This window comes from Rhinoraja longicauda, chromosome 33 (assembly GCF_053455715.1).
Source record: "Rhinoraja longicauda isolate Sanriku21f chromosome 33, sRhiLon1.1, whole genome shotgun sequence".
Taxonomy (NCBI): domain Eukaryota; kingdom Metazoa; phylum Chordata; class Chondrichthyes; order Rajiformes; family Arhynchobatidae; genus Rhinoraja; species Rhinoraja longicauda.
This window is the reverse complement of record NC_135985.1, coordinates 19,712,693-19,856,871: the sequence shown is the minus strand read 5'-3', so window position 1 is coordinate 19,856,871 and position 144,179 is coordinate 19,712,693. Positions and strand designations below refer to the sequence as shown.

The following is a 144,179-nucleotide window of genomic DNA, read 5'->3' as shown; positions in this document are numbered from 1 at the left end:
AAGTCATGTATCATGGCACTGTCATGTGTAAGTCATGTATCATGGCACTGTCATGTGTAAGTCATGTATCATGGCACTATTTGCACAAAGGAAAAGTCCAAAATCTGGAGTCTATACTCTGGTCCCTCTCAGAAGTCCACACTCCAGATTCAGGGACAGTTTCTTCCCAGCTGTCAGAAGGCAACTGAATCATTCCCACCAACATTCGGCCCATCGTCTACTCCGCCATTCAATCATGGCTGATCTATCTCTCTCCTAACCCCATTCTCCTGCCTTCTCCCCATAACCTCTGATGCCTGTACTAATCAAGAATCTATCTATCTCTGCCTTAAAAATATGTACTTCCTAAAAATTCTCACCTGCCCCACCAACCACTTCCTGCCCTACCTGTGCAAGCTTGGTGGGGCTGGTGCTGGTCTCATCAGCCAACTCAGCAATAGAGTGGAAGCAAATGATCCAGTGGAGAGAGGGGAAGGAACGATAGGCCAGAGTGGATGAGACGGAGGGATGTTACCAGTTGAACCTCTGCACATTGTGGGAAGCTGAGAAGACTATTCAGAGATCCGTCATGAAATCTGAACCCTTTCCTAGTTTGCCCTCAGTGACGAGGGTGCACTCACAGGTAACTCCGTGAGTGCATCGTGCTTAGATTCTGTCCACTTCCCCCCCAGGTGGAGCTATTGTGTCAGAAAATGGAATAGTTTACAAAAAATAAACCCTTGGAGAAACTCCATGGGTCAGGTGAGTCAGGTGGCATCTGTGGAGGCAAACAATGGCGGACGCCTCTCGGGTTGAGACTCTCCATCAGGACCTTTGCTTTGCCTCCACAGGGGCTGCCCAGCCCATGGAGTTCCAATGGTTTGTAGAAGCAAAGAACTGCAGATGCTGGTTGACAAAAGAAATCAAAAAATGCTGGAGTAACTCAGCAGGTCAGGCACCATCTCTGGAGAACATTGATAGGTGACATTGTGGGTCAGGACCAAAGTCCAAAAAGGGAAGTCGGAAGAAGGGTTCCAACCTGAAACGTCACCAATCCATGTTCTCCAGAGGCACGGTGGTGCAGCGGTAGAGTTGCTGCCTTACAGCGAATGCAGCGCCGGAGACCCAGCTTCGATCCCGACCACGGGTGCTGTCTGTACGGAGTTTGTACGTTCTCCCCATGACCAACGTGGGTTTTCTCCGAGATCTTCGGTTTCCTCCCACACTCCAAAAGGTGTACAGGTTTGTAGGTTAATTGGCTTGGTAAATGTAAAAATTGTCCCTAGTGGGTGTAGGATAGTGTTAGCGTGCGGGGATCGCTGGTTGGTGCGGACCCGGTGGGCCGAAGGGCCTGCTTCTGCGCTGTATCTCTGAACTAAAGATGCTTCCTGACCCGCTGAGTTATTCCAGCATTGATGTATTCCAGAAGTTTTTTTTCCCCAGATTCTAGCAACTGCAACCTGACCCTGATCTCCACCACATTGGTGACCCTCGGGGGGTTATACTCGCCACTGGACGTCGGTCAAGCACTGGCTCAGGCTGAACTTTGACCTCCTCTCCCACCATCATCGACACTTCTTACCCAGGCTTCCACATTCTGGTTGGATGCGATAGTCAACAGCAGCCAGTGAGGGCCAGAGAGAAAAGGAGGGTGGGAGCATACATGATTGGAGGAGCTTGCAGCCCAGCGGTATGAACATCGACTTCTCCAACTTTAGATAGTTCCTCTGTCCCTCTCTTCCCCTCCCCCCTCCCAGTTCTCCCTCCATCTTCCTGTCTCCACCTAAATCTTCTAACCCACCTCTCTAACTCCAGGTCCCTCAGGTCGGCCGACTTGGGGCTACTCACTATCCCGCGGTCTAGGCTTAAGCTCAGGGGTGACCGCGCTTTTGCGGTTGCATCTCCTAGACTGTGGAACAGCATCCCTCTCCCCATCAGAACTGCCCCCTCCATCGACTCCTTTAAGTCCAGGCTCAAAACCTATTTCTACTCCCTAGCGTTTGAGGCTCATTGAGGAAGCGCTGTGAACTGTTTTGTATGTGCTGTTATGTTTGCGTGCTACTGTATGTTTCATTTTTTCCTTAGTACCTAATCAGATGTACAGCACTTTGGTCAACGTGGGTTGTTTTTAAATGTGCTATACAAATAAAATTGACTTGACTTGACTTGACTCTATCCTTCCTTTGTCCCGCCCCCCTGACATCAGTCTGAAGAAGGGTCTCGACCCAAAACGTCACCCATTCCTTCTCTCCTGAGATGCTGCCTGACCTGCTGAGTTACTCCAGCATTTTGTGAATAAACAGCAGAACATATGATAAGCAGCCATACAAAATACAAATATGGGCACTATCTCACACTCAGGAAATTAATACATTTAAATGCTTCGTATAATTTATGGAAATAATTGCAACAGTGATATGATCTGCTGACGGCTGATTATATGCCAGGCTTGCAAACTAGGACTTATGACAATTTTCAATGGTTCCCTGCTGTAACTCTATCATTATTGCAGTCACTTCTCAAGCTGCTGTTTCGTTGGCAACACTGGCATGCAATGTTGAACATTTAATGCAGAATGGAGTGAAATCATATTTTACATACAACCTCAGGAAGAATAGAATCATTTTTATACGGTTATTGAACATGGAACAGGGCACAGAAACAGACCCTTCACAACAGGTCCACAGACTATCCCATCATCCTAGCCCAAAGATCATCCCTGGAACACCCGGATGAGAGAGACACCTATGTCACACCCCTATTCATAGACTACAACTCTGCCTTTCGCACCATTATACCATCCAAGCTCATCACCAAACTCACGGTACCTGGTGTCAGTATTCATCTCTGAAACTGCATCCTCAACTTCATGACCAGCCTTCGGAGGCTGTGGTGGCGCTGCGAGAGCGGCTGCGCTTCGCCTTCGGAGGCTTCTTCGGCCGCGGGCCGCGTGGACGTCGGAAGCCCGGAGGCCCTGCCCTGGGTGGGGCCGACATCGGGAGCTCCGGCAGCAGCAGAGTCATCGCCCACCCCGAGTCACGGGGCTTGGGTCGGCCCACCGCCGACCTTTCACCGTCCAGCGCGGCCTGAAATGGGCCGCGGGATTTTCTCTGCCCGGCGGGGGCTTCAATGTCGGGAGCCATGACCGCCACGACGTGCAGCGGCATTGCCCTCACCGGATCGCGGGGCTTGGGTCGGCCCGCTGTGGACCTTTCACCGTCTGGCATGGCCTGGAACGTGGCAACTTCAACAGCCTGACCGCGGGAGAAGACGGCAGGGGAAGAGAAAAGACATTCTGGCCTTCCATCACAGTGAGGAGGGGACTGGAGGAGACTCACTGTGATGGATGTTTCTTTTTGTTTGGTGTTGGTTTATGATTGTGTGTGTTATTGCTTATTTGTATTGCTCTTATTGTTGGACTGTGGGTAATCTTTCATTTCACTGCGCATTTATGTGTATGTGACAAATAAAATTGACTATTGAATATAACGGACCCCAATCAGTGAGGATAGTGGACAAATCATCCTCAACGATAATCCTCAATACCGGGGCTCGTCCAGGGTGCGTTCTCAGTCCCCTTCTTTACTCCTTGTGCAGCCACGACTGTGCAGTCATGTACACATCTAATTCAATTTTCAAATTCGCAGACGACACCACCATTGCGGGTCGGATATCAAAGAATGATGAGACAGAGTGCAGGAAGGAGATCGAGAACCACGTGCCCTGGTGTCGAGACACCCACCTGTCTCTCAATGTCAGCAAGACAAAGGAGATAGTGATCGACTTCAGGAAGTGAAGCGGTTTACATACCTTAGTTTGCATTGATGGCACCAAAGTAGAGATGGTTGAAAACTTAAAATTCCTAGGAGTCAATATCACCAACAACTTCTCCTGGTCCACCCATACTGAAGCAACGACCAAGAAAGCACAACAACGCCTCTATGTCCTGAGAAGACTTAGGAAGTTCGGCATGTCCCCTACAACTCTCACCAATGTTTACAGATGCGCCGTAGAAAGCATTTTATCAGGATGCATCACAGCTTGGTTTGGGAACAGCTCCATCCAAAACTGCAAGAAATTGCAGCGAATTGTGGCCGCAGCCCAGACCATCGCACAAACCAACCTCCCTTCCACTGACTCCATCTACACCTCACGCTGCCTCGACAAGGCCAGTTATAATCAAGGACGAGTTACATCCTGGCCACTCCCTCTTCTCCCCTCATGCAATAGATATAGAAGTGTGAAAACACACTCAAGATTCAGGGACTGTTTCTTCCCAACTGTTATCAGCCAACTGAATCATCCTACCACAACCAGAGAGCAGTGCTGAACTACTATCTTTCTCCTCAGACTATCCTTGATTGGACTTTGCTGGCTTTACCTTGTACTAAACGTTATTGCCTTATCATGTATCTATACACTGTAAATGGCTCGATTGTAATCATGTTTGCCTTTCAACAGTTCAACAGTTCAACAGAGCTTTATTTGTCATTCGGTACCAAGGTACCGAACGAAACTACATAGCAGTCACACAAAAAAGAACACAAGACACATGACCCCAACACAAACGTCCATCACAGTGATTCCAAACACCCCCTCACTGTGATGGAGGCAACAAAACTTCCACTCTCTTCCCCACGCCCACGGACAGACAGCTCGTCCCCGACCGACCCGCACAGTCCCCGCAAGGGGGTGGAAGTCCCCGCGGCCGAGTCGCACCGGGCGCTGAAACGTCTCGCGGCCGAGCCGGGCGATGGAAGGCCCCGCGACCGAGCCTTGCGCAGCTAAGTCCCGCGGCCGAGCCGCACCGGGCGATGTTAAGTCCAGCGGCTGACTGGATAGCACGCAACAAAAGCTTTTGACTGCACCTTGGTGCACGTGACATTAAACTAAACTGAAATTCAGCTCACAATGTCTGTGCTGAACATGATGCCAAGATAAACGAATCTCATCTGTCTGCATGTGATCCATATCCATCCATTCCCTGCATATCCATCTGGCCATCTAAAAGTCTCTTAAACACCACGATCGTATCTCCCCCCACCACTACTCCTGGCAGTATATTTCCCGGCACCAACCAATCTCAGCATACAAAACCTGCCCCACATATCTCCTTTGGACTTTGCCCCTCCCACCTGATAAGCCTTCCAGTCTTTTGCCATTTTCACCATGGGATAAAACGTTATCTATCCCTCTCAATTTTACATAGTTCCATCAGGTCTCTCCTTAACTTCTCCTCAACCAACCACAAAATGGCGGCGCTGTCCTAGCAGCTGCGGCTACACCTGTGGTCCATTTGTCTTGTGTTTTTGTTGTTTTTTTTTGTCTTAATTGTAGTTGTGATGTGGTGTTTTTGTGTTGTGTACTATGTGTGTATGTGGGGGGGAGGGGGGGAACTGTAACATTGTAAATATGTAAATATGTGTCCCTTCCGAACGGAGACCCGACCTTTGTGTTCTGGGCCGTGTCTCCGTTCCATCTGCGGCCTACCATCGGCCCAACTCCTGGAGCTGGCGGCCTCCAGGGCTCTGGTTCGCAGAGCCCGCGGATCGGACTTACCACCACCGGAGCCGGCCGTCTTCGGAGGCTGCGGGAGCAGCTGCGACTCGCCTTAGGCTCGGGCCGCGTGGATGCCGACATCGGGAGCTCCAGCAGCGGCAGCGTGTTCGCCCGCCCCGGATCACGGGGCTTGGGTCGCGGACATTTCACCGTCCGGCGCGGCCTAAGATATGCCGCGGGATATTTCTCTGCTGGGCGGGGGCTTCAATGTCGGGAGCCACGACCGCTCCGACGTGCAACAACAGCGGCAGCAGCGTGTTCGCCCGCCCCGGATCGGACTTATCATCGGCGGAGCCGGCCGTTTTCGGAGGCTGCGGGAGCGGCTGCGACGCGACGCGCCTTAGGCTCGGCCCGCTGTGGACCGTCCGGCGCGGTCTGCAACCACAACAGCCTGACTGCGGGCGAGGACAGCAGGAGAAGGGAAAGACATTGTGGCCTTCCATCACAGTGAGGGGAGGACTGGAGGAGACTCACTGTGATGGATGTTTCTTTGATGGATGTTTCTTTTTTTGTGTGTTTTTGGGGTTGGGTAATTTTAATGCCTATTTAATGCTTTTATTGTTGGACTGTGTTTTGGGGGTTTTGGGGTTGTGTAATTTGAATGCCTATTTAATGCTTTTAGTGTTGGACTGTGGGTGACCGAATTTCATCCAATATTGGATGACAAATAAAGCTATCTTGATCTTGATCTTGATCTGTCCACCTTTTCCTGTTGCTATAGTTATATTCTTATATGATTAAATACTTAAGTGGTTATTGATTTATTATTTTTTTGTTCATTATGTATTATTTATGTGCACTGTGTTGACTGGCCTGTTAGGCTGCTGCGTGTGAGTATTTAATTCCTCTGTTGTCAGTACGTGATAATTAAACACTCTTGATTTAGACAATTGGCAAAGAACGGAGTGGGATTTGCATTATCAAGTATTACACCAAGTACCAGGCTGTTAAGGTTCACATTGTTCTGTCACCAATGCTTCTCTTCTTCCACTGTGTTATCTTGTGGATTAGACAGTGCACAAGATTGATATACTAAGTAAATATGTACAGGACCGGAGTTGAGATAAAGAGTATTCTCTTTTGAAACATAGCAGGGTTATAATCTGCAGGAAAGTGGATATAGATTAGATAAATTCCTGACCGTGTTGGAACATAGTTTTATGGGCTATATCACTGATAAGACAGTACACAATCTCAATAATGAACAGCTAACGTCAAATTGAAGACATTGCGTGATCTATACTATTTGTTATGCTTTAGACATACAGTGTGGAAACGGGCCCTTCGGCCCACCAAGTCCACGCCATCAGCGATCACCCCATACACTAACACTAGTCTTACACACTAGGGATGATATTATTTATGTCTGAAGAAGGATCTCGACCCGAAACGTCGCCCATTCCTTCTCTCCAGATATGCTGCCTGTCCCGCTGAGTTACTCCAGCTTTTTGTGTCCATCTTTGGGATAATATACGATTTTTTTTCATCAAAGCCAATTAACCTACACACCTTTACGTCTTTGGAGGAGAAAACCAGAGCATCCGGAGAAAACCCACGTGGTCACAGGGAGAACGTACAAACTTTGTACGGACAGCACTCGTGGTGGGGATCTAACCGGGGGTCTCTGGTGCTGTAAGGCAGCAACTCCTCTGATGCACCACTGTGCCACCCTTGTCGTTGAAGTTTGGTTGAATGGATGAACTTGTCTAATATGGCTCTTATCTAGTTGTGATTATTGAAAGCATATGAAACAAGGCCAAAAGCAGCATTACAGTGGAGACTGCAGGTTCCTTCCAGGTCTTTGTTGCCCTGGAAAAGTAATGTTTGGTTACTCAGGAGTGAAGGCGAGACAAGTCCCTGTCATCTAGTAATTAAATGGGAAAGTGATTCCACTACTCCATGAGAAAATAAATAGAAGGAATGACGATAGGCGGTGGGACAGCAAGCCACATGAACAGGAGGATTTATTCAGAGACTCGAGACTGCAATCTCAAGCAAAACACAAAGTGCTAGAGGAACTCAACAATTCAGGCAGCATCTGTGGAGGGAATGGGCAGGCGTTGTTTCAGATCGAGACCCTTCGTCAGACTGTTATTTACCATGTCCATGTGTATCCCAAGCAGAAGATTGGAGTAGAGATAAACTGCTAATTACGAAGATCTTCCTAACAGACCTTCAGAGACAGGTATCACAAAATGCTGGAGTAACTCAGCAGGTCAGGCAGCATCTAGGAGAGAGGGAATGGGAATGGGAAAGTCTGAAGAAGGGTCTCGATCCGAAACGTTACCTATTCCCTCTCTCCTAGATGAATCAGTCTGAAGAAGGGTCTCGACCTGAAACGTCACCCATTCCCTCTCTCCTAGATGCTGCCTGACCTGCTGTTACTCCAGCATTTTGTGATACCTTCAATTTGTACCAGCATCTGCAGTTATTTTCCTATACTGTGACCTTCAGAGACATATTAAGGATGTAATTTGGAAAATTTTCTTCGGGGCTTTTTATACTTGGTGACTAAAATGTGGAGTTGTTCAATTACAAAATAATACCCATTCACAGCATGCTTTAATGAGACGTATTAACTCAAGATGAAAGATGGGAGATCAGAGACCGGCTTCAGACTTGAGCGGCATAAACACAGCAGATGGAACATGATGTGGAAAAGGATAATGTCTTCCACTTTGGTGCACAAAACAGGAGAGCTGAGCATTCCTTTAAGTGGTTCACAAATTCACAAGTTAAAGAATGAGAATCAGGCCATTCAGCCCATCGAGTCCACTCTGCCATTCAATCATGGCTGATCTCTGCCTCCTTATCCCATTTTCCTGCCTTCTCCCCACAACCCTTGACACCCGTTCTAATCAAGAACTTGTCTGTCTCTGCCTTAAAAATATCCACTGACGTGGCCTCCACAGCCCTCTGTGGCAATGAGTTCCACAGATTAACTACCCTCTGACTAAAGAAGTTCCTCCTCACCTCCTTTCTAAAAGAGCGCCCTTTAATTCTGAGGCTAGGACTTCTGGTCCTAGACTCTCCCACCAGTGGAAATATCCTTTCCACATCCACTCTCTCTATGCCTTTCGTTATTCTGTAAGTTTCAATGATGTCCCCCCTCAACCTTCTAAACTCCAGCAAGTACAGGCCCAGTGCTGTCAAGCGCTGAGAGATGGTTAGAGTGATGAGAGATTGGGACATGTTTCTGTTCAGAGAGACCTAGTGTAGTTGTAAACAGGTGAGTACATCTCATGAGGCTGCTCATACATTCAACTGAGAGATGGTACATCTGAAATAACCAACCACATTCCCCTTCCTATTCCCATACTCACCTTCCTGTCCCGGGCCTCCTCCATCGCCATAGTGAGGCCGCACACAAACTGGAGGAACAGCACCTCATTCTGCTGGGGAAGCCTACAACCTAATGTTATTCATATCAAATTCCCTGATTTTAGGTAACTACAACCACGACCCCCCTTCTCCCTCTCCTTTCTCCTCCATATCGCCGTTTCCCCCACCCCCCCTCCCCATGTCCCACCTGCACTTGCATCTATTTCTCCCCTCCCTCTTCCCCTCCATGTACATTCCTCTGGCTTCACAATTCACAACTCTTCCATCCTTTTGTCTCACACCTTTTCTTTTCATCTCGGGCCTTCGTCCAATCATCTGCCTATCAAAACCCTCCTTCGCCTGTGTTCACCTATTTCTTGCCATGCCTTGTCCTGCCTCTCCTCTCTTCCAGCTTTCTTTCCCTCCCCCCCCCCCCCCCCCCTACAATCAGGCAGAAGGGTCCCGACCCGACACATCACCTATCCATGTTCTCCAGGGACAAGGCAGCACTTTGTGTCTTTTTTTGTAAACCTGCATCGGCAGTTTCTTGTTTCAACGAGAGCCACGTTTTCATTTGGGCCTCAGCACCTCACCCACAGAAGTGCCAGCGGGGAGTAAACAGAGCCCATTCCATCCGATCAAGTCTCGAGTTGGAAGCTCTGAGTCCCAAGCCCTCATCCCGCTGAAGGTCCCCTCCCTCAACCCGATGCCAGAGGGCCTGGATTGTAGTGCAGAGGTGGAGTTAATGCCTTAAAGCGCCAGAGACCCAGGTTCGATCCTGACTACGGGTGCGAAGGTATCACAAAAGCTGGAGTAACTCAGCGGGTCGGGCAGCATCTCAGGAGAGAAGGAATGGGTGACGTTTCGGGTCGAGACCCTTCTTCTGTACAGAGTTTGTACGTTTCCCATGATCTGCGTGGATGTCCAAAGACGTACACTTTTGTAGGTTAATTGGCTTTGGTAAAATTGTAAATTGTCCCTAATGTGCTAGTGTATAGGGTAATCATTGGTTGGCGCGGTATCACTGATCGGCGCAGTGGGCCGAAAGAGCCGAAGGGCCAGTTTCTGCGCTGTATCTCTAAAGTAAACTAAAGAAAAGCACTAATAGTTTCTACAATAACTGGAGGAACATCTGTAGAACTCATTGCCCCAGGGGGCTGTGGAGGCCAAGTTAGTGAACATTTTTAAGGCAGAGATAGACAAATTCTTGATTAGAACGGGTGTCAAGGGTTATGGGGAGAAGGCAGAAAAATGGGATTAGGAGGCAGAGATTAGCCCTGATTGAATGGTGGAGTGGACTCGATGGGCCGAATGGCCTAATTCTACTCCTATAATGTGAACCTGTGAGAAGATCATGTACAAGATCATCAGGTAGAAGGACAAAGTCTATGTCCTCCGCAGATGCTGACTGACCCGTCAAGTTACTCCAACACTTTGTGCTTCGCTCAGGATTCCAGCATCTGCAGTTCTTTGCATTTCCAATCCACTCAGCGGGTCAGGCAGCATCTGTGGAGACAAAGGGGCAGGCAATGTTTAGGGGCCGTGATCCTTCAAACTGGACTGAGCTGATTGTTGCCACAGATATCAGTTTCTGCAGTCTCTTGTGACTCATCCCCATGAAGGTTGCACACCAGAAATAATTTACTCTTCGAGTCATCTGAGGTCGACGAGGCGCAGTGTAAAAGGAACACTCTCCCTTGGATTGCACTTTTTAAATTATCTTTCTACAAAGTCAATTTCTCAAACTCGTTACAGCACAAATTCCCCAGCCTGACATTCAGAATTAAACTACATACCAATGCTCTTTTGTCACGGCAGCTTAAAAGCAACATCGCTCAAACTGAACCCTGGAGAAAGAGATGTGCATTAATATTTTAGAGTGCTTCATAACAGCCGTCTCCACATCAGAATCCTAAAGTAATCCCAAAGCATCACATTCACAAATCAAACAAAATAGTTTTGCCCTTGAATTGTACGGGGGCTTTTACAGTGAGTCAAAGTGCAACTAGGCAAGCTAATCTTCAATGTCAATCTCATCCGCTTCATACAGTGAGAAATTTGAAAGATGCGAGTTGGTTAGAACTGGGTGGCACAGTGGTAGAGCTGTGGCCTTACAGCAACAGAGACCTGGGTTCAATCCTGACCTCGGGTGCTATCTGTGTGGAGTTTGCGCGTTCTCCCTGCGACTGCGTGGGTTTCCTCCAGGTGTTCAGGTTTCCTCCCACATCCCAAAGACATGCAGGTTTGTAGGATGATTTAGAGATACAGCGCGGAAACAGGCCCTTCGGCCCACCGAGTCCGCACCGCCTAGCGATCCCCGCACATTAACACTATCCTACACACACTAGGGACAATTTTTTTACATTTACCCAGTCAATTAACCTACATACCTGTACGTCTTTGGAGCGTGGGAGGAAACTGAAGGTCTCGGAGAAAACCCACGCAGGTCACGGAGAGAACGTACAAACTCCGTACAGATGGCGCCCGTAGTCAGGATCAAACCCGAGTCTCCGCCGCTGCATTCGCTGTAAGGCAGCAACTCTACCGCTGCGCCACCGTGCCGCCCATTGGGCTCTGTAAATTGTCCAAAATGTGCAGGGAGTGGATGGGAAAGTGTGAACGGATGATCGATGGTCGTCTTGGACCCTGTGGGACAAAGAGCTGGTTTCCGTGCTGTATCTCTTGATCAGAGACTGGTGACCAAATGCATGGCCTGAAAGATAGCTTAGAAAGTGAAAGGTTAGTACATTTAGGGAGAGAATTCCAGAACTTGGTGGTGGTTCAAAGCCAAAGGGTGATGGAGATTGGGAAGCCAAGAGAAGCTGACATTGAAAGAACCCAAATACTCGCCAATAAACAAGGAAATTGCAAGTGATAAAAATATAACAACAGAAAATGCTGCCAGCACTCAGCAGGTCAAGCAGTCTGTGGAGAGAGAAATACTTAACGGAACAAATCTGATTCTGATGAAGGGTCGCAGAGTTCAAACATCAACCCTATTGCTTTCCGCAGATGCTGCTGAACACCAAGATCTAGAGTGGTTTTGGAGATGGGAGAGGTGAGGAGGACAATGATCATTCATAATAAGGGCAAGAGTGTTTGGAATTGTGGAGTTGTGGGACTGGGAGATCAGCAAGGGTGGATCAGCAAGTGGAGGACAGATGACGGAGGAGAGGAGTGGGCTGGAAAGAGCAGAGATAGATAAATTCTTGATCAGTACAGGTGTCAGGGGTTATGGAGAGACAGCAGAACGGGGTGAAGAGGGAAAGACAGATCAGCCATGATTGAATGGCGCAGTAGACTTGATGGGCCGAATGGCCTAATTCAGCTCCTGTCACTTACGAACACGTATGAACTTATGAGAGGGACCGGAGTATAGACTCCAGACTGTGGACTTTTTCTTTGTCCAAATCGTGCCATAATATGGTGACTTGTGCATGTGTAAGCTATGCGAAAAAGTGAGTAACAGCTGAAAGTCAAGACTGGAGAAATAGCTGAGTGAATGTATTAACATGCCAGGCAATGTGCCGCTGCAGTTCTGCTGGATTTTCTGGTTTTCTGATCATTCTGGTTTAATCTGGGAAAGCTGATATCATCATCAGAACACGAGGCGTTACTGAGCCCAGGAATGCTAGAGGGGAAAATTAACATCCGCACAGATAGACTAATTAACTGAAGGTGCTTCTGCAGCAATTGTGCTGCGATTTCAGCTCCCCAAGCCTCAACAGAGTCTCTACGTTAGTTCTGGTGATGCCACCAGCATTCAGATGGAACTCTGCAAACACCAACAGCGGGAACCAGAAGAATATTGCATGGTTTCAGTGAAGATGTTTTTGCAAACAAGCGTAAAAAGGATGCTCGTAAATAGAGTCATAAAGTGATACAGCACGGAAATAATCCTTTCGGCCCAACTTGCCTATGCTGGCCAAGACCGTTGTGCCCCATCTACACTTGTCTCACTTGGCCCATCTATATAATAAAACTCTAGTTTGTTTGTTCCAGAGCTACAGCCAAAACGGTACACGATAGCGTGACAATTTTAGGCCCACCATCGTCCCTTTGGTGCTAATGGAACAAGTTTCATTGAAATCGAGGGAGGGTGGGAGGGTGGGAGGGGGAGGGGATGGAGGAGGGGAGGGAGGAGGGGAGGGAGGAGGGGAGGGAGGAGGGGAGGGAGGATGAGGAGGAGGGGGGGAGGAGAGGGTGCTGCATCAATGCAGGAGAGGTTTAGGCCCAACGGGTCCACTTGGTCTAGTATCCCTCTAAACACCTATTGATGTGCCTGTCTAAATGTCTTTTAAATGTTGTTCTTGTACCTGCTTCAACTACTTTGCCAGCAGCTCATTCCGTGAACTCACCACCCTCTGTATGAAGAAGTTGCCCCTCAGAATTCTATTAAATCTTACCCCTATCACCTAGCGGGTTTTTGATTGTCCTACTCTGGGTAAAAAGGCTCTGTGCGTTCCCCCTATCCATCTCCTCATGATCTTAAACGCCTCTATAAGATCCCCCTGAGCCTCCTGCCCTCTAATGAAATAAAGTCCTAGCCCACCCAACCTCTCCCGAAAGCCCAGGCCCTCAAGTTCTGGCAACATCCTTGTAAATCTTCTCCACACACTTTCCACCTTAACAACATCCTTCCTGTAGCAGAGTGACCAAAACTGAACACACTACTCCAAATGCTAGCTCTTTCTGAATGTCCCCATTCTTTCCCCTTTTATCCTGAGACGGTTGCTGAAATGCATTTTCATGGGTGCTCAGGGCAGTGCCCGAGACCCAACCATCTTCAGCTGCTTCCTCAACGACTTTCTTTCCATCAGAAGGTCAGAAGTGAAGCTGGCACAATGTTCAGTTCACGTATCCTTAGCAAACGTAGCAGGTCATGCAGCAAGACCAAGGTAACATGCAGGCATGGGTCTGATTGTCACAGGTAACAGTCGCACCTGGCAATCTCTTACCTCCTGTCTTAGACGTGCAATGACATGAGCTACACAGTGGTACAGCGGTAGAGTTTGCCTTGCAGTGCCAGAGACCCGGGTTCGATCCCGACTACGGGTGCTGTCTGTACGGAGTTTGTGCATTCTCCACGTGGGTTTTCTCCAAGATCATTGGTTTCCTCCCACACAGCAAAGACTTGCAGGTTAGTAGGTTAATTGGCTTGGTATAAATGTAAGTTGTCCCTAGTGTGTGTAGGACATTGTTAATGTGCGGGGATCGCTGGGCGGATGGGCCGAAGGGCCTCTTTCCGCGCTGCATCTCTAATCTAAACTACCGAAGATTGACCCAAAAAGCTGGAGTAACTCAGCGGGACAGGCAGCATCTCTGGAGAGAAGGAATGGGTGACGTTTCGGGTCGAGACCCTTCTTCAGACTGGTTAGGAGTAAGGGGGACGAGAGATATAGACAGTGATGTGGAGAGATAACAAACAATAAATGAAAGATATGCAAAAAAGTAACGAAGATAAAGGAAACAGGCCATTGTAAGCTGTTTGTAGGGTGAAAATGAGAAGCTAGTGCGACTTGGGTGGGGGAGGGATAGAGAGAGAGAGGGAATACTGGGGCTACCTGAAGTGAGAGAAATCAATATTCAGACCACTGGGCTGTAAGCTGCCCAAGCAAAATATGAGATGCTGTTCCTCCAATTTGCCTCACTCTGACAATGGAGGAGACCGAGGACAGAAAGCTCAGTGTGGGAATGGGAAGGAGAATTAAAGTGTCCAGGATGAAAATTGGTGGTGAAGTTGAAGAAGTCCATGAGTTCTGCATGGGTGCAGGAGGTAGCACCAATGCAGTCATCAATGTAACGGGGATAGATTTTGTGGATAGGGCCGGTGTACGCTTGGAACAGGGATTGTTCAACGTACCCTACAAAGAGGCAGGCATAGTCGGGGCCCATGCGGGTCCCCATAGCTACGCCTTGGGCTTGGAGGAAGGGGAGGAGTCAAAGGAGAAGTTGTTGAGGGTGAGGACCAGCTCCGCTAGGCGGACTAAACTACCATCATACCCCTTAACATCAACGACCTGTGGGTACCACTGGGCCATGCACATCGTATTCTGCCCACAGAGACTGGGCATCCGGGGCTGGTGACTCAAGATCCAACATCCCAGGCTCAAGTCAAAAGTGAAATGTAATTCTCTCCATTTGCCTCAGTGATTGCAGTTCCATCACCATTCAGAACCCTAAACACCACCCAAACTAGAAGCCGACTGTGACGGAAGCTCAAAACCCACCCCCGACACCAAGAGACAAGAGTGGGAGACCTTCTTTGGTCTATCCTTTTTCTCCAGAGATGCTGCCTGACCCTCCGAGTTGCTCCAGCACTTTGTGCCTATCAAAAGGACAAGAGCAACAGGTGTATTAGAACACCACCACCTACAGGCCTCTCTCCACATTGCACCACATCCAGACTTGAAAATACGTTTGCCATTTAACCACAAGGGAATTGTCCAATTTAGAAAAAAAAAGCTAGCTAAAAATTTCTTGCTCAAAACAGTCGATCAAATGAAGCCACATGAAATCCAACTGCGGGTCCTTTGCATTTACGTTATAACACCAATTCACGAGATGCTGTTTTAACATTTGTCACAGTATTGGAGGGTGAAGAATTGCTTTCAATACAAAAAGCAAGCAAATGCTACAGGCATCAGGAATGTCGCTATGATTTGGATTATTTTAAACATCTTAATTTCAAGGAGATAGACACAAAATGCTGGAGTAACCAGGTGAGGCTGCATGTCCGTAAAAAAGGAATAGGTGACGTTTCGGGTCGAAACAATTCTTCAGACTGCAGGTTTTGACCCAAAATGTCACCTATCCATTTTCTTCAGAGATGCTACCTGACCTGCTGAGTTATTCCAGTATTTTGTATCCACAAAATCTATCTCCGTCTATCTCCGTTACATTGATGACTGCATTGGTGCTACCAGTATTTTGTGCCTATCTTCAGTGTAAACCAGCATCTGGAGCACATGGTGTTGGGGGTAGGGTATTGACATGGATAGAGAACTGGTTGGCAGACAGTAAGCAAAGAGTAGGAAAAACCGGGTCCTTTTCAGAATGGCAGGCTCGGTGCTGAGACCCCAGTTATTTACAATATATATTAATGATTTAGTCGAGGGAATTAAATGCGGATGACACAAAGCTGGGTGGCAGTGTGAGCTGCGAGGAGGATGCTATGAGGCTGCAGGGTGACTTGGACAGGTTGGGTGAGTGGGCAGAAGCATGGCAAATGCAGTATAATGTGGATACGTGTGAGGTTATCCACTTTGGTGGCTAGAACAAGAAGGCAGATTATTATCTGAATGATGTCAGATTAGGAAAAAAGGAGGTGCAACGAGACCTGGGTGTGCTTGTACATCAGTCACTGAAAGTAAACATGCAGGTACAGCAGGCAGTGAAGAAAGCTAATGGCATGTAGGCCTTCATTGCGAGAGGATTCGAGTTTAGGAGCAAGGAGGTCCTACTGCAGTTGTACAAGGCCCTGGTGAGACCGCACCTGGAGTATTGTGTGCAATTTCGGTCTCCTAATTTGAGGAAGGACATTATTGCTTTAGAGGGAGTGCAACGTAGGTTCACCAGGTTAATTCCAGGGATGGCGGGACTGACATATGATGAAAGAATGGGTCGACTGGGCTTGTATTCACTGGAATTTAGAAGGATGAGAGAGGATCTTATCGAAACATATAAAATTCTTAAAGGATTGGACATGCTAGATGCAGGAAAAATGTTCCCGATGTTGGGGGAGTCCAGAAACAGGGGTCACAGTTTAAGAATAAGGGGTAGGCCGTTTAGCACTGAGATGAGAAAAAACTCACCCAGAGAGTTGTGAATCTGTGCAATTCTCTGCCACAGAAGGCAGTGGAGGCCTATTCACTGGATGTTTTGAAGAGGGTGTTAGATTTAGCTCTTTGGGCTAAAGGAATCAAAGGATATGGGGAAAAAGCAGGAATGGGGTACTGGTTTTAGATGATCAGCCATGATCATACTGAATGGTGGTGCTGGCTCTAAGGGCCGAATGGCCTACTCCTGCACTTATTTTTCTATGTTCCTGTGAGGATCCAGAGCAGAGCCATGACATGTGGGCAGGATTGCATTTCTGCCTCATCCCGATCACAATCAATAAATTAACCAAAAGACCATAGAAGCTAAAATAAACATTGCATTTCTTCATACAATAGAAAATGCGCAGGCATTTCAAGGCAAGTGCATTGCAGATTAATCACAACCGCAATACATTCTCCAGTGGAAAATCATTCAAGTTAAACAAGTTAAAAATAATTGTACAGAACTTAATGTCTTGGAACCCAAGCTGTCTTTTGGTTTAGAAACAAAGAACTGCAGTTGCAGGTTTCCTAAAAAATGATACAAAGTGCTGGAGTAACACAGAGGGTCAAGCCGCATCTCTGTAGAATACGGATAGGTGACATTTCAGGTCGGGACCCTTCTTCAGACTGATTGTGGGGGTGGGGGAAGAAGAGGAGAGGCAGGACAAAACCAGGCAAGTAATGGGTGAGGACAGGCGAGGTGGAGTTGATGGGCAGATAGTTGGACGTCCGCCAGAGATGAAAGGCAAGATGTGGGACAAAAGATTTGAAGAGGAATTGTGAAGCTGGAGGAAGAAATGTAGGTGAAAGGAGAGGGGGATGCAGATATATAGATGCAAATCCAGGTGCGGCACTGGGGAGAGGGGGGTGGGGCAACAGAAAAGGAGGGGGGGGGGGGTGGCTGATAGTTACCTAAAATTAGAGAATTCAATGTTCCTACCATTAGGTTATAAGCTACCCAAGCGGCATCTGGAATGCTGTTCCTCAAGTTTGTGTGTGACTGGCTTCTGATTTTCGCTCTAATAATAATAATAATAATAATAATGCATTACATTTATATAGCGCTTTTCATACACTCAAAGACGCTTTACAGGGATTTAAAGAACATAGGGAAGTGAATAAATAGATAAATAAGTAAACGAACAGAGAAAGGAGACAGAAGGTGAGGTGACCTTCAGTGGTTGAAGGCAGTACTGAACAGGTGAGACTTCAGTGATGTTTTGAATGTGGTGAGTGAGGAGGAGTCTCTGACGGTTTGGGGTAGTGAGTTCCATAGGGTGGGAGCAGCGATGGAGAAAGCCCTGTCCCCCCAGGATCTGAGTTTGGTCCGGATGGGGGGGGATAGGAGATTGGCAGCAGCAGAGCGGAGGGTGCAGGTGGGAGTGTGCCTGTGGAGGAGGTCAGTCAGGTAGGATGGGGCCAGGTTATGGAGGGCTTTGTAGGTCATGAGGAGGATTTTGTACTGGATTCTCTGGGGGATGGGGAGCCAGTGGAGTTTGTAAAGGACGGGGGTGATATGGTCACGGATCGGGGTGTGGGTGAGTAGACGGGCAGCGGAGTTTTGAATGTATTGAAGTTTACTGATGCTCTACTTCTGTCCGTCTCTCTCTATCTCTCTCATTTGCAACTCAAGGATCTTACAATGCATTGTTGCTTTTTAGCTAGAGCTGTGAACCTCTTCACTAAATAAATCTTGATACCAAACACTATTGGTTTACAGAACAAAATTGTCATTAGAACTCCAATAGTGTGTACTTATACCTTCCAAAATTTACTCGCGTTAATTCGACTACCAGTGATACCAATCAAAAAACCATTTAACCAATTTAGCAACGCCAAGACAAATTTATACTGCAGCATACAATCCCAATTAAATCTCAAAGCAAATTCGCAGCCCTGTTCTATTCATATTCATTGACAGAAAACACTGTTTCATATTTAAGAGGGCAATTTAAACTTGCTGTAATGAATATTTAAAATTTTACACACATACAGAAATCTGAAATGTCATGTGTACTCAGACATTAGCTCAAAGAAAACAAATGCAGTAACAATGCTACAGATGTAGGCAGTAATAATGTAAAAGCGGGAAGCACAGCTCAATGATTCGAGAGTTATATAGATGGAATTTTCAGGACATCTTTTATGAAATATTTAACTTTGTCAAAGTTTTTTTTATTTTTTTAAAATATTTTTTATTTTTGAAAAGCATATGTACAAATAGAAATAAAAAAACACATTTGTTACAAAGTTCTTACATAGCTTCAATTTTTAAATTTTTGAAGAGAGAAAGTAAAAAAAAACCAAAAAAAACTATAAACTTGGGGAGAGAGAATAAGAGGGTTAAAAAAAAAAAAAGGATCTAACAATAAAAATTAAAGGGAGTAGATCTGGGAGACAATAACCACAGTTGTACATCCAACCCCTAACTCAAGTTTCAACTTTTAATTTAAATTTTTTATTTTAGTCCTGTGCCAAACCCATTTACTTTTCTAAAAATTCAATAAATGGAGACCATATTTTTAAAAATAACTCAGGTTTGTCGATTAAGGCAAACCTTATTTTTTCCAAATGCAGGGTCTCTGTCATTTCCGTAGTCCACATTTTAATTGTGGGGGTTATTGGTTTTTTCCAAAATTTAAGTATTAATTTTTTCGCAGTTATTAGACTGTAATCAAGAAAATGTACCTGACTTACTGTAAAATTTGTAGTATGTTCTGATAATCCTAATATAATTAATTTTGGATCCATATCTAATTTTTTATTAATAACTTTAGAAACTATTTTAAAAATCTCCAACCAGAAGTTTTGCATTTTTATACAAGTTACGAAAATATGAGTTAAATTAGCTTCTTGAAATTGACATTTATCACAAATAGGAGAGATACTAGGAAAAATCCTATTTAATTTCGTCTTCGAATAATGTAATCTATGTATTATTTTAAATTGTATTAAGGAATGTCTAGTATTCAATGAACATTGATGTATATGTTGTAAACTTTCATCCCATATATCTTGCATTATAAATTGATTCAATTCGTCCTCCCATGCTCGTCTATAAAATTCTGATGACGGAATGTCAATGTCAAGGAGAGTATTGTAAATAAAGGATATTAATTTATTTGAATTATAATGTCGATTCAGGCATACATCAAGTGTTTCTGGACCTCTAAACTTATATTCTTGCATGTGTGATTTTACATAATCTCTAAGTTGTAAATATCTAAAATAATTATTAACATGTAATCCGTACTTCTGCTGTAAATCCTGAAAAGAAAGAAAAGTTCCCTTATGATAAAGATCTCCCACCCTTTTAATTCCATAACTTTTCCATTGAGCAAAGCCTCTATCTAAGACAGACGGTTTAAAAGAAGGATTATTCGCAATAGGAAGGAAAACAGATAATTTACTCAATTTTAAAGTAAGCTTTAATTGTTTCCAGGTACGGATAACACTGTGTATAATGGGATTACCTCCATATGTTTTTTTATTTAAATTTATTGGAGCTAAGAGGATCGCACCAATATCGAATGATAAACAATCCTCTTTCTCCATCTTTAACCATCTTTAACCAATCCGGTTGTTGATCAGAATCATCCAACCAGCAGGTTATATTTTTAATATTAACCGCCCAATAATAAAATAAAAAGTTAGGTAAAGCAATTCCTCCATTAATTTTCAGGACATCTTTTATGAAATATTTAACTTTGTCAAAGTTTTTGTTCAAAAAATCAAATGTCCATGCTGTCGGCATCATATTAACCTTGCATTGCGATTTTAACTTCTCTTTGCAGTACAATAGACAATAGGTGCAGGAGGAGGCCATTCGGCCCTTCGAGCCAGCACCACCATTCAACGTGATCATGGCTGATCATTCTCAATCAGTACCCCGTTCCTGCCTTCTCCCCATACCCCCTGACTCCGCTATCCTTAAGAGCTCTATCTAGCTCTCTCTTGAAAGCACTCAAGAGAACTAGCCTCCACTGCCTTCTGAGGCACCTTTACCACTGGAACTATCCATACCCACTTGTCTATTGTTCCTATCTGCAGACTTGATCAAAGCATTTGTAAGTTCCTTGTCATTTCTTGCTTTATTCACAGATCTATTGTAGAAAAGATGTCACTTAAAAAAAAAATCCTACAAAACTAACTCTTTCTCTCTGTTCCCTCTAATAAACCATTGGCAGCAGAAAGCTTCTGAATTAAAATATTCATTTTTTTTAGGAAGCTTGAACAAATGGCAAATATTCTTGTTTCAGGAAAAAAAACCTCAGTTATAAGCAAAGGAAACTGGGGATTGAGTGTGTTGAGGTCCACTCCATACAAATCAAGAGATATAATTGAATCATTATGCAGTTTACTGGGTAGGTCTGTTTCTGGAATTCAGCTTCATTGCTTCCATTATATGGTGATAAATGAAAACCACTCAGGGACTGTACGAGCATAATCTTTCACATCAAAGAACTAAGGCCAGTTCCCCAAAGCCACCTGCGTTAGCTTTTTATTTTGGAGTGCAATAGAACATGGCAACCTGACAGAGTTATGAGTGTTGATTCTACACAGTGGCACAACTGGTAGAGCTGCTGCCACACAGCGCCAGAGATCCCGGTTCAATCCTGACCTCAGGTGCTGACTGTGTGGAGTTTGCATGCTCTCCCTATGAACAAGTGGATTTCCTCCGGGTGCTCCGGTTTCCTTCCACTCCTCAAAGATGTACAGTTTGTGCAGTCTAATTGGCTTCTGTAGATTGCCTTGTGTGTGTAGGCAGTGGATGTGAAAGTGGGATAATATAAACCAGTGTGAACGGGTGATCAATGATCGGCTTGGACTTAGTGGGCCAAGAGGCCTGTTTCTATGCTGTATCTTTCAATAAAAAACCATTGATGATGGGGAAGAATGCACTTGGCTAAGCAGAACTAAAAATGGTTCCAGTACTCGCACAGCACCCGTCAATGCGGAAAATCGTACTACTAAGTAGACACAAAATGCTGGAGTAACTCAGTGGGACAGGCAGCATCTCTGGAGAGAAGGAATGGGTGACGTTTCGGGTCGAGACCCTTCTTCAGACTGATGTCAGGGGAGTGGGCGGGACAGAGATAGAATGTAGTCGGAGCCAGTAAGACTGGTGGGAGAACTGGGAAGAGGCAGCATCTTGTATCGTTCATGTTCTTAGTTGTTAACGATGTGGAATCTTACCTTGGTTATAAAGGCCTGTTGTCCTGGCAGCGGCACTGGGTTGTAGTTGCAGGGGTTGGCCTTGCCGGATAATGGTGCAGCTGTCCTCTGTCTGCAGGGAGTTTGCATATTTCTCCCTGTGCAAGCATGGGTTTCCTCCTGGAGGTCATGCGTCCTCTCACGAACCAGAGGTGTACATGTTGCTAAGTGAATTGGGAGGAATCAGGGAGAGCCGATGGGATTGTGAAGAGAATAGGGCGCCATGGTAGCACAATGGTAGAGTTGCTGCCTTACAGCGCCAGAAACCCGGGTTTGATCCTATCGGTGCTGTCTGTACGGAGTTTGTACGTTCTCCCCGCAACCGCGTGGGTTTTCCTTGGGTGCTGAGGGTTCCTACTACACTCCAAAGACGTACAGGTTTGTTGGTAAACTGGCTTTGAATGAAAATTGTCAATTGTCCCTAGTGTGTGGTACAGGGCTAGTGTACAGGGATCGCTGCTCGGCTGAGGCTCAGTGGCCGAAGGGTCTGTTTCCACGCTAAACTAAGCAAAACTAATAGCTTCTAAGGAATATTAGAAACTGAATGTGATAGTCTGTGCACTGGGCTCAACAGGGTGAGTGGTTGCCTCTGATGTCAGTGGAAACATGGACCTCGTGTTGTGGGCTGAACTTTGTGTTTACATGATGAAGAACCAAATCATGAGGTGAATTGTGGGCAGCAACCTACATCAGATACAGACTTCCTGTGTACCATGTTGCTGTGCTATCCTTTTGGGGAAGGGAAATCAATAAAAATGAAACTGTATGCAAAAAGGAATTTCACTGTACTTAAGTATACGTGACAGTTAAGCACCATTGAACCATTGAGATCCATGGTTTCCTCAAAGTGCTCAAACAGGAAGGGAACGTGTGCTTCATTTGGTCCCTTTAAACATGAGACATAGGAGCAGAATAAGGCAAGTCGGCCTATTGAGTCTGCTCCATCATTCTTTCATGGCTGATCTATTTTTCCCTCCCAACCCCATTCTCCTGCCTTCTCCCCAGAAACCATCAGGATTGAACCTGGATTTCTGACACTGTGGGGCAGCTGCCCAACTAGCTGTGCCTCTTGCTTGCTCTGAAGGAAGAGAAATCAGGAGACTGCTTCCATCTATCTCATTTCAATTGCATGGTAACTCTTGAAAGAGCAAGTGACCCTGGCTGAATTGCTGCTGTTGTGTAGAAAACCAGAAAATTAACAAGTCTTCAATTGAATTCAATCTTACACTTGACATTCCCAAGGCACCAGCACAGAGGGGAGGGAGGTTAATTGTTGGACGAATGCCAGACTGTCTGGGAATCAAGAAGTAAGAATAGGTTCACCTCTAATAAATATCTAAGGGAGACAAGAGAAGATTGTTTAGTCATTTATGTGAAGATGATCCAGAGAGCAATAAACAGGCAGCAACAGTAAAGAGTATCCATGGAATAAATGGTCAGAAGATGATGGATGTAGCAATCTTGTTCAGTTGCACAGTATGCCTACTTAAAGCCACTTGCTCATGTACCTTCCACACATAAATATCCACACGATTGGATTGTGCAATGCCCTCCCAGCGAATGCATGGCAATCCAGAATTGATTTCCCCCAGAGTAAACCGTGTCCGCAGTCATTTCCAAGTGGTAATGCAGCAATTACAAAGTTAGCCTGGGCACCTCTGATCACAAACCATGCCTGATGTTTGCCTGCCATCAGATGTGCTTCTAATGGCATCAGTCATCCTACAAAACATGTTTCAATCCCTACTGACATGAACTGAAGCTTAAATCGCTCTAAACAACTGTTGTGGAACACACATCCTGCTATGGCCTTCACTTAGTCATGATTTAAAAGGCTGACACTGATCTGACTGCACACTGCCAGAGCATTCTGTGGCCTCTTCGAAGGGCTCAAATAGGAAGGGAATGTGTGCTGCACCATTTGGTCGCTCTCACCACAAGACATAGGTGCAGAATTAGGCCCGAGTCTGCTTCGCAACTCGATCATGGCTGATCTATTTTTCCCTCTCAACCCCATTCTCCTGCCTTCTCCCCGTGACCTTTGACTACCTCACTAATCAAGAACCTATCAATCTCCACCTTAAAATTATCCAATATCTTCCGTCTGAGTCAATGGATTCCCCAGATTTACTACCTCCTGGCTAAAGAAATTCCTCCACATCTCCATTCTAAAAGGAGATGTCCTTTTAATCGGAGGCTGTGCTCTCTAGTCCTAGACTCTCCCACTACTCTCCCTAATTGACCCATCCTTCATGATGAAAGTCCAAGGTCATGTTTTGGGTGCCAGTCACAATTCCATACAGTGGCTACTGTCATCATCTTCCTCCTTCACTTCTGCTCGCAGTGCTCCCTTGCTTCTGATGTGGTGGCGATAGGGATGTGCGGCTCTCTCTCATATGCTGCGTTTCCTCTGGCATGGTGGTGGAGGGGGCAATGGGAGGGTGAGAGGTAGGTCTCTCCTTTTATTCTACAAAGACAAAATAAAAGAGAGTTCCACCGATAATCTACATCCAAACGAAGCTTCTGATGATGGAGCCACACACTGTCAAGATGTTTTCTGTGGACCAATAGACAATAGGTGCAGGAGGAGGCCATTCGAGCCAGCACTGCCATTCAATGTGATTATGGCTGATCATTCTCAATCAGTACCCCGTTCCTGCCTTCTCCCCATACCCCCTGACTCCACTATCTTTACAAAATAAAAATGTTGTTAGTTGATGTTCTCTCCCCAAAGCTCATGCCTTCCCTCTAAATATATACTATGCGGTAGACCCATGCTTCAAGAATTGCTAGCCCGAGGGTGTTTTGCTCAGGGAAATTACGAGGGAAACTAATCAACTTACGATCTAAAATCTCAGACTCAGTGGTTTGCTAAGAATGTGAAAACACCCATCATATCTTTGCCACCATATTCGACATTCATTTGCCAGGAGTGGAAGTTAACAAAGAGCTTGCAGAAATGATCCAAGATCAAGCAAGCAAAATATTGATTGCTCCAGGGAAGCAATTGTCATTGTAGAAACAAGGAATTTCTCCTTGTGCTCCAGTTTCCCCCCACACTCCAAAGATGTACAGGTTTGTAACTTAATTGGCTTCTGTAAATTGTAAATTGTCCCTAGTGTGTAGGATAGTGCTTGTGTACAGGGAGATCGTTGTTTGGTGCGGCCCTGGTGGGGGCCACAGGGCCTGCTCCACACTGTATCTCTAAAATCTAAAGTTAAAGAATGTAAACATCAGTGTGAGACAGAAACAACTTGTGGCATGACACATTAAGGGTTGACTGACTGCAAGGGAAAAATGGGCGACTTTTGATCTATCGTTGCCCAATCCTCTCCACCACAGGGTTTTCTTATCTTTAGGTTTGATGTAGAATATTTAATTAATTTGAAAGCAAATGACTGCAAATGCTACAAGTCTGTAATAAAACCGGAAAATACTGGGAAATATTCAGCAAACCAAATTGTATCCATGGAGAGAGCAGAGTTAATGACTCAGGACACACTAGGAACTGCAGATGCTGGAATCTTGAGTAAAGCACAAAGTGCTGGAGGAACTCAGCATCTGTGGAGTGAATGGACAAGCCATGCTCCAGGTCTGGACCCTTCTTTCACATTGAAGGGTCCCAACCTGAAATGTCATATGATTATTCCCTCCACGGTTGCTGCCTGACCTGCTGAGTTCCCTCAGCATCTTTTATTTAGGCTTCAAGACCTTTCTTCAGATTCATTGCTGATTAAACAACAATTTGTTTCAATACAAGGAACTGCAGATGCTGGTTTACAAGAAAAGACACAAAAGTGCTGGAGTAACTCAGCAGGTCAGGCAGCATCTCTGGAGAACATGGACAGGTGACACTTTGGGTCGGGACCCTTCTTTAGGCAATTCCTTCACCCTTTTTAAGCCAAATGGAGATAACGTCAGAAAGTAAACTGGATGCACGTTGAGCCTTTTTGTTTACCCAGCAAGTTTTAGAGATTGAAATCTAACTTGAAGAATTTCCTCTCTCTCGGCGTTAGTACTGCAGTTCCTCATTTTTAGCTGAAGCTTTACAGGCTATTTCTCGGGAAGTTGGAAAATCAGCCTCTACAAATTAAATATTCTGCATTGAGTTGGACTCCATCTTTGATTTGAGCATTTAAAAACTGAAGCACACGTATCTGAAACTAAGGCACTGAACATTTCTGTATTTCCCATTGAAGACATTAAGCAACTGGCAATTCAAAATGATCACCGAGATAATGCTTTTCTTTCTTTGCCTTAACTAGAACAAATTAGATAAATACGACAGTGGATGATGAAAAAGTTAAATTAAAAATAATACATTTGTTTTTGGTTGCCAAATACATCTGCTACTAGAGATCAAAGAACAGCATTAATTTTCCAGCTGCCTTCATAATGTAGCCAGGGTTGCCTGGTTTATAATAATTCCCCCAGGTCTCATCCACATAACGCAGAGCAATGACGTGTCACTTTCCAGAGCTTAAAGCAATTATAATTTTATTTCGCTTTGCAGCCCATCAACCCTCAGGGTTATTAGACTTTCCTATCACATCTTGCCGATTCCACCCTGCACTCCCTCCTCCCCCAACACACTCCCTTTAATCGCTCCAAGTCCAGGCATTCAATTTGTCCATGCACCAGAGGAGATTGTAACCTTTACAAACTCGGGTTACAACCTGGGGCATAACTGAGGGAGGGGTGCATTGCTAAAGAGGCAATCTTTTAGGTTAGCTCAGAGAAAGAGCATGGAAAAAGATCCCTTGACCCACTGAGTGCACGTCGAACATCGATCACCTGTTCACACTAGTCCCGAAATCCCACTTTCGCATCCACTCCCTGCACATTAGGGTCAATTGTATAGAGGCCAATTAATCAACAGATCCACACGTCCCAGGGATGTGGGAGGAAACCTGGAGCACCTGGAGGAAACCCACTCAGTCACGTGTAAACTCCACACAGACAGCAGCCGAGGTCAGGATTAAACCTAGAATTTGGTGCTGAGGCAGCAGCTCTAACAGTTGCACCACTGTGCCACCTGTTCAGCAATTAAACAAAAATCCCTGCCTGCTTCCTTCGTTTAGTTTAGAGATATGGTACGGAAACAGGCCGACTGGCCCACCGAGTGTGTGCCGACCAGCAATCCCCATACACTAGCACTACCCTACACTCGAGGGACATTTTTACAATATTTACCGAAGCCAAATTAACCTAAAAACCTGTATGTCTTTGGAATGTGGGAGAAAAGCAGAGCATCTGGGGAAAACCTTTGCGGAAAACCACTGTGAGAACATACAAACTCCGTACAGACAGCAACCATAGTCAGGATTGAACTGGCCACTGTGTGGCCCTTAGTGGAGCAGAAGAAATCTTACAGTTCAACTTACGAAATACAAGTTTTCTTGCATCCCAGTCCTTCATAACATTTTTTTTTAAAAAATTGCTCCAATCGAAGATTTTTAAAATTGTTCTCCCATGTGCTTGTATTTTAAAACCCTTGGGAAGTCCTATTAATGTTTTTTTGTAACAGGCTCCCAATCAGATCGGTCATCCTTGAACCCCTTTCTAGTTACCATTGAATGGTGAAGGCCACAAAAAAAAAACCTTCATCCATCTCTAACAGATCTAAAGTTCTGCAACGTTAGATCACAGCTAATTTTCTCATTCAACCCTCAGTTTGTACTGGTTATGATTCAGCTGTTGCTATTAACAGCTACCATTACTTTTTATCTTCCTCTACTTATCACTTTACAGGGAAACAAGACGTCAGGGTCAGGATCAGGATCATGGTTGATCTACCCCGGGCTTGGTGCTAAGTGGTGGGGCCGGATTAAGCTAGTGCAGGGCCCTTAGCATATGTTATAAAGGGGCTTTAAATACGGGACAAGGCAACGTCACCGCCCGTGCCCCAGATGACCTCATCCAGCCAGCGGCCACGTGCTCCCACTTCACCAATGACGGCCGCCCGGACCGGGAGGCGGGTTGCAACATCCGTTCGGCGAACACACTCTGCTCCGCTTTCCGAACACACTCGGCCACGCTCCCCAAACACACTCGGCCGCTCCCTGAACTCAGTTAACTTTAACGAGCTCCGTTAGCCTACACTGTCGGGGCCAACAGTGTCGGGGCCTACAGCGGCCCGCGGGCCTAGTATGGGACTCTCAGTGTGTGATGGAGGGGTTGAGTTTAGAGATACAGCGTGAAAACAGGCCCTTCAGCCCACCGTCCGTACCGACCAGCGATCCCCGCACACTAGGGACAATTTTACACATACACCAAGCCAATTAACCTACAAACCTGTACGTCTTTGGAGTGTGGGTGGAAACCGAAGATCTCGGAAAAAACCCACGCGGTCACGGGGAGAAGGTACAAACTCCGTACAGACAGCACCCGTGGTTGGGATCGAATCCGGGTCTCTGGTGCTGCAAGCTCTGTAAGGCAGCAACTCTACCAATGACGGAGGATTACAAGAAGAGGGCCGGAGGAGTGGAAGCCGAGGGTGCCAGAGAAGTAGAGACAATACAGCTCAGCCCCTCCATGACACACTGGTCAACCTGAGGAGCACCTCCAGCAACAGACTGGTTCCACCAAGATGCAGGACAGAATGCAAGAGGGTTTTAAAATATATATTTTAAGACGAGAAATTTGGGTCTGAATTTAGTATCCTACAGTAGATTGAGAAAATAAATTAAAAAGTGCAAAGACATGTTAGCAATGGACAGATTATATGAATTCACCAAAGGCCAGCAGTCAAGTGTTTAATTGCCATATGCACCAAGAAAATTTCCAAGAAAGATGAACCACCAGTGACGAGAGGCCAAGAGTGGTATCAATTTGAAATAAAAGGAATATAATCCTGTAAAAATTAATGTTAGGCCAGAATATTAGAAAATATTTTAAACCAGCAAAGCCTGATTAAAATATACAAGGGAGAAGGTAGAATGACAATAAATTAGCAAATAATATAAAAACAATAAGAGCATCAACAGACAATAAGAAGCAAGTAGGATAAGTCAATGTGTAGGAAGAAACTGCAGATGCTGCTTTAAACTGAAGATAGACACAAAAAGCTGGAGGAACTCAGCGGGACAGGCATCTCTGGAGAGAAGAAATGGGTGACGTTTTGGGTCAAATCACCCATACAGACCCATTTGGGTCTGAAGAAGGGTCTCGATCTGAAACATCACCCATTCTCCAGAGATGCTGCCTGTCCCGCTGTGTTCCTCCAGCTTTTTGTGTCTATCTTAGCTAAAGTCAATGTTATTTCGGTTGAGAATGTGACAGGGGAATCAATGATGGGAAGTGAAGAAATAACAGAAATTTATCTTGCGTCAGTCTTTATAGCAGACAGAAAAATTAATCCTGACTATAGATAATTAATACACTATAATGATAGAGCAATGTAAAATGATCTCCCACACAGAGAAAAAGTACAAACATCAACAAGTCCCCAGGACTTCATGGCTGACATCCCAAGGCCTTAATAAGGGATTGATTACAGAGATGGTAGATTGTACCAACACATCCATGGCAAATATAATGCCACAATTCAAGAGGAGAGACTGAAAGAAGGAAACTTTGGGCCAGTTAAACCAACATCTGTCATTGGGAAATGCTAGAATCCTTCAAGAAGGGCATGAATAGGGGAGTAACTGACTAACAAAAAGCATTGGGGATAAATGTACCATTTTTAGATTGGTAATCATTTACCGCCGTCCACCAAGATCATTGCTGGAGCCTCAACGACTGATAACTTTCATTGAGCACTTGCAGTAAGAGACCGCAGCCCAATCTGCTAAAGAAACAAAAGATAGATAGATTGGTCATTTATAAGGAGGTCACAAAGTACTGGCAAGGGAATACAGTAGATGAAGTGAATGAAAAAGAGGCTGTGTGTTGGAGAATAAATGAGAGAAAAATGTGAGGTTATTTGCTTCGGAAGCAAGAGTGAGATCGTAATTATTTAAATGAAGTGAAACTAAAACAAGGAAGGGATTTTGTGGTCTTTATGCAGCTTCAGTAAATTAAGGCAGCTAATAAAATGTTGGCAAAGGGTATGGAATATATAAGCAGGGCAGTTTTGATACTACTTTGCAGGGCAATGTTGAGACTGCTCACGGAATACTGCAAAATGGCTTTGATACTGCTTTGGAAGCAGTACAGAGAAGATTCACTTCTGAGATGATGCAGTTGATGTATATATGAATTGTGGTTGAGTGAGCTGGGTTGAAACTCAGATTAGAAAATTGAGAGGGGTTATCTTGAAGCACACCATTCTGAGAATAGGGTGGCTGACGACGGGATGGTTTTTGCTAGTTGCGGATATCCAGATCTAAGAGGTCCACCCATTTTCAACGGAGAAAAGAAGGAATTTCTTCCCTGAAATGCCTGTGAATGTTTGGAATTCTCTACCCAAGGGAAAATTATTTTTGGTCAGTCTTTACAACAGAAGACACCAATAATGGGAGACATTGAATAAACACCAGGGCAGAGGACTGACAGAAATACAAAGGGTTTGGGGTGAAAGCAGGAATATGGCAGAGCCACAATTGGATCAACTATTAACTTACTGAACAGCAGAGCAGGCCAAAGTACTGCTTGGTCTACCCTGGTTTTTATAAAAATTCAAAAGTATATTTGAAAAGTATTTCATAAAGCTAATTTTTGCAGGGGACATTTTAAACAAAAGTGACTGAACTCAAAAGCATTTATAAAACTGCATTGTTCATGAGCGAGATGCATTTATCAATTTGAAGTATTTGCATTCTACCCTACCATGCATGGAGATTAAAATGTGAAATCGGCTGAGATGAGGGATACAGACCTAATGCTGGCAAATAGAATTAGTGTGAATGGACAAAATGGATGCCACGGATGGCTGAAGGCCCCATTTCTGTACTGCACGTCATGAATCTTTGATGCAATGGCAGAGGTGGAAACAAAATGGGAAGTTTAGACATCAGGGCAATTTCAAAGACATTTTTAAACCTCAAAGGAAACAGTAGTATATAATAGTGGATTAACAAACAGAGCTATCAAGTCCCTTTTTGGAAAACATTTTATTGTATAATTCCAGTAAGCAAAGATACTCAGCACAGCAAAGATTGATCCAACCAATTTTTTTTATATAAACGTAGTATATAGTCACTTTATTTGAAAAATTATGATTTTTGCCGTGTACAAAATAGCAATGCTGTACTACTGTGCACACTGTGCTTAACAAATGCAAATTGGTACAGCTCTACACTGTCCTCGCCCTGTCAACAGGCAACAGTGTTTAGTAAACAAGTTATTGCATATCCAACATATGGTTCAAATCCATGTGTAAAAATACAAGTTAAAATCAAAAATACAGTGTGACTGAAAATAGCAGCTTTCAGTGAAAGTCTTGCGCATTGCCTAGACAGGGTACATCAGCACAAAGTTACGATCCCACGCATCTGTTTGCATATACCCACCTGCAGCTTAAATTCTTATGCATTCTATGACCAGAAAAATGTGTAATACTTCAAGTTGAAAAGAAATTGCTCAAGTTTTGAAGGGATTTTTTTTAATGCTTTGGTATTCACAACACAAGATCTGAAGAGAAGCTGAATTTAAATAAACAGAACCCCGGATTGTGAAGAAAATAGACACAGACAATACATTTCTAATATAAAACCATTATCAAAATGCTTCGCCAAAAGGAACCAAGCCATGATAATTGTTGGCGGGTTGGGGGACGAAGATAGAAGGAAAATATAATGTTGCATTTGAAAACCTTTCAGCAACAGAACAGGCTGGATAAAAAATACATGTGAAATATTTTGCATTCATAATTTAATCTCCATTTAATTGCCAAAATGTATACCTTTCATATACACTGTTTTGTCAGATCAAATATGCATCAATTTTTAAGATAAAATACACACCATTGGACTATGGATGATAATTCTAAAATAAATAATCTTCGGTATGTTTTTCCTTCAAAATAAATGGATTGAAGCAGTGAATATTAACATCAGGTCTTGTATTTTACACCACTCCATACTTGGCACTAAAGTCAGAAAAGCAGGCACAGGCAAAAAAAAAAAAAGAAGAACGGGTAAGGGGAGAGATGAGAAAATAGTTTAACTTTCTCAAATCCATTATTAACTAGGCAGAACTTTGAATGTTGATTCACAGATTTGGATTAACTAATCATTACCAGGAAATAGGAATTATCAAATGTTGTAAATTTTATAATGTTGACTCCTTTGAGCTTAAAAATAGATTTAACAAATTTTTAGGAGAGCTCAAAGATGCAAATCACCTCAGTGAGGAATCAAATGATCACGTCATCATTATAGCAAATGTTCGAAACATCAATACAGGTTATCAAAAATCAATTTGGTCCCACATGTGGAAAATATATATTGAAAGTTTATATTTAAAAAGTCACCAAGTAATATATTTAGAACCAATGTGGTAAATATCTTTAGCTGCATTTTCTCCTCACTCCCCAGTAACTATTTTAGATCAATTTGAGAAAGATGATGAACTTTTAAAAAAAGTCCTGACTTTTGAACTAAGGATACACTCTGGCAACCAAAGTAGTTCTGAAAATATTGTACAAATGATTTCAGCATTCAAATCCATTTCTGGGCTGGTGATTTTATTGTTGAATGCACACTTTAAAAATACAGTAACAATATAGCTTAAACCACCCCTTCCGTACCAATTTGCTTCATATTCATTCAATTCAGGATTTGGAATGAAGATCAAAATAGAAGAATTATGCAAATCCAAAATACAACTGTAATAAATTAGAGATACAAAAAAGGTCAGTCAGCACCTACAAAAAGAATCAATTGCCCCTTTAGACCCACAATCATTCATTTAACAAACGAATGCAACAAATTTAGTGCCAATAACCAACCTTCTTCGCCACTTACTCTGGTGCATTTGTTGTTTAAAACGAAGGGAATAATAAAAGAAATGAACTCATTTTTACTCCTTAAATCAACACACCAAAATACAAGATTTCCATAATATTTACAACTGTTATTGAGGCGCAAGAGAGAAGCAGTGCTCGAATTACAGGAACATGTTGCAATCAAACATTTTTTCTTTAAAAAGCCAAACAATAACCAAAGTCAGACAGTCATTGTTACGATGTACCCTCACCCCAGGATGCTATGCACCACACCAAAATCAGACACAAATTGAAACAGGTCTGCTCATGAATGAAAAGGGGTGCGATAAAAATAGTGGCAAGGCTAAAAAGGGTGAAAATGGCACCATTTGGATCAGAGCTATTCAAATGGAAACCAAACCCATCCCTTGCACTGTATTACAGAATCCACTATACGTATATATTACTATATTTGTGCAGTTACATTTTAATCTTTTTTTTCTGTTGTGCTTTGCCATGTGCATCAAAAACTAAATGAGCAATAAGCTTCAAATGACTTTTTTAAAACATACAATGGAAAAATATTCTGTGCTAGTTACAGGTGAACATAATGAATGAATTTCAAAGTTCGTGCTACTTTCTATTTTTTTAAGAACAGCCTCATCCCCAAACAGAAAATATGCCCACAAACCACCTTAGGGGTTAATCACAATTTTCAACATTTCTTTAGGCAGAGAAATCAACAAATTAGTTGGATTCTTGAGATAGGGATTCAGAGTCACTGAATGCAGGTGATCAGATTGCTGCCGTACCAGGAATACCAAATAGATGCTGACGCATTTTTAAAAAAAAGTAAAATTATTTATTCTACTATTGAAAAGGTACGTGATTTAATATGATCAAGTGGTTGCAAATTATTTATTCTACTATTGGTAAGGTACGTGATTTAATATAATCAAGTAGTTGCAAAAACAAAATCAAGGCAGAAGAGAAAACAAAAATAGCAGTAGGCAGAAATGAAAGCAGCGCTGAAAAATCAGCAGATGCCGTTCACATGATTGTTTTGCCCAGATAGGCTGAAGGTGAATCAGCATGTGGAGTTGAAAATTCAGTTCATGATTGTGCCCCCCTAGAGAAAGGCAACGTCAACCAAAACAATGGTTAGTCAGATATTGTTTCGCAACCATTTGATTTTTTTCTTTAAAATAGAGTTACAGAGTGTTTGACTCTTAAAAGTGTGCCATTAAGAGGGTGGCAGGGATACAAAATGTACTGTTTGTACACTTAGAAAAATGTTTAAATTAAGGAATCTCCTCATATATTATAATGATTGATTCACAAGATAATATTTTGGCTTTCAGCTCTAGTTGTGCTTAGCCCTCCCTCCTTTTAAATAGGACTTCCATCTTTTAACAAATTCCTTAAAGATAGGCGCATCGTCAACTGTGCTCAGCAGTTGCAGCTGGTTGATGTGGGTGGTGTGATAGTCCCAACGTGCCAGGTTTGGAGCTGTACCAAGCATGAAATGGCGGAGATCATAGATTGTACCTGAGCCAGTGTCAAACAGTGGAAGCATGGCTTTCAAAGAGTCCATGCCTCGATCATAGAGTTTCTTAGCTTCTTGACCTAGTTTTTCACCTGCTGTTTCTTTCAGATCATATAGACCTAGTAGAGAGTATATGAAGCCATTCAGAACAAAAGAGCTGGGAGCAGTTGGGTATTCTTCATACCAATCGTATTTATTCATTAACACAGCTTTTACCCCATGATCCTCTGACTTGAGCGTAAAGGGCATGACTGCCCGTAAGGCTGAATTGAGGTACACCTGTTCCTTTGTAATCAGGTAGGCTCTTACAAGTGTAGACATGGCTTGACCTTGGGCCATGGCCGAATACCAGCCAGGCTCCAAAGACTTAAATCCCTCGCCCAGTTTGCGAGTCACCATAATTGGCCAGCCACCTTTATCGTCCTGATTTCTTACCAGCCAGTCACTAGCAGCAAAGAAGGCAGGCATGTGTGCCGTAGTCGCTATCGTGATGTTGTCAATAAAACCTTTTCCCTTGGCAACAAGCCTTACGACTTTCTTCGGCATTATTTTGGTTTGTTTTACAGCCTTCGTGTTAGACAAGCCAACACCTTTCTTCAGGTCAGTCACAAGATCTCTAGTGATAGTACTCCAGCTAGTCCGAGGACCTATGCCATAGTAAATGGCTTTGTCCTTGAAGGCTATAAGTTGTGAATTTGTGACATAGTGAATTGTAAACAGCTGGTTCTTTTCAGTTGTCTCCAGTACCACTGAAATACTACCATTTGTTGAGAATTTAATCTCAAATGAAATGATGAAATCTTTTGTATTTCCAAGCATCAGAGAAACTCCCTCTGAAGATTCTGAAAGGAAAAAGTTAAGGTGAAACATTTGTACAATACTTCAGCTTTATAAACCAGCAGGTAAATTTAGATTTGTGATGTGTATTACTACCACCAGTCTACTTAGTCACTCCTGCCTCCACAAAGCTACCACAGTTAAATGCAATAATCATGCAACATTTTACACCATCACTTTAAATAGATAAATTATTGCACATTACAGAAGTTTGAACATGTGGCAGGCTTAATTCTAATCCCCAAATGGTTTTACAAGACTTTCTTGAATTAACTGTACAATTCTGCAAAACCTTCAAGTTTAGAATTATTTCCACTTTATAAATATCTAGGCATTTGCGTTATGAGACTGAAACTACAAACATTGGATCATCAAAATCTTTCAAAGTGACTCCCCACATTAATAACACTGATATTGCTTTTATGATTTAGCCCTGTGGAAATAAAATTTGATGCAACCTTGCAACAGATTCTAACTCCACCTTTAGTGCTGAAATAATTGCTTCTTTTTTTGCACTGAAGTTAAAAAGATTTTATTTTTTGGGGCTCAGAAAGCTTACAGATATTGACCATCAAGAGGAATATCTTGACTTTGTCAATGTACAAAGAATATCGAAAATAATGGATTTACAAATCTAAGTTGGCTTGCCGAAGGCTCTCAGGGTCTAGAAATTGCCAATAACGCGAGAATATAGAATACATTACACCTTATAACAGTGTGTCCTTCATCCCGACATTGTCACCAGTTGAGTTCGTTACAATTCTGCAAAGATCTAGAGCTTTAGCGCTGACAATTACTTCAATGTTTTTCTTAAATAGAGGGCACATTCAATTTAACAAATATTATGCAGCAAGATAAAATACCTGGGGTGGAGAACTGGTTTACATTGCAGGATCTTGTTTTGTCAAAGACTGTAGAAACAGTACAACCTTTGGGCACCATCCAGTCATTTTGCTTTGTGCTTTTGTCCCTTTTCTCCGTGGCTTCATATACTTCGGCATGTGGAGGCTTCTCAGTGAGGTTTTTACTGTAATGACTTAGCCCATATTGTGCTATCTGAATAGGGTAGAAATAACCTTGCGGTCCCCACTGTGTGGACAAAGGAACACCTACAGGAGAGAAAAGAATGATTAGGTTTAGTACTGAGAACATCAAGGATATTAAACAACTTATTAAAACAGTTAAGTCAAAATCGAGTAAATCGATTCTACATTAAGTTTTTCAATACACTTTGTTTACTCAAAAATCAAAAGCAAGCCAACATTAATTTAAGAGCCTAATAAAATGCAAGTTCACCATTACTGGTGTCAATTAGCCATTGAGCAAGTACTTTTAGACACCAATATCACCAGGCCATCCATAACGAGTAAGCACCTTCAACCAACTCAGCCTCTATTTATTTCTTATTCCCAGAGCTGAAAAATATGAGCCCCACAATTCAAATTTTCTACTAGCAGAGCAAAAATAATAGCTTATTACAGAATGCACATGTATCAACCCAAGATGCCAAGTAATTATTACCATTTTTATCCTAAATTTAGTTTTGGCAATTAAATGCAGTTAATGTGCATTCGGTTTTACAGGCAAACTGTGGAATCATATGCATATGGTTTATCAGTGCTCTATTCGTATAATTTTGTATTATAATGATGAGTTTATTCCATATTTGACTAATGTGATTACAAAGAACATTAATACCATTACTTGAATGAAAAGTGTGTCAATGTGATTTCCTTCAAGAATTAAGATTATAAATGGAACTCATAACTTCCTTGGTTTCAGTACATTACAATTAACTTTAAATTGCACTTTCAGATGAAATAGGAGATTCAGAAAAAAATTAGTACAACATAGTAAGACTGGATTTTTGTAAATATTTTCAGATATCCCAACATATTTCAAAGACAAAGACTGCTGCAATGATAATACAAAGTATCCCCCCCCCCCCCACAAGGGTCTCGTCCCAAAACGTCACCATTCCTTCTCTCCAGAGATGCTGCTTGTCCCGCTGAGTTACTCCAGCATTTTGTGTCTACCTTCGATTTAAACCAGCATCTGTGGTTCTTTCCTACACATGGTATCCCGCCCCACCCCAAAATAATGGCTAGGCCAAGTATTTGTTTCAAGGCACACAAAACCATGTGGGCAAGACAAGATGATAGATTGCCCTCAAGACTATGAGTTGAATATACCATGTCAGCAGCAATGATTAAATATCCTTCTAACCCAGTGAGCTTAAATTCCAACACATTATCAATCAATGTCATATTTGGGCTTTAAAAAAAATGTGAATGCTAATGAACTTCTACTTGTGTTTTGTCACGCAAAGACATATTATTGTTTTATTGACACCTTACTGGGTTAATTGGATTAAGTTGGTAATTATTTACACAAAAAACAAGGATCGCAATGCACAGTGACAAATTACAAATGGCGGAACTAATATGGGTTACTAATACATTTTATGGAATATTAAAAGTTGCTTAAGTTATCTAGATACCTTAAAGAAACTTCATGATAGCATTAGAAGTGAATTCAATGGAACAGAATGCTGTATGTTCATAAAGAGGTAGGTGCAATGAGCAAAAGTAATGACTGTGGCAGATCAACTTTACAGCTATATTCTAAACAAAACATTTGGCTGGCGGCTCAAACTATGTGCACCTATCATGAAAGCATCTCTCTAAAGTTGTCCAGTCCTTTCTTGATTCAAAAACACAACAAATTGCTGAGGAATCCTGCATATTCTCCAAACTAATATTTCCAAACAATAATTGTGACGTGCACAGCTTTGCATTCTGTTTTCATTTGGTACAGAGCAATCTATTGTTTTGAGAATACTACAGAAATTGATCTACAATAACAAAAGACAAGATTCTATTAAAGAGGGGAATAACTTTCCCCAATCTTCACATTTCATTTGCTTTATCGTTGAGAAAAGGCAAGATCTTTGCCCATTACTTCTTGACAAATGCAATCATTTTCAATTAGTAAAGGAAATCTATAAAATGTGTTCTATATCAGCCACTGTATCATGGCAATAGACATAATCCAAAGAAGTACAGACCATTTCCATAGTAACTACTTGTACAAAGGTGATGCTGGACACTCATCTGCCAACTTCAGTTTAACAGCAAGAAGGTATTGAAAGAAGCAATTACATTTTTCTAACACTCTGAAACAAAAAAACGTTACTGAAATCATCAAAATTTGGAAAGCTACTTTGAAGTTATTTCATGATGGAAAATAGGTTAATATTAATTTAATAATTTAATTATACAGTGAAGCTATTTTCGATCATGTTCAAGACTTTAAATCAAATTAAATCAAGCTATATGCAAGAAGTCAAATTCTAAGGCAGATATGGACAATCCAGTTAAAATAGGAAAAATAATTGAGTTTTGATTTCTCGGAACCTCTAACAGATGACCTAAAATGCTCATTAAATCTTTCAGAAAGGAATCCAAAGTACAAAAGCCCTACAATTACAAAATAGCAATATTCCAATACCCAGAAAGACTGAATTCCAATACAGAATATCCGAGATATGTTATTTCATTATAATAAATTAATTTGGACAGAATTCTTGCTGGAGTCTCAATGCCCATTTGATTGTTTCTTTACCAGAAAGATTTTTCCTTCAGATGGGAAGTGCGCTCATGGCCCACGAATTAAGTACCACAGAATAACTGCAGCGTATAAGATGCTATTCAGCCCGTTGAGCCAGTGCCAGCTTTCTATATGGGAATCAATTATAGTCCTGTTCCATGAGTCTTTTGCCATAACTCTGCATTCCCCTCCCCTCACCCCCCCCCCCCTTTCAAATATTTAAACAATTTATTTTCCAAAGCCATGATTGAATGCTCTTCCGCTGAATGTTTAGGCAGTGATATTCCATATTTTAACAACTCCTGACATGGAACAATCTAACAATTTTTGCATTTCCTTGGCGAATCTTAAACCTTTACCTTTCTTCTAAAATTATTTAATTACTTAATCTTTTTGGGTATTTTAGTCAAGTGCAGAGATATTATTTTAGATAAGCACACTTAAGGCACTACATAAATCAAAGTTGTTGCTGTTTTTAATTGAAGGTTTAATATTACGAGTCAATAGTGGTTGAATTTTTAGTTCAACAAATCTCATTGGAATTGCATATTTTCTCATCAGCAATGAGAATACATCCAATATGCAATAAAACTTAACTGTCACAAATTTGCCTTCCTTACTAAGGTTATAATTCATTCTTCTGCAATAAAATAACAGTTATGTTAATATGATGAGGAACACTGCATGATTTTTACCATTAAGATTGTTAAGATTGAATGAATAATGAATATAAACACGCTTCAATTCGTTCTAGCTTTAATTCAAGAGCATTTAAGCCAATGCTTAGTTATCCTAAACAGACAGTTGATTTGTTTTGGAGTCAAAATTCTATTTAGACTTGCAAAATCAAGAATGTACCGTGGTGACTTTGGAATAGAATGCTGGGCTCCATCGCTCAGCTTTCTCAGAAGGTTGGATCTCAATAAAACAAACATGAGCCATTTAGTCCTCAAACAGTGAGATAGCAAAGTGAACCTCAGTTTTTCAAATACTGTTGACTTGTGGAGCGAGTTCAACCCACAAGGACCAAAATGGAATTTAAATGTAGTACATGAATAAGAAATTATAACCAAATGGATAACCAAATTAGATATCATACAGAAAAGATGCTGTCCAGAATGCAGAGTTGAAAAGTCTACTTGCAGGCAAGCAGAAAAGTCCCAAAAAATTGCTGTCTTGAAATTTATCAGACTTCATGCGATACACAACTTAAATATTCTGGGTCAGATGCACCAGATATCTAATACTGATAATAAGGTTAATAGTGAAAAACTTATTTTTTCTTTAAAAAGCTGACAATCATTTAAAATACTTCAGAATTTCTTTTTCATTCAATCTCCTTTTAGATAACACGTGGCTGTCAAAAGGGAATTAGCTGCTGGAGTGATGACGAGGAAGAGGGGCAAGAATGGTGAGTGAAAACAATTAGAAGTTTTATTTTTCAATAAAATGTAATTTATAATGGAAAATTACTGGAGTTCAGTTACTTCCTGGGTTGCAATTCTCTTATTGGCATGTGGAAGTGCTTGAACACACCTTGAAGCAATGGGAGTTGGCTTTTGTTTTGAATACAATTAATTTATGGTGCATGGCCAGCACTTTTTGCCCATTCCTAAATGCCCTTCAGATAGTGAGGTGTGAATCGCCTTCTTGAAGTGCTGTTTTTCAGGTGGAGATGCTACTTTTAGGTTTCCAGAATTCAGACCTCGTGACAATAAGTGGAAGATATACTGCAACTGAATAAAATGCAATTTGGGGAAGAACTTACAGGTGGTGGGATCCCATGATCTTGGTGATCTGGTGCTACAAGTCACAGATTTGGGAGTTAGAAGGCTAACTCATAAATTCTAGGAGCAGAAATAGGCCATTCGGCCCCATTCGGCCCAGTCTACTCTGCCATTCATTCATGTTTGATCTATCTTTCCCTCTCAACCCCATTCTCCTCAGACACCTTTACATAAACAGATACATAGACAATAGGTGCAGTAGGCCATTTGGCCCTTCGAGCCAGCACCGCCAATGTGATCATGGCTGATCATCCACAATCAGTACCCCATTCCTGCCTTCTCCCCATATCCCTCGATTCCGCTAGCCCTAAGAGTATCTAACTCTCTTTTGAATGTATCCAGTGAATCTGACGCCACTGCCTTCTGTGGCAGCGAATCCACAAATTCACAACCCTCTGGGTGAAGAAGTTTTTCCTCATCTCAGTTTCAAAATGGCCTACCCCTTATTCTTAAACTGTGGCCCCTGGTTCTGGACTCCAACATAGGGAACATGTTTCCTGCATCTAGCGTGTCCAATTCCTTAATAATTTTACCTGTTAATATAATCCCCTCTCTTCCTTCTAAATTCCAGTGAATACTTGCTTCACTAATCAAGAATCTGTCAATCTCCATCTTAATAAATATCCATTGACTTGGACAATTATGACAAAGCATTTATACTAATTTCACCAGATCAAGAAAGGATCAAATGCAAAATAGATGGCAGGTAAAGACTGTATAATGAAATAAGACATTTTTTGATAAGGTCAGGATCAAAGAACTGGAAAGGAGTTAGAGATGATGAAAACCATTCTCTTTGTGTTTCACTATCAGATCAAAAGCAGAGATATGCAGCAACCATCTGGATTTCAACCTAAACTAGACAAATGTCAAAGAGGCAGGGCAGTCTGAGCGCAAATGGCATCTACAAGGACATTCTGACCAGGAACAAAATGCATAAAGGCTACTTTTTCCTGTGTAATCCTAATTTGCAGTTACAATATTATTTATCCTATCATGAACTTTGGTTGCTGAAAATATCAAAACTAAAGTCTGGAATGCTAAAGGGTAAATGACACTGAATTCACAGTGGGGGAAATGGGCTTCACGATCTCCAATTAATTCCCAAAACACCAATGTGGTATCAAGTAGTAGGAAAAAACCCCAACTTGATTTATTAATTTGCTATAAAAGCAGTGACCTTCATAATGCTTTGGACATTACAAGGAATAACCCATTTATAAAATCAGTTACATTCCAATTCATTATTATCAACTGGTCTATATTAAAAAAGTTTTGTCAATAAAAATGCTATATTCAAAATGTGGTTGGAACACAAAATGTGTTGTGCTCTTTAGAAAATTTCACAAATATCAATGCAAGCAGACAAATATCAATGCAAACAAAGTAGCCATTGTCAAGATTTAACCTAATTTAGAATTCAGGATGAGACCCTCCACAAATTTAGAGAATTCATGGCATTTTAAAACATCCAAAAGTAAAGTACGAAGTGTGTTGGAATCAATTCATCCTGTTGGAGTGTTTTATCCAATTGCTAAACTTTGCCTTTCAGCATAAAATTGTGTTGTAAAATGGTTGAACTTTCAAATTACTGGAATCCATCCCTATTTATCTACTAGACAGCTTAAGCTAAGTACGCAGAGCAGTGAAAAGAATAAATGAAACTCTCTGTTCATGATCAAACCAGTCATTTATCTTCAATGGAAGAAGCACACAGCACTATTTCAATGCACAACTGCACAAACATCATCCAGCTTGGCACTAAGGAGCACTTTCAAAAGTCTCCATACATTGGCGCTTGCTTGGTTAACTGTGCAGCGTTGGAGAAAGAAATATCATCATGTGAGGATAACCCTCTTAACAGTGCATTATATGAAAATAATATTATTACATTTTTATCTGTTGTTTTCCTGGAGAATATTGATGGAGATGGAAGTATTTTTTCCAGAGCACCGATCCAATTTGTATTTAGAGACGATATTTTAATCTGAGGAACATACCTCAGAGAGCACCTGCCAAACATCCTTAAAATATTCAGTGTTAGTCTTTAGAATTCCAATTTAAGATCACAAACATCAGAACTGAAAGACGATTTGTGCCAATTGAGCCAAGCTGACATCTGGTTACATACAGGATGGTTTAAAATCTATAGGTTGTAAATAGATGAGACCACGAGAGAGTAAAAACATAGGTGAATTTAGAAAACAAAAAAGACAACATACATCATTTAGGATTTTAAAAGGTCACGATGCAGTGTAAATGATAATGTCAACTACACTAACCATGTTCAACCATTACCAAAAGATCAGCATTAGATTGCATTGGTCTTATTTCTGCCGATTTGGAACCATGAACTAAAAATTGTTGAGTTGTCATTGGAGAGGACAGTTTGCTTAATATAACAATTTCTCCTGCACTATCCTTCTATTCATTTTAACTCCAGTGAAAGAGGGATTCTGTTGAAACAGTCTTTTTAAAAACAACTTGGTGTGTAATTTATGTAAAATTGTGTTTTTGTGCTTAGTCTGAGACACTGCACCAAGCACAATTTTTCATTGTACCTGTACCTCACCATACTTGTGCTCATGACAATAAACCCACTTGACAGTTGGCATGTCTCTTCATCAAGATTAAATTCCGAATGCAAGATTTATAACAAAGTACATCTTGGATTGACTTACTCGCCAGCTCCCAATAAAATCTCAGTGGATGAATTTGAGAAAGATAACCCAACAATATCATCTAAAAAATGATATCCTCAGATTTTAGATTTACAAACAAGTTCAAAACATGACTATCTCTTGATCAGTAAGCACATACCTTCTGAACATGAGTAGTTTTGCTATTTTACTAAACAGAGATTTTCCCTCCAATTCTATAGAGACTCTCACAATATTTAAGTATCCAGATTATCATTTGAATCACTGGACATCAAAGATTAAAGACCAAGATGGAGGTAGATAGGATAGTCAAATACTGGATGTACATAGTCGTTTATAGGCTGTTGGCTTATTTCAATGCTGCGACTATTAAAAATTAAATATTTAATAAAGATTGGCTTATAAAAGTCCTAAGCATTTTTACATGGAACCCATGATGCCAATTTCTTTAAAAGAGAACGTTCATATTTTCTAATAAAGGCAGATGAGTTTTCTCTGAGGTGCCACAGAGCGAGTAACAAATTTTAAGCAAAGTGATAAGACATTAGGCAAATCTGAAGTTGCAGACTCAATCATATTAGCTCCTTAGAAATGGTTCCTCAGTAGGCTTCGAGAGAACATATAACGTAATATAGTTTAACTGCATTGAATATTTTTTAATCCAGGCCAAAAAAATGACAAATATGAAGTGACAATTTTCTAGCTCTTCGCTACTTAACATTCATGTTTACATTAGGTATTGACTAGGTAAAGAAAATCTCATTTCCATTTTAAAAGCAAGTACTTCACAGCGGTTGTCATCCGCTCGTTATAATTCTGTGAGCATTCACAATTCAATTCATTTACTCCACCTACTGCTCCATAACCTAATCATTGCATTCCACGTCATTGAAATGGGGGAAAAACACAGCCATTAAACAATGCTGAGTAATATTCTACCCAACTTAATCAGTATAATACTCTGAAAAACACAGAGGGCCACACACTGAGTGCTCTTTGTAACAATGGAATCAAAAGATTGCAATAAATAAATTAAACAAAAATCCAATTGTCTTTTCCTTTTAACTCATTCTATAATTATCTACTCAATAAAACCTGCGACGAGTTTCTTGTACCATGCACATAAAATGTTGCAAATTTAACTGCACAAAAATTAACAAATTAAATGAAACACATCGTTGTCTCTTGAATTAGTTCAATATTTGAAAAATTGCAACTGCTCAATTGTGGGACTCATGAGGTAAGTTAATCAACTCTAAACTCTTATTGAACTATTTTAGGATCAAAACAGGTTTGTGATGTGCCAGAATTCAATCCTAGACCCAAAAGCATAGAAACCTGGAACAGATGTGATATCAATGATAAGAACACAAGTCAGAGGTGGGGGTTATTCAGTCCCATGAGTCTGTTCTGCCATTCAACATAATAGATGATTTTCCTGTCCTATCCCCACATTCTCCTAATATGTAAAAATCTAGTCATTTGTTTTAAATGAAGTGACGACTGAGCCTCTATTGCACCAAGGTTGAGAATTCCAAAGATTCACCAGTATTTGCGAGAACATATATCTTATTTCCAGCCTAAATGGCCAACTCTTACTTTGAGATCATGGTATCCAGTTCTAAATTCTTCACCCAGTGGAAACACCCTCCCAGCATCTACAGTTAACCATTAAGAATTTTAAATGTATTAACTAGCTGCGTGTGGACCCGTTGGGCCCAAAACTCTCCTGCTGGCCCGGCAACCCTCTGTGAAAACCTCTCCTGCGGCCAGCAGCAGGAGAACTCACCTCACTTCCCCCCCCCCATTGGCCGCCACTCCCGTCACTCGTGCAGGTCCTGCACCCCTCCGAGCTGCAACCCTCCACCAACTGCGGTGGCCATCTTACGTAAGTATTAAAGTTTAAAAAGTGACTTTTAAATCTCTCCTGTGGGCCCGGCAACCCTCCATGCAAACCTCTCCTGCGGGCACGGCAAACCCCGTTGGGTGCAAGGCAACCCTCCCCCAACTGAAGATCCGTGGACCCGTTGCTGGCCAAGCAATTTATTTGGTGGGGGAATAAGACAAATTCTGGAAATATTTGTTGGTTAATACTTGGAAAGAAAATACGACCAAATTACATGTTTGAGGCCCCTCAATACAGTCAATTATATCTACTTGTTTCCTATCTTTACACAGCTGCCATTACACATTAGCAACCAAAATACATGTGTAACTGGACAGGAATTGGCTAGGGGTATTTTTCAGGAGCTCTTGCTGAGTGTAATTTACTAGAAATTCATTTGGGTATTAGATTAATGCCCCAATATTAGCAGGATGCAGATCAAGAGGCAAGGTGGTCTTATCCTGCTACTCTGGCGAGATGGTACACATGGACCTTATTTATGTTCCATGGGTCCCAACGTCAAGTAGATATGGTCTGCACTGAAAATAAAGGCATTGGCCAGCTGTTTTGATCAACTGCTGCGTACAAAAAGCTAAGAAATAGATCTTGTTGCCTTCCAGTTGGGACAACTTATGTAAACATAACTAACCAGCATTTAAGCAGGATTACAATGAGCCAATATATTAGGTCAACTGCTGTACCAATACTAATTATTTTACAGTTTACATGTTATTTATTGAGATGTCAGAATTTACACAAAGGTAAAGTTGAACATAATGACTGATCTTAGGGTCAGTTGGACATTGTTAATGATAAAAAATTATTCTGAACAGAACTGTGTCAGGATCCATCTTTGCACAGTGGTGTTGATTAATCTCAGCTGGTTGGACATTGTAACTCCTACAGTTGGTTCAGTACTCTTGGGTCAATAGGTATCTAGAAACTTCCCTGAAAGGGCGTACAAAAAGATGAGTAGAAGGCTGGTGCCTGCTAGTCAGTGAAGGTTTCCTAAACTTTGGCCAACACCCAAAGCTCACGTGAAATAATAATCATTTGGATCAGGGGTTGGCAATCACAAACCTGACCAGTGAGAATCTAGAATACATTGTCAAGGGAAGGAAGGAACTCTCACAACAATTAAGATGCAAGTAGATAAGCAATTAACAAGGTATAGAAGACCACAGACCAAACCGAAGTAAATTGAGCAGACAAAATGTGTAGGGAGGAACTGCAGATGCTGGTTTACACTGAAGATAGACACAAAATGCTGGAGCAACTCAGTGGGACAGGCAGCATCTCTGGAGGATGGGTGACGTTTCAGGTCAAGACCCTAGTATAGATAAGTACAATGGTCAGCATAGACATGGTGGCTCAAATGCCTGCCTCCGTGCTGTAAGACTTTATAGCAAAGGACTTAATTTTCCTCTTTTGTTTTCTAAGTTAAAAACAAAGATGGTCAAGGCTGAGAGCTAGGTGATTTGATTCATCAAAATGAATGCAAAAACCCACAAACTTTAGTATGAAAAATGAATTTCCTTCCAGTCAGATGAATCCTTTTATCATAATATTTGATGGAGGATTTCATGCTTGAAGAACTTTACCTAATACAACGGGAAATGTTGGTTAGCTTTCAAATCAAATTCTGATTTTATCAAAATATATCAATCGTCAGAAAATATTGTACTCCATTCTGGGCGATCTGTGGGCATCATTGCAAATGGTGCAGAAATTGGTTCCATTATTTTTTTTCCCTTGAAAATACCCGACTTCACTTGAAAGAGATAAAAAGCACTTTCAAATATCCTGAAGTTTTGAGATAAATTTTTAAAATAAACCATATAACACAAATCATTAAGTGTTCCAAACATGTTCAGTGTCTGTAATCCAATAAAATAAATGCTCATGTCTCATGTGATCATTTCAAGTTTCACAATTAGCCAGATATACAATTTAGTAAAATATAGCCTGATCATACTTCTTTATATTGTGGGTGTCCCACCAATATACAAAATTGAAACTCTGGAGCTAAATTCACAATTAGCACGTAGTAATTTTAAAAGGCCATAAAAGTATGGCGTTTATTATTTCACTTGGGGTTCTGTGCATACTTATACCATTTCAGAATAGAGACAATTGAATGGGCTTCTGCGTTTTATTTAATTGAAATGTTTTGAAATTAAAGCACTTTAATAGATCGCACTTGCCCTCAAATTTATAGTTTGCCCTCAAAAAAAAATGTGCATGAATCTGTTGAACTATTTTGTTGGTAACTTAAAGCACAGAAATAGCGCCTCTCAGTATGGCGAGCAATCACATTAATACATAAACTCCTCTACTTGTAAGCACAGGAAAACTGCTGTCAAAAATGGTTGAGTTACCTTTGGGATGCGGGAAAAATGTTAACAGGTAAATTTCTAAAGCAAAACCTACCTTCAATACCACTGATGCACTTCACACGATCACGGACTTCCACATTGTAGCCTTCAAATGACATGAACACCCCATCTGACCGGTAAGTACCCCGGGGGGTGTATACTTTTGAATAACTGTGAGAAAACTCAAACCGTTCGTAACCATCATACTGGGCAATCTTTCCATAAACCTCAAAATATTTCTCAATCCAGCTGAAGGGCAGATAAAATTCATTGCCTTCCTTCCTGCCTTTTATTGTGTAGTCATCATTTATTAAACAATCCATTTCTTCATATTTAATACTCAGTTTATTGGCATTGTTGTTCAGAATACTGGCAACAGGAGGGGCCCTCTGCTGTTCCTGATGGGATGCATCTGCAGATGGCTGTTTTGCTGCAGGCTTTCCCCCTCTTAAAAGGATAGCCAGATCGTTGTCGTCTTCAGAGTCAAATTCTCTCTTTTCCAATACTCCTTTTCCAACCAGGTTCTCCAGGTGACCGAGATGCTTTGGAAAATGAATTGCTTTGTCACTCGAGCATTTGTTCCACAAAAGTACAGTGACCAGTGTAAATAGAGCACAGATGATAATCAAGGTCTTGTAGTTCACTCGAGCTACCAAGCAACGCATATTCACATCATACCTATATATAGAAAAAAATCAAAATACACCAGATTAAAAATAATGACCATTTATAATTTTATGTTCAACATTTAAAAAAAAGTTTAAACTATTAAACCGGAATTTCAGTTTACAAGTCATGGTCTAATAATCACCGAAATTTAGACTATATTACCTTAAAATACATGTATAAACTTTACCTTTACATTGATGCAATGCACAAAAACAGATGTCAAGGTCTTTGTACTCAACATCAATCTACTGGGCATAAAATAAATCAGCATTATGCCAAAGCCAATGGTAAAAGCCAAAAAAGGTGTGTGACAGGTCTCAAGAATTACTTCTATCTCTTATGCCCTTATGACCCAAGTTGAAATCTTATTGTTTCTTTACTCGATGACTGGGTAAATATTGCAACTTGTGCACAAGGCTATAGTTGTTGCTGTCAGGACCTGGAATATTCGTTCCACTTCAAGTGTTCACAATTAAACATAACATTACCGAAATTACCCGTAAAGTCTCGCTAGTTTGCCCAAAGATGCGCCTCAATAGTTTAACTTCAATCCCACCCCACCCACTTTACAGCATTCTAAAAAGTTGCAAAATTCAATAGAATAAACAAGCGTAATTATGGATCATTTGAACTGTATCATTTTCACTAAGTTTTGATCAGTCACAATTTCCAGATTGCCAGGATTTAAAAACTACATTTACATGATACATAGTGTAGCTAGATAAATGGTTGTGTACATGCAGGTAATTATAAAGATTATTTTTCTAGGATTATATTCTACATCTGCAAGTATTTTCCACAGTACTTGGGTTTGGTCCTGAAGAATTGCAGGGTTATGGAATCTGAGTAGTTCTTTTCACAGATTGAATTGGCTCGTATCATGAAGTTGAGGGTTCTATGATTTTGGATCCATATCTCAGCTACTTTCCATTCAATCTAGAATGTTAGCACGCTTCTTCCTCAGAACACAAACCATGCAAATTAAACAACACATGCGGAATCTTCAAATACGTGAACAATTTGAATTACAAAAGCAAGAATTTGAACCGTTTCTGTTCACCACGATAAAAGCTTATAATTATTTTCGTAAGACACTGAGTTAATCATATACAAATCCCTGCATGAAAACAGATGAAATCTTGATAGAAAACATCAAAAACTACTTCAGAAGAAATGGATTAACAATCTATTCTATTTAATCTATATATACTGAAAATTGATAGGAGCCTTCAGAATTGATCAAACATTTTCTGTTGTGAAGAGTTAGTGAAATAGATCTTCAATATATTAAGGATCAAAATTTTGTTTTACAAGCAGGCAAACAGGGAACTTCTAATTTGGTCAGCAATCTACACCAAATTAAAGTAGGAAAATAACTGCAGATGCTGGTACAAATTGAAGGTATCACAAAATGCTGGAATAACTCAGCAGGTCAGGCAGCATCTCAGGAGAGAAGGAATGGATGATGTTTCGGGTTGAGACCCTTCAGTCTGAAGAAGGGTCTCGACCCGAAACGTCACCCATTCCTTCTCTCCTGAGATGCTGCCTGATCTGCTGAGTTACTCCAGCATTTTGTGATATCTACGCCAAATTAAATCTCAGTACGCAATTCATCAAGGATGTCACTATTGCATTCAAAGTCCCAGGCTAAGTGGTAAGAAATAATTCTGATTGTTTCATAAAGGAAATGTAGCAAGTTTTTCTGACATTGGAAAGGAGAAGAAAACAGGATCAAACAAGCAATAAAGCATTGTGCAAGCAAATACATGGCGCACAAATGGCAACTTGTGCAAGGTGTTTACAGGCAGTCTGAAAGAATTGAATGCTCTGCAAAAATAGAGGACAGAAAAAGTTTCAAATTGTACTTTATATTAATAATACAATTGAAGGTGTAAGCAAGGGCCACTCAAGCATGCCCCACCATTCAACAAGATTATTACTAATTTGCGCAAGACCTAATTTCCTTTCTTGTGCTAGTTTCCTGTAGTCCTCATTTCTCTTTCTAAAATGGGTCTACTTCCATTTAAACCCCCCTAAATAGTCCAGCCTCCAAACCGTCGGGGATGAAGAATTCCAGAGACTGACTACCTTAGAATGGAGGAACCAAGGGCAGCAAGGAGCACCAAAAGCACAGGAAGGGTTCAGACCTTGACTTAAAGGCAGAATAGTTAAAAAAGACATATTGACCTGCTCAGAGTTTCAATCCAAATGTGGAACACAACTCACAGCCTGTGCGAGGTCACGGGACAACAGTTTTTTGTTTCATTTCCTTAATTTATTCCGGTTGGTCAATAGCTCAAATCAGTGTGTAACAATACGAGTACGTGCTAAGATTTCTTAAACCTAAGTTAACATTGCAATTGGAACAATAAACTGCAGACGCTGTAAAAACAGAAAATGCTTGAATGCCAAAATTTGGTACCAAGCTACAAATGGGATCAGGACTAATAAGTAAAGTCTTGGTTAAGGAAGCAAGTTTTAAAGCCCACTGAAGAAGAGGAAAAAAATATATATTTTATAAAAGCACTGTGCTCAAGGAAGAAAGATGCAAACCAGGAGCACATAAAACCAAAGGTCTGGAACACTACAGAACTAGAAGCCATGTAGAAATGGGGTGTATTACATAGCAGCTCAGCGAGGGACTCAAAGACAAGGACAAAGGTTTTAAAATAGTTTTTGTTTGTCTAAGACCCAGCAAGCACATGTATAATGGATGAATGAAACTTGGAAAAAGTCAACATTTGTGCTTTAGTGTTTAGGTAAACAGATGTGGAGTAGAAGATCACTGGCGAGTGAATTGAAATTCTAGAGTCTAGAGATGAAGGCTTCAAGGAAATGAGTTCTGGCAGGAACAAAGTGGGACAGTTTTATGAGGGCTGATATAGCTGAAGACTAAAGTCAACTTCAACTGATCTGTTTTACATTAAGTCTGCAAACCGTCTGGTTTAGTTTCAGACAAATTCCAAGTATGGGAATGATAACTAGGGAGCCAATATCGTGCAAAGAACACTCTGTAGTGAGTCCAAAACGAGCGTTATTGTTCAAAGGTCTTTATTCGTAGGTAACCGTAACAAACTGCTACTGCTTACTTTGGACACACACTACTTAACTAGCCAATACAATCTAATCTCATCTCTCCAGCTGGGCGCCAGACACAACTATACCTCGCGCTCCCGCATCTCGTGACTCGTTAGCCCAACCGAGGGTTCGAGACCCTCCCGCTAATCCGTATGTCCCTACATGAACCCCCCCAGAACCCTCGAAACCGTACCTCACGGGTGCCCGGACCTCCCTCCCGGAACGCGCACGGAGGGGGGAAACCGATACCGCCAATGTGACGGGAGGCGGGGAGGTCGCCGCCGCCGGAGGCGATGGAGGGGCCCCGGAAGCGGAGGGCGTAGGCGATGGAGAGCGCTTGATCGGGAACGGGGGCCCGGGCCCAAACCATAGGCGGCGGGGGGCTGAGGGGTGGCAAACAAGGCGCCGCTGGCGGCACCAGGGGCGCGGCGGCTGGGCCACCGACACAGGGAGGTCCTGGTCCAAATGGGCCGGCTTGAGCCGGGATACGGAAACGAGTTCCTGGCGATTACCCACCTGTAAGGTAAAAGTGACAGCCCCTCTCTTCAGTACCTGAAACGGGCCCTGATAAACCGGCTGAAGAGGGGGGCGGTGGGAATCTTTCCGCAGGAACACGAAATCACAGTCCTGCAAGTCCGACGGGACGTGGACCGCCGCGCTTCCGTGCCAGGAGGTCGGGACTGGAGCCAGAGAACCTACCCGTGCCCGGAGGGAACCCAACACCGACGTAACGGGTGGTGGCAAAGCGGGGGCGGAAGGGAGGATGTCACCTGGTACCCGCAGGGGCGAACCGTAGACGAGCTCGGCCGAGGATGTGCCTAGCTCGGCCTTTGGGGCCGTACGAATGCCGAGGAGGACCCAAGGTAGCTGGTCAGCCCAATCGTGGCCGGTCAGTCGGGCACAGAGGGACGCCTTAAGCTGCCGATGGAAGCGCTCAACCATCCCGTTGGATTGGGGATGGTAGGCGGTGGTCTGTTGTAAGCGAGACCCATACAACTGTGCCAGCGCGGCCCAGAGGGAGGAGGTGAACTGGGCTCCCCGATCTGTGGTGATGATAGCCGGTACGCCGAAACGGGCCACCCAATGCAACGCCAGGGCCCGTGCACAGGAGGCCGCCGAGGTGTCCGACAATAGGAGCGCCTCCGGCCAACGTGTAAACCGATCCACCACCGTCAGGAGATGAGTATAACCCCTGGAATAAGGCAATGGACCCACCAAATCCACGTGGATGTGGAAAAAACGGACTGGGGGAACCTCAAAACTCTGGTATGGGGGCTGGACATGGCGATGAACTTTGGAGGCTTGGCACGGAATACAGGCCCGTGCCCAGGCCGCCACCTGCTTCCGCAGGCCGTGCCAGACAAACCGGGCGGCCACCATGGCCGAAGTCGCCCTGATGGACGGATGTGCCAGGTCGTGAATGGCCTCAAAAACCTTACGCCGCAGGGCGGCAGGCACCACCGGGCGAGGGTGTGAAAGGGAAATGTCACACCACAACTTGGTACCTGTGGGGCCATACACCACCTGCTCCAAACGCAGTCCCGAGGCTGTGGAGGCGTACACCTCGGCCGTTTTTTCCAGACGCTGAGCCTCCGCTAGCTCCTGGAAATCCACCTGTCCGCCTACCACGGCAACGGAGGGAATGGCCGGCCAGGACAGGGCATCAGCAACAGTATTAAGCCTACCCGCAATATGACGGACATCGGCGGTAAACTCCGAAATTAGGGTGAGGTGCCGCTGCTGGCGAGCTGACCACGGATCAGAAACCTTAGCAAAAGCGAATGTCAGAGGTTTGTGATCCGTGTAGGCCACGAAAGAACGGCCTTCCAAAAAATAGCGGAAGTGGCGGACTGCTAAATAGAGGGCCAGGAGCTCCCTGTCAAACGCACTATATTTGAGCTCGGCTCGCGAGAGCTGCCGGCTGAAAAACGCCAGGGGCTGCCATTGACCTTCGACCTGCTGCTCCAAAACCCCACCCACCGCCACGTCTGAGGCGTCCATCGTCAGCGCCATGGGGGCGGAGGAGCGCGGGTGCACCAGCATGGTGGCGTTAGCGAGGGCCTGTTTGACCGCGACAAAAGCCGTCTCTGCAGATGCGGACCATACCAACTCTGCGGGGTTACCCGCGAGGCATAGAAAAAGGGGGCGCATGACCCGAGCTGCTGCAGGCACGAACCGGTGATAAAAGTTCACCATGCCTACGAATTCCTGCAATCCCTTGATGGTAGTAGGACGTGGAAAAGAGCGGATCGCCTCCACCTTAGCTGGCAAAGGGGTGGCTCCGGCCGATGTAACCCGGTGACCCAAAAAATCTACCACCGACAGGCCGAATTGGCATTTGTCCAGGTGCAGAATCAGGCCGTGGTCCTGCAGCCTCTGGAATATAGTGCGGAGGTGGACTAAGTGCTCCTGGACCGAACAGCTGGCAATCAAAATGTCATCAAGATAAATAAACACGAACGGCAAACCTCGACCCACACGGTCCATGAGACGCTGAAATGCCTGAGCTGCGTTTTTAAGGCCGAAAGGCATGCGCAACCACTCAAACAATCTGAACGGAGTAATGGTAGCCGTCTTTGGGATGTTCGGCGGATGGACCGGGATCTGATGATACCCCCGCACCAGATCGATCTTCGAAAAAATTGTAGCCCCCTCCAGGCTAGCTGAGAAGTCCTGTATGTAGCGGTCCGGCCGTGTTGCCGCGCTAAGTCGTCGGAAATCCCCACATGGCCTCCACCCACCAGATGCTTTGGAAACCATGTGCAAGGGTGAGGCCCACGGACTACTTGAAGGCCGCACAATTCCCAGCCTCTCCAAGCTCAAGAACTCCTCTCGAGCCATGGCCAGCTTTTCGGGTGGGAGGCGCCGTGCCCGGGCAAAAACCGGCGGGCCCTCGGTCGGAATGAAATGCACCACCCCATGCTTCTCGGAAGGTGCATCGAACCGCTGAACGGGGAGCTGCGGGAACTCCGCTAGGACCGCATCGAACTGACCGGGGGCCGTGATGTCCTGGATTGCTGAACTGGGTGGGGCGGCGCTTGGAGGGGCCGCAGGCCCCGTACTTCGGGGCCGTATGTCGGCCGAGGGCTGCAGGCCGCTACCGTGGACGTCTGCGACCAACGAAAACGCCCATAGGAAGTCTGCACCCAAAATGGCCTGGCCCACATCCGCCACGATGAAATTCCAACGGTAGGTCCTATACCCAAAGGACAGGGACATAGTCCTCTTACCGTAAGTGCGGATGGCGCTACCGTTCACTGCAATAAGGGGCGGCCCCTTCCCCCCGCTTGAACTTCACAGCCGTAGGAAGGCACAATATTCACAACCGCTCCCGTATCCACCAGAAACACGATCCCGGTCTCATGGTCCGTCACGTAGAGGCGGCAATTACGGCCAATCGAAACTGCCTCTACGTTCGATCGGCCCAGGCATTGCCCGGAAACGTACATGGGGCTCTGCAACTTCGGGCGTCACTGCCCCACCGCCGATGGAAGAAACACCAGCCGCTTTTATTCTGCCGTGCTGGTTGTGCCCGCGACCAATAAACATGTTCTGCAGCCCCCTCTTGCCTGGCAGACTGCGAAATAGCGGCCGAGCCGTCGCTCTCCCGGCCGCTCCCCCGACTGCCGCTGGGCCTTGAGACACGATTAACCGAGTCGTCCCGGGTGTGCCGCTCCCTGACGAGCATGTCGGCTTTCTCGGCGAACGTTTCCGGGTCGTCAAACGAGACGTCGGCCAACACCAGCCTGACGTCCTGGGGTAGCTTCTCTCGAAATGCCGCCTCGAACATCATGCATGGCTGATGGTCGCCCACCAAGGTCAGCATTTCCGTCATCAACTCGGACGGCAGCCGCTGCCCCAGCGCTGGTAGATGGAGCAGCCTCAGAGCCCGCTGGTTCTGGCTCCAGCCGAATTTCTTCAGTAGGAGCCTCTTGAGCCCCACGTACTGCTCCGTTTGGGGTGGGCTGGTCAGATATTGACTGACCCTCGCCACCACCTCCGCCTGCAGACAGCTCACGAGGTGGTGGAACTTCTCCAGTTCGCTATCCACCTTTTTAATATGGAACTGCGACTCCGCCTGTACAAACCACAGGTGCGGCTGATGGGCCCAGAACGGCGGTAGGTGCCCCTCGCCCGCGCTCGCGACATTCTGCGTGTTCTTCGCGTTCGGGTCACCAATGTAGTGAGTCCAAAACGAGCGTTATTGTTCAAAGGTCTTTATTCGTAGGTAACCGTAACAAACTGCCACTGCTTACTTTGGACACACACTACTTAACTAGCCAATACAATCTAATCTCATCTCTCCAGCTGGGCGCCAGACACAACTATACCTCGCGCTCCTGCATCTCGTGACTCGTTAGCCCAACCGAGGGTTCGAGACCCCCCCGCTAATCCGTATGTCCCTACAACTCTTTGGTTGGATCAAAATCTTAACTGGAGTGATTCAAATATAAGGAATTGGGGAAGATGGGCAAGGAATTGAGAGGCAATACATTCACAAAATTTGACAGCAGAGATGGGTTGGAAGGGTATAATGGGTTGGATGGGGTATGATGGTAATAGGTATTTTTAGGGGTTAATATCGTTAGAAATTAATACTGTTGGATTTGACAATGGGTGTTGTGGGGGGGGGGGGAGAGAGAGAAGTAAAATGTAATAAGAGAGAATGTTAAAATATAGAGGAACAGAGCGATCTTGATATGACAGTTCACAAATTTTTGATTAATAAATAACATAGTTAAGAAAGCTTATTTGGATATTATACCTCAAATTGAAAAAAGGCAACAGAAGTAGGGCAGTGCTGCTTGAACTGTGTAAACAATAGATAGGCTACAGCTTAATAAACCATATGTCATATCAAAACCCTTGGCTAAAGTAGAATACTTGCCTCGTGTCAAACTAACAATTTTAAATGAAACAAAATAGTTTGGGATGGTTCACTCCTATTTCTACTCCTCGACAATATAATCTAGTTTAAAAAAAAAAAAATCAGGTATCTGTTATCCTGTAAAAACAATACTGATGAAAATGTTTCTAATAAAAATCATTTATTCTATGGAAACAGATGTTGATTTTTCTGTTGTCCAGTTAATTATTCACTCAAGCAGAAAAAAACAAAAAAATGCTAATCCACTTTACTGCAATATTATATATTTAAGATGTCAGTCCAAAAAGCATTCCAGAATGAGCTTAAATCTCTCAGGTACACAATGATTTTTTGTTTCATATGAAGGACAAATAAGTAGCTTAGAATGAAGTTTGAGCTCCATAGAGTAGAAAATAATTTGTTTTAAAATCTAGCAGAAATGAACAAAAGCTCACTTGGCCAATTTTGGAATAAACTGCACTACCTGGTGTGAAATGGTTCCAGATAGAGGAGGACATTTAGAATTATATTTCATTAGTGCCAAAAATATGAACATCCTCTGGCTCAAAATACTAGGTGTCTTATGCTCTAACCTGAATTTAAACCCAACCTTTGGTGCCATCTGCACAGTGTTTGCACATCCTCTGTAACCCCGTAGTTTTCTCCTGGGTTCCTACCCTCATGCCAGACACATTGAATGACGGTCTAGTCGGTTCCTGTAACTTGGTGTAAGTGTGTGGCAGGAGAATGAAAGGGGGGAGAGATGGAAGAGATGATAGGGATGCAAGAGGGAAAATGGGATTTGTTGATGGTCAGCCTGGATCAAGTGGCCAGGGCAAAGCTAGTCGTTGACTTCAGAAAGCAGAATAGAGTACTTCCCCATGATATGCATCATATAAATCATCCTCCCAGAATGCATCACAGCTTGATTTGGCAACTGCTCTGCCCAGGACTGCAAAAAATACAGAGTTGTTATTGTAGCCCAGTACATGGCCTTCCTCGCACACGCCCCCCAACCCTCCCCCAATTGACTCAATTTATACAACTGCCTTGGGAAATTACCAACTTGATCAAGGACCAGTCATATCCTAGTCATTTCCTCTTCTCCCCTCTCCTGTCGGAAAGAAAATACAAAAACTTGAAACTATAGATAGACTCAGAGTGATACAGCATGGAAACAGGTCCCTGGGCCCAACTTGCCCACACTGGCCAACATGTCTCAACTACACTAGTCCCACCTGCCTGCATTTGGCCCATATCCCTCCAAACCTGCCCTATCCACGCATCTGCCTTAACTGTTTCTTAAACGTTGGGACAGTCCCTGCCTTAACTACCTCCTCTGGCAGCTTGTTTCATACACACACCCACTTTGTGTTAAAAAGACACCCCTCAGATTCCTAAATCTTTTTCCCTTCACCTTAAACTTAACTATGTTCCATCAGTTTCAAGAATAACCTCAGTGCTGTTACCTGACTCTTGAGCAGATCTCTCACACTAAAAATGTATTCCTGATCCACTCTATTTTTTTTACACTCAGCTTTTACACTTTGTTTTAATCAACACTTTCTCTGTAGCGTTAACACACCATTTTGCACTGTTTCCTCTCTCTTTTGCACTACCAGTTTACTCATGAATGGTTTGATTGTAATCACATGTGAATGATTCACCTGTATAGCATACAGTTTTTCATTGCACATGGGACAATATGCTGCAGTGGTTGGCTGCACAACTAATTCTAATAGTTCAAGAATCAAATATTACAATGATAAATACCTACTCTTTCTTAGATGTAATTTCAAAAAGTAGTTTGGAGCTTTCTGCAAATATAATTTTGCCTGGAAGCCTCAACACTTGCCATTATAATCTCACCAACCCGAAAACAAAATTACTCTGCCAGTATGCCGTGTTTGTTCACAGTTACCAGAATTCTTTGATAGGCAAGTTACTGGAGGGATTTCTGAGTGATAAGATATATGCATTGGAAAGACAAAGGTTGATTAGGGAGAGTCAGCATGGCTTGGTGCGCTGAGATTGTGTTTCACGAATTTGATCGCCTTTTTGAAGTAACCAAAAAAGTAAATGACAGGGCATTAACATCATCATCTGCATGGACTTCTGCAAGGCCTTTGATAGGGTTCCACAGTAGTTTATTCCAAAAGATGACATTACATGGAATCCAGGGAGAGCTAGTTTATTGAATATACAATTGGCTTGATATTAGGAAGCAGAGGGTGATATGGACTGGAGGCCTCTGACTTGTCATGTGCCTCAGGAGTCTTTACTGGGCCCATTGACAAAGGCAAGTTTGCAAATTACACTAAAATAGGTGGCATTGTGGACAGCGAAGAAGGCTAGCAAATATGGCAGGAGGATCTTGATCAACTGGGCAAGTGGACTGAGGATCAGCAAAAGAATTAAAGTCCGATGAAGTCCAATTAGAAAAAGTTGCCAGGACTTCATGGTCTGCGTTGTGTTGGACAGGCCAGGATTTTAATCCTTGGAGCATGGGAGAAGGGTTTATATCTGGTTACAACAGAACAACATTTATTCCCTCTTTCAAAAATCAAAGCTATGAGGTAAAAGAATTCTTCAGAAATTAGACCCAATCCTTTCTGATTCAAATACCCAAGAAGCACAAAAGCACCCATCTTCAGAGCAAATCACCAAGTCAAGCTGAGGGCTAATCTTGATCAAAGAGGGCAGGCTATAATTTCCTATGTTTTTGGCAATAAGTACCAATGGCAGGTCACTCTATTTTTGGTTCCTCAAGTATAGACTCTTAGGTGACACTGCAAAATTTTAGTGATCTGACTGGGCATTTGCATTCTTAAATTTCTACAGCAATTTCTATCAGTGTAAATCCAGCAAATTGGATAAAATATATTAAGGCTATGGGCACGATGCAGCTTGAGAAGCCAACAGCAACGGTACATAAATTTGACCTGCAATTTTACTGTCTCACACACCAATTATATTCTTTAATTGAATCCAAAAATGGACATGACAAAAAGATTTTGAATTGCAATTCAAAAGTGCCTATCGATTTGCAGCTTGAATATCCTTTCAGCAGCAGCAGCAGCAGCAGCAGCAGCAATGTCTTCTGTTCCACCACAACTAGATTGGAAACCAGAGTAAACATGACCGTTACACCAAGCACTTGCCAAGGCCTTACTGGATCACCTGCTTTACTGACCATTTTTAACCTCCCTTCCCATACTTATCTTTCTGTCCTGGGTCTCTTCCATTGCCAGAATAAGGACATGCACAAACTGGAGGAACAGCTCATCATTTTCCACTTGGGTTCCAATGGCATGAACATCAAATTCTCAAATTCTAGGTAACTAACCTACAAACACCCCCTTTATTTGTCTATCTGCCTATTTAGTATCCCTAACCCCTCTCTCACCCGTGCCCCACCTGGATTTGCACCAATTTCCCCTTCCACCTACATTCCTTCCTATGGCTTCACATTCACACCTCTTCTATTCTTATCTCACACCTCTGGCCTTTAACCAACCATCAAAAGCACCCGCATTTGTATCTACCTATCACTCACCAAGCTTTGTGCAGTCCCCACCTCTTTGCCTCCCAATCACAAGAAGTCTGATGAAGGATAAGAAAATAACTGCAGATGCTGGTACAAATCGATTTATTCACAAAATGCTGGAGTAACTCAGCAGGTCAGGCAGCATCTCGGGAGAGAAGGAATGGGTGACGTTTCGGGTCGAGACCCTTCTTCAGACTGATGTCGGGGGTGGGACAAAGGAAGGATATAGGTGGAGACAGGAAGATAGAGGGAGATCTGGGAAGGAGGAGGGGAAGGGAGGGACAGAGGAGCTATCTGAAGTTGGAGAAGTCGACGTTCATACCACCGGGCCGCAGACTGCCCAGGCGAAATATGAGGTGCTGCTCCTCCAATTTCCGGCGGGTCTCACTATGGCACTGGAGGAGGCCCATGACAGAGAGGTCAGACTGGGAATGGGAGGGGGAGTTAAAGTGCTGGGCCACCGGGAGATCAGTTGCGTTAATGCGGACCGAGCGCAGGTGTTCAGCGAAGCGATCGCCGAGCCTGCGCTTGGTTTCGCCGATATAGATAAGTTGACATCTAGAGCAGCGGATGCAATAGATGAGGTTGGAGGAGGTGCAGGTGAACCTCTGTCTCACCTGGAAAGAATGTTTGGGTCCTTTGATGGAGTTGAGGGGGGAGGTAAAGGGACAGGTGTTGCATCTCGTGCGGTTGCAAGGGAAAGTGCCCGGGGTTAGGGTGGTTTGGGTAGGAAGGGACGAGTGGACCAGGGAGTTGCGGAGGGAACGGTCTCTGCGGAATGCAGAGAGGGGAGGGGATGGGAAGATATGGCCAGTGGTGGGGTCCTGTTGTAGGTGACGGAAATGTTGGTGGATGATATGTTGGATCCGCTGGCTGGTGGGGTGGAAGGTGAGAACGAGGGGGATCCTGTCCTTGTTGCGAGTGGGGGGATGGGGAGCAAGAGCGGAGCTGCGGGATGTAGAAGAGACCCTAGTGAGAGCCTCATCTATAATGGAGGAGGGGAAGCCCCGTTTTCTGAAAAACGAGGACATCTCGGAAGCCCTAGTCTGAAACACCTCATCCCGGGCGCAGATGCGGCGTAGACAGAGGAATTGGGAGTAGGGGATAGACTTTTTGCAGGGGACCGGGTGGGAAGAAGTGTAGTCCAGATAGCTGTGCGAGTCAGTGGGCTTGTAATAAATGTCCGTCACTAGTTTTTCTCCTGTGATGGAGATGGTGAGGTCCAGAAACGGGAGGGAGATGTCAGAGATAGTCAAGAATAACCTCAGTGCTGTTACCTGACTCTTGAGCAGATCTCCCACACTAAAAATGTATTCCTGATCCACTCTATTTTTTTTACACTCAACTTTTACACTTTGTTTTAATCAACACTTTCTCTGTAGCGTTAACACACCATTTTGCACTGTTTCCTCTCTCTTTTGCACTACCAGTTTACTCATGAATGGTTTGATTGTAATCACATGTGAATGATTCACCTGTATAGCATACAGTTTTTCATTGCACATGGGACAATATGCTGCAGTGGCTGGTTGCACAACTAATTCTAATAGTTCAAGAATCAAATATTACAATGATAAATACCTACTCTTTCTTAGATGTAATTTCAAAAAGTAGTTTGGAGCTTTCTGCAAATATAATTTTGCCTGGAAGCCTCAACACTTGCCATTATAATCTCACCAACCCGAAAACAAAATTACTCTGCCAGTATGCCGTGTTTGTTCAGTTACCAGAATTCTTTGATAGGCAAGTTACTGGAGGGATTTCTGAGTGATAAGATATATGCATTGGAAAGACAAAGGTTGATTAGGGAGAGTCAGCATGGCTTGGTGCGCTGAGATTGTGTTTCAGTACAGCCTCTTTCCTCATCCTAACATCAAAAGGAATTCAGCTAAGAATATTGCTCCATCACACCAGAAATTTTAAAATGTGCTATTGACCACCTGTAACAGCATATTATAAAATATTATATGAATTAGTATAAAAATAACATCACTTGGCAAGTTCTATAATAAAGTCAAGGACACGGTTGTTAAGAATAACCCATAGTTTCACTTAGCCACGTTCTCCAAAGATGCTGCCTGACTCAGCTGAGTTACTCCAGCACTTTGTCTTTTTGATTGGAAACCAGCATCTGCAATTCCTTGTATCTATTTATTCGTTTACCTCCTAATGACACAAAAATTATCATTCAGCCATCCATGTCAGTTTACTCGGAGGTGGAAAAAAAGTGGAAAAAGGATAAAGATGAATTAATATATAGAAAAAAAATATAGGCTTTCTGGAAGGCCACGGGTAGGTTCACACGAGCGTTATCATCTCTCAAAGAACAGTTAAACTCACACTAATTTGGAAATACATTGCTTATCAATCAGCATAACTGGAACAATCCAATTTTCTAGAAATTTCAGCAATTATTTTTTCAAAAAGAGGTGCACAAATTCCCCCAGTACATTACTGGGATTATACACAAATCTTAATTGGGAGATGAATCCATTCATGTATATGATTCGCATCAGGAAAAGCAGTGAACTAATAAAATGGCATAGGCAGCAAATCACAATACAAATCTGCAGAGATTTAAAATTGATCTCCCATTACTCAAAGTTGGAACTATTATATTACTGGATGTCTTGCACATCATTGCTTATTTTTATGATAGAAATATAAATCAGAAAGAAATATACTGCAGCTTTCCTCCACTTCAGTACAGCCTCTTTCCTCATCCTAACATCAAAAGGAATTCAGCTAAGAATATTGCTCCATCACACCAGAAATTTTAAAATGTGCTATTGACCACCTGTAACAGCATATTATAAAATATTATATGAATTAGTATAAAAATAACATCACTTGGCAAGTTCTATAATAAAGTCAAGGACACGGTTGTTAAGTTCAAAAATAAATCACTGATTTCATATCAGACTATAAAACACGACATAAGGAGTCGGGTTCACTTCTGGTCAGCGAAAATAAGCTGTTGGTCAATCATCCTGGTGCCTATGTTAAGACACATCCATGCTCTGATTTTACTTACTTCACTGGTTTATAAACCAGCTTAGATACAGAAACATCAAACATCGCAATTATTCATAAAGTGCTGAATTAAAGTGCAATGGCCTGCCACCATATGGCTTTTTACTAACAATTAAGAGCTCCAACAGCAACCAAATTTCATGGGATTCAGTTTGTTTCCCAGAGCAAGTTACTTGACACATCACTCAAAGAGTGAGCAGCCTCTGAAAATTACTGTCATAATTGCCTGCCCTTTTAAGGCATGGTCCAATAAATCCAACTAATTACCAGATGGGTACTGTTATTAAGATCTTTGCTAATGGCACAAATAAGTTTAAACAGTGGCGGCTGCTGACAAGTGTGTAATAACATTTTCCCAAACAGTACCACAGAGTTGAGTGATCATTATACTGGGAGCTTGCTGGAAGACAGCCCAAGGAAAATGATGCTTCATAAATACAGCTCATTTTTCATAAAAGGTTTTCTTGCAGCTTTATTGCAAGGTTAATATACATCAAATATAGCTCTTATAATCATACCCAGTATTCAAGCAGTGCTAAAGAATTCATTAGCAGCAGGCAACGTCATGTTATTACAAAATTATGATAAGAAATTAAATATTTTAGACTCCCAAACTCCCCAACCCCTTCCTACAATCTAACCATCAAATCAAACGTGAAATATACCATATTTCATATGTCTGAGGAAGGGTCTCGACCCAAAAAGTCACCCAGTCCTTCTCTCCAGCATTTTGTGTCTACCTGAAATGTACCATGGTCTTTTAAATAATCAAATCAACTTTACTAACAGTACTTTGCAAATATGCCCCATTCTTAAATCAGACCACATGTTTGCGGTGCACACTAATTGACTAAGCAACCAAAAATTGAATAGCCAAAACAACCTGTATTATATCTATCCTTTCTTTGTAATCATCACCACACCATAATTTTATTTTGCCTTGAATGAGTCTGATTTCCAAATCACAATTACGTTCATTTAAAATGTTGTCAATAACCTTTGTTTTAAACATGGTGCACAATGTCATAAACCTGTAGTGTCTATTCTATTAATGAATGCACTACCTATTGACAGTTTTATGCAAAGGGAAAACAAAGATTGAATATTAAGGAAAATAATGGATGAGAGGCGAGTGCAGTTAAGTGGCAAGTCAAAAAAAAAAATCAACCATGAATGACAGAATGCCTGCTCCCATTTCCATTTTTTTTCATTCTAATTTCCTCAAAATATTTCAGCACAGTGACCTTTAACCACAATTGTTCCTTCATTGAAAAGTAACAACAATTTTTTAAGCAATCTTGTGTAATAGATCGACCTAGTTGACCAGTTGAAAGGAATTCCTGTACACTTTATTTTTGAAAACTTGCTTAAGCAAGCCAAATGCTGGAAACACAACATTTAAGATAAATCATGGGGATATTTATCTGGTCAGGCAGTGTAAATGGAGAAAAGCAATTCAATGATTTAACGATACTTTATTGTCACACGTGGCTAGGTGCAGTGAAATACCGTGTTTTGCATACAACCCGGTAAAATCATATGGCAGACCTCACCAAGGCAGTACACGATTTGGTGCAGACAAAGTTGCAAAGGGTTAACCCCATGCCTTTTCTCTCATGTCTTCACATTCTACTTAGGTATTCTAATCACCTTTTGCTTAATTACATAACCAAGGAGAAATTCCTAGGATTAACCATAATATAGCCTTTATTTTGAATAATTCATGGACAAAATATCTTGGGACACAAGATGAAAACCTCAAGCAATGCCAAAACCTACATTATAAATTCAAAAAGGCAGCAACTTCATGATAGTAATCTCATGTAGATTCCGGTGACATTTATAAATTGCAAGAGGCTGGTTCATGTTTTATGGAGGCACCTGAGAATTCAATCATATTAATGTTTTACAAGACAAACAATTTTGGGAGGAATTGAAACCAGCCAGCCACCTTTTGCATTTTATGAGGAATTCTCAGAGCAAATTAAATTGCAGAAACTGCAGGAAATGACTACGCTGCAGCAGATGATTTTACTCCCTTTAAAGTGCAGAGCACAGAGTATTATACTCTGCCATCACTGATCTCTGCAGTTCAATTTAGTCTGGCAATAAATTGTTCACTCACATTAAACTTTGAAGTGATTAATCCAGCTTAAAACCGCTTCACCTGTGGCAACAGTTCAACTGAAGATAAATGTATAGTTTACTTGTTGGTAGTAAAAAGGGAAACGGAGGAAGAGTGGTGAGGAATACACTGCAAGCAAATGTAAAAATGCAAGCATCAAGCTGATATCATTTCTCAAGATCACAACTCTTGTCAGAGTTTAATAAATTTTAATAAATAATTTGAAAGGGAAGAATAACACTATTCAAATCATATCAGTTTAAAAAAAGCTTTATTTTATGCCCAACCCTTCACCACTGCAGCCTCTCCTTCAATTGTGTCACCTTCTCCAGAAACTCCCACCTTCACTTGCTTGCTGGACACACCTCTAATCCAATATATGTTGACTCAACATTCACTTTTAAGCCCAACACCACCAATAAACTTTCCACAATATGGCAATCGTCACCGTTTAAAATTACCTGTCATATTTCTGTAAAAAGTAGAAGCATTGAGTGCATAATTTATCCTATTACCAATATCTCTGCAAGCTTGTTTTGAGTATAGGAGCAGGGAGGTTCTGCTGCAGTTGTACAGGGCATTGGTGAGACCACACCTGGAGTATTGCCTACAGTTTTGGTCTCCTAATCTGAGGAAAGACATTCTTGCCATAGAGGGAGTACAGAGAAAGTTCACCAGATTGATTCCTGGGATGGCAGGACTTTCATATGAAGAAAGACTGGATAGACTCGGCTTGTACTCGCTGGAATTTAGAAGATTGAGGGGGGATCTTATAGAAACTTACAAAATTCTTAAGGGGTTGGACAGGCTAGATGCAGGAAGATTGTTCCCGATGTTGGGGAAGTCCAGAACAAGGGGTCACAGTTTAAGGATAAGGGGGAAGTCTTTTAGGACCAAGATGAGAAAGTTTTATTTCACACAGAGAGTGGTGAATCTGTGGAATTCTCTGCCACAGAAGGTAGTTGAGGCCAGTTAATTGGCTATATTTAAGAGGGAGTTAGATGTGGCCCTTGTGGCTAAAGAGATCAGGGGGTATGGAGAGAAGGCAGGTACGGGGTACTGAGTTGGATGGTCAGCCATGATCATATTGAATGGCGGTGCAGGCTCGAAGGGCCGAATAGCCTACTCCTGCACCTATTTTCTATGTTTCTAAAACTAACAGCCCCAAAATTCAATGGCCATTTGAGTTCTGCCATAATTTTTTAATACCACCCACAGTAAAAAACAGCTTTTGTGAACATTTCTACTCTGCTTGCAAGGTTCCATTAACTTTGAGCTAATGCAGCTACATTTGTTGACAGTACTTTTTCCTCTGTGCTTCCAAGCTTCTCAACGATGCTTCTATAAGGCAGCACATTATCCAATCACCTCTACGCATTGCACTAGATTCCACGCTCTGCATCTTCTCCTTTATTCTATCTATTGTACTCGAGTTTAACTTGCTTACATTTATGTATAATATCTGATCAGATAGCATGCAAAACAAAAATGTTCAATATACCTCAGTACAGGTGATATTAAACCTAAAACGTACTCTCTGAAAGAGACCCACAATTGACCCTCTATCACTACCCATCAGCATTACTCACAAGATGTGTTTCCATACAGCTGGCTTCACTTCTTTGCCATTAAACTTCCCAGTATCAAATTTATAATCTGGATTATAGCAACCTCTTTGCCCAAATTCAGTTGGAACCTCTAGTTTGATTCGAGACAAGTTGCATCTCAACAGAAACAAGACTAATATCTTCGCGAGATGGTGGGATCCTGTTGGGAAGGGTTCAAAATAGAATGGTGGTGGAACAAGAGGGTAAAAACAGGAGGATGTAAAGCAGAGCGTTAAATAGAAGAAAATGAGAGATCAGGTGGAGGTTGGTATTTAGGAAGATTCAGCGTAGCTAATGTAACGCACTTTTTAAGAAAGGAGAAAACAGGGAATTATACACATTGGCCTGACATCGGTAGTAGGTAAGATGCTTGTGTCGATTATTAATAATGTAATAGCAGCACATTTGGAAAGCAGTGACTGGATCGATCAAAGACAGCATGGATTTATGAAGGGGAAATCATGCTTAACTAATCTTCTGGAAGTTTTTGAGGAAGTAACAAGTAGAATGGATAAGGGAGAGCCAGTGGATGTGGTGTATCTGGACTTTCAAAAAGCCTTTGACAAGATCCCACACAGAGATTGGTGTGCAAAATTAGAGCACATGGTATTGGGGACAGGGTATTGACATGGATAGAGAACTGGTTGGCAGACAAGAATCAAAGTCTAGGAATTAACGGGCCCTTGTCAGAATGGCAGGCAGTGACTGGTGGGGCTCAGTGCTAGGGCCCCAGTTATTTACAATATATATTAACGATTTGGACAAGGGAATCAAATGTAACATCTCCAAGTTTGCAGATGACATAAAGCTGGGACAGACATATGATGAAAGAATGGATTGACTGGGCTTGTATTCACTGGAATTTAGGAGAGGGAATCTTATATAGTAGAAACATAAAATTCTTAAAGGATTGGACAGGCTAGATACAGGAAAAATGTTCCCGGTGTTGGGGGAATCCAGAACCAGGGGTCACAGTTTAAGAATAAGGGGTAGGCCATTTAAGACTGAGATGAGGAAAATCTTTTTTGACCCAGAGAGTTGGGGATCGCTGTGGGAATCTGTGGAATTCTCTGCCACAGAAGGCAGTGGAAGCCAATTCCCTCGAAGTTTTCAAGAGAGCTTGATTTAGCTCTTAGGGCGAAAGGAATCAAGAAATATGGGGGAAAAAGCAAGAACAGGGTACTGATTTTGGATGATTAGCATGATCATATTGAATGGTGGTGCTGGCTCGAAAGGCTGAATGGCCTACTCCTGCACCTATTTTCTATGTTTCTATGAAAGAAAAGACAATAATGCTGGCCAACGACAACAGTTAAAAGAATCATAATGTAAGGAGGGGACATCATGTACAAGTACTAGAATGCATCAGTATATGATGTCAGTGTAAAGAAAAATAATACAATTAAGGATATTTGAATGTTTGCAGCCTTTGTGTTTTATGTCGCGGAAACTGGCCGTTCGGCCCATCGAGTCCACACTGACCAGCGATCCCCACACATTAACACAAGCCAACACGCACTAGGGACAATTTACACTTATACCAAGTATATAAACCCAAGCCTACAAACCTGTACATCTTTGGAGTGTGGGAGGAAGCCGAAGATCTGAGAAAACCCATGCAGGCCACAGGGAGAACGTACAAACTCCGTACAGACAGCAACCATAGTCAGGATCTAACCTGGGTCTCTGGCCCTGTAAGGCAGCGACTGTACAGTTGCACAACCATGCTGCCTTTTAAAAAGAGTATTGCCACAAATAAAAATGAATAAGTATGATATTAGATTTTTAATTATTCTCTTCCCATTACACTATCAAACCCAAAATGGCATACTTTCTGATTCCTCAATGTATTGCTCTGAGAAATCATCCCAAACATATTATTTTTCAATGTTGTCCTGCCAGTTTGATTTGTCCAATCATTGGTATGATGATTAAAATTGCCCTTGATTATTTCAGTACCTTTCTTACAAGCCCTATTTTTTTAAACTTATACTCTGCTCTGCAGCATACCTGCTAGCAAGTGGCCTATATACTACTCACACCAGTGACTGAGCTAATGTGATTCCCCTCTATTACAGTAATTGCATCTTTTATTAACATACGTATCCCACCTTGTTTTTATTTCTGCCCATCCTTGGGATACAAAAGATATTCTTGAATGTTCATATCCCTGCCCTGGTCACCTTAATAACGTAATTTTAATGATTATAAGATCTCAATAGAAAGAACAATCGAACACAGCGGAATTTCAAATGCCATTTGAATAAAAGAGATCTGAGTCAGAAGCAAGAATCATAAACTTAAATACAGGAATTTACAATACTTCGAGGAATTGACAATACTTTGAAGAGCTGCTAAAATAGACTTGAAAAATAGATGACATAAGGTGACAGATCAGCACTGGCAGACATTTAAGGTGACATTTCATAAATCTCAAAGCAGTTTATTCTGGTGGGGAAGATGGGCAATAAAAAAAAAGCACCATCAGTGCCTGATTTAAAGAAATCAGGAATGGCATTGAACTGAAAGAAAAAGAATTCAAGGTTGCACATATTGTTAAGAGACAAGAGGATTGTTTTTTTTAAAGAAATGAATGTAGGCCAACAACCACAAAAACATACCAGAAAGAGCTTAAACACACACAAATGTTAGCAGTAACAGTTCAGAAAAATAGACTTCCAGGGGATGAGATTGATGGAATTAATAAAATAGGAAATATAGAAATGGTAGTGTTTTAAAAACATTTCCTAAATTTTAAGAGAAATATCATATTAAAAATATTGGAAGTGAAGATAATAGAAAAAAAGTCAGATAAGGGCAGCATGGTGGCACAGCAGTGGAGTTCCTGCCTTACAATGTCAGGGACCCGGGTTTGATCCTGACTACGGGTGCTGTCTATTTGGAGTTTGTACATTCTCCCCATGACCTGCATGGGTTTTCTCCGAGATCTTCGGTTTCCTCCCACACCAAAGATGTACGGGTTTGTAGGTGAATTGGCGGGGTATAAATGTAAATTGTTCCCAGTGTATGTAGGATTGCATTTGTGTGCAGTGAATGTTGGTCAGCATGGACTCAGTGGGCTGAAGGGCCTGTTTCCAAACTGTATCTCTAAACTAAACTAAAAAAAGTGTGAAAACTATAGCAATCACCTTTTCTAGTCTTTGGCCCTTTGTTAACTTGAAGTTTGAAACATAACAAAAAAGCTGTGTGATTATATTACAAGAGTTATTATGATTTCCAGCTTTTGGTTTTAGTTCTGAGTTTGTTTATTTTCCCAATATTTACAAGTGCCTTCCCATCTTTAATTCTAATCTTGAGATCACAGCACATACTTTATGGAAAATCATCCTTTAAGTTTTTCCTAGCTACTAACAACTTAACATTTTTAGTCTTCGTGTTCAAACTCTCATCTTAGCTTCAATATCACCTAAATCCATAAGTAAATATTGAAATTAAAAAGTTGCATATTCAGTAGCAGTTATATATTTGGTGCTAGAATGAACAAAGTACTTAAAATAAAAGATCTTCATTTGCCAAGAGTACCACAGATCTAATTAAACACGTTTGCTTCATAGATCAATATTTGTTGCATTCAAAAGATCCACCATCACGCTCTGCTTCCTTCCATGAAGCCAACTTTCTATCCATTCAGCTAGCTCCTTAGATCCTTCCAGAGCAGCATACCAGGCAGAACCTTGTCAAATGCCTTGCTGATCATGCGGAAAGCCTTGCAGTTTTCTTAGAGAAAATAAAATCAGCTGTAACGCATGAGGAAATGTTAAAAAAAAAGCAAATATGGTAATACAGTAAACCCTCGTTATTACAGACCTCTTTATAACAGATTTCTGTTATAGCAGACAGACCTAGCAACCATCACCGCTGGGCCGGGCTGCCAACATCAGCCCGGTGTGCATCGACCTCCCTGGCCGCTTCCAGGCCGGACTTACTGACCTTCACTGCCAGGCCAGGATGCTGACGCAGTCCGACACCGCTTGCTCAGCCGTTTCCTGACCGCGCCTGCCACCACCACCTCCAACCATTACCCGCACTCTGGCCAAATGCAACCAATGACTCTGCCGACCCTTGCCTCTCCATGGAGTTTACTCTGCTGTCAACTCACTTGGATTCCAGGCCTTGTTCCAGACAGAGTCAGAAAAAGGGTCTCGACTCGAAACATCATCTATCCATTTTCTCCAGAGATGCTGTCTGGCCCGTAGAATTACTCCAGCACTGTGTATCAAGATAGCTGTCAAACATGTAGTGCTAAATATTTGGAAAATAAACTTTGGGAGACAGAAGCTTTCATTCTTGATACCAATTACAATTTTCATTCAATGGACACCAACCTCAACTGGCTTCCCAACAAAGTGTCTTAAGATACACTAAAGCAATTTACATGTGATTGTTCAAAATGACATTAAGATCCGAAGGCTGCAACATGCTCAGATGGGAGAAGAGATGGTGGTCACCAATCACATGTTGGGCCAAAGATGGACACAAAATGCTGGAGTAACTCAGCGGGTCAGACAGCAGCTCTAGAGAAGAGGATTAGGTGACGCTTCAGGTTGCGAAGCGTCAGACTCTTTTTGAAATCGAACAGGAAGCCACAGACACAAAATGTTGGAGTAACTCAGACATACAGGTCAGAATGGCAGTGCGCTAGAGAATTAAAGTGGTGACAGGTCATCACTGCAGACCAAAGAGAGATGTCTCGCAAAAAGGTCACGCAACCACATGCAATGGGTTTGGGCTCAGCATGAAATTATAGAATTTCTACAAGTCACTTTGTATGAGAATTAGCCAGTTCTGCTGCAGGACATTCATCTCTACTTTGAGCTCAGTTTTTTTGTTCTGTCTGCATGAAAACAGACCGTCCTGCTAGATGGTTTCTACACTTTAAAATAAATAATAATGACTCCAACTGCTCTTACATATTTTATATTCATTCATGCTCCTCCCCCACCCAAACCCCTCTCTTTCCATCTGCTCTCATCAACCCATCAACTGGACAATTCCATGCAAATCATCCTCATGAGAGCCAATAGACAATAGGTGCAGGAGGCCATTCGGCCCTTCGAGCCAGCACCACCATTCAATGTGATCATGGCTGATCATTCTCAATCAGTACCCCGTTCCTGCCTTCTCCCCATACCCCCTGACTCCGCTATCCTTAAGAGCTCTATCTAGCTCTCTCTTGAATGCATTCAGAGAATTGGCCTCCACTGCCTTCTGAGGCAGAGAATTCCACAGATTCACAACTCTGACTGAAAAAGTTTTTCCTCATCTAAGGTTCTAAATGGCCTACCCCTTATTCTTAAACTGTGGCCCCTTGTTCTGGACTCCCCCAACATTGGGAACATGTTTCCTGCCTCTAACGTGTCCAACCCCTTAATAATCTTATACATTTCGATAAGATCTCCTCTCATCCTTCTAAATTCCAGTGTATACAAGCCTAGTCGCTCCAGTCTTTCAACATATGACAGTCCCGCCCTTGCCTCACATTATCAGAGATCTTTGTCCCAAATATCTCTCAACCTACTCTACAATCTAAAAGTAACTTTTTTCTTTCCAAATTCTGACAAAGGTTCTTCAGCCTGAAATGTTAACCGTGTTTCTCTTTCCCTAGGTGCAGCCTGACCTACCGAGAGTTTCCAATATTTTTGTTTTAATTAATTCAGAATTCCTTAGGATATCAGTGATCATTTGGCCCATTAAGCCTACCGTAATTTTCCCCTGTGACCTATTCAGAGCATAGGTAGACAAAATTCTGGAGTAACTCAGCGGGACAGGCAGCATCTCTGGAGAGCTTCTCTCCAGAGATGGTGCCTGTCCCGCTGAGTTACTCTAGCATTTTGTGTCTACCTTCAATTTAAACCAGCATCTGCAGTTCTTTCCTACACTATTCAGAGTATAGACAGACAACATAAAAGCAGACTCCAGCCCACTGAGTTGCTGATGACCAATCACTCATTTACACGAATCCTGCATTAATCCCATTTTTTATATTCTGTCCACATTTTCCTCTCAATTTCCACCATTCACTGTCGGACCATGAGCAACTCACCATGTCCAATTAATCCAGAAACCTGCACACTTCCAAGATACGAGAGAAAAACAGAGTACTCAGGAGAAACCCACATGATCACTTGGAAAACACATACAGCAATAGAGGTCAAAAATGAATCTGGATTGCTGACAGCGAGGCACTTCACATTGATTTCTTAGTTTCTTATATATGCTGGATACTGTGCACTAGTCGTCGAAGGGAATAAGTGTTTAGATAGTAGGTGGAGTACTCAAGTGAGCTGCTTTTCTCTGGATGAGTGCTGAGCTTCAAGTGTTGATGGAGCTCGAGTGGACAGCATTCTTTAACACTCCTGATTTCTGTCCTCTAGATGGTAGAAAGGCTTTTGAGTTTAGGGAGGAGAGCTCACTTGCCACAGGATACCCATCTCCAACCTGCGCCAGTGGGCACAGCATTTGTCATATTGTTTGTGAGCGACTTGGTGATAGTATTCACTGAATATGAAGAGTAGATGTTTAACTCACTCTAGTTAGAGGAGGCCAATGCCTGGCACTTTTGTGGCATGAATGGCACTTACCATTTACCAGCCCATGCTGAGGAGCTTCAAATGGAACTGAGCATTATGCCATCAATGGCAAACCTCCAATTTTGACCTTACGATTGAAGGAAGGTAACTGATAAAGCAGCTGATTGCGTTTGTTCTGAGAATGACCTCGATTGAAAGTACTGACCACAAACAATCATTGGACATTCTTGCATTTTCACCTTTCCACAGCTAAATCTCTTCTGGAGCGAGAGAAGGAACCCCATCGAGTCAAATTGTAGCAATGATTTGTGCATCTATCAACCTTAAAACCCTTCATCCTGCTTCAGCATCCCCAGTAAAAGCAATAGAGCCTACATAGTATATGAAATTAAGTCCAGAGAAGAAAAAGGGCCAGGATTTAGGAAGAACTAAATAGGAACAGATAGTGAAGATAGTTGTGAAAGATTGCAGCAAGATCTTGATCGATTGGCCAGGTGGGCTCAGGAATGGTTGATGGAATTTAATACAGACAGATGGGAGGTCTTGCATTTTGGGACGTCTAACATAGTGAATGGCAGGCCTCTGGGGAGTGTTGTAGAGCAGAGGGATCTAGGAGTGCATGTGCACGGTTCCATGAAGGTTGAGTTGCAGGTAGATAAGGTGGTCAAAAAGGCTTTTGGCACATTGGCCTTCATCAGTCAGAATGTTAAGTATAGAAGTTGGGATGTCATGTTGCAGTTGTACAAGACATTGGTGAGACCACATTTAGAGTATTGTGTTCAGCTCTGGGCACCATGACATATAGGAAAAATATTATCAAGCATGAAAGGTTCAGAGAAGATTTATGAGGACGTTGCCAGGACTAGAGGGTCTAAGTTCTCGGGAGAGGTTGGGTAGGCTGGATCTCTATTCTTTGGAGTGCAGGAGGATGAGGGGTGATCTTACAGAGGTGTATAAAATCATGAGTGGAATAAATCAGATAGATGCACAGAATCTCTTGTCCAGAGTAGGGGAAATCGAGGACATAGGTCCAAGGTGAAGGGGAAAAGATTTAATAGGAATCTGAGGGGTAACCTTTTCACACAAAGGGTAGTAGGTGTATGGAACAAGCTGCCAGAGGAGGTAGTTGAGCCTGGGATTATCCCAATGTTTAAGAAACAGTTAGACAGGTACATGGATAGGACAAGTTTGGAGGGATATGAACCAACGCAGGCAGGTGGGACTCGTGTAGCTGGGACATGTTGGCCAGTGTAGGCACGTTGATCCGAGGGGTCTGTTTCCACTCTATGATTCTATGACTTTCAGAACAACAAAAAAAATGGATATCAATGTGTGAGAGAAAAATGTAGAAACTAAGATGCAAAAAAAAAGCTCAACTTTAAAGGTTATAATTTCATTGTCCAAAATACTGTATACTTTTCAATTATTTTAATTTATGACATGGTGACACCCCGCTGTAAAATTAAATGCTTGCTATTTCTGATTCTTCCATGAGATGGAGCTGTTAGCTGTAATAGTCTCCCTCTGCAAAATGTTTGTGAAACATTTCACACAAACAGAACCAAACAATGTAACATTTCTGTGACTAAAAATGTATAAGTCACCCATGGTTTACATAACCATATTTTTAATGTAATCACATGGCATTATGTGAACTTTATGCTTTCATAGCTTTTTGTAAAGGAAGTTTGAAATTTCAAATTTAGCAGATTCTACATGCAATAAGATTTTTGAATATTTTGTAGGAAATAGACATCAGACCTTAGATATAGGAATATAAAATATATCAAATCACCTCCTGTTATGCTGTCCTCTACAGATACACTTCTCAGGATCACTATTATTTTAAACTGCACCTCTGAAGAACGACACCATTTTATGAGAAGCTCATCTTAAAACAGTTTTGACCAACTACAACTGCAAAGAATGGTGAACACAGCCCAGTCCATCACACGTTTGTCACTACCTTCCATCCAGTCCATATTCATGATGCCTTGTACCATTAAAGCCCGAAATATCATCAACAATTCCCACCACCCCAGCCATTCCCTTTTCACTCTATCAGATGGGAAAAGATAGGAACTTGAAAGCTCTAACTCATGACTTAAGAACAGTTCCTTCCTTCCTGTTGCAAGACTCCTGAAGGATCCACCTCTTTCGCACCCCCTTCCCGAAGATGCTGTCATGTGCTTTTAACTTTTCCTCAGTTATTCCAATTTAGGTTTTTTGCACTACTTCAGATTGCACGACAATCTTTGCACCATTTTATGGAAACAAGGAACAGCAAATGCTGGTTTACCAAAAATGGTGCTGGAGTACTTCAACGGGTCAGTGTTTCTTTAGACTGAAAGGTCCAGACCCAAAACATCATCTACCCATGTTTTCCAGAGATGTTGCTTGACCCACTGACTTACTCCAGCACTTTGTGTCTTTGCACCATTCTCCTCTATGGTCATTAGAAAAATTAGTCTTATTTCATTCAATGTAGATTTTTGTTTTAAAAACATCTCAAAGGGCAAGAAAGTCAGTGGAATTTATGGACATAAATGCATGTTTCTACAAGAAATATTCCAAAATACATTTTAAAAACTCTATTTTATGAAAATAGTTTCTACGTCAATTAAAAACAGCCCTTGATCAGTTTATGCCTCTCCCCATTGCTACATGCAGAGCTTTGATGCCATTACCACACCCTTAAAGAATGCTGGATTTGCCAGAAATCCCCATTCAGCTCCGCAAAGCAACAAGTCAGAGCCATCCCATTGTTACCCACCTGCTACCTACTGGAAATCCAGAAGCAGGATAGGCTTACATTGGTTCTGCAACTCAATCACTGTGTCTGAATTTGCACCACAATCCTATTTACCTGCCTTTTCTGCAGGTTGCAAGCACCAAAACTCCAAATCACACCTAAAATTATCACGTCAATTTTGTCTTTCAGTTTAGAACATTTTTCTAGCCTTTCATACCACCTCTCTACCCTTCACCCCTAACACCATCTGTTCTGCCTCTGTATTCTATCCTGAAAAACCATCCTCCTTGTCAGCATCTTTTACAAAAAATATTTACATTATGGAGTTAAAGTAATACAGCATTGAAACAGATCATTTGGCCCACCATGTCTATGCTGACCTTACGTATACCAGTCCGGTTTACCCACATTTGGTCAGTAGTCCTCCGAGTTGGCAATTCAAATGCTGGGCTGGACAAATATTGCAAGAGTACCCGTTTCCTTGTCATTCGAATCACTCTCCTATTTCCCCCAAGATAGTTCCTAAATCTTCCCCTTTCACTTTATACCTATGCTATCTTTTTTTTTTAATATATCAAAAAATACTTTATTCCAGTAATAAATATTTACAAAACATTTTCTTTTCAAAAACTCCATCCGACATTCCCGGAGGTTATACATTCAATACAGATATTCATTGCCGGATTTACACAGAATCCCTTCCCTTATTTGGAGGGGCGTCTCCACCACACCCTGGCCCCCATGTCCAGCAGCGGTGTTTTAGACATCTCCCACCAACAGAAAACAATTCTTACTGCCTATCCTATTGCATTAGGTCACCCTCGGCCACCTCCATTACAGAGAATACAAACCTAGCCATCCCATCTTTCCTTATAATCAAAGCTATCTCAGCCAGGTAACATCTTGGTAAATATCCTCCGCACCCTGCTCAATGCTTCCTATAGCGTGGTGTTCAGAACTTGCTCATGATAGAAGTGCAGCCATTTGGCTCATGTCAGCTGCCAGAATTAACATTGGCCTTCCCCTTGATTTCTCTGCAACCTATTCACACATTTGACCACAGATTCTTGTGATTCAATATTTTTCTACTAAAAGGCATAATTTACAGCAACCAATTACTTAAACAATATTCTGTGGGAGGATAACAAGGTTGTATAAAAAATACAATGCGACTCATTACAGACACAGAATTAAATTGGAAAATGCCAATTACACAATACTATGCAATAGGAATGCTAATGTGTCCCAGTTAATTCTAAATTAAGTAATCAACATATTCCATTGCCACAAACAACACTCAAGGAATACATAAAAGGCACATCAATAAATCACACCAGTGAAAGAAAAACAGCAGGTAATTATCATCAGATAAAGTAACTTGCTGAAGCAGACAAGCAAAAGTTAAAAAGTCAATCCGAGAGCCAGACTCAGTGTAGAAATACCAGTTGGGAAGACAAAAAGAATCAATTTTGTACACTATCACTATCCTATGCGTTAGAGAATTTACAATTTTATCAAAACCAATAAACTTGTACGTCTTTGGAGTGTGGGAGGAAATTAGAGCACCCAGAGAAAGCCCACGTGGTCACAGGAAGAACGTACAGATTTCATACAGAGAGCACCCATAGCCAGGATTGAACCTGGGTCCTTGGCGCTGTAAGAGCAGTTTTTCCGCCATGCCACTGTGCCATCCTACTTAATACCAGAGACGATGTGTCAGTTTCCCATCCCTCTCCTTGGCTCATGGAAATATCTCGAGCTAGTTTTAAGCAAGAGAGGATGCAAAATAATAGCTTCTGGAAAGTAATTAGAGGCAGACATTTTTTTAAGTGACTTGTGCTCCTTCCAAGTTCAGATAAGAATAACAAACACACCCATAATCGGTGTTTTGATTGCCACAGTTTCTGAATTGCCATTGGGGAGGAATTATTTACCAGTGTCCATATCTCATTTTCTTCCTGCAGCCGCACATTCTAGGTCACCTACATTATGGGTCCAAACTGTGCTGTAAATATAGATTTTATCTTTGTGCATTGTTTGCTGAAGTCCCAGACAAATAATACATCGATTTCCAAGATGGGCAGTTTCATTCAACATTCTAGAATGTGGTTGCTGCCTTGATTTGCTTGGAAATGGTCAGTTTGGAAGTTTGCTTAGTGGCAGGTTGTATTATTTTCAGCTTAGGGAAGCTAGTTTTCAGTGAATGTGGTGATCTCCCATTTCATCACTGTAATAAATTGACTTTAACATTAAATGCCATTTTTCTATTTGGCACTAGACATCAAAACTTCTCTACCGATAATTGTACAGGATTTTGTTCTGCTTCCATTTTATTATTCTGCCTGTGCATGCATTTTTTAATTAATAGGACACAGATAATATTTGACGATTTAAACAACCCTGGGGCATGAGTTAAGTACAGTTCAAGATTGAACCTGCATGAAAACCTCATCAGATGGAGATTGCATGACTCCTTCCATTGAATAACCGGCTATAGTTTAAAAAAAAAAATTAAAAGCCAAGATATTAAGAGTGCAGCTTAGGATCATAGAATCTTCAGACTCACAATGAACCCCTGCATATTTTCAGATTCTCATTTCTATATTATCAATCATTTCTGAAAGCCTTTCTCTTTTGTACATTTCTTGGCATCTGCTTGGATTCATTTTGCTTCTCTCTCTTTCCTCATCCTCCCAACAGCTGCCGAGAACCAGATTCAGATTGCCTTAAACCAAAACATGTTAAATTACTAGCAAGTCTAAAAGGAACCTGGATTGGGGTACACATACTTCAGCTAAAACCAGCTTCCATTTGTTGTTGCATAGGATGCAAGACTGGAGCGACTAGGCTTGCATACACTGGAATTTAGAAGGATGAGAGGAGATCTTATCGAAACATATAAGATTATTAAGGGGTTGGACACGTTAGAGGCAGGAAACATGTTCCCAGAACAAGGGGCCACAGTTTAAGAATAAGGGGTAGGCCATTTAGAACTAGACGAGGAAAAACTTTTTCAGTCAGAGAGCTGTGAATCTGTGGAATTCTCTGCCTCAGAAGGCAGTGGAGGCCAATTCTCTGAATGCATTCAAGAGAGAGCTAGATAGAGCTCTTAAGGATAGCGGAGTCAGGGGGTATGGGGAGAAGGCAGGGACGGGGCACTGATTGGGAATGATCAGCCATGATCACATTGAATGGTGGTGCTGGCTCGAAGGGCCGAATGGCCTCCTCCTGCACATTGTCTATTGATGCAGAACCACGATGTCAACTAGAAATAATGTAGTAGTTGCTGCCAGACCAATTCCAGGATGGAATCAATAACCACTGTTTGCATCAAGTTCAGTCATGAGAAGAGAACTTCTTATCTAAACATTAATGTTTAAAAGGTAGGTCTTCATCGAACAGCAGTGTCGAATGGAAAGCATGCCAATTGCCTAGTTCTTCCACTGACAGTAGGGTCATAGAATTAATTTGGTTAGATGGAGCCTTTCTGTGGTACAATTTGTATGCTTAGATGCAATTGAACATTTTTTACAATAAAGTCAGAAGTATAATGGTTTAATAATGTCTTTAATATAATAGTTTCATAAAAGTTCAATGTACTAAACTATGCATGCAGGAAGAAACAGGTAAAAGGTTTTGTGGAGATCAATTTACAATGTTAATTTGAAAATAGCTATGTCTGAACCAAGTCCTCATGTCTCCTGTAAATACAGTTCCTCACCAAAAAGGACATTGTTCAGCAAAAGATGTGTACAAGCTCTTGCAAGAGAACAAAACATTGTTTGTCTTGACTAAATAAGGTCTACAAGATAACTTGAATTCAATAACATTTCAATGTATTGCAGTAAGTACTTAACATTCATTACAGTAACACTACCATCAGCATTCAGAATGCTAATTACAGGAGTTTTGAGGACTACAATGTTATCCATCCCGCAGAAACTGATTACCCTTCTCTCCTTGACAAGTTCACCTCCATTCTTAGCTCTCACTGAGATGGAGGCCCTGGCTGCTGGCCTTGATAGCACGGAGGATCAGAGATCATGGCTGTCAGTGAGTTACTGGTCTGCCAATGTTCTTTCCACCCACCATGTCTTCTGTAGATCTCAACTTTTCAACTAGACCTTGGCTCTCAGGTGCCAATAAAGCTGTTACATTTCCCCTCGAGGCAGGTGAAGTTTCCAATCCAGGGAAGCCTTATGTTTTCAGCTAATTAGCTTCTGAATCTCCTGATCATTCTCATCAAGCCAGTCCGGCTTCTTCTTAGTAAAGAAATCAAAATTATTTTCGCAGATGTTACTTATGGTGGACTTGGAAGGAACTAGACTAAAGGAAAATCTCTACTAACATTGCCTTCTCTTCAGAAGGTCACCCCGACCCAAGTAACCAAACTGTAGTGCACAGATAACACCTGGATTTTTAAACATTCAGAAGCAGAACACTATCATTAAATTTGTTCATTAAAGTCTGATGGTCCTCATACTCAACATTCATAAACAAAAGGTTCTCTGCCAACCTCCTCTGCAGTCCATTAAAACTTCACAATAAAGTTCATTGTGAGAACCAGGAACCTTGACTACTTTCCACCCTTAGGAACAATGAAGGCAGAAAGCTCTTGATCTAACATATCACCAATGCCCCAAGGAAACTGTGCAGCCCTGCTTCGCATAAAAAGAAAGCAAAACTGCAGGTACCTTGAGGCAATGGAAATGTACCAGAAATTCAGTTTCTACAAAATTCACCAAATTCACTGGGAAGTTAAGGTGAATAAATGTGAACAAACTCATCCAGGCTGACACTATCGAGTCTCAGGTCCTAACTACATTCATCAGCTCTGCTGGACAGGCCGTCATTCACAAGCCTGCGACCAAATTCCCAAAATAAAGTCAACATTCAGAGCTCTGTCAGGGGAAGGGACCACAAGGAGGACAGAGGTAAAGGATTCTTGGATGTTCTCAATCCCTCCCTGGGACAATAAATACAATATCACCAGGAATACCTGGCCCACAGCTATTCCAAGTAGAAAAATCATCCAGAAAGGTATAGAGAAGCATAAGCCAGGAAGTGCAGAGTAAACACCGGAAGGAGCACACCACCTCACAAACCAGTCCAGAGGGACAAGAGGTGCCATGAACAGATAGACACAAAATGCTGGAGTAATTTAGCGGGACAGGCAGTATCTCTGGAGAGAAGGAATGGGTCACTCTTTGGGTTGAGACCCTTGTTCAGAAGGGTCTTGACCCAAAACGTCTGGCTGGAAGGTAGTCTGCCTACAAGATCTCACTGCCACTCTGGTTCTTATTGTTGTATGTCATCTTGAGGGATCAGCTGAAGATAACAACTTGCTCTGTTGTTAATTTTGCTGCTGAAATGCCATAATTGCAGTTATGGTAAATTGTACTTATTTGCAATTATAAGTACATACAGGTGGAAGAAAATGTGACATATGGTTTTAACATTAAACCGTGCTCCAAAATCACAATACAATCACTCTCGAGACTGAAAGGAGGGAAAACCCGTACCTGTACTGTAAACAATTTTGTTCTATCATGAATCCACTTGGAGCCAGGAAAAAAAGCTACTGCAATGGATTTCAAATAAAATTTACATGCCAATGTGCACAGTTAAGCTTTCATTAAAGTACAAATGCGTGTGGAAAGAGAAGACACTTGTTCTCCATTTTGTCATTTGAATAAATGGTAATTTCAATCTATTTTCTAATACAGAACACAAGACTTACATTACAAGAATAAAGAATTTATTTGCAACTGCAAGGGATCTTTCTAAAAACGTATTTTTTTCTATTTGCATGTAATGAGACAGTCGAGGGTAATGAAGTGAATCTTACAAATGAGCCATACATCCTAATAGTTTCAATCATTCTACTGATAGAAAATAACTAAAATAGCACATATATATACACCAGGAATGCTGGATGTTGAATGAAATAAAAATTTAAAGGTTTGCAACTCTCCCCAAAACTGATTTAAAAATCCCTAATTTTCTTCAGGTACATGCTTTCTTGACTATTTTTGCAACTGAAAGTTCTTTAAAGCCATCATTAAAAAAAAGCTAAGTCAGAACCAATATGTGCTCGTGGTTCTGCATAGACTAAAAAGATTTTTTCCCTTTCATAAATTACATTTTACTTTGATATTGACAATAGCAAATCTTCAAATGAATTTGATAAAAACTGAGTTTGTATAATCCATTCCAAGAACATTGAAAATAAAACATAATAATATGCTATGTTCTCAAATACATGACCAGGCAAGAATAATTCTACTTTAAAATTCCTGTACATTCACCAGACTAAATAACTTTGTGGATAGTTTTATTGACAGTTTTATCTAAAAAGCATTATTCAAAATATATCACACCCTCTCATCAATCCTATAAAAAAATACATTTCCCTCAGATAGACCCAAAATGCTGGAGGAAGCATCTCTGGAGAGAAGGAATGGGTGACCTTTCAGGTCGAGACCCTTCTGCAGACGCCTGAGACTTTACCTAGTCCTTCTCTCCAGAGATGCTGCCTGTTACTCCAGCATTTTGTGTCTATGTTGGGTTTAAACCAGCATCTGCTGGTCCTTCCTACGCAAGTTTCCCCTCACAAACCTTTCCATATTACTCAGAAAGAGCATATACAAATCATTGTAATTCAATCTTTATTCCTCAATAGTCACGCAACTCTGTCTTATAATAAAATTGCAAAGTGCAGTATGCACACGCTGTGAATGGGGGTAGGAAAAAGAACATTGGGATTTATTCATCATCTCACAAAAAGATAGTTTATCCAAAAGATTGTTTTGAAACTTCAAAACGGTTTTGAAAATGGATGAAGGGATTAAAAGTACCTTGGATGAAGGGATTAAAAGTACCATTAGCAAATTTGCAGATGATACAAAGCTGGGTGGTAGTGTAAACTGTGAGGAAGGTGCTATGAGGTTGCAGGGTGACTTGGACAGGTTGTGTGAGTGGGCGGATGCATGGCAGATGCAGTTTAATGTGGATAAGTGTGAGGTTATCCACTTTGGTGGTAAGAATAGGAAGGCAGAGTATTATCTGAATGGTGTCATGTTAGGAACAGGGGACATACAACGAGATCTGGGTGTCCTAGTGCATCAGTCACTGAAAGGAAGCATGCAGGTACAGAAGGCAGTGAAGAAAGCCAATGGAATGTTGGCCTTCATAACAAGAGGAGTTGAGTATAGGAGCAAAGAGGTCCTTGTGCAGTTGTACAGGGCCCTAGTGAGACCGCACCTGGAGTACTGTGTGCAGTTTTGGTCTCCAAATTTGAGGAAGGATATTCTTGCTATTGAGGGCGTGCGGCGTAGGTTTACTAGGTTAATTCCCGGAATGGCGGGACTGTCATATGTTGAAAGACTAGAGCGACTAGGTTTGTATACACTGGAATTTAGAAGGATGAGAGGGGATCTTATCGAAACGTATAAGATTATTAAGGGGTTGGACATGTTAGAGGCAGGAAACATGTTCCCAATGTTGGGGGAGTCCAGAACAAGGGGCCACAGTTTAAGAATAAGGGGTAGGCCATTTAGAACTGAGATGGGGAAAAACTTTTTCAGTCAGAGAGTTGTGAATCTGTGGAATTCTCTGCCTCAGAAGGCAGTGGAGGCCAATTCTCTGAATGCATTCAAGAGAGAGCTGAATAGAGCTCTTAAGGATAGCGGAGTCAGGGGGTATGGGGAGAAGGCAGGAACTGGGTACTGATTGAGAATGATCAGCCAGGATCACATTGAATGGCGGTGCTAGCTCGAAGGGCCGAATGGCCTCCTCCTGCACCTATTGTCTATTGTCTAAAATGGGCAAGGTGAGAAAGTTTTTCCCCCACAAATGTGCTTAATTCATAATATATACTGTAAATCCTGATCAGGATACATTTACTGCATCATCAATTCAATCAATTATCTTATAATGTGTCAATGCCCCTCATGTTTCCCCCTTAAAATTGCATCTCTAATACATTTGAGAGGCTGTTTCATGGCACCCAGCACGAATGTGCCCAATAGTCCAAAGAGCCTTTGCGATGGCTGCACTGAACTCCAGTGGTTCCCTCAGTATGTACCTAATGCACCTTGGGGTGCACCAGTCAGCAGCATTCACTTACAGACATCTCCTTAAAGGCCAATAAAGGCCATTCAATAAAGGCCAACAACATTCATTCAGACCAAAGTGCATCTTTCACTGATGATCATCCAGCAGCAGTTTATATTTACTTCATTCTACATCCTTGGAACCTCCAGAGTATGGCTCCTGTGTAATACTGCTGCTCGAGGCAAACCGCAACAAGGACCACTACATGCATTTCCAGACCTTTGTGGTAAAAACAGTTCACAAGGAGATGAATGATCATCACGTTTGAACCACAACCAGAGCAATGGTGAGAGGGAGGCCTTAACTGTGCTTATAGGTTCTGACGAGGAGGGCCCCTCCCACCATCTGCCAAGCATGGTCAGTGCTTCTTCTTTGAGTGTTATTGCGATAAAGCATTCTGCAAAATAAGTTTGCTCGTTTGCTCCAGGGACTATCCAAAAAGATCTACTATCTCCTTTTAGCACAGAGCTATCCTGATATTTCACACGTTCACTGCCTGATGGACTTTTGGTCAAAGGTATGTTTCCCACAGAAACCTTTCTACAAATTGATTGGAAGGAGGCCCTAGCAGGGAAGACGGTAGAACAGCAATGGCAGGTATTCCTGGGAATAATGCAGAGGTTGCAGGATCAATTTATTCCAAAGAGGTGGAAAGACTCTAAGGGGAGTAAGAGACACCTGTGGCTGACAAGGGAAGTCAGGGACAGCATAAAAATTAAGGAGAGGAAGTATAACATAGCAAAGAAGAGTGGGAAGACAGAGGATTGGGACTCTTTTAAAGAGCAACAAAAGTTAACTAAAAAGGCAATACGGGGAGAAAAGATGAGGTACGAGGGTAAACTAGCCAATAATATAAAGGAGGATAGCAAAAGTTTTTTTAGGTACGTGAAGAGGAAAAAAATAGTCAAGGCAAATGTGGGTCCCTTGAAGACAGAAGCAGGGGAATTTATTATGGGGAACAAAGAAATGGCAGACGAGTTAAACCGTTACTTTGGATCTGTCTTCACTGAGGAAGATACACACAATCTCCCAAATGTTCTAGGGGCCGGAGAACCTAGGGTGATGGAGGAACTGAAGGAAATCCACATTAGGCAGGAAATGGTTTTGGGTAGACTGATGGGACTGAAGGCTGATAAATCCCCAGGGCCTGATGGTCTGCATCCCAGAGTACTTAAGGAGGTGGCTCTAGAAATAGTGGAAGCATTGGAGATCATTTTTCAATGTTCTATAGATTCAGGATCAGTTCCTGTGGATTGGAGAATAGCAAATGTTATCCCACTTCTTAAGAAAGGAGAGAGAAAACGGGTAATTATAGACCAGTTAGTCTGACATCAGTGGTGGGGAAGATGCTGGAGTCAATTATAAAAGACGAAATTGCTGAGCATTTGGATAGCAGTAACGGGATCATTCCGAGTCAGCATGGATTTACGAAGGGGAAATCATGCTTGACAAATCTACTGGAATTTTTTGAGGATGTAACTAGGAAAATTGACAAGGGAGAGTCAGTGGATGTGGTGTACCTCGACTTTCAGAAAGCCTTCGACAAGGTCCCACATAGGAGATTAGTGGGCAAAATTAGGGCACATGGTATTGGGGGTAGGGTACTGACATGGATAGAAAATTGGTTGACAGACAGAAAGCAAAGAGTGGGGATAAATGGGTCCCTTTCGGAATGGCAGGCAGTGACCAGTGGGGTACCGCAAGGTTCGGTGCTGGGACCCCAGCTATTTACGATATACATTAATGACTTAGACGAAGGGATTAAAAGTACCATTAGCAAATTTGCAGATGATACTAAGTTGGGGGGTAGTGTGAATTGTGAGGAAGATGCAATAAGGCTGCAGGGTGACTTGGACAGGTTGTGTGAGTGGGCGGATACATGGCAGATGCAGTTTAATGTAGATAAGTGTGAGGTTATTCACTTTGGAAGTAAGAATAGAAAGGCAGATTATTATCTGAATGGTGTCAAGTTAGGAGGAGGGGGAGTTCAACGAGATCTGGGTGTCCTAGTGCATCAGTCAATGAAAGGAAGCATGCAGGTTCAGCAGGCAGTGAAGAAAGCCAATGGAATGTTGGCCTTCGTAACAAGAGGAGTTGAGTATAGGAGCAAAGAGGTCCTTCTACAGTTGTACCGGGCCCTGGTGAGACCGCACCTGGAGTACTGTGTGCAGTTTTGGTCTCCAAATTTGAGGAAGGATATTCTTGCTATGGAGGGCGTGCAGCGTAGGTTCACTAGGTTAATTCCCGGAATGGCGGGACTGTCGTATGTTGAAAGGCTGGAGCAATTGGGCTTGTATACACTGGAATTTAGAAGGATGAGGGGGGATCTTATTGAAACATATAAGATAATTAGGGGATTGGACACATTAGAGGCAGATAACATGTTCCCAATGTTGGGGGAGTCCAGAACAAGGGGCCACAGTTTGAGAATAAGGGGTAGGCCATTTAGAACGGAGATGAGGAAGAACTTTTTCAGTCAGAGGGTGGTGAAGGTGTGGAATTCTCTGCCTCAGAAGGCAGTGGAGGCCAGTTCGTTGGATGCTTTCAAGAGAGAGCTGGATAGAGCTCTTAAGGATAGCGGAGTGAGGGGGTATGGGGAGAAGGCAGGAACGGGGTACTGATTGAGAGTGATCAGCCATGATCGCATTGAATGGCGGTGCTGGCTCGAAGGGCTGAATGGCCTACTCCTGCACCTATTGTCTATTGTATATGGCAAGATTGATTGAATTAATTGACTACATTACAACAAGAACAAGCCGATCATTTGCAATACTAGGGACATATCGCAACCTCAGCACGTTGCGACATATGGTGTTTGCATACTCTAGCATCAAGCACAGCGTGATACACCATACAAAAGAGGTGGCCATTAGGATGGATGCAGGCTAAGTTGGGTACATATGCCCCACCATCTTTTCTCCGGAGACCCATTTCGGAATGGCAGACAGAACGTTAGACGGTCATGTGACAGATGTGGCGGAAGAGTACGCGCCATACGTGTATTATGTGCAGTAATACCAAGAGCACATCACAGCTGGTGAGCAGGTTTTTGCCTATTATCAAGGAGCACCACTTCCATATTCTCAACTTATGTTTCACTTTGGTTATTAAATCCAGCTAATTCATGTCACATACCCCAAATGCTCCAAATCAGATTCCCAACAAATAGTCAGATTTAATGCTGGAGGGAATGGAGTAAAATCTGTAAGCCAGTCGCCAAAGAATATTGCCTCACTCTTGCTACGATTGACTTGGACCCACCTTTGACTGCATAAACCAGTTATAAGAATTTCCTGATTCCATTCCAAAATCAATTACAAGGACCCAATGCAATGTCATAAATGACCAGAACAGGATTCTTCTTAATCCCTCGGTTAACTACACATCATATTTCCCATTCATTTGGAAGAGCATCACAGTTCCAATAAAGATCTCAGAATACAACCACCATAACTTAGATACAACACAATTTTTAAAAGAGAAACCTTATTCTTCTTTTACAGCTGTTTCAGATGGTTCCCCTTTGCTGGAATAGAATTCTGTTTCCAAGAGCAGAGTGTGTCTATTTTTATCCATAATTACAACTCTCAGGCTGTCACAGGTTTGTGATAATGTGCCCACAAGGTCTTTGGTAACTGTGAAATTAGGATCTTGTATTCCCTGTATACCTGATCTCCACTTCAGCACTCAAAATGTGGTAAGAGTCACGCAGCAAGAGAATAGTTACTAAAGATAGCAGTTTCTTCAGCTACCAGTGACAATACACAGAATTACACTTGACAATCAAGGAAGCTGCTTTCTGACTGTCCACGGCCACATCAACTCACCTGTACCAGCTAGTGTAATGCTGTGGTGGTTATCCAAAAATATTTTGCCAGATTATTTTCTAAAAATCTTGCACACTGTTCTTAAGAGATACTTTGCTTGGCTACTCAAACTCCCACATCTAACTGCACTTTTCCGAAATTGCAAATCCACATTCCCAAGGGTAAACAGGACTAAAATGCCTTCTCTTAATTCAGGAGAAGCCAGGATAAATGAAACCACCAATGACATACTTCTAAATTTAAAATTAATCATTTGGGGGAAATGGTTAACTTTCACAAATCATTCAAAGATGGATCTCTTCCAATGCAAAGCAAGTATTAATTTATTAAACACCTCAAGTGCTATCATTTGACAATAAACCTGAAGCTTTGGCAAACTGTTGATGTGTATTGTCGATGCCAGGATCAACTAACATGTAACATCACATCAAACTATTCAATACTTATTTGGACTCAGTTTATGCCGTGTCTTGGAATGAAAAAGCACAAATTGTTTGACGAGAAAAAGAACACAAATGCAAGATATTGCTAATTTCCTCCCCACAAATTTTTTTAATCAAAATATGCTCCACATTAGCCTCATGTGAAGAATGGCTACTTGGCTAAACTACAGGAGGACAAATGACATCCACAGAACAATATCCTACCTCAGCAACGAAGTCAGACAGCATCCGCAGAATGAGAAAACAAAAATCAGGTGAATGACCTTCCGGCAATTCTGATTACCTGAAATGTTGCATCTTTTTGCCCCACAAATGCTGTTGGACTCTGTTTTCTGCACCTTGTTTTTATTCCCAATTTCAAGCATTGGGGGTATTCTACCATATCTTCACAACGCTGTTAATGAAAGTGCAATGCAACAGATGGGGACGGACAGGTAAGATCGGTGTAGGTGAGTAGATTGTGGCCTCACCTCCTGTGACCTTGGAGGCACTCCGGGGGGGTTCCAAGGTTGGCTGTGGAAGGTGAGGGATGGCATGTTTGCAGGTTGGCGTGTCCACGTAGTGGGCTGCTGGAGGCCCTGTTAAAAGCTGCAGGAGTTGCTTGCATCAGGCGCTGCTCGAGGCCACAAGAGGTTAGAAGGGCGTGTGGATTGGCCAAGGCCTGCAGTAGCACGTTGCGCTGGAGGAGGACACCATCATCATTGCAAGTCCAGGCCAACCCTTGCAACTTCAACTCAGTGCTGCCGCCATGACGAAAGGGGCCGTTAAGCCCAAGTTTGATTTTTAAGAACTTTGAAACTTGAAAGATACAATAAGGCTTCAGAAATGTGACAACTCGTGTACTGCCTCAGTGTAATCCACTATTCCTACATTCTTGTACTTGGGTATTATTGTGCTTATGTATAACAAGATTTTACTGAATTGTATGCAAAAAGAATTTCACTGTACATAGGTACATGTGACAATAAAGTATAATTGAAAGATAATGAGTTGAAAATTAGCTTTACACCATGACATTTAAATAGAAAATATTGAAAATATTCAGCAGGTTACCCTTACCAAATTTCCCGATCTGCTCAATGCTTGCAGTATTTTCAGTTTTTGGTTGGATTTCCAACATTTGTAGCATTTTTGATTATCAATTAAAATATTAACCTTAACAGCAGAAGAATCTCTGAAATACAGCCGTGGAGTTGTTTTCACTAATTTACACAGGAATTGTCAGGAAAAAAAGCTGAGGAAAAAATATGTGCACGTTGGATTCATGTCACGGCAATATGGATTGGAAGATTTCAAGAATATTATTTTACTAGCAATATATTACTGATTCAAACCAAGACGCCAACAGTACCAGATTTGAATTAGAATGTGCCATCTGAATCAATATTTGCGAAAAATGGATAGGGAGGCAACCCAAGAAAACATTTGGTTCATTTTCATTTTTCTTACCTCTATAAAAAGGTCTATTAAAAGATAATCGACCAATTTTATTAGCAAGCATTTAACAAACTGGCAATCCAACACATCTAAGCTTTAACTGAACTTGCAATTCTGTTACACTATTCCAATAATTTAGTTCAAAAACAGAAAAGATATAATCTCCTATCTTAAAAGTTTGAAGACTGATTAAATTACTGAAGAAATTCTACCTCCATCACAAACTGAAACTTAAATCCACCAAGCACTCAAATAACAGATTTCATAAGATGCATCTGAGCAAACAAAACAATGCCAAGTACAGTTTGCATTCTTCCCCCACATTGGTTTATTCATAGGTAGGAAAGAAAACTGCAGATGTTGGTTTAAATCGAAGATAGACACAAAATGCTGGAGTAACTCAGCGGGTCAGGCAACTCTGGAGAGAAGGAACGGTTGACATTACAACCCGAAAAGTCACCCATTCCTTCTCTCCAGAAATCATGCCTGACCCACTGAGGTACTCCAGCATTTTGCATCTACCTTCGATTTAAACCAACATCTGCAGTTTTCTTTCCTACTCATCTTGCGGCTACACTGCGAATTCTCCTCAAGGTATGTCTACTTTGAAGAAGTTTTCCTCCTCTCTTCAACATGAGTTAAGCAACATGCTCTCTCACTGCTCCCCCTCTGCGATTCCTCCTGCCCTCCAACTCGGTCCTGGGCCTCCTCCATTGTCATAGTGAGGCCCAGCACAAATTGGAGGAACAGCATCTCATATTTCACTTAGGCAGTTTATACCCCAGCGGTATGAACATTGACTTCTCTAACTTCAGATAGTTCCTCTGTCCCTCTTTCCCCTCCCCTTCCCAGTTCTCCCAGTAGCCTTCCAGTCTCCTACTACATTCCATCTTTGTCCCACCCCCTCCCCTGACATCAGTCTGAAGAAGGGTCTCGACCCGAAACATCACCCATTCCTTCTCTCCAGAGATGCTGCCTGACCTGCTGAGTTACTCCAGCATTTTGTGTCTATCATTGGTTTATTTATAAATAAATATGGCATTGCACTGTTCCTTTTCTCTATATGCATGCCAAAACAAAAATAACTGGGAACCAAACATAAAGAACAATGATAACTTCATATTTACTCGAATGTACAACTGTCACGCACAGAGGTGATTCGATATTGACCTATTGTATAGGTGACAAAATATACAATTCAATGAAAATTCAGATAATGTTCCCAACTACCTACCAATTAGGCTTTGGGGTAAAGGTAGCAGATTAGGAATGACCATCACCTTGTGAATGGTAAGCACAGCAGACATGGTGCATTATTAAAATCATAAATGGGAAATGTGGACATATGACTGTAGTGAAACTGCTCAAATGTAAAAGTATGTATAATCTGAAGCACTCAAAATATATATACAATGAATTATATATCTACATACACTGGAGCCTTCAAAATTTACAAAGTTTCAACAAATTTTGACATCAATTTGTTCCTTAATTTTAGTTCTCCTGCTTACTTCCATTTAATCAGTATAATAGTATTGTTTGATGCACAACTTCATCCTTTTTCTAAAGGTTCTCATTGGAAGATCGGTCGGGTATCAAAAAGTTACATTAAATTTAATTTGCTTACTCAGCAATTTCAGATTCATACTGGAAAGTTACCTTCTTGTGATAGTAAAGAGAAAATATTGATCACTTTTCAATGGAATTTTTTTCCCATTATTCTTTTGGGAAGGATATATAACAATAAAATCGAGGATTTCCCTTAAAAGCTACAATGTAACTTGCTGAAAGCAAGAAAATGCGCTGGATTTTGGTAATCAAAATTTTGTTGTGCAATAAACTAACATTAAGAAAAAAAAACAGAAGTGAAAATAAAAATAAAACCTCAAGGTTCATTTATGTTCTACCATTTCAATTTGATTAAAGTGAGAAAATTAATCCTTCTGCTCAAAAGTAAATATTTAAAAACTTGAGGTTAATATATTTTAATTTCAGAGATCAAAAATTGCTTACTTCTGTTTGATATTTTTTTAATGCAATTGTTTTGAACATACTGAAACAAATGATTCTGGATTTAATTGATAGTCAAAACTATTTTTTTCCACTATACATGTTCAGATAAAGCCAAGAATTCTTATTTTAAATTGGTAATTGCATTTAAAATAGTAAATATCTGATTTTTCTTATCCCCACTTTAATATAGCTGCCGTATTCTCAGATTCTAAATATCCAACTGGATGAAATCATTCTCACAATGAATGGTTTTAACCTTTAACTCCTTATACCTTCTTCCAAAATACAGCGGCCTCAGAAACACTAACAGGTCCAAGCTGTTCCTACCACTTCATTGGATGTGTAACATTGTTTGTGCCAGTATTACAGATTATCCCACCTCACCTGACCTGGGGGAGTGGTGGCAATCTTTGTGGGAAGGAAGGGGAATAACTAATAGATAATGGACTGAGAATTGGGCTCACATTACTAATTACAATACAATACAATATATTTTATTGTCATTGTACAAGTACAACGAGATTGAGAATGTCACTTCCATATCGATGCTATCAAATATATAAATAAAAAATCACGGCGAAAATGAAAATAAAGGGGGGGGGGGGCAGAAAAAAGGGGGAACAAGGTAAAGAGCAAAAAAAAAGGTTCATGCAGGGGTCAGAAGTGCCAGATGGCCCTGGGGGCAGGGACAGATCATGGCGGGCTCTCAGCAGGACTGATTCAGAGCAGCTATAGCTCTAGGGATAAAGCTGTTTCTTAATCTGGAGGTGTGGGTGTAGAAGGATTTGTAACGTCTGCCTGATGGAAGTAGTTCAAACAGACAGTGGCATGGGTGTGTGGAGTCCTTGTAGATGCTGGTGGCTTTCCTGAGGCAGCGTGCGTTGTAGATGTCCTCCAGGGCTGGTAGCTGTGTCCCAATGATCCTCTGCGCTCTGCAGATGACCCGAAGAGCTTTCCTGTCCGCTGCCATGCAGCTGAGATACAACACATAGATGCCGTATGTGGTGCAGCGGTAGAAGGTCATCAGTAGCTGTTGTGGCAGACCGACCTTTTTTTAAAGTTCTCAGGAAAAACAGCCGTTGCTGTGCTTTTTTGACTAGTGCAACGGTGTTGATGGACCATGTGAGGTCCTCTGAAATGTGTGTGCCCAGAAACCTGAAGCTGAACACACTCACCATTTCAGCCCCGTTGATGAGGACTGGAGCATATTCCGCATTCTGTGTTCTTCTAAAGTTGATAATTAGCTCCTTGGTTTTTGATGTGATTAACCATGATTAAAATAGGGTGGGGATAACAGATCAAGTCTTCCATTGGGGAAATTCTTAGTTGGTAATCAGGGGTACAGAAAGGTCAGTGCAACATTAATAAGTAAAGATAACCAAGTGTGGGACCTATCCAATGCCACCCAAATCCATTGGTGTGTTACGAGAAAACAATTGTAACAGGTTCAGAACATGATTCTAGCTCCTACAAGATGCTGCAAAATAAACACTGCATGGAGAATTACAATATCACAACAGGGGTAAAAGAGTGTCTAAAAAATTCAAATAGGTGGCTGAATTTTCTAGAAAGAAACTTAACAACCCAGAAAGAATGTTATTGGATTTAATTGAGGTAACAAGGCTTTCAATTGCAAATACTGAAAAATAAAACCCATGTTATGCAATTGAAATTCTGTGCAATAGTTTCCGTATTGACAATCCCTCTGCGGAGAAGCAAAAAACGCTAAAAGTGGCAGAAGTGAACCCAAGGTATTCTGTATCTTTGGGAGGTGGGGATAGTGGTTCATGAAGCTGGACATTATCAGTTTACAATACAGTTTACGGCAGTTGTAACTTCTTGCTGTTAGTCCCACACACTGCATTTGATGAAGATAGCTTGTTGATATGATTGGTGTGAAATTCAATAGTGGCCACTTCCAAGTTGCCTTTCTCAACACTGAATACAGGCAAACACTAAGTTACGGCCCTTTGGATTATGGAAATATGTTTATATATTTCACAAATCACTACCTAGGAATTTGGAATGGTTTGGCACTATGGCTGTAAACAAAATCATGCTATGGACCATTTTCCAGAAATACATCCTTTCCCACCTGCAATGCAAGGTCACCTACAGAAAAAAAGTGGATGTTATTCAGATCCACGTCAGATGTAGCCAGGATGATGCTGAGAGAGCAAATGGGGAACACAACGAAACATTCCTTTTCCCTTGTATCAATGAAGGGCCATATTGAATAAACCAATACCAATGAAGGGAGTTCGCACAACAAGCCAATACGCTGCAGTTCTAGGACCTGGCGCAGAAATAAAATTGACAAATTTACTAAAACCCTAAAGGCAGAATGTACCCTAGGTATCTTTCACTTTTCATTCCATCCATCCATCTGCCACCATACCTCAGCTCTTCTTTGCTTCCACACTTCCAATGCACCTTTATTTGAACAAGTGGATTTCATTGTACAGATCCACAACCGATTTTCTGGCACCCTTGGTTCATATGATCATAAGAGATAGGAGCACAATTTGGCCATTCGGCCCATCAAGTCTACTATGCCATTCAATCATGGCTGTTCGATCTCATCTGAACCCCATTCTCCTGCCTTCTCCCCATAACCTCTGACACCCATACTAATCAATAATCTATCTATCTCTGCTCTAAATATATCCGCTGACTTTGCCTCCACAGCCTTATGTGGCAATGAATTCCACAGATTCACCATCTCTGACTAAAGATATTCTTCCTCATCTCCTTCCTAAAAGAACATCCTTTAATTCGGAGGGTACGGGTGCCCAAAATTGCTCACAATGTTCCAAATGCTGATTGATCAGCGTCTTATAGAGCCTCATTATTACATCCCTGTTTTTGTATACAAGCCCTCTCAAAATAAATGCTAGCAGAGCCTTAGCAATTAACTGTACCAAATGTTGCAGAGCCTTACCAATTAACTGTTTTGCCTGATGAACAGAGGTCACGGCCTCTGAAAAGGGATAAAGGGCAACGCTACCGGGACAGTCCGCCTGGGTCACTGGGGGCTGAGATGGGAGCCTGCAAAGTCAGCCTCGGAAGTTGGTTTATGGGAATGGATTAGCTGATTCCAGCCAGGCTGGAGTTCCAGAGCTCTGGCCACAGGGGGCAAGTTCAACCCACCAATCAATAGTTTGGCCACAGAAGTCCCGATGAGGTCGAGATCGGATGCCTCACCCAGCCTAGGTGCCATTTTCAGGTGGGCTTCCCTGGAGAGCAGGTTGATTTCAAGTGTGCTCTCGTAATTTGTCCAGATTAATAGAGGTGCCAGACCATCAGTTCCCAGAAAATTGGTGATGGACCTGTACCAACAAAATTGCTGCTCATAAAGGAGGAGTGGCAAATGTTGTACCTCTTTTCAAGAAGGGCTGCAGAGAAAATGCTGGGAACTATAGGCCGGTGAGCTTAACATCTGTAGTTAAGTTACTGGAGAGTATTCAGAGGGATGGGATACACAGGCATTTGGATGAGCAAGGGCTGATTAGGGATAGGCAGCATGATTTTTACATGGGACGTGGTGTCTCACAAATCTGATTGATTTTTTTTGAAGACATGACAAAAAAGGTGGATGAGGGCAGAGCTGTAGATGTTGTGTAAAGGGACTTCAGTAAGGTGTTCGAACAAGGTTCCGCATGGTAAGCTCCTCTGGAAGGTTAGATCGCATGGGATCCAAGGAGAGATAGCTGAATGGATAGCAGAGGGTAATGGTGGAAGGTTGCTTCTCAGACTGGATGCCTGTGACCAATGGTGTGCCTCAGGGTTCGTTGCTGGGCCTGTTACTGTTGGTCATCTACATTAATGTTTTGGATGAGAACATACCGGGCAAGATTAGCAAGTTTGCTGATGATACAAAAGTTAGTGGTTTTGCAGATAGTGAAGATGGTTGTGAATGATTGCAGCAGGATCTGGATCTGGATTGATTGGCCAGGTGGGCAGAGGAATGGTTGATGGAATTTAATACAGAGAAGTGACAGGTGTTGCATTTTGGGATGTTGAAAAAGGGCAGAACCTACACAGTAAATGGCAGGTGTCTGGGTGGTGTTGTAGAGCAGAGGGATCTAGGAGTACAGGTGCATGGTTCCTTGAAGGTCGAGTCACATGTAGATAAGACTTTTGGCACCTTGGCCTTCATCAGTCATATATTGTGTATAGAAGTTGGGAGGTCATGTTGCAGTTGTACAAGACATTGGTGAGACTGCATTTAGAATATTGTGTTCAGTTCTGGACACCATGTTATAGGAAAGATATTGTCAAGCTTGAAAGGGCTCAGAAAAGATTTACGAGGATGTTGCCAGGACTAGAGGGTGTGTGCTTTTGGGAGAGGTTGAGGAGGCTGGGTCTCTATTCCATGGAGCACAGGAAGGTGAGGGGAGATCTTATATAGAAAATCATGAGAGGAATAGATCAGGTAGATGCACATAGTCTTTTGCCCAGAGCAGGGGAATCGGGCATAGGTTCAAGATGAAAGGGAAAGAGGACATAGGTTCAAGATGAAAGGGAAAAGATTTAATAGGAATCCGAGTATCCCCTCGTTTAATAAACAGTTAGACAGGTACATGGATAGGAAAAGTTTGGAGGGATATGTACCAAGCGCACACAAGTGGGACTAGTGCAGCTGGGACATTGTTGGCCGGTGTGGGCGAGCTAGCCCGAAGGACCCGTCTCCACACTGTATAACTCTAGGAGCTACCTACATAACATACTGCAAATCACACACTAGTTGTAGATTAGAGTGGAGTATTTGTAATTCAATAGAAGAAACCCATAATCAATGAAGTTGGACTTGGGATAACCTGCAATCTAAATGGAATCCAGAATTGTCCAAAGGAAATGTGATAAAATTGCCTTTTCACCCCAGGATAAAGACTTAATGTCATAATGAACTAATCTTTAACCAAGATTACCACTATAAAAGCATCTCTTGCTTACTCTATGCATCTACAAGCTAGTTCCAAATTCTTCAAAATAACCACAACTTGATGATCTTACCTCATTCTTCAAATCTCTTTACGTATTCCCAGCATAATCCCCTCTCCTGAAGAACCAGCCTTGGATCCCTTCAATGCTCTGACTACAAGGCCAGTGCTTCCTTCTGCAGGAATAGACAGCCCCATTGTAATAAATCCTTCTTTCTTGCCACACTAACATGTGCTGGTTTTCTGCAACTACTGAACCAGCACACTTCAATCCTTCTATACAATCGTTTTGGCCAACTTCTCACTTTTTAAAATTAATTGTTTTATCCTTCTTACCTAGAAAAAAATACTCTACTATAAGACCTTTTGCCACTCACCTAGGCTGTTCACGCCCTTTTGAAGAAAACAGTGACCTTCTCTAAGCTTACTTCCCTATCTGGACATTAGAAATATTTAATGAAAGTGGTTAATCGTGCAAGGCACCATTGCAAACAACAAGTATATCAACATGTAAACAAAATAATTCCTACTCTTAGTTTGGTCCTTCTACTAAGTCAACACACACAATGCACCTTGTTTTGTGGGACTGATTATCAATTACAAATCTCAATAAACCTTATACAATTGCTTTCTTACTACTTATCAAGCAAGTTACATTCTCAAAACAAAAACTCAAAATTTCCAAATTTGACTTTTCCCTTGTGAAAACCATGCTAACTGCCTATATGGTTTTCTAAATGCAGTTACCACATCTTTTAAAATGGATTCCAACTCTTTGCTGACAGTTGATGTCAGGCCAAATGGCCTTCAGCTGTCTTAAGTAGAATTTTGCAGAAAGTACTCACAACATGGTGACCTCTACATTGCAGGAAACAAGTGGAGATTAGGGATTCCTCTATGCAGAATGCTAATTTTCAGTCCAGAATGAGAACTGCAAGCTTCTAATTGTCTCTCACTTCAGTTCTCTGACCTCTTCCCATTCTGACCTCTTTGCCTCCTTGTGTTATTCCAACAGTGTCCAATGCAAACTTGAGGAACAGCAACTAATTCTTTATCTTATTATATTGCAGCCCTCAGGCAGCATCTCTGGGGAGAAGGACTGGGTGACGTTTGGGGTCGAGACCCTTCTTCAGACATGTCAGGGGAGTGGGCAGGACAAAGATAGAATGTAGTCGGAGACAGTAAGACTGGTGGGAGAACTGGGGCGGGGATGGGGAGAGAGGGAAAGCAACAGCTATTTGAAGTTAGAGAAGTCAATGTTCATATTGCTGGGGTGCAAGCTACGCATGCGAAATATGAGGTACTGTTCCTCCAATTTGCTCTGGGCCTCACTCTGACAATGGAGGAGGCCCAGGACAGAAAGGTCAGATTGGGAATGGGAGGGGGAGTTGAAGCATTGAGCAACCAAGAGATCAGGTGGGGTTAAGGCGGACTGAGTGAAGGTGTTCAGCTAAACGATTGCCGAGCCTGGACTTGTTCTCGCCGATGTATAGAAGTTGACACCTGGAACAGCGGATACAGTAGATGAGGTTGGAGGAGGTGCAAGTGAACCTCTGCCTCACCTGGAAAGACTGTTGGGTCCCAATCCTCTGACATCAGTCTAAAGAAGGGTCTCGACCCGAAACGTCGCCGATTCCTTCACTCCAGAGATGCTGCCTGTCCCGCTGAGTTACTCCAGCATTTTGTGTCTACCTTCGATTTAAACCAGCATCTGCAGTTCTTTCCTACATTATAAACATGGAATTCTCTGCCTCAGAAGGCAGTGGAGGCCAATTCTCTGAATGCATTCAAGAGAGAGCTAGATAGAGCTCTTAAGGATAGCGGTGTCAGGGGGTATGGGGAGAAGGCAGGAATGGGGTACGGATTGAGAATGATCAGCCATGATCACATTGCTGGCTCGAAGGGCCGAATGGCCTACTCCTGCACCTATTGTCTATAAACATAGCTATAGATAACCACCCATGCCCCTCCCGCTCCAAAGATGGGGTTTAGCTGGGGGTTTTTTTAAAGCAATAATCAACTTTGTTCTGTACCCTATCACAAGCACCATTACTGTCTCTCTCCACAATCAAAACAGACTTGTTTTCTCAGTTTTCCAGTTCCGATGAATGGTGTTTGATCAGAAAAGTCAACTTTGCTCAAGTTGCATGTGCTTTCAGGGTTGTGTGTTTTAGATTTCCAGCAACTGCATTTTCTTTTCTACTCTAGTTCCCTCTCTCGTCCCTTTCTTAAATAGCAGCATTACATTTGCTACATTCCAATCAGCTGGCAGTGTTCCAGGATCCAAGGAATGTTGGAAGGTGATCACTAATGCATCCACATTGAGTAGCCAGCTTTTTTAGAACCATGGGATGCAGGCCATCAGCTCCAGGACATTTATCAGATTTTAATTCTCTTAATTTATGTATTTTCCTTTCGATGATATTAATTACTTCAAGTCCCTCGCTGTCATTAGATAACAAATTTCCCTTTATCTCTGCTAGTTATTATATCCTCCACAGAGGCAACAGATGGAAAAAAATATTTAATGCTGGAGCAATTTCTTTACTCGCCATTGTAATTTCACTCACTTATCTCCAAAAGGTTTGCTGCTCTATTTTAAATAAATGTATAACTGTACATGGTAGAAAGACTTTTGTATTTCTTGCTAATGTACTCTGTCAACCTTCCCCCTTTATACTTTTTAGTTGATTGTTACATTTTATACCAAGAAAGATTAGAGCATTTCAACTATACTTATGACTTAATTTAATGCGAGAATATATAATAGTCTCAAAGCATTTCTTCCTGCTTGAACCTGCCTTTGCTAATCCTGTAACGATAATAGTAGATTTTAAAAGTGAAATTATAAGAAATGGTTTAAACATTTCTTTGACCAGATCCCACATAGCAAGTCATACAGCATGGAAACAAGCCTTTCGTTCCAATTTGCCCACACGGACTAAGATGCCCATCTACACTAGTCCCACCTGTCTGTGTTTGACCCTTATGCCTCAAAACCTTTCCTATCCGGGTACCTGGCCAAATGTCTTTTAAATGAAGTTATGGTACCTGCCTCAACTACCTCCTCTGGCAGCTTGTTTTGGCGTAGTGGAAGAAATCAGAGGGTGGTCGGGGAGGTTTGTTATTCAGATTGTAGGCCTGTGACCAATGGTTTGCTGCAGGAATCAGTGCTTGGTCACTGTTGTTTGTCACCTATATCAATGATTTTGATGAAAATGTTATTAACATGGTTCATTAGTTTGCAGATGACACCAAAATTGATGGTATTGTGGACAGTAAGGTTATAAGACTATAATATGATCTAGATAAACTGGGGAAGGTGTCTAAGAAATGGAATTGAACTCGGACTAGTGTGAGGTATGCACTTTGTCAAGTTAAACCAGGGCAAGACGCACAGTAAATGGTAGGACCTTGGAAAGAGTGCAGAACAGAGTCCTAGGGATGCAGGTACACAGTTCCCTGTAAGTGCCACACCCTGAAACAGGGTGCTGAAGAAGACATTTGATGTATTTTCCTTCATCAATGAGGGCATTGAGTACAAGGATTGGGACATCACATTACATCTTTACAAATCATTGGCGAGCCCCCAGGACTCACAGTACAATTATTTGCAGTACGAGTACTTGTTATCTGTAGTCTGATCGCCCAACTACAGGAAGAATGTCATTATACTGGAAGGGGTGAAGAAAAGATTACGAGGATGTTACCAGGTCTGGAAGGCTTGAATTACAAGAAGCTGGGACTGTTTTCCCTGGAGCTTAGGAGGTTCAGGGCTATAGAGATATTGAAAATTATGAAGTGTGTTGGTAAGATAGATGGTTATAGTCCTTTTTCCCCAGTGTAGGGGGGTCTAAAACTAGACGGCATAGATTTAAGGTGAGAGGGGGAAGATATTAACAAGGGGACACGAGGGGCAACATTTTCTGACAAAGGTAGTAGACACATGGAATAAGCTGCCCGTGGAAACTGTGAAGGTACAATTGCACCATTTTAAAAAAACATTTAGACATGGGTATGGAAGGTTTAGAAGGATATGGGCATGTTTCTGTGCCATACATCTATGAATCTAATAAAAGACAATAGTATGCAAAGCGAACTGGTTAGTGACAAGTTATGTGATAAGCTGCAAATAAGTTACGAGAATAAAATGTCCGTAACATGACACTGGCGTAAATTAACCAATGCATTCCACAGGCTTGCACTATCTGGCAACATCCTGAATGCCATAATTTCTATCACTGCAGATGTCGACAGATGTTAATTATTTTTACCGTTGCATATTGCAACAATTATCAGTGATCACATAACCAAATACACTCAGGCAATCGTCATATTAGTTTCTAATTTCTCTACACCCACACCAGAAACTAATTTTCTAACCCCAACACCTCTTGAATTATCTGAAAGTAATTTGTGATGTTATCCTCAAAAAGTACTTAAAAAGAAAGCAAATTCAATTTGTTCTGCCCACATTTCTATTTATCCAGCATAAACCTTGCCACATTCTTCTGCATACAAATATCATATTATAACACCCATTGCCCTCAGTTGAGTTTGGTACGTAGAAAAAAAAGAGTACTTGTATCCATGCGAGAAATAATATATGGGAACACCATCTAAAAAAAACCATTCTAGAACTATCCCTATATTAAATCCAAAATGTGTTCTTTTGAAATCTGCAAATGTAAATAGCAACTCAGATACACAATTGTGCACAGTTTAGTTCAAATTATTGCTCAGCTTTATCTCCGCAGTATACAGATCACATGTCAAATCTGCAGTCTAATAGCTTGAACTATATCGAAAAGCAAATCCAAAGTGTATCCTATAAAGCACACTAACTTAAAATCTACTTAATTTGAAAGAAATTATTCTTAATTATTAATAGAATTTCAACCAACAGGACTTTGAACAGTACATTTTGACGATTCTTCTACTAACACCTGTGAAGGCGGGCTGGGGGGAGCTGGTATTGAGGTTGTAATGCCTAATATATGGCGTTCAAAACGTAACATTTGACAGAGGGATCATGGTTGAATTATTGATTAAGAACAGTAAGCAATTGGCTGTCATATTGTTCTGATTTTCAAGCTCTGCAAATCAGTCATGTTCATATTAAATTAACAGCCTCTCAGTTGCATGGTTAATGTAGTACAATGAACAGAAATAAATAATCAATTTCAAATCAAGAATAACACCGTCCATTTACCCAACTTTAAAAAGTCTGTTTTCCCTTGGTCTTCTCCAAAACAAATCAAATAAACACTCATTACATTTAGTCACAAAACCCAAATATACACAATGAAAGATGCCTTCAAAATAAATCAAATCTTTTCCCAGAAATAAGTTCAAAACACACTATGGTCAAGTCCCTTGTCAGTTAAATGTCAAAATCGATTTGATGTAACTGAATGATCCCCACGTAGAGTCTAATCCACACACTGCATCACAACAATATTTTCTAAAGACATTTCTATAATCTACTCAAGAAGTTCCACTTAAATAAATGCCAAAATATAGTACCAATATAGATCTTGTCAAATTCCCTACCTGATATTGTCTAAACAACCAACATATATCTCACCCACCTGAAAATATGCAGTGCACAATCCCCCATCTTCGCACAAATCATGATAAATAACATTGTACCAATGAGTGTTTTGTCAAATGCAAACTATAAAGTAAACATATAGTTATGCCTTAGTGTAATACCCATGACATTATTCATAACTCAATGTCAACAAAATTCACCGATTACAATAAAATTTATATTTACAACATTCTATTATAGATAACGTTAACAAGAGTTGGAATCTCGGCAGCAACTTTCGAGTGCTCAATCTTCATTCTTCGAGAATGGGGGACTTTAAACTTGGGCTCTTAAAACAGTTTAAATTATGGTGTGCTCGTTTTGTTCTTGACCACCTTCAAAATGTGTCAAGAAGCCGATATTTAAAATCGTATTTGAAGCCACACAAGTTCGTTCTACAACATACTTTATCTTACAGATTTCCGATAACACATCGGGCGAGATAATAAATAGAAGAACCTGAAGTTACTATTTGGTAAGATAATATTGTTCTAGGAGGCTTCTCTTTAAAAAAAAAAAGCAAACAAAAAAACTGCTCTCTTATTACATGCCTGACGAAATGTCCGTATCAACAAATCATTTGGAACAAGATAACGAACTTGAAATGTTGGTATTCAACATGCACCATCTTAAAATCTAATTCCTTTTCACCAGATAAGCGAACCGTAGCATACGGGAGAAAATGGAACGAAAACCACTACTTGTGGGCGAATGTTGAACTGCTGGTTTTCAGAGAAACTGGCTTCAGAGGTATTTTCAATTTTTAAAAAAAGCAAATATCTTACATTGCAGTTCCACAGGATGTGTTCGACCATCACAACAGTATCAATGGAATTTTGACACCAAGTGGTTTGTTTTACTTCAGGTTTTTCATCCTGGCGCACAAGTGCAGGATTTTGGCGGAATGTTAAAATTCGTAGGAGTACAAAAGGAGGTATCCGCACACAGGAAACAGCAGGCTGGCCGAGGTTGCCAACTCTACGTGTGTTGCCAACCGAGCGGGCGGGCAGGAACAAGCTTGCCTGCCAACTGCACCCACAGTCAGCCCCAGCGTGGGGGGGGGGGGTGTGGGGAGGGGAGGAAGCACGCATGCGCATTGCCCCTTCCCCTCCCCCCGGCCGGTTAATGGACAGCTGAGCGGCCAATCCGCGGGCGCGGACCCCAAGTGCGCGTCACGCACCCGCTCAGCCAATGGGAGTCGGCGAAAGGGGCGGGACAGTAGCGACGCTCGCGGTCGCGGCGCGGGCTCGTCAGACGCCAACGGCCACCGGTAAACCGCACCAAGAGCAGGTAAGGCCGACAGAAGTAACTGCACCTCATGCACACCCACCTGCACCCGAAGGGAATCCGATAGGAAAGTCCTTTAAATCTTTTTATCTCGGTGCAGCCTCAGTTTGGAAAAAATGCATGCATGATCAAATCAAACGCTGCCTTGCTTTGATCATATGTTGCGGTAGAGCCAGGCACATTTCTCCTCACTGGGAAGATTTCTTAGGGAAGCTGAAACTTGAGACGAGGTGTGTTCGCACAGCCGCTGGCTTTCTCGGAGTTTTTATTTAACCCACAAGCCGCTGTTGGACCGAACTTGACGAACGGCCGGTGTCGCGCGGCGCGGGTGTGATTGGCAGGAGGGGGGAGGGGCTGGGCTGGGCCAATTAAGTGCGGTCGGTGACCGCGGGTGGGCGGGGCCGGCCTGCCAGGGGGTGGGGCTAGAGCGCAGGCCGTCTGTCCATCACCCCCCCCACTCCCGGCGGCAGGCAGGTGGCGCAGACATGGTGCCCATTGCAGCATGTGCAGAAGATGCCACCAGTGCAACAGAAGAAATAATCATTGCTGCATGTCCAGTTGAAGCGTGGAAAGGAGAAAAAATATGCTACATTTTCTGGGTTGATATATACCGGAAAAGCTCGGGCTATCCTTGATCGGACTTTGCTGGATTTACCTTGCACTAAACGTTATCCCATATAAGCTCAATTGTAATCATGTACTGTCTTTCTGCTGACTGGATAGCATGGAACAAAAGCTTTTCACTGTACCTCAGTACACGTGACAATAAATGAACTAAACTAAAGAAAAGCCGAAAACATGGCTCGACACAAAAAGCAGGATTGGCAGCATCACCGAAGAGACGTGACGTTTTGGGCCGAGACCCTTCTTTAGACTGACTCGACCCAAAACGTCACCCGTTCCTTCTCTCCAGAGATGCTGCCTATCCTGCTGAGTTACTGTAGTAAACCAGCATCTGCGGTTTCTTCAAAGGTCTGTTTATTGTCACGTGTACCAATAAAGGTACAGCAAACTCGAATTACTGCAGTTCCTTCCTAAACATACATGGCGACTCTGCGTTCTTTGTGTATCTTATGCAAAAACAAACATTTTACTGTACATGTGACAGTAAAGTATCATAGTCATGTCATTGTTTTGCAATCACAGCAAGTACAAAAATGGACAGGTTAACTTCCAAATAAAATTATTATTATGTGAAACCAGTGAGTCAAGAGTGTTTTATTGTCATTTGTCCCAGACATGGTGCAGCGTAGAGTTGCAGCCTTAGAGCGCTTGCAGCGCCAGAGACCCGGGTTCGATCCTGACTACTGGTGCTGTCTGTACGGACTTTACATTCTCCCTGTTTCAGCGTGGGTTTTCTCAGATCTTCGGGGAACTAAAAACTAAACTAAACAATGAAATTCTTACTTGCAGCAGCAAAACAGAACAGAATATGTGCACATAGTACACTTTAAACAGTATAATAAACATGAAAAAAGTTCAGTCTATATACACACACACACAAGCATATATATACACTGAACTTTTTAAATATATATATATATATATATATATATTGAGCATCTTTGGCATATGTTGAACATTGTTTTAGTCACACTCTGTTACCCTCTTACTTTCACATTGCCTCTGCTGCCAATTTCCACCCTGCTGTCAGCTTCACGTGGTCTGTCTTCGCTTTTTCAAGGTATAGGCTGTCAGCCAACACCTACAAGCCATAACTAGCATAACCACGCTTCCTTTCATCCTGTTTTTAATAAGGATGATATTACATTCCCCCCACTCATGGTTCAGGCAGATTTGACAGATTAATGTTTAATAAAGATGAGTAATGACAGATGGTGTGCCAAGAAGCACATTGATTTTTATGAAGCGATGAGCTAGTTGGACCAAATGGCCTTTCATCATTGAGAATATTTCACTGTTAAGCCATTTGAATAGCAACAAATTGACTTATGATAATAGATCATTAACCAGTGACATTCTCTTGTGTCGATTTTAAATCTATTTCTTCACAGATGCTGGCTGACTTCTGCACAGTTCAGATTTGGTGTGTCTGCAGTATTTTGCTTTTTTTTTTACCACATGCTTTCCTTCGGTTTGTTTAGAATTGACTGACCCTTAGCAATACTAAGGGAATGCGGTAAAGACACAGAGATGCTATTCTTAAGACAAAGCATTAGCCTGATCATTAGAGTGGAAATAAAGATTCCATCAGCACAGTACAAAGAACAGATAATTATCCTACCTAACATTTCTCCTACAACAGAAAAACGATTAATTGATTCTCTCATCTAATTTGCCCTTTGTTAACCTTATGTGCAAATTGATAGTTGTGTTCACTTGCAGAATAGTGATTATTGTTCAAAAACATCTTATTGTTCGAATACTTTGTGATGCTATTTTTGATGTTTTCAGTGACTTTTTTGAATATTTACATATAGTTAACAGGTTATATGAAGAGAAAATAGATACATTTTGCATCTGTGCCATGGAAGTATGTTTCAGATCGACGACATTTTGTTAGAACAAAGTATACAAAAAGATTTACGTAGCTTCTTTCATAGCCCCAAGACTATAGCATTTCACAACAGCATTGACTTTCGAAGTGCAGTCACACTTTTCATGGTGGAAACTCAGCAAAGTCCCACAAGGAGCAATGCAATTGAATAATGTGCTTTAATAATTTTGGAGAACTTCTCTGCTCTTCAATAATGTCTTGTAAACTTTTATGTTTACTTGAGGGAGAATAGGATTTCAATTCAATATTTCAGAGCTGAATTCCAAGGTATGTCATGGTGTATCAATAGACAATAGGTGCCATTCGGTCTTTCGAACCACCATTCAATGTGATCATGGCTGATCATTCTCAATCAGTACCCCGTTCTTGCCTTCTCCCCATACCACCTCCTTAAGAACTCTATCTACAATACAATATATCTTTATTGTCATTGTACAGGGGTACAACGAGATTTGGAATGCGCCTCCCATACGATGCAATAATTTAATTAATTTAAACAACAGCAACCCAACTAAACAAATTGTAACAGTTTTGCAAATTGTAACAGTTTAACTAGCTCTCTCTTGAAAGCATTCAGAGAACTGACCTCCACTGCCTTCTGAGGCAGAGAATTCCACAGATTTACAACTTTACAAAGTTTTTCCTCATCTCTGTTCTAAATGGCCTACCCCTTATTCTTAAACTGTGTTTCAATAAGATCCCCTCTCATCCTTCTAAATTCCAGTCTATACAAGCCTAGTCACTTCAGTCTTTCAACATATGACAGTCCAGCCATTCCGGGAATTAACCTAGTAAACCTACACTGCACGCCCTCAATAGCAAGAATATCCTTCCTCAAATTTCGAGACCAAAACTGCACACAGTACTCCAGGTGTGGTCTCACTAGGGCCCTGTACAACTGCAGAAGGACCTCTTTGCTCCTATACTCGACTCCCCTTGTTATGAAGGCCAACATTCCATTGGCTTTCTTCACTGCCTGCTGTACCTGCATGCTTCCTTTCAGTGACTGATGCACTAGGACACCCAGATCTCGTTGTACGTCCGCTTTTCCTAACTTGACACCATTCAGATAATACTCTGCCTTCCTATTCTTACCACCAAAGTGGATGACCTCACACATATCCACATTAAACTGCAATTGCCATGCATCCGCCCACTCACACAGACTGTCCAAGTCACCCTGCAACCTCATAGCATCTTCCTCACAGTTCACACTGCCACCCAGCTTTGTGTCATCTGCAAATTTGCTAATGTTACCTTTAATCCCTTCATCCAAGTCATTAAGGTATATTGTAAATCGCTGCGGTCCCAGCACCGAGCCTTGCGGTACCCCACCAGTCACTGCCTGCCATTCTGAAAGGGACCCATTTATCCCCACTCTTTGCTTTCTGTCTCCCAACCAATTTTCTATCCATGTCAGTACCCTACCCCCAATACCATGTGCTCTAATTTTGCACACTAATCTCCTATGTGGGACCTTGTCGAAGGCTTTCTGAAAGTCATGGGGCACTACATCCACCGGCTCTCCCCTGTCCATTTTCCTAGTTGCATCCTCAAAAAATTCCAGAAGATTAGTCATGCATGATTTCCCCTTTGTAAATCCATGCTGACTCGCAACGATCCTGTTACTGCTATCCAAATGCTCCGCAATTTCGTCTTTTATAATTGACTCCAGCATCTTCCCCACCACTGATGTCAGACTAACTAGTCTATAATTTCCTGTTTTCTCTCTCTCTCCTTTCTTAAAAAGTGGGATAACATTAGCTACCCTCCAATCCACAGGAACTGATCCTGAATCTATAGAACATTGCAAAATGATCACCAATGCGTCCATGATTTCTAGAGCCACCTCCTTAAGTACCCTGGGATGCAGACCATCAGGCCCTGGGGATTTATCAGCCTTCAGTCTCATCAGTCTACCCAACATCATTTCCTGCCAAATGTGAATTTCCTTCATTTCCTCCGTCACCCTGGGATTTCTGGCCACTAGAACATCTGGGAGATTGTTAATGAGTTAAAGCTTTAAGTGTGGGACTTGAGATCAAAACGTTCTGACTTGGTGACAACTGCTACCAATGTGTCACAGTGAATATCATCTGGATATTAAAACCACCATAGTTGGAAGAGTTCTGACCCGAAACATCATCTGTGCGTCCCTCCACAGAAGCTGCCTGGCCTACTAAGTTTCTCCAGCAACTTATTTTTTGTTCAAGATCCCAGGTCCTGCTGCCTCTTGTGTCTCCTGGTCTTGTCTAATTTTTGCAAAATATAAACATGCCATTGTCCCTCAGGCTATGCGGTACAATACCATGAGTACAAAATTGCTTGAAGTAGAACTTTACACTGTGATGCCTGAAACAGCTAATTAAAAATTTCATAAGAAACTTTCTAAACTTTTACAGTTTTAGTCATTGGCAAAAATGCAACTTTCTCACAGTGATACATGTATACGTATTCTATAACATTTATGTAAGCGTTTAAATCAACAGTATTCACAAGAGGTCCAAATGAGCTGCTGAAGGTCATCGTCAACATTAAAATAATCATTTTGCATATTTCCAGCTAGCTTGTGTAATCCTAAAGTGAAATAGCAGGAACCAGATGTGTCTGTCCTGCTCATCTGTGGTAGGTGTTGATTCTGTACACTTTTTTGAATACTCCGTGTGCTCTAAATAAACCAGATAACCTTCTCCATAGATTCTCATTGAAGTCACAAGGAACTGAAGATGCTAGAATCTTGAGGAAAACACAAAGTACTGGAATAACTCAGCCAGTGAGACAGTATTTATGGAGGGAATGGATAAAGAGACGTTTTGGGTTGGAAACCCAGCTTTCTACCCACTACTACAATCAAGAGTCATGCGTCAAGAGTTTTTAATTATCATATGTACCGAAACAGAACAATGAAATTCTTACTTGCATCAGCACAACAGGTTTGTAAACACAATAATCAAAAGATAACCTTACAAACGACAAACAAATGAAAAAAGTTTAATGAACTTTAAAAAACCTAATATAGTACAAAACAAAGCCTGAAGTGCAACCAATTCAGTTCATAGTTTTAAGTTAGTTGGAGTTTGTAGTGTTCAATTGCCTGATCATTGCTGGGTAAAAGCTGTTCCTGAACTGGATGTCACAGTTTACAGATTCCTATACCTTCTTCCCGATGGCAGGAGTGAAACGAGAGGATGGCTAGGGTGCCGTGGGTCCTTGATGATGCTGATTGCCATTTTGAGGCATTTCTTCGTATCTGATAAATGTTTGGAGAGGTAAAAGGAGGCTGCCAGTGAAAGAAATTGGCCATTTGGGCTGAAAAATATATATTATTTATGTCGATTGTAAGCATAAAAATAAGTGGTACACTTTGTGGATGGCCCTCGAGGGAATTTTAATTGTCTTATTTATAAAAGTCATGGCAGTGGGATAACCTACTCATTAGAAATTAGTAATTTAAACATTTTGATATGGTTATGTGGCTCAAATGTTAATTGGGTTTTACGATTAATGGCCACTGTTTAGATTTCCATGCAGTTCTGGAGACCCAATGGCTGAAAGAAAATGAGAACAGCCGAATCTCTTACCAACATGTTTTTCCACCAATGCCTATGGACAGGAGGAGTAAGAATGCTTCCCCGGGCCACAGTACGTTTGCTTCCTATTCCAAGCAATCGGCATCTTTTTGCTGTCTTTTTAATGTATTTTCCTTGCCTCTCCCACAACAGCCCATTACTTATGATCCTACCTCTCAGGTAAGGTTTAGAGGGATGCGGGCCAACTGTGGGGAGGTGGGACTAGTGTAGATGGGGCATCTTGTTTGGCATAGGTAAGTTGGGCTGAAGGGCCTGTTTCCGTACTATATGACTCTGATCAATCCAAGCTCTTGCCTTCATATGTCTCCTTAGCTGCAGGCATTCCTGTCCAACTTTCATTTCACTGCACATCTTGTATATGTATGTGACAAATAAAGTTGACTTGACTTGACTCATCCAATCTCTCAACCTGCCTGATTGCAGGCAGGAAATTAGTCCAATAAATGTGAACTTGGTTTTGTGGTTAAATTCAGGATTACATACCTACCTCTCCCGACTTCTTCCTATTCAAAGGTAGACACAAAATGCTGGAGTGACTCAGCGGGTTAGGCAGCATCTCGGGAGAGAAGGAATGGGTGACGTTTTGAGTCGAGACCCTTCCTCTTAGACCCTGGGGAGAAATTCCTTGACATGGAAGTATATTTTCCTTCCAAACATATTAATTACTCGAATCATCTTTGATCTTGTCACTTCTGAGACATCTTCAGTGATGAGCACACACCATTCAGTCAAACTTTGAAGACAAACCAGCAGCATAATTTGCAAACATACAAACAGTACATGTACAATTCTGTGGTACATGTTACAAAATGCTGGAGTAACTCAGCGGGACAGGCAGCATCTCTGGAGAGAAGGAATGGGTGACGTTTTTCGGGTCGAGACCCTTCTTCAGACCCGAAACATCAACCATTCCTTCTCTCCAGAGTTACTCCAGCATTTTGTGTCGACCTTCGATTTAAACCAACATCTGCAGTTTTTTCCTACACATCCTGTACAATTCTGCAGTCTAGATTAAGAAAGTAAGATTCATCAAATAACTGAAAGTTGTTTGAAGTGCAAATATATACTCTAATTGTATACTAAATATATACTAAATTGTCATAGTACCTAAATGAGCAATGTCATGTTAGAGGATCAAATAAAAGAATGGTTTAAATTCATTTGAAATGTAGACTGTTTTCAAAGTATTCTCGTAGATAGTCATAAAATGGAGGAGCGAGAAAGAAATGAAAGCAAGCTTGATGCAATCAGGCCAGCAAGCAGGTTTTTGTATAGTCCACCTTTGATCAGCCAGATCTCTGATACTCCTATAGGACCAGGGTAAAGCTTAATACTCTGTGCTCAGTGATTTCCCGTATAACACCTTTTAAAGCTTTATATATGGTCTTGAAAATTCAAGTCTGGGAGCAACAGAACGATCACCGCATTTTCGACTGAGACATTGGCAACCATACTTACATAACTTAATGCCATCCAGATTGAAACAGTCTAATTGATCATCACCCATGTCACTATAAATTGTATCTCCTTCAGCAGCAACACACTTCAGCTACAGTAGCGACCTGATGGAAGAATTATTACATAATTTATTGTGGCACTTTTCCAATTGCAAAGACGAGCAGTAAGATTGTGAGAATACAAAGATTGTAACTATTTTGTCTTGCACATATATTGCCCTACTTAATTATTGCCTGTTCCCCAAGATTCATTATTTTTTAACAGGGTTCAGCCTAAAATGTAATGAACGTAGGTAAATATGCAAAAGTGCTGGTTCCAAACAAATTCACTATTATTTTCAGAGACACAAAACGGCTGTATGGGAAGTATGCCTTGACAGGAACATATATTACCCATCTAAATATATTAATTATTTGATCCATCTTTGATCATGTCACTTCTGAAACATCTTCAGTGATGAGCACACATCATTCAAGTACTTTGCTGCACTAGGATGTGCTTTTCTGGGCAGAGTGGAGAAACGGTGACACTAATAAAGCACCTGAACTCCAAGTACTTGATGCTAACATCGTGTATTTAAATGGAAATTTATTCCGTTTTCCACTGATGGGGTCTCTCAAATTAAAGTGGACAATGTTAATAAACATACACATGCCGTCTTTGTATTTTCATTTTTGTGTTGCATTATATTTCAGTGAAATGAAATCATCTGCGAATTAATTATACACCAGAAAAATAACACATCTGAATATAGCTATTAGAATTGGTTTATTTGACACATGTACCAAGAATTGTTTTGCATGCTATCCAAGCAAACCATACCAGACATGAGTATAACAGGTTGTGCAAACAAGGAAAGGAAGCAGAGTGTAGAATATAGTGTTATAGCTACGGAGAAAATGCAGATTTTAAAAATCTGCAATGAGGTAGATAGGAAGCTCGTGAATACATCGTTAGTATATGAAAGGTGCATTGAAAACTGATAACAGCAAGAAAGAATCTGTTCGTGAATCTGGCGGTACGGGTTTTGCATCGTCCAACCGACAGGAGAAGGGAGAGGAGTGAATGATCGGGATATGAGTGGTTCTTGATTATGTTGGCTGTTTTTCCAAGGCAGTGTGAAATATAGATAGAGTCGATGGTGTGAAGTTGATTTGTGTGATAGACTGGGCTGAGAGCATAGCTCTCTGCTCTTTATCGTGATCTTGCGCAGAGCAGTTGCCACACCAACCTGTGATGCATCCGGATAGGGTGCTTTCCTTGGTGCATTTGCAGAAATTGATGAGTCATTGAAGACATGCCAAATTTCCTTAGATTTATAAGGACGTGTTGATGTGCTTTGTTGACCGTAGTATTGATGTGCTTGGACCAGGTCAAATTATTGATGATATTGACACCTAGTAACCTGAAGCTATTGATCATTTCAATTTCAGTGGAGACTAGGTATATACTCCACCATGCTTCCTGAAGTCAATAGCCAGCTCTTTTCTTTAGCTGACATTGAGGGAGAGGTTATTGACTTGACACCATATTACTAAGCTCCCTATCTCCTTACTATACTCTGCCTTGGCATTGTCCAAGATCCTGCCCACTATAGTTAACCTATATATACATACATGACCGTGTCAAATTTCCTCCTCAAATGCTTCTTATAGAATTGAATGTTCCCATAATTTATGTTTCTGTGGCACCTTTAATGTAATAAGGTGTACAGAAGAAGGGTCTCCACCCGAAACGTCACCCATTCCTTCTCTAGAAATGCTGCCTGTCCAGCTGAGTTACTGCAGCTTTTTGTGTTTTCTAAAGGTGTACCAATTGTTATTTGAGCAAATGCTACACAAAACTAAGTATAGCTATAAATACAAGCTAGTCTGGTGATGTTTCAATGAGAACAATTAGCTGAGAGTGAGAGATCTTATGGTGATAGTTTTGACAAGGTGGTTCTGCAATAATGTGTTAATTAAGATAATTCAGAAATGCAGAATACTTCATGACAAATTATGTCAATAATCAAAATTTATGAATTCTGGTGAGAGATTTTGTTGACGTAAACTGCAAGATTCAATTGTGGTTTTGATATTTTCTAATCCATAGTAAATTGCAGAGTCTATACTCTTCACTTGCACAATATTAAATATTTATACACAATTCCCAGCACATACACTGGGCATGTGGGAGTCATTTCAATTTGGCTGCTATATGAATATGCTTGTTCCTGAACTACAGCCAAAACGGTACATGATAGCACGACAATTGTAGGCCCACCTTACTCATCGTTGTCCCCATCGTCCTATGGAAGAAGTTTCATTGAAATCGGTTATATTTTTTAAGTTATTCACATTTTAAAGTTTTTTAAATCGCGCATGCGCAGTTGGGGTTCCGATGATCTGGTACTTACGTAAGATGGCTGCCGCATCCGCGTGTGCGCAGAACAAAGGGAGGGGAGGGGGTGGAGGAGGGGGGAGGGAGGGGGGGTGGAGGAGGGAGGAGGAGTGGGGGAGGAGAGGGTGCTGCACCAATGCAGAAGAGGCAACCCTAGGGGAGGGGGGGAGGAGAGGGTGCTGCACCAATGCAGGAGTGGTTTGGGCCCAACGTGTCCACTTGGTCTAGTTAATTCTAAAACTCCTTGGAAGATCATGAAAAGGACATGTATGACACCTATATACATGCGAGTTCTTCTCACTTAAGGTTTTAGCTTTTTAGTTTACCGGTCCACCGAGACCTCACTGACCAGCGATCCCCATACATTAACACTATCCTACACACACTAAGGACAATTTACACTTATACCAAGCCAATTAACCTACAAACCTGTACATCTTCGGAGTGTGGGAGGAAACCGAAGATCTCGGAGAAAACCCTCGGGGAGGACGTACAAACTCCGTGCAGACAGCACCCGTAGTCGTGATCGAACCCGGGTCTCCGGCGCAGCAAGCCCACCGTGCTGTGTTCATTTTAAATCTATCAAATCACTTCAGCCACTGACTATGCCTAAATAATCTTATATTTCAGGTATCTTGGAATCACTATTCTGCATGTGAAGGAAAGAACTGCAGATGCTGGTTTAAATCGAAGATAGACACAAAATGCTGGAGTAACTCAGCCGGACAGGCAGCATCTCTGGAGAGAAGGAATGGGTGATGTTTCGGGTCGAGACCCTTCTTTAGACTAGGATTCTAGGAATCACATGGAATTGAGCTCTGTCTTATTAATAATTTTTGAAAGTCGTGGTTACTGCCTACTGCTCTGCATGTTGTCAATGTTAACTCAAAAGCTGTGGCCCAATCAGCTGACCAGAAATGCTCAAGCTACCGGTTAGACTGTGTTAGTCATAAAAATATGTGACAATATGCAGATGCAAAGCGTAATTTCATTGCTATTTGTTCTTGGTGTTTTCAATTCATAAGGTCATATGGTTCTAGGTGATAGGAGCAGAATTAGGCCATTCGGCACATCAAGTCTACTCTGCTATTCAATCATTGGAGATCTATCTCTCCCTCCTAACCCCATTTTCCTGTCTTCTCCACATAACCCTTGACACCTGTTCTAATCAAAAAATTGCATCAGAATTTAATTGATACAGAATTTATTTATTAACTAGAAGAGGGTGGACCCGTTGGGCCCAAACCTCTCCTGCATTGGTCTAGCACCCTCCCCTCACTCACTCCCCGCCTCCCCTCACTCACTCCCCGCCTCCCCCTCCCCCCCACTCACGCACTCCATCCCCCCCTCAACCCCCTTATCTCCCCTCCATCCCCCCCTCACCCACTCTATCCCCCCCTTATCCCCCAACCCCCCCTCACCCACTCCGTCCCCCCCCAATCCCTCCCCCCTCACTCACTCCATCCCCCCTCAACCCCTCTTTTGTCATTTGTCCTAAATAAATCATCTGATTATGGTAGAGCTATACAAATTAGGAAGATTAGAGGTTCCATTCCTAAATCTTCGATGTGGATCTTAGTGAAGACATCAACTGGCATACCTGACACCCCAGTAGAGGGGAAAAATCAACTAAGATTCTTCATCAGGATTTTATATTTTCTTTCACTGATTGTCTGTAAAATCCATGCATAAAGGTGCTCCCGCCAAACTCAGATCTCTGAAACTGCCTACTGGGAAGCCACACATCACCTCCTGCAGTGTCTAGTATTAGAGATTATTGGATTGGCCTTCCTGATCTCCATTCCTCTCTTTGAGGTCAGTACCATTTTGAATAAGATCATTGTTTGTAAATGTTCAGGTATTTACCCAATTCAATTTTTTTTACGAAGATAACGATTTAGCTCGTCCTATGTTTCGAGGTAAGCAATAAAGAAAAGGAAGTCTGGTTAGTTCTTCCCCTCTTTAACATCGTTGGAAGTCTCCCAATTGATACTTAACAAGATAATCAAACTCAACACAAGCTACTGTCTGCAAGTCAAATATCTTAATCAGCTGAACTGACATGGAAAAGTTTTGAAAAATGTCTCCTTAAACGTGGGACTACAAGTTTGAATTTTAAGCACCAAGCACAAACAGGAACAAAAATACACCCCAGATTTATGTTATTTATATCTTGTATTAGAATTCGAATGTGTGCTAAATCTAATATTTTTGGTGTCATAATGCTGATCCACGTATATATTAGCGCTGAATCTAACATATTAACACTTTATGAGTCAGCATTAAAGTATATGAAACTAATGTATCAGATGTAAATTTATTGCATTGGCTCTATACTATTATGGATTAGTGATAGGAATGAAAGCAATGCATCAACCTAATTAAGACATAATCCTAATTACACATTCTAACATTTATTATAAGGGCTGAGTAGACTTTTGATTGGCAAATAACGCATTTTGCAGAGTAATAGGATGTGCTTCCTTGTTGAAAAATGATTACCCAACACAGTTTGCAAACTAGTTAATAAAAGTTACCCTTTCATTTGAATTCTGTCATCTTTTATAGTTAAATAAATGTACGATAGTTAAGATAAAAAAATGCAGAGAAAATCCTTCTCTCTGACTACCAATACTTTGGATGCTAATTGGATCTATGCTTTAGTAGGTGAATTGACATCTATTCTGATATATTTCTTTATTTAGGTGGAACAATTGTGCATTCACTAGATTCTCTCCAAATTGCTCTACTTAGATAAAAAACATTCTGTATGACTTTGAAATTATATTGTACAATACTAGTGCATGAATACTTAACAGATCTGTGGTTTACTATTTTAATAGAAGAAATCTGTAACATTTGAATAGCTTAATACATCAAATTAAACATCAGAGACAGAACTTTCATACAGAGACAATGTACATTGCAGGGTGCACTACTAAGCCCTTTAGGATTAATGGAAAACTTGACCAGTCCTATCAATCAATGGCATGCTATTTTGATTCATCAATAAGAGACAGTTTTATCTGGCCTAATGCTATTCCCATTTTTAACCATCTTAATGTTCATATGAATTGCGTAGCACCAATCTTTCATGTCACCTAGTGACTAATCTTGATTCTGCAAAGTAACTGGAGTAACGGTGGTAATGGTGTTAACCTAAGGAGTAACATTCAGTGCTACTTTTTGACTTTGTGTTTGAGTTCAGTAGGTGAGTTAAATGAAGATCCAAAGACCGCAAATTATATTTGAATCAATATCTCCATTAACTGTTGGTAATGGGTTCTAATGTTCTGAGTAGGCATTCCACCACTTGAGGCAAAAGCACTCAGAAATCTCCTTTCCAAAACTCCAATTACTTTCAACCATGACAACTAATAAGAAATATTATATTTTGGTACTCCAGTCAAGAAATACCACTTGCAGTATGAGGGAGTCAGAATTAAAGCTACTATGTTTCCTTATCAACTCTGACTCATTGCCTGGACCACAGAAGGCTAAATTATGCTAACAAACATAAATCAGACTGTGTTACCTTGACTTTGTGGATCATATGTAAGAACCGAAGAGCTATTTTAGAGTAATATTTCTCATGGCATTACATCTTGACTCAGTTTATGCCAAAATGACCTTGTTGCAAGTGCGATTTTAAGATCAGTAGACAGATTGGGAGTCTGCACCCTGGCTGACTTTCTCCTACCTTGCCTGGAGAGGTTAATTATAGACCTTTCCTAATGTTGATAGAAACATAGAAACATAGAAAATAGGTGCTGGAGTAGGCCATTCGGCCCTTCGAGCCTGCACCGCCATTCAATATGATCATGGCTGATCATCCAGCTCAGTAACCTGTACCTGCCTTCTCTCCATACCCCCTGATCCCTTTAGCAAAAAGGGCCACATCTAACTCCCTCTTAAATATAGCCAATGAACTGGCCTCAACTACCTTCTGTGGCAGAGAATTCCACAGACTCACCACTCTCTGTGTGAAGAAATGTTTTCTCATCTCGGTCCTAAAAGACTTCCCCCTTATCCTTAAGCTGTGACCCCTGGTTCTAGACTCCCCCAACATCGGGAACAATCTTCCCGCATCTAGCCTCTCCAACCCCTTAAGAATTTTATATGTTTCTATAAGATCCCCCCTCAGTCTTCTAAATTCCAGCGAGTACAAGCCTAGTCTATCCAGTCTTTCTTCATATGAAAGTCCCGCCATCCCAGGGATCAATCTAGTGAACCTTCTCTGTACTCCCTCTAAGGCAAGAACTTGTTCCGCTCTTGTCATTCCTTCTTCTCCCTGTTCCCGTGTGGCAGAAGGTACAGAGGTTCCCTCCAACAAACTCACCGGTTCCTTGGTTTAGTTTATTGTCACGTGTACCGAGGTACAGTGAGAAGCTTTTGTCTCGTGCTAACCAATCAGCAGAAAGACCACACACGATTACATTCGAGCCATTTACAGTGTATAAAGGGAATGACGTTTAGTGCGAGGTAAAGCCAGCAAAGTCCGATCAAGGGACAGTCCGAGGGTCACCACACGAGGTAGGTGGTCGTTCTCAACTGCTCTCTGGTTGTGGTAGGATGATTCAGTTGCCTGATGACAGCTGGGAAGAAGCTGCCCCTGAATCTTGAGGTGTGCGTTTAGTTCTATCTATTCTGCCTGATTCTGTACCATCTTCATACATACTAATGGTAAAGCCAAGACGAAGGTAAGGGAACTGTACGCTGATGATGCTGCACTCATTGCCCAATGGAAGAAAGACTTCAGGCACTGATGGACAGATTATCTCATGCTTGCAATGAATACACAGTAACAATCAGCGTTAAGACTCTTGTCATGGGTCAGGGCACTCCACCTCCCCCCTGAAATCACCCTAACTACCACTTTAGGAGTCTGTCAACAAATCCACATTGCTACGAATGGGATAAAGTGTAATGATCTTTTGAAGACAGTTGCCGAATTGGCTGTTACGCCAGGTCTTTTAATCTTGAAAAGCCATTTGGATAGTTACTGTGACTATATTTGCTTCCCATTTGTCAATTGTCGAGTGGCACAGTAGGATATCCTACCCCTCCCAAACTGCCAGAAAAAGCTATAGAAAAATAAAATACCTGAAAATTAAGTACACAAAAAAGACAAAAAAATAGTTCCACTGCTTAATTGCATGAATCTTAATTCCACTTTGTTCCACTTGCATTAATTTAATCTATCTTGCAGAATTAAAAAGTTATGTGCATAACCTATTGATGGATCCTCAGATTTATCTGTTTAATGGTGGACCTGCTCTTCTGATCTGACTGTCAGATCAATGAGATTTAGGACAGCTGACTGTACCATTTAGTGACATGCAAAAGTTAAAATACAGCATGAAAAATTGATTGATTCATTTGAAGAGTTATGAATCAACCAGGCCCACTGTCGCAGTGCCAAATTGATTCTGTCTTTTTAGTGCTTGTCATTTCCTGCTTAATTTCATTCGGTTGGCACTAGAGACCTTAATACAATTAAGACAGTTGTAAAATTAGCAATCTTCAAAGAAATAAAAGGGGTTGCAGAGGGGAACAGAAATCAATCTCGCTTTGCAACCCATTAATGTAAGCGGTTGCATTCTAAACATAATCAAGCAAAATGATAAAATGTTGAAAAGTAAGTACTTTCCTGTTTTTTATGACCATCTCGTAGTTGAGTTCTCAGATCGACAATGATATTGATGATCGGTTGACACAAAATGCTGGAGTAACTCAGCGGGTCAGGCAGCATCTTGGGAGAGAAGAAATGGTGATGTTTTGGGTCAAGACTTTTCTACCTTCGATTTAATCCAGCATCTGCAGTTCTTTTCCTATGATATTGATGATGGTGCTCAAGCAGGATCCAGTAAAGGCAGAAAATCTTGACAGCAATCAGCCAAAGACTAATTTAAAGTTTCTCTTTAGATGCTTTCATGTTTATTTTAGAAGGTATTAGTGCCACTTGCTTTCAAGATATGAGAATAGCACAGCCATAATAGCGGTATAGTAAATCTACAGAATTATTCAGTTGAATACTTAACTTTGACTGGCTTTTGGACTCGACATTCTCCCAGCTTCATGAGAACTGTGCCATAACATTGGATCTTCACCAAAAACATATAAAGACACCAAGATTCAAGTATGACAACATAAGTGTTTGGAGTCTTGTGGCAAATCACACAATGTTCAGGTACTAAAAGTCAATATACAACCCTGTAATGGCTTGCCATCAAAGATCAAAGTCCATAAAGATTATTTTAATGCATGATTTTGGATGCTTCACGTAGGTAGAACTTTGTTTTTATATAGGTTGTGCAATTTTGTTGTGGATTATGCAATTATTCAACATACTATTGTAAATTATAGTATTTGGATATACTTTAGTAGTTTGGGCTACATAAATGCACTTCCACTGAAGCTTAAATTTGATTTTATGATCTGTAGAGGCTTTTTGTTTGCATCTGTAACCATAGATATATTAACGCAATTGAAAGAGCATGAAAGAAAAGGGATACAATATTTGGGTCGTATCTCTGGTAGGATCATGTGTGTCTTGAATCAGGCACCAGATAATGCTTACAAAGATGCGTAGCTTTGTGAGACTGATTTCCCTACCTCCACTTCTCTGTCCACTCAACGCTATTCCCTTCCTCCCATCACAATTTCCAACCACACACATCATCATTTCTTTGAGGATTGCTCAATTTTACGCGTTTATTCATTAAGGTTTCAGTGCCAAAGGTGTGAATTAGCAAATAACAAGCATAGCTAGACAGAATAAAGTTGGCACGCCTAAATTGGACTGGTTGATTCTCAGCTCTTAAAAATTGCAAGTTTAAGACAATAATATTGGGTCATATTGCAAATACAAGCAGATCAAAATAATCTGAATTGGAACAGATTAAAGTTTCAGATGCGACCCAAAAACAATTCTGATGAAAAGTTCACTAGCCTTTACAACTGAAAGAAAAATAAAATTTAATTTCTATATCAGTCTAAATCAGTCAAAATTAGCTTTTAAATATTAGATTCACAAATTTGGAAAAAATCTATTTTGCAAAATCCTCTGTTTTATGAAAGTTTCACAAGGTTTAGATTATGTACTCCATCTACTGACACTGGAGAAAGCATTGATATCTATATACTAAAACTCTAGTTTGTTTCTTCCTGAACTACAGCCAAAACGGTATACGATAGCGCAACAATTTTAGGCCCACCTTACTCACCCGTGGTCCTATGGAAGAGGTTTAATTGAAATCAGTTATATTTTTTAAGTTATTCACATTTTAAAGATTAAAAAACCGTGCATGCGCAGTTGGGGCCGCATTGATCTGGTACTTACATAAGATGACCGCCTCATCCGTGCATGTGCAGAACAAACGTGTCCGCGCGTGTGCAGTTGGGGCTCGTTGATCTCAGGACGAGCAGGGCTCGGCCGCCTGTCTCTTGGGGGCGGGTTTGCCAGCTCCAAAGCGGCAGGAGTGCCAGGCCTGGTGCCGGGGGAAACAGCCTGGGCCTGGACCTGACCGGCTAACCTCGAGCTTGAGGTGGGCCATGGGGAAAGGCGGCAGCAGCGGCAGTGAGGCCGGGCGTTGGTGGAGGCAGAGGCCTGGGCCTGGCGCTTGGTAGCCGTCCGGGCTGGGAAGCGGGGGGAAGATTCCAGCGGCCTAGACCCGAGGGCCGTCAGTGGGAGAGGCGCCACCGTCTACCCATCGCACTGAACCCCCGCACCGGGACAGGACTGGACTCTTCCCCCCCCCCCCCCCCCCAGCTCCACTAATGGCGGCCGCCCGGGCCAGGAGGCGGGTTGCTACCCGACCTCCGTTAGGCGGCGCACGGGAGGAGGGGAGGGGGGAGGGAGGGGGGGATAAGGGGGGTTGAGGGGGATGGAGTGGGTGAGTGGGGGGGAGGGGAAGGGGGTGGAGGGAGGGGAGGGGAGTGGCGGGGGAGGGAGGGAGAGGGGAGGGAGGGGAAGGGGGAGTGGAGGGGGGAGTGGGGGAGGAGAGGGTGCTGCACCAATGCAGGAGAGGTTTGGGCTCAACAGGTCCATTTGGTCTAGTTGTCGATAAATCTTCCTCTTGTACAAAGTTAATTAAAAAAATATGAGTCCTTAAAAAAGTAAATGGAATTGTACCAGTATCATTCACATTACAATATTATTTTCACCACAAATATAGTGCATCAATTTATGCACTTCTCCCCATCTTTCCCATTTCCTAACCAGAATTATGATCTTTAATCCATCCTAGCTGTCTTTATAAACCTCATCACCTGAGTGGTCATTCTTCACCTGGTGGCTTTGATAGTGAGAGTCAGTATTAGATTTGGAGGAGAAACCTCTGAACTAAATTCTGCCCACAATGAACATTCCAAAGAGGTTGTTTCTTTTTGGATATGTCCATTGCTGGCAACGTCAGCATTTATTGCCCTAACTTTATGAGAGTAAGCTATAAATTTGAACCATAAAGACAGTCCACAGATCTCTTGACTAGCAAGAACTATGATACATTTGTAAATCAGAATGGTGTAGTCATAAGAGGGGATCTTCTACCATTGTTGCTGTGCTGCTGTTGCCCTGGTTCTTAATAACAGGTTTGAGAAGTGGTATTAATGTAGCCTTGACAAGTACCCCCAGTGCACTTGGTAGATGATAATGCATAGTACACCAGTGAACATCTGATAGTTATTGTGAACTGAGGACACTGGTGACTTTTCAACACATTAGCTAAAGTTGTAGTACTACTTCCAAACTCCAGCAAGTCTTATCAAGGGTCTATGCAGTCTGTACTGTATTCACAGGCCAACTATAAGTAAATAATATTCTACCTAATAATTGAAAAAGAAAGCCAAAACATCACTGAACCAATTTGGTTGCATAGCTTTGTAGTGCAGTATGTAATTATTCAAAATGTTCACGAGGATGGATCATAATGCGCATTATCACTGAAGTAATTTGAATAATTTTGTAATAAGATGCTGTGAAATTCAAACTTGCAGTTATTTTCTTATCCTTGCCCTTTAATTAATGCAGACGTCAGTATGTGTTTCCAGCATCCATCATGATTCTCATAAATTAATTGACTCACACCATTGAAACACTAAATGGATACTCAAACATATTTTAAATAAGTAAGGGCGATGAAATTCAATAAAAATGTGAGAGCAACTTCTAAATTGTGTAATTTACAATACAAGTTTTTCAGGGACAAAAATCCTTCAGTTCCACAGCTCCACAGGAGGTCTGGAGTATGTCTATTTGCACCATACGTCAGATAAATTTAATAAAGATAACAATTTAATGCAGGATTTTGGTATAATACCCTATGTGAAATTCAATCTGACAACAATTAACTACAGGTTGGCGAGACTTATATCAGTGGTAGGGAAATTATTGGAGAACTTTATGAGGGAGAGGATTTATGTACATTTGTGTAGCAATGTATTAATCATGGAATATCAGCTTGTCTTTAGCGTCTTTGGCTGAGAGGAGAAAGGGACAATATCTAGTTAGAAATTGCTCTGTGACTCACAAGGGCCTTTCAAGCAACATTGCTTAGAGGTAGACACTGAAAGCTGGAATAACTCAGTGGGACAGGCAGCATCTCTGGAGAGAAGGAAGCAACCACAGAAGATGCAACACCTGTCCCTATCGCTCCTCTCTCGATTTTGTCTTGGGACCCTGACAGTTCTTTTAGGTTAGGCAGAGGTTCATTTGCATCTCCTCCAACCTCATCTGCTGTATCCGTTGTTCAAGATGTGGACTCTTATACATCGGCGAGACCAAACATAGACTGGGTGATCGTTTCGCTGAACACCTTCACTAAACCCGATTGCTCAACACTTTAATTCTCCTTCCCATTCCCACACTGACCTTTCTGTCCTAGGTCTCCCCCATTGTCAGAGTTAGGCTAAACGCATATTGGAGGAACAGCATCTCATATTTTGCTTGGGCAGCTTACAACCCAGTGGTATGAATATTGATTTCTCTCACTCCAGGTAGCCTGGGCATTCCCTCTCTATCCCTCCCCCACCCAAGTCACATTCGCTTCTCGTTTTCACCCAACAAACAGCCTGTTTCCTTTATCATCGTTACTGTTTTGTTATTGTGTTTCCTTTCTGTAACCTGCTACAGTACAGCTACACAACTAATTAACAGAGGCTTTACACTCCAGTCTTGGGTTCAGCCATTTTAATTCAGGATCACTCTGGCTACAGCCCCATGGGTAATATATGCCCGGTACTGCACCACCGGGTGCGCTATTCCCATAACATCCCCCTTTATATACAAAACAGATATGTACAGGAACTTTACATGTATAGCCATAAATTAAATTCTTCCATGGTATCTTATTTCACTGAGTCCAACATGTCTCCAACAGTCCACTTTCCAACATGCCTTTGACAATCCATTTCCGTGGTAGCTTCCAAATTTTCCTCCCTTGGATCTGCGACAGTTCAGTGCTCGGAATTATCTAAACTTTGAACAACACATGTCTGGTTCCTCATTCCCTTTTTATCTATTAATTTGTTTGTTTATTTATTTAGTTTTATTAGCCATTACATAAAACAATGCATATCAAACTATAACCGAAAATATAACATTAACTTTTTAAACATAACCTAATAGCCTTTACATCTATATTTAAATACATGTACAGGCCCTATCCTTATTTGGGCACATAATCCTGCAGATAGCGTGGTTTTCGAAAGCATCTACCAGATCTTGTTGTCAGGGTTTGATGCTCCCTGGGGACCGGTGGTCGGCTCATAGGTCGATTTTCTCGCTCCGGTTCAGGCAACGTCACCAGGTCATCTAGGTCAACATCAGCGCGATGAAATGGCTCGTTGGTCTTCCTCAGATGGCGCCGATTCCAACGATAGATGACGCCGTCCTCGGTTCTGACTTCATAAGATCTGGGTTGCGCAACACGGCCTACAACCACAGCCTTCCTCCAGGACTGATGTCGATTATCGGTCGGCTTCACTCGAACTGGATCGCCAGCTTTCAAGGGAATCAGATCTTGAGATCCTCTGTTGTAGTAGTCTGCTTGTCTGTCTCTAGCTGCTCTCAACTCATCTCTTTTTTTGGAATTTCAGGTTTGAGCAGCCTCTGAGTAGTCGGTAGAATGGTCCTGGTACGTCTGTTCATCAATCTTTGAACTGGACTGCTACTCATGCCAGGTTGCAAAAAGCTAGTAGGCTCAGGTAAGGATCAGCTCCGGCAGCCTTAGCCTTCCTCAGCAATGACTTCGCAACTTTCACACTGCTCTCCGCCTTTCCATTACTCTGTGGATAATAGGGTGATGTGCTCGTATGTTCAAACTGCCACTTCTTGGTAAAAATCTTGAACTCCTCAGCTGTGAACTGTGGCCCATTATCTGTGGTGAGCTGATCTGGTATTCCATATCTTGCGAACTGGCCTTTCATTTTATGGATGACATTCACTGCCAGTGTTTTCTCTAGATAGTCTATTTCCCAATATCCTGAGAAATAGTCCACAGTGATCAAATAGTTCCTTCCATCCAAGTGGAACAAATCTGCACCCACCTTCGCCCACGGTCTCTCTGGAATTTCATGGGAATGCAGCGTTTCTTTTGGTTGCTCTTTCCCTTGAGCTTGACATGTCTCACATTTTTGTACGAAGTCCTTGATTTCTGCACTCATTCCGGGCCAGTGCAGACATTCTCTTGCCCTTCTTAGACAGCCATTCACACCAATGTGGGAATCATGTACTCTTGTGAGCATGTCGCGTCTCCTGGCTTTAGGGATGATTACTCTCTCTCCCCTAAATATGAGACCATCTCCAACACTCAGCTCGTCCCTCACATGGAAATAGGAGATGAGCTCTGGGTCAACATCCTTCTTGTTCTCTGGCCAGCCTCATTTGATCACCTCTTGCAGTTTCTGCATAGTCTCATCTTCTCCTGTTGCATCCCTTATGCCATTTAGCAGAGGCTGTGCTATTGGGATGTGCCTTGCCAGGTTTACAGTCTCCAGTTCTCTCATAGTCTTGTCAGTCTTGCCAGTCTGAATATATGCTCTGCTCAGCGTGTCTGCAAGGTGCATCTCCTTCCCTGGTCTGTATCTTATTATCACATCATAGGTCTGCATCCTCACCAGCATCCTCTGCAATCTCTTTGGTGCCCGATGAAGTGGTTTTGTGGCGATTATCTCCAGTGGCTTATGGTCTGACTGCACATTCACTGGCCTTCCATATGTGTACACATGGAACCTCTCTAGACCAAACATCACTGCCAGCAATTCTTTTTCTATTTGTGCAAATCTGGTCTCCGCATCCGTCAGGGCCCTGCTGGCATAGGCAACTGGATGGCCCTCCTGCATCAGCGCCGCACCGTCCAGTTTCTGACGCGTCGGCCTGTACTGTCAGCTCCTTGGATGGATCATAGTATCTGAGTACCACTTTTTTGCATATCTTTTATTCATTGTTCTTTATCTCTCTACATCATCATCAATATCTCTCATTTCCCTTAACTCTAAGCAGTCTGAAGAAGGGTCTTGATCCGAAATGTCACCCATTCCTTTTCTCCAGAGATGCTGCCTGTCCTGCTGAGTTACTCCAGCTTTCTGTGGCTATCTTCGGTTTAAATCAGCATCTGCAGCTCCCTCTTAAACATTGCTTGGAGGTCCAGTTTTTGTCAGTGCACCCAATAACAAAATTCTGAAGTGCACCAGAAGATTAGAGGTGTTTATGGAGAGAGAATTGGGAGAAGCTGGTGAGGTAGAAAAGATTAGGGAACGGTGGTTGAACGCGGATTGAAGTAACAGATAAAGAAAGAATAGCGATATGGATTGAGAGGATAGGGATTGAAGAGATTGAGCTAAAGAATTGGGGTGAAAGTAGACAGAAGAATCTGAGGCAGAGAATCGGGAGTGGGTGCAGAGAAGAAAGATTTGTGGGGTAACGAGAGGATCAGTGGGCAGATAAAGAGGTAAGGTGGAGAGCCTTCTTTACAGCCTTTTGATGCAACATTGAGTTCACAATTTCAGATCATAATTACTACTTATATTGATTCTACTGCTGCCTTTAATACCTCCTGTAGACGGATCTTTGCTCACTCTTCTTCCATTACATCACCATTCTGCCTTGCAATATTGTCCCTTTTTGGCCTTTAATCCAATTCTTAGTGTCCTTCTATTTAATGCACAAAACAGTGACACATTTGACACTATTTACTCTGAGAAATTGTAAAGTAACCACAGGGTTTTACTATGAGACGATGGCTAAGAGTCATTTTGTTGCAGAGTAGAGGAAATTTTATTGAAAAGGTCAAATTCAAAACTAATTATTCACACCAATCATGACATTTTCTATCTTTTGGTTTTTTTTAAATTATATTTCTTGCTTAAAAGCAATATTTTAAAAAATCATTTAAATGTAAATTGTGGATAACACTGTTATCATCATAGAGACTGGCTGACAATAATGTCCTGAGGCATAACAGCAGGATGGCTTTGGATTAACATGCACACGATTGAAATGACAATATCGCTGAAGCATCCTGCTTTAATGATTTTGCCCACCAAAGGTAATTCACTCCCTCATGTTATTGGGTTCAAAGAGGTCCTGTTTGCTTTGCACTTCCCCCACTGAGCTCAGCTATTGCACATGATTTAAAAAAAATTATACTTTTACTTTTCTGTAAAATAGTATAATCTAAAATACCCACTCAAAAATAATCTCTAAAAGGTGCTGAAGCCAATGATCATTTTTAAGGGGGTTGGAATTGTTTGGATCTTTAATCGTTCATATCTGAAGGAGACAGAACAAGTGTCGGAAATAACATGATGTACAGCATGAGGAATTTGGCATCTTTTATTTCCATTTAATATCTCAGCAATCCAGAGGGCATTGTTTATGTCAGAGTATTTTTCCTCAGGTGCTGATAGTCCCAGGTACTTCACTCAAATGGCAATATGTCATCTAGAGAGTGAGTAGGTGAAGGAACCCTTTGGGTGTCAGTAAGGGTGTCAAGTGTTATGGGGAGAACACAGGAGAATGGGGTTGAGAGGGAAAGCTAGACCAGTCATGAATGAATGGCGGAGTAGACATGATTGGCCGAATGGACTAATTCTGCTCCAAGACCTTTGTAGAGGATGGAGAGTAATATGACAAATGAATGGATCCTAATCTCACCCAGGCGTACATTTTCCCTCATGGAATCCGGAAAATGATCACTGCACCCGTCAGCCACACATCCTTTTTCACCACCGCATGCCCCTCCCAATATCCTTGGCACAGAGGTTCTGAGGCCATTTTGTAGTGCCAAAAATGTAGCTCTGGCTGATCTCACCACATTCAAACTTGAAGTGGAAAGACTAAGTGCTAAATGTGATGAAAACTTCCATACAGCTGTATTAAAAATGGAATATTGGAGAACTGTGTTAACTGTGCACACCAAATTCAAATCGATATATTAAAAATATCCATACTTAATTCCATTTTCCTCCTGCCACCTCCCCAACTCTCACTTTTTTTTCCCCAATGTTATTTTGTTGATATTGAAGAGAATTTTATGCAGTTACCTGCAGAGCAAATTGTTCTTTTATCTGCATTTGCCAAATGACTCATAATAAATGGATCTTCTTAATAACACAATCATTAGACACACTTGCATGACAGATAGCCACAACATAACCCTCATAACCCCCTTTTAAAGGCCCTCAGGCTGCAAGGGAAAAGCAAGTAATAAATATTCAACGGGGGAAGAACTGATTTTATCCCATTTTCTTATTGCATAGATCATTCACAGTGGAGTCAGGAAGTGATCCTAATGTTCAATGTGAGCTTTGTATGCTGTCAGGAAAATGATAAATGATTCTGAGAGGGAGAATGCAAAATCCAGTGGATTGGTTTGAAGTCTATCAGGTTGCTGGTGATTTGTATTCAGGACGGGTTTCTAATTGTCACATTGTGATGTGTTGCAGTGCCAGGCTTTAACTTATTAGGTCCTGTATCTGTTATTAACCTCTCTGTCATGCTTGAAGCCACTGAAATGAAGAAAACAAAGAATCTGATAGAATCATTTTAGTGGAGTGTTGTGCAACTAAAACGTTCAGCTGGGAGCAACAGCCCTATAGACAGCACATAGATTTCTACCTTGTTCCACACTATTGTTTCTGCTTTGAACAAAACTCCGATATAGTAGCATGACTTTTATTTTAAAATCCTGAATGTTTAATACATTATTCTATTTTCATCCTGCGTAGCACAATTTTTTTTTTTCCCTATATTGCCTCTTTAAATAGCTCACAACAACATGGGCCTAGAAATTCAATTGCAAAGAATATTTTGAGGACGATTTGCAATCAAAAATTGATTTGATCTGCAGTGAAATGAGATAGCAGCCATTTCTACGTCATTTCACATCACTCTGGAAATTTAACCAGTTATTCCTGGACAACAATATTTTACTAATAGAGCACTTGATTAGGAACCAAATAAGTCCCGTTCTTACCTTTAATCCTTCTGGCTGTTCCATTCCTCAATCTTCACTTTCCCTTACTTTTGCTAAGTCCAGGCTTCAATCATCTCTACCATCAACCAATGTTACTGATGCTATGATGCTGTGGCAACTTCAAGGTCTCTCCCCTGCTGGACCAAGATTGTCATGACACCTCCTGTACCAACCTCTCTCCCCTTACCATGTATTGGCTCAAGCAATACCAGGCTTTGATCTCGAACTCCCATACATTGCCACCCACTTCCACCTGGCCACCTACCCACTGTCCCAGCACTTATATTTCAATCCTTAGAATAGATGTCCCTCCTGGTCCCTGATCCCAGCTCCTCTCGCCTGCAACCAGGAAATGCTCCGTCTGGGTGCAGTAGATTCAGAGTTATACAGCATGGAAACAGGCCCTTTAGCAAAATCTTGTCCTTGCCGACCAAGATGCCCCATCTACACTCGTCCCACCTGCCTGTGTCTGGCCCATGTCCCTCTAAACCTTTCCTACCCAGGCACCTATCCAAATGTCTTTTAAATGTTGTTATTGTACCTGCCTCAACTACTTCCTCTGGCAGCTTGTTCCATATATTCACCACCCTCAGTGTGAAAAATTTGAACCTCAGGTTCCTATTAAATTTTTCCCCTCTCGCCTTTAACCAATATCCTCTGGTTCTTGATTCCCCTACTATGGATAAAAGGCACTGTGCATTCAGTCGATCCCCTCATGATTTTATACACCTCAAGAGCACCCCTCAGCCTCCTGCACTCCAAGGAATAACATCTTAGCCTGCCCAACCTTTCACTATAGGTCAAGCCCTCAAGTCCTGGCAACATCCTTGGAAATCTTCTATGCACTTTCCAGCTAAGAATTTCTAGGCCATAGAATAGATTCATACAACTTCCTCAGTCCATTTGGCCTATTTTGCCTGTATCAGCATGTTTAAAGATGTACACTCCTCTGCTTCTTGCACTTAGCCCTACATTTATTTTCTTTGTAGATGAAAAATGTGCTTTTTGTCAATTATGATTGAATATTACCATCATATTTATGGCAGTGCATTCCAAATTATAATAAGATGCTGAGTAAAATAATTTCTTCTCCTACTCTTTATTTTAAATCTCTGTCCTCTATAAATGACCCTCATAATTCTCACCCCACAATCAAACACCAGCTCCAGTTCCTCAGATTCGGGCACTTCTCAGATGACTATCCTTCATATTTGAACCAAGACAGCAGACTTTCTGCCCACGGGGGGCAATGGACAGGTCCTTACCTCATCAGCTATGGAAACACATGGCAATTTTTGTTTCTCTTCCTGAGGCAGTATAGAATATTGGCATGCAGGAAAGCAACTATTTATTGGTCGGCTCAATCTAAAGGAAATTAGTCCTTCTGACATTATGTCGATTACAAAAGTTTAACTTTACATTTTACAACAAGATGGAAGACCTAGATGGTGTAAAGAAATAATGTTATTCTTTGGGACTAAATGTTATGTTTAGTACCATCACCACCATTACAGATGACTTTTATCTGCTCTATTCATAGACCCCTGACTTTGCTGATACTCGCTTTACTACTGTCATTCCTCAGGTAGTCGAGTCAAGTTGTGTTTATTATCATATGTACAAGTACCATGAGGCAATGGTACAACACAAAGCTTGCTTGCAACAGCATCACAGGCACATAGACTCAAACAAACAGACAGAATGTAATATTGCACATAAAGTGTACACGACAGTGAAATGAAAATGACTGCAAAAGAAGATATTGGTGCAAAAACGCAATTAAAAGCAAGTCCATGTTAGTGCAAAAGGTGGTCCATGGTGTTCTATTCCTCAGATAGGATTAGGGTTGTGTAGGTAGTTCCAAGAACCTGATAGTTATAGAAAAACAGCTATTCCTGAATCTAGTGCATTTAAAGTTTCTGCACCTCCTGCCGGATGGTAGCAGCGAGAAAAGGGCAGGAGGTACAGATCCAGACGTAGGGATCCTTGATGATAGTTGCCATCTTCTTGAGGCAGTGCCTCGTCTAGATGCTTTTGGTGGTGTTGAGTATTTGTTGAATGCCGAATCTCTTGCAACTTCTTAGACAGTAGAGGCACGGGTGTACCTATTTCATGATTCTTGAGGCTGATCATATTTTCATGAGTCCACCTGACTTGATTGATTCCTCTCCTAACTGCAGCACTGATGTTCACTCTGTATTCCTATTGTACTTTAGCGTCCGCTCAGGAATAACCTCATGATTAGAAACACAGAAAAACTGGAAGAGGAATGCGCCATTTGAACCATTCAATTTGATAATGGCTGTTCCTCTATCTCTATACCATATTCCTACCCCTCCCCCATCCCCACATATCACAATGCCTTTTATTTGCAATATCCTTGTATCTTCTTTAAAATTGTAGTACTAGCGATCCACAGCCTTCCATAGAAGAGAATCGCATTCGCTGAATGAAGGAATTTCTCATCTCAGTCCTAAATGTTCTGCCTCTTATCCTGAGATTGTCACCTCTTGCTCTGGACTGCCCAATTAGGGGAAACGTCCTCCCTACATTCACCCCATCAAATCCTGTCAGCATTTTGTGTGCTTCAATGTAGTCTCCTCTCATTCTTCTAAATTCTGGTGAAAATAGACCTATTTATTAACCCACCTCTCCTCATTTCGTTCACAGCATCCCCGGAATTAGTTCCTGATTGCCTGCAAAGGCCATCCCCACATTGATCTTTAACACTATTCTTCTGCACTATAATCTTATCACGCACTATAATCTTTTCTGCACTTAATCTTATTTTATAATCTTATGTGCTACTTTGCTTCAAAGGAAACCATTTTGTTTTAGATAAGCCAGCCTTGGGTAGGTTTATGTGTGCGCAGTTGTGGATTGTAATTTGTAAACCACCCTTTAATTGACACCAATTTCCTGTCAGCTTCAGATTCGGCAGTCTTGTGTTTTCATTTTAAAAATCAGCCTTATTCATAAATATGGAATACAATACAATCAATATACCGTTTTTCTCTACATTCATTGTATCATCAAATCAATATATTCTTGGTGCTATCAAACCAATACATTCTGTTTGCAATACAATTGTAACTCATATTTCCTCTGTTAAGCAGTTTTCTTGATGTAACAGAGATCAGCCTAGTACAACATCATTGTTTGGTATTTTTCTATAGCATTGCTCTGTGCATCAGTTTCTTTTCCCTTTTAAGTGCACGCAATTAGGGAGATAATCCAACAGATTGTTGAGATTTGCTGATCTATGCAACATGCTGTTGTGGCCTTTTGGCTGATGAAAGGAGGGGAGTGGTGACTATCCTGTAATTATTATTTATTTTGTTAGTGTGTGCTTCAGTCTGCCCCAGGCATTTGATGGGGCTTTTGAGAACTGCGATGAGATGATATTCCCAGAGGTGCTGCCATGTACTGTTTACTCATGACTCAACCTCATTAAAATAACCTGGATTTGGACTGCAGTCTTGCACTATCTTGCTTTTGTGCACTCGCCGTTGCATTTATTATTGCATTTATCCATACTTTATGTACATTGTTTATTCTGTGAGCTTCATGAGAACAAGGAATTTCATTGCACAATACCGATATGCATGTGACAATATCCTAATCTAATCCAATGTCCACTGAAAGGTGTGCAAATGTATCCGAGATGCGAAGCAGGTGATATTTTCCCAGCTCCCTGCATATTATTCACCAGGCCCTGCCAGGGATTATACCATGATAGATGTCCCAAAACCCAGAATAAGTTACAGACATGAACCCTGTGCCCTTCCATTCTATGAAAGATTTTTTGGGGGTACAAAATGTGTTTTTTTTCTGGAATGTATTAACCTAAACAGTCTGTTTCTATCTTCAGAGAAAATGTCAGCTGGGGCTCATTGGTGACACTCTCGCCTCTGAGTCAGATCCCTCTCCAGAGACTTGGACAAATAAAATGTGTAGGAAAGAACTGCAGACGCAGAATGCTGGAGTAACTCAGCGGGACAGGCAACATCCCTGGAAAGAAGGAATGGATGACATCATTGGAGATGTCCTCATTCTTTATGGAACCCCCCCATTATAGATGAGCCATTATAGATGAGGCTCTCACTAGGGTCTCCTCGATATCCCGCACCTCCTCTCTTGCTCACGTTCCCCCCATTCGTAACAAGGACAGAGTCCCCCTTGTCCTCACCTTCCACCCCATCAGCCGTCGCATACAGCACATAATCCTCTGACATTTTCGCCACCTCCATCGGAATCCCACTACTAGCCACATCTTCCCATCTCCACCCTTTTCTGCTTTCCACAGAGACCGTTCCCTCCGCAACTCCCAGGTCAACACGCCCCTTCCCACCCATACCACCCCCATCTCAGGTACTTTCCCCTGCAACCGCAGGAGATGCAACACCTGTCCCTTTACCTCCCCCCTCAACTCCGTCCAAGGATCGCGACAGTCTTTTCAGGTGAGGCAGAGGTTCGCTTGCATCTTCTCCAACCTCATCTACTTGTACCCGCTGTTTCAGATGTGGATTCCTGTACATCGACGAGACCAAGCGCAGACTCGGCGATCGTTTCGCTGAACACCTCCAGTCAGTCCGCCTAAACCTACCTGATTTTCCGGTTGCTCAGCACTTTAACTCCCCCTCCCATTCCCAATCTGATCTTTCTGTCCTGGGCCTCCTCCATTGCCAGAGTGAAGTCCAGCGCAAATTGGAGGAACAGCACCTCATATTTCACTTGGGTAGCTTACACCACAGCGGTATGAACATTGACTTCTCTAACTTCGTACCCCTTGCTTTCCCTCTCTCTCCATCCCCTCCCCCTTCCCAGGTCTCCTACCAGTCTTACTGTCCGACTACACTTTATCACTGTACCGCCCACTCCCCCGACATCAGTCTGAAGAAGTGTCTCGACCCGAAACGTCCCCCATTCCTTCTCTCCAGAAATGCTGCCTGTCCTGCGTTGAGTTACTCCAGCATTCTGTGTCTAACTTGGGCAAATAATCTTGGATGATAATTCAGAGCAAGGAGCACTGAGGAAGCACTTGAGTGTTACTGATATAATTGTCAGAAGACACCTACCAACTTTTCATTTCATCATAAAAGATCCTCTAAAGAAAAGCATGAACATTTCACCAAGGCATAGAAGCTGAAAACCAAGTACTAATAAACGGCATTAGTATAGATGGGTACTTGAAGGTACGCATTGGACATGGTGGGCTCAAAATTCTGTTTCTGGGCTGTATGATTCCTTGACCCTCGGATATATCATGCTAATATTTTGCCTTCAACTATCTCTCCTGCACTACAACTTCTGGTGACATTGCATTGATGATTGTGAGATCTTACTCCGCATAAATTAACTTTCATGTTTGCCTTTAATAATAACAGTAACGACACATCAAAAATTGTTCATTGACTGTGCTTTGGGATATACTGTTGTAATAAATCCCACTGAATTTACGTTGCATTTTTGCGAGAAATTTATTTCTATTTATATTGCATTTTTAAACATTGACAGATTTAATTAGATGACCTATTTTTGATATGTTTCACCACATCAGACCTGAGATGGGCATGCAATAGTGCTGTGGTTCAGTAGCTGGATCAGCATCCTGCACATTGATCTAGTTATGAATTTGAACCCCACCATAGCCAATGCGGAATTTAAATTCAAATTATTAAATGTTTGGATTATCTTCAAAGTCATGAAATTACTGTGCAGCTATGCTGCTCATCATATCCACCAAGGTTCTCCAGGGAAGGAATTTGCCATCCATGCTCCGAATAAGTTCATAAGTCATAGGAACAGAACGAGGCCATTAGGCCCATCGAGTTGAATCAGGAAATTCAATCATGGCTGATCATAATAACGGATATGTGACCACAGACCAACCAATGTCTTACACCAAGACCAACCACTCTTAGCATTTTCTTCACTTCAAGTGTAATTAGACATAGACAATAATGACTGACACTGCAAATAGCATCCACATCACATGAACTGATAAATAATAATAAAGAAAACTCCTCCATGACTACCACATAATAGAGGCCTGGAAGATTCCAGTTTTGATCCTTGTTCTGTAATAACTTAACACACCAGTTTGTACATTCTCCCCACAACCACCTGGGTTATCTCGGGGTGCTCCTGATACTTCCCACACTTAAAAGACATACAGGATTGTAGGTTAATTGGCTTTGGTAAAAATTGTACATTGTCCCAGTGTGCAGGAAAGTGCTAGTGTATGGGGATTGATGGTCGCCGTGGACTTGGTGAGCCAAAGGGCCTGTTTCCACGCAGCATCTCTAAACTAAACTAAGCTAAACATGTGATTGCACAAGGATAAGATGCTGTCAGTACAATCAGAGTGTCTTAGTTGGTATCCTGAAACCTATTCTGTAAAAAAAAAAGATTTGGACCTTGCTTCTAACATCTCTCACAAATGAACAGGCCATCAACTCATGCTTTGGCTGACCACTTGGCAGCAGAAGGTTAACAATGTTTGAAGAACCATATTCAGGTTCACCACTTAATTTATATTGAGGATAACCTGATGGTATATATCCAAAACACTCATACTTCATTATCTTCCTCAGGATAGATAGGACTCAGCAGAGTAAAACTATATTACAAATAGTCTAAGAAAATAACTGCAGATGCTGGTACAAATCGAAGGTATTTTTTCACAAAATGCTGGAGCAACCCAGCAGGTCAGGCAGCATCTCAGGAGAGAAGGAATGGCTGACGTTTCGGGTCGAGACCCTTCTTCAGACTGATGTCAGGGGGGCAGGACAAAGGAAGGATATAGGTGGAGACAGGAAGACAGCGGGAGATCTGGGAAGGGGGAGGGGAAGAGAGGGACAGAGGAACTATCTAAAGTTGGAGAAGTCAATGTTCATACCACTGGGCTGCAAGCTGCCCAGGCGAAATAGTCTAGTGGGTTTCTAGAGAAATAGCATTTCTTCTTTAATATGTCCCATACCCACAAGGCTCATTAGATGCCTTGATGAAATATGCTATTCACCCTATTCCGTAACCTATTAATAATAACCTGGATAATTCCATTAAATACATAGACACTTTTCTTCATTGAATGAAATTCTTCCCCAACATGGTAGGTTTTAGCTTATTAAGTGTCTAATGATGAGAGTTCATTTCATTTTCACATTACACTTCGATGCTTTTTTAAGCTACAGATTAATTTCCTTTGTGCTGATCTTTGCAAATGTGAGTCAATCAACTTTACCGAAAGAGGTCAATTTTTTTAACACTTCATTATCACTAGTTCTCACTTGACCCAATGAGTGTCCCTTCACTTTAGTATAAACTGTTTCTATGATTTAATTAAGGCATATTTATCATTGTCTGAGCCTATATCACTTTGCTGACATACCAACAGATTTTTGGCTCGTGTGGCCATATCCTAAAATCTTCATCAGGAAAGGCTAAAAGACTGTCCATTAGCATGAAAATATATAGTATAAGAAAATAACTGCAGATGCTGGTACAAATCGAGGGTATTTATTCACAAAATGCTGGAGTAACTCAGCAGGTCAGGCAGCATCTCAGGAGAGAAGGAATGTGTGACGTTTCGGGTCGAGACCCTTCTTCAGACTGATGTCAGGGGGGCGGGACAAAGGAAGGATATAGGTGGAGACAGGAAGATAGAGGGAGATCTGGGAAGGGGGAGGGGAAGAGAGGGACAGAGGAATTATCTAAAGTTGGAGAAGTCGATGTTCATACCACTGGGCTGCAAGCTGCCCAGGCGAAATATGAGGTGCTGTTCCTCCAATTTCCAGTGGGCCTCACTATGGCACTGGAGGAGGCCCATGACTGATAGGTCAGACTGGGAATGGGAGGGGGAGTTGAAGTGCTCGGCCATCGGGAGATCAGATTGGCCAACGCGGACCGAGCGCAGGTGTTGAGCGAAGCGATCGCCGAGCCTGCGTTTGGTTTTGCCGATGTAAATAAGTTGACATCTGGAGCAGCGGATGCAATAGATGAGGTTGGAGGTGGTGCAGGTGAACCTCTGTCTCACCTGGAAAGACTGTTTGGGTCCTTGGATGGAGTTGAGGGGGGAGGTGTTGCATCTCGTGCGGTTGCAGGGGAAAGTGCCCGGGGATGGGGTGGTTTGGGTAGGAAGGGACGAGTGGACCAGGGAGTTACGGAGGGAACGGTCTCTGTGGAATGCAGAGAGGGGAGGGGATGGGAAGATATGGCCAGTGGTGGGGTCCCGTTGTAGGTGACGGAAATGTTGGCAGATGATTTGTTGGATACGCTGGCTGGTGGGGTGGAAGGTGAGAACGAGGGGGATTCTGTCCTTGTTACGAGTGGGGGGAGGGGGAGCAAGAGCGGAGCTGCGGGATGTAGAAGAGACCCTAGTGAGAGCCTCGTCTATAATGGAGGAGGGGAAGCACCATTTCCTGAAGATTCCGTTAGCATGAGGTGCTTTGAGGTTGGCTGTTGTGCATTAACTCCTGCCTCAGAACTTGGTATTGGTTTATTATTGTCATGTGCACCAAGGTACAGTGAAAAGCTTTTGTTTGCTTGCAATTCTATTAAAGCAGGTACAAACAAGCCATGACAAGTGCAGCAAGCAGTGCAAAAAGAAAAATACCAGAGAACAGAATATACTTTCACAGCATTGTAGCGTAACAATTACATTAAGAAAAAGCCTCCAGCATCTGCAATAGGTTGGAAGATCAGGACCACACACTAATTTATGGGAGGACCATTCAATATTCTGATTACAGAGGAGAAGATGTAACCTGGAACTGCTTCAATTTGCCTATTGCCACAATAGGTCAGCAGCTGCTATTTTACTGCCTCTCCACTCTGCTCTGGACCGTCTGGATAAGAGGAACACCTACTTCAGGCTGCTGTTCATCACTCCAAAGACGTACAGGTATGTAGGTTAATTGGCTGGGCAAATGTAAAAAAAATAAAAAAAATTTAAATTGTCCCTAGGGTGTGTAGGATAGTGTTAATGTGTGGGGATCGCTGGGCGGCGCGGACCCGGTGGGCCGAAGGGCCTGTTTCCGCGCTGTATCTCTAAATCTAAAAAATCTTTTTTTAAAAATCTAAAACTACAGCTAATACTATCATCCCTTCCAAACTCATCACCAAGTTCAAAAACCTGGGCCCCTGCATCTCCCTGGGCATCATCTGGATCCTTGACTACCTCAATGGCAGTCCTCGATCCTCGAGTGTGGATAGGTCACAACATTTCCACCTCACTGACATAAGTGCATCTCAGGGCTACATGTGTAGCCGCTCTGCTCTACTCGTTTTACGCCCATTACTACGAGTAAGCACAGCTTCAGTGTCATCTACAAAGTCGCCACCATTCGCCACTGCTGCAGGCCGAAATCACGGGTATTGAGTCAGTGTACAGGAGAGAGACAGAACATCTGCTTGAATGGTAGCACATGGACAACCTCACGTTCAATGTCGACAAGACCAAGGAAGTAATCGTTGGGAGGGAAGGTTGGGAGAACATGTACCAGCTTTCATTGGTGGGTCGAAGGCGAAGAGAGCAGCTTCTATTTGATATTGGATTATTATTTGGTATTGGATTATTAATGTCACGTACTGAGATATAGTGAAAAACGTTGTTTTTTTGGCCTTTCCTGTCAAAAGGCAGCAGTGCAGGACCATTATTCATAGTGGTGGACACACAAAATTGCAAGTATGAAGATAGTTTAAATAAATTATTAACAAATAAATTATTGGGCAGCACTGTGGCGCAGCTGGTCGAGCTACTGCGTCACAATGTCAGAGATCCAGGTTTGATCCTGACCTTGGGCGCAGTCTGTGCAGAATTTCCATGTTCTCCCAATTACCATGTGGGCTTCCTCCAGGTGCTCCGGTTTCCTCCCACATCCCAAAGACGTGTGGATTTGTAGGTTAATTGGCTTCTGTATATTACCCCTAGTTTGTAGGCAGTGAGAAAGTGGGATAAGATAGAACCATTGTCAACGGGTGATTGATGGTTGGCATGGTCCAAAGGACCTGTTCCCATGCTAAACTAAACTAAATCAAGAAGTTTTGGTTGGTGACATCAAGTAACGTTTTAAAAGCTTGTTGATTACCAGAGGAAGATAAGACCAAATGAGCCATGATAAGATTGTGACTTGAGGGAATAATGATTTTTGTTGGCAGCTTCGAATGGCATTAACACCAGCAAGTTTGAGACATGCTCACTGACACAAAGCTCTGAAGTTGCTGGTATGATCCACCCCGATTTCCCACCTGTCACTGTGGACCAGGAACGTATTGGAATTCCCCACTACTCATCGAGAATCTCCTATCAAATCCACTACCAGCTTCAAACCCATTGATTTGAATGGAGGTTTTACAGCTACAGAAAAAGTAAAGGAAGAGTAAGTTACATTGTTTCAAATATTTGTATTTTTAGTCATGTTTAAATATTTAGAAGGGTTTTAGTTGATTTATTTTTCATAACATTTTAATAATTTAAACACTTAAATTATTTAGAAGTGTTTTTAGCTGAGTTTATTTTTAATTATATTTAAATAATTTAAACATATTTTAATTGTTTATTTCAAGTTTAATGGTTTTTAAATGTTTTTGAATATCAGGAACATTGAAAACTTTGATAGCTTTGGCAAATTTCAAACCAGGAGATGGGGGTTTGCTGTCTAGCAAAGGAGATTTATATGTGTTCCTAACTATCCCACCTCCATATCTCTGTCTTTACACACAAGTTCCTACTGCTACTCAGGGCTTTGCTGCCTGGCTCTAGAATGCTCTCTGCCAGCACAATTAGGAGGGTGACACAGCGGTAGAGTCGCTGCCTTACAGCACTAGAGACCCGGGTTTGATCCTGACCACAGGTAATAATAATAATAATGCATTACATTTATATAGCGCTTTTCAAACACTCAAAGACGCTTTACAGGGATTTCTAGAACATAGAGAAGTGAATAAATAGATAAATAAGTAAACGAACAGAGAAAGGAGACAGAAGATGAGGTGACCTTCAGTGGTTGAAGGCAGTGCTCTCCATATGGAGTTTGTACGTTCTCCCCACGGCCGCATGGGTTTTCTCCGGTGCTCCACTTTCCCCTCACACTCCAAAAACGTGCACGTTTGTAGCTTAATTTGCTTCTGTTTTTTATCCAGAATGTGTAGGATAGTGCTAGGTTGCCGCGAACTCGGTGGGCCAAAGCGCCCGTTTCCACTCTGTATCTTTAAAGCCTAAAGTCTAAAATTACCTCTTGAAATGAGGCCAAAAATAAGTGTGGGTAATGGACAGAGTTTAGTATAAGTGTCAGCCATGGGTCCTATTCAACGTAGTTTGATTTGATGAATTCATGTTTTAGTCTATATAAATTTCAACACAATGAGGATATCTGGTTTCAGAATAATGTGAAGGATGGAATAGTTGCATCTTAGGGAAGTAAAAATGGGAAGTTCAGTGTAGCTAAGATCTTACAATGTAAATCAAACAGAGACAAGAAAGGTTGCAAGAGAGTGAGGCTAAAGGCTAGAAACCAGAACGATTAGTTATCAGTTAATAAGGTCTGATGTCATTGCTGAAGAAGGAATAAAATGGTCATTGTACAATACTTTTCAGAGAGTTGGGTCATTCCAAAGTACTTTACAATCCATGGATAATTTTGAAGGGCAGCCGGCGTTATGCAATCAAAGGCGACAGTAATTTAGCCAGAGCAAGTTTCCTCAAACATAAGTAATCAGCTTTTTCAGGAGAAATGGTGTCAGATTCATGGAAAAATGAAATTGTCTGTTAATTAATGGTTTAATTTCCCTTACACCCATGCCAGAAGGTTGACAGCCTTAGTTTAATATTCCATTTCCAATAATACCCTGCAGTTGAGGCTGTCACTGAAGTCAAGGCAACACCACCACACCAGAGTAAAACCATTGAAAGGGAGCATTTTCTAAACAGGAAGATGGATGGTTAACAAGAAAATCTTGGTCTTTCTGTCACCAATCTAAAGTCTGGTGGATTGGTTCATTAATGAACTGCAATTGGAGCTGGCAGCTAAACTCCACCATAAAAGCAGCTTTAAATCTTTTTATCGTGCAAGGTGCAATAATATTAAAGGTCACTCATTTCTGATCATAGAACAGATTCAGATTAATTTATTGTCATATGCATCAGGGTGCAACATATCTCTTCATATGAAGCTCATAAGCAGTTTATGGTTACAATAGATACAATGATAAATATAGCAGCAAATGCAAAGTAGCTAAATTATGTAAAAATTGCAGTGTAATCTGAAGTAGTGCAAAAATGCTTGCTCTGCCATACAATTGCAGACCTTGATACAATTTTCTCACACTTGCCGTATACCATTGATATCCTCATTGAACAAAAAATTTATACTCAACAATAAAAGTTTCATTAGACCCAGGATAGTCTTTTAAATTTATACTGCAGTTTGGGGAGAAAAAAAATCTTCCTCACTGAAGTGCCTTTGAAATGGTCTGCTTTTAATTTTAATATTGTCTCACCCCCACCCTTCCCCATTCCTGATTTTCCCAATCAAGACAACATTTTCTCATTATCAGTGGTCTTTTCTGTCTAAAGAGTATAAGCAACATGGAAGGGTATTGATTTGAGTCTTATTGGTCTGTACTCATTCTCATCTAGCACACAGCTAACACTGGGCTGTTTCCTTTTTTGCATATCTTTACTTTTTTGCATATCTTACATTCATTTGTATCTATATCTCTCTACATCACCATCTATATCTCTCATTTCCCTTTCCCCCGACTCAGTCTGAAGAAGAGTCTCGACCCGAAACGTCATCTATTCCTTTTCTCCAGAGGTGCTGTCTGACTTACACCAGCTTTTTGTGTCTATCTTCAGTTTAAACCAGCACCCACAGTTCCTTGCTACCTATGGAAGGGTATTATCCAGGACACTTTCTATACCATGTACATTAGAGAGTATACTCTCTCTGGCTGCTTTGTTTCAGTGAGTATGAGCCAAGAAATAGCTTCATGCTTGGATCCGGCAGTTTATCCATACACCCCAGGAGCTGAGATTCATTATAAGTTGATACTAAATTCTAACCTGCAACTTTTATTCCCTCCCAAAGATCTGAACTGTGAAATCATACTGAGAATAAATAGCTACCTATTTGAACTCCAAGATCAGCCATCACAAAATAATAAATGTAATTCTGTTGCACATCAATACAAAAAGCAACCCAAGTTAAATTTCTGGTCAGCTCTCACTTGTTACGATCACATGTACTTTTAGGGAATCGTGAAATCAATTGTGAACTAAAAAACTATTGTCAAGGATATCTGCCCAACAATTTTTGGGGAAATTCCCCTAATTTAACATGGGTATTCAACCACTTATGTTAGACAGTATCATTGTAATGGGTACGCTGAATATCTAGCCTTAGTAACAACCTTTCTAGGCTGGAGTATCTTAAGAAGTTCATAGTTTCTTCATATATGAAAGAGATATGATGATGCAGAAAGACTGTAAAAGACTGGCCTTGTTAAACAAATTCATACAGCAGCAGGCGAAGCTAAATCAGGGCCAATGGCCAAAGTACAGAGATAAGGTTGGCACTTCTCCAATGCTTGCAGTCACCAGGAATTAAAGTAATTTCAATGCTGCTTTGAGCAGACCATTGAGAAATATTATCGGAGTATTAAAAAGGATGTCTTTTCATTTTCTTTGATCTCTTTAGTTATTAAAAATATTGGAGATGGCAAAATAGACTGGTTAGTTGTGTGGGTTGTTTGGAGATGAGAGGTGATTGAATCTCCTGGCAGTCAAGCCAACAGATTTGACAGCAGTGATAATGCAGGATGTGGTTAAACAACAGGAGAGAATGTGTGATTAATCGAGACTCATTAGATTCTTGGAAGTCCAGAGCAGCAATGACAATTGTTTATAAGTAAAATAAAGACCATAAAACATTTGATAGAAGATGGAGGCAGCACGAAGGATCATTTTATCAGGTGATAAGCTTGTTCCTTCGTCTTATCTCTAAACTCCAGCACAGTGGGAATGCAAAGATTTCAAATCACTTTGTGATTGACTGTTTTTGGATTCAAGCCTGCCTGAAACATTCCCCGATGTGAAACCAGCATTCTTCTAAATCCATCGCTCAGTCACCTATAACTGTCTCTTGATATTTGTAACATCTCAAACGAGCACCAACATTTATCAAGATCAGTGCAAGAAAATATTGCCTTATTTTCTCGAAAGTCTGAGGGGAAAGGACAAGCTTAGTTGTTTGTAGCTAGAAATGGAGGGAAAATTCTTCTCTCGGTTCAGTTGGTTGTGGCAAGAGAAGTGGGCCAGGAAAGGTGGTGTGGGAGGGATGAGATAGGAGGCGCGGAGAGGCTCGAAGAGAATTTCAACTGTAAAAATTTGGCTCCAGAAATTGGATTTATCTGTTGGATTCTACCAAATGCACAGGGGGATTAAAAAAATGATTTTATGTTTTAAATAATTTAGATATCACACTTCCCATTTTAAATTACCTTGCACTTTTTTCCCCTCTAATATTTTCACAAGAATAAATTATACTGTTCAAAGTAAATATAATGATATTCAACCTTTATTAGTGCACCAGAGATTTTTCTCCTTGGGCTGCTCACAACAGTATTCTTTCAACGCTGGTTTATTAATTCAAAATTAGAGCACATAGGGGTATTGACATGGATAGAAAATTGGTTGGCAGACAGGAAACAAAGAGTAGGAATTAACGGGTAGCTTTCAGAATGGCAGGCAATGACTAGTGGGGCAAGGCTTGGTGTTGGGACCGCAGCTATTTACAATATATATCAATGATTTAGATGAAGGAATTAAAAGTAACATTAGCAAATTTGCAGATGACACAAAGCTGGGTGGTAGTGTGAACTGTGAAGAGGATGCTATGAGGATGCAGGGTGACTTGGATAGGTTGGGTGAGTGGGCAGATGAAGTATAATGGGGATAAATGTGAGATTATCCACTTTGGTGGCAAGAACAAGAACGCAGATTATTATCTGAATGGTGTCAGATTAGGAAAAGGGGAAGTGCAACGAGACCTGGGTGTCCTTGTACATCAGTCACTGAACGTAAGCATGCAGCTATAGCAGGCAGTGAAGAAAGCTGCATGTTGGCCTTCATAACGAGAGGATTTGAGTATAAGCGCAAATAGGTCCTTCTGCAGTTGTACTGGTGAGACCACACTTAGAGTATTGTGTGCAGTTTTGGTCTCCTAATTTGAGGAAGGACATTCTTGCTATTGAGGGAGTGCAGCATAGGTTCACGAGGTTAATTCCCGGATGGCGGGAATGTCATATGATGAAAGAATGGAGCGACTGGGCTTGTATTCACTGGAATTTAGAAGGATGAGAGGGGATCTTATCGAAACATAAGATTATTAAGAGGTTGGAC

General features: G+C 41.8%; 1 protein-coding gene and 2 long non-coding RNA genes across 7 annotated transcripts in view; 2 read left to right on the top strand and 1 right to left on the bottom strand.

Annotated features, from left to right (window-relative positions):
- Positions 1–30,964: 30,964 nt before the first annotated feature.
- Positions 30,965–128,845, bottom strand: LOC144609156 (D-glucuronyl C5-epimerase-like). 4 transcript variants are annotated; one of them, XM_078427585.1, is made up of 4 exons: positions 128,777–128,845; positions 47,521–48,143; positions 36,013–36,258; positions 30,965–35,154 (listed from the first exon to the last, which is right to left on the bottom strand). In XM_078427585.1, exons 2-4 carry the CDS (start codon positions 48,128–48,130, stop codon positions 34,130–34,132), a joined length of 1,881 nt encoding a protein of 626 aa, XP_078283711.1. In that variant the 5' UTR covers positions 48,131–48,143; positions 128,777–128,845; the 3' UTR covers positions 30,965–34,129. The 4 variants fall into 4 exon arrangements, with proteins under 4 accessions (XP_078283711.1, XP_078283709.1, XP_078283708.1 ...); XM_078427583.1 differs by lacking the exon at positions 128,777–128,845 and adding an exon at positions 103,396–103,658; XM_078427582.1 differs by lacking the exon at positions 128,777–128,845 and adding an exon at positions 102,851–103,114.
- Positions 103,071–115,813, top strand: LOC144609159 (uncharacterized). Its single transcript, XR_013549293.1, has 3 exons — positions 103,071–103,355; positions 108,568–108,803; positions 113,931–115,813. It is a non-coding gene; the product is annotated as an uncharacterized LOC144609159 (long non-coding RNA).
- Positions 128,846–141,654: 12,809 nt separating the features above from the next.
- The window catches only part of LOC144609158 (uncharacterized), a 70,618-nt gene continuing 68,093 nt past the window's right edge, over positions 141,655–144,179 (top strand). For both annotated transcript variants that reach the window (XR_013549290.1, XR_013549291.1), the window contains exon 1: positions 141,655–141,743. This is a non-coding gene — a long non-coding RNA (uncharacterized LOC144609158). The remainder of the gene's footprint in view (positions 141,744–144,179) is intronic.

Excerpts from the sequence above, each read along its gene's own strand:
- LOC144609156 (XM_078427582.1), bottom strand. Across the intron at positions 36,259-47,520 it reads GTGCATCAGTGGTATTGAAG|GTGTTCCTTTGTCCACACAG; the intron begins GTAGGTTTTGCT and ends TCTCTCCTGTAG. Across the intron at positions 35,155-36,012 it reads AAACCAGTTCTCCACCCCAG|AATCTTCAGAGGGAGTTTCT; the intron begins GTATTTTATCTT and ends TTTTCCTTTCAG.